Source organism: Myodes glareolus, chromosome 19 (assembly GCF_982192425.1).
Source record: "Myodes glareolus chromosome 19, mMyoGla1.1, whole genome shotgun sequence".
Taxonomy (NCBI): domain Eukaryota; kingdom Metazoa; phylum Chordata; class Mammalia; order Rodentia; family Cricetidae; genus Myodes; species Myodes glareolus.
In genome coordinates this window covers 350482-477901 of record NC_142044.1, presented here as the reverse complement: position 1 = coordinate 477901, position 127420 = coordinate 350482, and the positions used below count along the sequence as shown (strand labels likewise).

Here is a 127420-nt window from a genome sequence, read left to right as displayed (position 1 = left end):
TTAAATACATTAAGTGAATTTGGAGAGCTACTGTGGCATAGCTATTACTTCCAAACTGAAACATTTCTTTCCAGAGGGAGGAGAAAACTGATAAGACTCGGGAAGTAAACAAAACCTAAAGGGTTCAGGAAATTTGCAAGATTCAGAAAAACCCCTTCTCAAGGTTATAAAACTTGTCAGCTACTGCTAGGGGGAGGAGATGCTTCATCTAGCCAAGTTGCCTGAGTTTTATGCAGACATGCAGCTTTGCCAAGTTATTCTTTATGTTGTGGTTGACTTCCCAGTGACTTAGCTGTCTGTGACCTTTGCTGTAAGTAAGTCTTCACCTATAGCCCTATAAATAATTTCAATAAACTCACTGGTTCATTAAGATAGACTAGGGTAGGATTAATTCTATGGTTTGTCATTAGTTCTCATCCATCTGAGATAAACAGGTATTTGTTCATGTCTTCCAGGAAAAGTCACACAACAGCCAGCTACCTCATTCTTTGAGAGGGTGTGTGTGATGATGAATCTCAGCTGTGATCTTGACGGGATCTAGGATGACCTGGGTGAGGAGCTCTGTGCATGCCTCTGGGTACGACCTGGGTGAGGGAGGAGCTCTGTGCATGCCTCTGGGTACGACCTGGGTGAGGGAGGAGCTCTGTGCATGTCTCGGGGGAATTAACTTGACTAGTTCAATTGAGGTGGGAGATCCATCAACTCTGGATAACTCCATCCCTGAGCTCAGACCCTGGACTGTATAAAAGAGTCTATTTTTCTGTCGCTGTGACAAAACACCAGAACCAAGGCAACTGATAAAAGAAACCATTTGTTTGGGGGACTCATGGTTCCAGAGGGTTCAATTTCACAACTATCATGGCATTGAACATGTCAGCTTGTGGACAGGTATGGCACTAGAGCAAAAGCTGACAGCTTACATGCTCATCTACAAGGTAGGAGACAGAGAGGGCTAACTGGGAATGGTATGGACTTTTGAAGCCTCAAACCCTCCCACCCCCAGTGACCCATCTCCTCTAACAAGAACAGCTCCTAATCTTTCCGAAACAGTTCAACTGAGGACTAAGCATTTAAATAAATGAGTTTATGGGAACCATTCTCACTCAAACCACCACAGCAAACTTAGCATAAGCATTCATCACTTTCTGACTTTTGACTATGATGCATATGTTCATCTCCCAAAGTTCCTGCCAGTGTAAATTTCCCCAATGTATTCATTGCTTGTGGACAAAATGGGGGAGTCTTATGGATTTCCCTCCTCCACACCGAAAGCAATGTTTCAATTCTGAAGTAATAGCTATACCACACTACCTTCATTTCACTTAATACATTTAATCATGCCTCTAGGTACCCAGTATTCCATCTATCTTTTTCATATCATTTGAGCTCCTGTATGTCACACTACAGGACACACAAGGTAGGGTCAGCCTACCTTGGGGATGCCTATCCACCCCATTCAAGCTCCATAATATTGTATCAAGCAATCCTATCAACCAATTAGGCCTCCTATTATAGGTAACCAAACTGAGAGTCAAAAAAAAAATTCAACTCACATACCACAAAGACACTGTAAATCCATATTGTTTTTGTAAGGTATTTTATAACAATAATGAGAAAATGAACTAATATACCAGGAATTAAAACATGGCAAAGCATTCTGTGAATAAGCCCTGTGGTTTTGGATTATAATTGGTGATAATAATGTTGATAATATGTTTCAATGCATAAACACTTTGTGTTTGAAGACATAGATATTAGAGAAATAAAGGTCGAAGTATACACATCGAGGCATATGTATTTCTTATAGGTTCACATATGACGAAGGGTGATAAACAATGACAACGAAACACTAAGCACACTGGGTAACCAGATACTGGTTTCTGAACACTATTCTCCAGTAAAAGACATCCAGGGTCTTTGGATAATGCCTGATTTCAGAACTGGGCTAAATAAAGTAGCAGAGGAACCTGGAACTTCTTTTGAATATTAAAGTAAGAAAATGCTAGAAGAATTTAACAACATGCCTCATCAAAAGTACATAGAGTCCCAGTTGAATGAACTCTTACTGGCCAAATATAAAACAATATAAATATGAAAATGAATAATGATAGTAACAAACTAATACTCCATAAATGAAATAAGAATACACACAACATAAATAAAGACCAAATTGAAAGTGTGACTAGGCTATTGATGCAAACTCAAAAATATCTCCCCACAAGATACTAATGATAAAGGGCAAGATGCCTGGAAAATGCCACCTTAATCAGAGATCAATGTCAACATCAGTCGTAATGAGGCGGATCTAAATCCTGTGCAACTTAATGGGTTGTAATGAGAGATATTACATCAGGGCTGTGATATTCTGCTATGATGTATTGCCTGAATCTACTCATGAAATCTTACCAGATGCATCTACATTGAAAGCATTCTATAAAATAACTACTTAATCTTTAATTCTGCAAGTGTCAAGGTCATGAAGGTCAAGTAAAGAGTAAGTATGTTGCAAATTGAAGGAGACTGAAGACATTGGACATAAAGTTCCAACACAGTTTTCATACTGAAATCTTCTCTTAAAGCATGCCATTGAAGCGAATAGAGAAACCATCTGTTGAGAGAAGTAACCACATGGATTTCCTGGTTTGGTACTTGCATTGAAGAGATAAAGGAGAATGTCATTTTTTATCCTTTTAGAAAATACATCTGAATATTGGAATCATGGGCCATCCCATGATTCAGCAGCCTCTGCTCTGATTCTTTAGAAAACCAGTGTGCTATGCAGCTTTTCTGTGCACTTGGGATTGTTTCCAACTTTAAAAAAGAAAGTACATTATATTAAAGAGAGATTTAAAAACAGAATTAGATAAAGGAGAGTTGTTGAAATCTATATTCTCTACTTTCAGTCAGAATAACTATGGCATCCAGACCATTGTCCCTAGCAAATTTTAGTGAATAGGTCTGCTCTTCCCCCCAATTCCCACCAATTACTTGTGGCTACATTAAATCCTAGCTGGAGAATTCTGAAGTTGGCCTTATCAAAGAGCACAGGAAGATGGATTAATGATGCATGCTATGAATGAATAAATGGCCGAAAATCTTAGTGATTTCCACTTTTCCCTAGACTCATATAAACCTTGACACTGGCAATAAGGTAAGGCTTGTGACCTTGGTACTTCTTCACGAGAGTACTGAGGAACATATAGAGGGAGGGAGGGGACAGGACAAGGACTCTGAAATCAGAAAGACAGGCCTCAGTGACAATATGAGAGAGCCTAGCGAAAATGACAGGTGAGGAAGAGCTTATGAGCTGACCAGAGCTGTTTGGAAGTACAGGTAATTTAGATGTCTAGTACCCCCACATCAGCAAGGGCTGCTGATATTCTGCACACAAAATAAACATCACCTATATGATCTACTCAGTAATGATGACATGGTTCATTTTCCATTGCTATAACTGAATACCACAGGCTGCGTAACTTGTGAAGAATGGCAGTTTATTTAGCTTACAGCTCTGAATGCTGGTAAGTTTAAAAGCAAGATGCCAGCATCTGGCCTTAACTTTCCCATTGCATGACAACATGGCAGAGGGCACCTGGTAACAAAACAGAGCAAGCACAGGCTAGCTTCGTCTCTCTCTTTCCTTTGTTTTAAAGCCACTAATCCCAATCTGGATCCTTAGTCTTATGAATTTATCTAATCACAATTACTTCCCAAAAAGATTTCCACATTTAGACAATATTAGTGTATGAATATGGGGATTAAGCTCCTAACAAATGAACTTTCGGGGTCCTCTTTAAACTGTAGCAGGCAAGTATAGGAAGGCTAGTGATTAAAATTTTCTGTTCTGTTGCCATTCCAAGATTCTGATCTGAGAATGGTTAAATGACTCATTCCAGGTCACACAGAAACACCCAGAGCATCAGTCATAAGTTATATATAAAAGCAATGTCAGAGCAGAAATAAATGAGATCTTTCAATCAGCAAGGCAATCCCACAAACCACCAGCTTACGCGCTAGACCATTCAGCTAAAAGTTGGGTGGATCCTTGCTCATCGTACTGCTGAGGTTTTCAAAAAGGACAGGAGGATAACAAATAGAGTTTGCCTGTGGTTTCTTGAGGGCTTGTTTCTCAACACAAACTAAAGAAAAAAAGTTCTTTGAAGCTAAAACGGAGCACCAAGTCAGACCGCATTTGAAAAGAGTACTGTAACCCAGTAGGCCCCTAAAACGTCATGTTAGCTTTCGAAGGCGTTCTCAGTTGCTGTAACAGAATGCCTGGAACACAGCCAAGCAGCTTTAGAAAAAGCCCAGTTCCTTAGACACAAATGACACTGCCGAAAGAAAATTAAAAGAAAAAATGGAGCGGGGAGGTCACGTATGGTAGCCTGGCATCTTGCTCTTACAGCTGCTGAATCATATTCATACAGCATCCTGTGAAGAGAATCCCATGAGAGTCCCACAGGAACCGCAAGCTAGAGAGTCGTCTATGATCCAGGTCACTAGTGCTTGCTCAGATTATCAGGAAACACTGGGAATGCCCACGGAAATATTTCCCTGTCTCTTATTAATGGAATGGACAAGATTGCCTCTGGGTGTGGGGGTGCTGCTCAGTGAAAGAAGAAAATGAAGTGGTGACTAAGAAAAAGAGTCATTTCTAATCTCTTTTCCTCCCACAACTGAGATCCAGGGATTGAAACTGGACCCTTCTCTTGCCTTGTGAGGAGGAAACACAAATGCAGAGCTAGCCCATTCTCACCAGGCAGACGAGCCAAGCCGGAACCCTTCTCCCACCCGCACAGATGCCTTGGGCTCTTTCTTTTCAGATTGTTGGGAGCAAACAGATGGCTGCAGAAGCCTGGATTTCAAATTTATGAATGGAAATTTAAACAGATGTTAGCAATCAAGATGGCATGTAAGATTTTTTTTTCATACCATGTTTATAGCCCTGCCTCCTTCACATAAATGGGAGATGTGGGTCATAAAAGGGTAGTTTTTGATCTTGGGGACAGCCTGGATCCAACATGGTGATTATGTAGCACAGTAACGGAAATATTGAAAGAACAAAGGAAGAAAACACTAATCATCTCCCTGTATGAAAGCTAAATGTTTATCTGTAGAATGCTCTAATGTATCTGTACAGAAACCATTAACCATCTGAGCATTTTCTATGTTTCAAGTAGGTAAAATTGAAGGCTGGGGTTTGGACGAATATCCACAGACACCTAGTTGCTTAAATTTTGTTTACATTTGATATAAAAAAGATTGTTTTGTTTTGCTTGGCTGAAGGACCCAGACATACAAGGTCCTTCCAAATTTCAAAGAAGAATAAGAGCCAAGGAATAAAGAACTGATAGTTTTTGTGTGGTCAGAAGCGGGACTGGGATAGAGAGGTGGGTGGTACTGGGGGTATATTCTGGGATATTTTACTCCTTTGGCTTTTTGAGGGGTCTACCACCTAGAAGCCAAATAAATCACACTGAGGCTTATTATTACTTATAAATGCCCAGCTTTACTGTGGCTTGTTTCTTGCCGGCTTTTCTTATCTTAAATTATCCTGACTACCTTTTGCCTCTGGACTTTTATCTTTCTTGTTTCTGTATACCTTTCTTTACATCTTTCTCCACGGCTTGCTGTGTGGCTGGGTGGCTGGCCCCAGATGTCCTCCTCTCCTTGTTCTCTTGCTTCACTTCTTCTCAGCCTGCCACCCTTGCCTCTCCTTGCCCTTGTCACGCTATTGGCTGGTCATTTCTTTGTTAGGACCTGTGTTTTAGACAGGCACAGTAACACAGCTTCACAGAGTTAAACAAATGCAACATAAACAAAAGTCACACACCTGAAAATAGTATTTCCCAACAAGAGTGGAATTGGTAAAATGATTCAAACTTTAAGTAGTAGCTCCTTCTCTTCCACCAAGGATACATTTCAAAACTTATGGAGGATATCTAAAACTGGATGGTATCCAAACCAATCTATGCAATGTTTTATATCCATGTGAACATATTATAAAGCAGAATCAGGAGTTACTGAAAGATAAACCAGGAACTAAGAGTTTGACAACTATTAATAAGAAAGCAGAACAAATATAGTAGCATACTGTAAGCATGTATTTTGTTTTATTTTCTGAGACAGGGTTTCTCTGTGTTGCCTTGGAGCCTGTCCTGGAACTCTGTAGACCAGGCTGGCCTCGAACTCACAGATATCTGCTTGTCTCTGCATCCCTAATGCTGGGATTAAAGGCATGCACCACCACTGCCTGGCTAACTGTAAGGGCGTATTTAGAATTTACAAATTATGCCTTTCTGAAAATGTCCACTTAATATTTTCCAGCCACATTTGCCTATGGGCAGCTGAGACTGGAAAATAAAACCATGAAAAGGGGTAGTAGTGGAGAAACTGCCATACACTTAAACTGAAGGAAAAGGCAGATGTTGTTTATATTAAAACAAAAGGCCAGAGGTAAACATATGTTGAACTTTAAAGGAATGAAAAGGACTGAGTAAACTGGAGTGTTGCATGAATGTGATTCCTAACCATTCTGAGAAGAAGGGAAGGTTTTGGAACTTGTAGCATCTGGAAGAAGAGTATCTACTAGAATATGTTAGAAAATCTTGTTGATTATACCTTCAAAAAGTAGACTCCCCACCAAGTCTGGAAATCAGGTTATTAGGCATTGCAGTGTACTGCCAACAAGCCCAATGCCCACGGGGATCCACACTGAGAGGCTGTCCTGAACAATCTACCATGATTGTCCCTGTGGACTGACGACTACGGTATCATCACTAGTTTCCCTGCCCTATTTTTTATTACATCCTCCATTCTATCAATCTATTTTCAATAGCATAATCAAAGCAAATTGTGACATGATTCTCAGACTCCATCTGAAGAACCAGAACCTTCAAAGTGAACCAAAAATTCTGCTAAAAAAAATCTAATGATTCCCATGCTTGCTGAATGTGTGTGTGTGTGTGTGTGTGTGTGTGTGCATGTGTGTACTTGTACTTGTTTATGTGTTCACATGTGTAGGAGGGTCAGTATGCATGTATGTGTGAATGAATATGAAGGACAGGGGTGATAATGAGAGTCTCTTCCTCGACTGGTTTCTGTAGTGGCATTTCATTTGTATTTTAATAAATAAAACTTGCCTGAAGATCAAAGAGTAAAACAGTCCCACTGGTCAGCCTTACAGACCAGGCAATGATAACACACACCTTTAATCCCAGTAGCTACACTAGTTGCCATAGAAACTGGGCGGTGCCTACCTTTAATCACAGAACTAGAGAGGATTACAAAACGAGAAGAGACAGCTCTCGGTCACAGTCTCATTTTAGATTCCTAGAGGCAGGATGGCTATTTTCGGACTGAGGTCAAGGTAAGGGCTAGTGGCTGACTGCTTTACTTTTCTGGGGTTCAGGTTGAACCCCAATATCAGTCCCTGAGTTTTTATTAATTGTGCTTCAGATTTCCACCTTGTATTTCTTAATTTTAGGTTACATCTATTTATATACTTAGTTTTTTTACTTGTGTGTGTGCACATGTACACACACTGCAATGCACTTTTTATGCATTTTTTATGCACTTTTTATTTATGTTCATCAGGTATAGGGACAAGTGTTTTTACACAATAAGCCATCTCACCCTGACCCTTCAACTTAATTCGTGAGACAGGATTTCTCACTGATCCTGAAGCTTGCCTGTTGGTTAGTTTAAAGTGGGAGCGGGTTCCAATGAGTCTCCTGTCCCAACTTCTCCAGGCCAGGAAGATTACAAACACACTTTGCTGTGTCTGGCTTTTTATATGTGTTGGGGTCCCAAACTCAAAATTTATGCAAACGCATTACCAACTGAACAATCTCCTCAGTCCACACCTGCTGAAATGTGAGACTCATTATTAAACCTAAATTAAATAATTTGCCTTGACTTGAAACCTTGCAGTGGCTGTCTGAGGTCATCGCAGTGGATACAAGGACATGTTTATACCATCTGGCCTGTGAGCTCTCTGTTGATACCCATCATGCCCCTCTCTCTCTTCCTACACTAAAGGTCTTGTCTCTCACTCTTCCCTCTGCTTACCCTGCGCCTGCATCCCAGATCCCCATGGCTCCCCTCCCCCATCATCTGTGATGCAATTCCTCATCACGTTCAACTCCCTTCAAGTGTTTAAGTGTCACCTTCTAGCAGAATTACAGCCCAGACTTGTTTATTGTCTGTCTCTTCTCAGGGCCTCACACCATGCTTGTAAACAGTGCCCCAGTAGCATTTGGTTAAGGAATGAATAAAAAAGCATCTTGACTTGATAGTCTACCAGATGCCAGCATGTTTTTCCAGAGCATCACCTCTATTCCTCAGGGACTTCAGCAAGCACACACGATACCATTTGTTATCTGTATTTTACAAGATAAAATAAATAAATTAGGTGAAAAAAAGAGGTACTAAAAATATTAGGGTATAAGGCATGGGGTTATCAGAATAGTATTTTTATGATCTCTTAATTCTGATACAATGAAATCATCTACATTTTAAACATTGTCTTCTATTTTTGTCTAAAACTGGTCTCAGAGAAAATTCAAGTTTACTCTGGTATTTACCTAAGCAAAAGATAATTAAGGAAGCCAAACTCTTGTTTCCAAGGACTTCAAGATATGCTGAAGTGGGAGCATCACATACTCTTTGTTTCCTATTTTAAACATAGATAATATCTACGTCATCTGGTTATACAAACAATTCTTATTTCTTTGCCAAGTTACTTTCTTTTATCAACAATTCATATTTTGTCACGGTGAGCAGAGTTACTTGTTAGTTCATCTCTCCAACAACTGTTCCTGCCTAGCAGCTAGCCAAATGGCATTAAAGCTCACCTGAAAAGATAGATTTTGTTACCAGACAGACTCAAGGCTATCTGCCCCTCCCCCTGCTTTCCCAAATAATCCCATGTCGTCCCATGGCTTTTCATACCATGTGGGAACCATTCACTATTGTGGGATCCGTGGGAGTATGGCAAGGAAAACAGAACCCATGCTGGGGAATGCAAGCAAGAATTTAGTCACTTGCAAACATGTCAAAAGAGCTAAAGGGCCAACTGCGGGAGGGGGATTATCTAGACAGCAAGTCTGGAAGTTGCTACCCTCTCTGGGGCTAGAGAGGTGGTGGGAAGTGGGTTATGACAGTTAAAGAATCATGTAAGTTTGGCCCACGCAGGAGGACTTGCTTAGTGGGAGTTCGAACCACAGAGAAGTTGCCTTAGGTCTAAAGATCTCCCTTACAGCAGAGGGAAGGCAAGCCAGTTCAACTTTCTATCTTCTATCGTGATTCTTAGATGTTGATTTTTATTTCAGGGCTCTCCACTTCGCTCCAGATCCATTTCCTTCATTTACCCTGTCTCTACATGAATGGCTAGTAGCCCTCTCTGATTTAACTTGACCTAGAAGGAACCTTTGATTCATACCAACAGTAAGTATACCCTTCTTTATCATGGCTCAGCCTTCTTAGATACTTTGCTTTCCTTATTCCCCTTCTTCCAAACTTTAGCAACACATAGTGTTGCTAAACACTCTCCAAACAGCACCTCTTCAGACTTCTCCATTTCCATAGTCTTGATGTTTCTCTTTTGAAGATAATTATGACCTCCTAACTAACTATCCACACCCCTGGTACCCACTTATACACAGCCAGGAAGAAATTCCTTTAGACCCAGAGTTCAAGGTAATCAATCAGTAGGAGCCTTAGTCTAAGACTACAGAAGCCATTGGAAAGAATGATATGAGAATAATAATATATAAAATAACAAGCAATGGAAGGAGGGACTATCTAGGAAGGGATTCGACTTCTTAGCCTCCTCTCACCTCTTTTTCACTGATTTCTCCCTAACGGTAACCAGTTGTCACCCTTGTTCTTCTATCATTCCAAGATCATCCCCTTTCTATGACTTTCCCAAAGCCTGGAAGACCTGTTTGCTCTGGGCTTAGCACACCAAAATCTGTATCATCCAGGACCTCTCCCTTAGAGATCTTTCTGACCAGGTCATGGTACTCATGGTAGCTGTGCACATTTCTCTCTCTTTAGCCACAAAGGATTGTATTCCTCTGATTCTTTGGACCTTAAGTGTAGTAAATGACTTGATTTTGCCAACAAAATTGGTGTGGGTGAATACATAGCTCTACTTTGGCCCTCTTTCTTATACTCAGTAACTGTCTATGATTGGGACAAAGGCTATTCCAAAGGCCAGAGGCCTGGAATGAGGATACCGATTGTATAAAGCACAATTTACCAGTTTATCTGGGGCTAGCATCTGTGTGGGGCATATCCATATTCCTTGATGTGAGTCATGAAGGTAGAGTGTAATGGTAAAAGTGAAATGTTGTGGATCCCTGAGTGGCTGCAGTGGCAGAAATGCTGCAGGTTCCCAAACAGCCAGTCCCAGGCAGAGACAGCTTAGTTTCCCGAGTGACTGCAACTGCAACAGGCCAGGAGTCCCCAGCAGGGAGCTGCATGGTGGGTGAGAGACCTTGATGGGGCAGCCAGTCCCACGAGGAGAGGCAGATGGACCGATGGATGGGCACGCCATGACACCATGCCACAGGTCTTCAAAAGCGGCTGGTTCCAGGCAGTGAGCCAGGCAGGCAAGAGACAGAGACAGGGATAGGCATGCCATGCAGAGTGAGGTTGGATATTTAATTACTGTGTTATGGAGGAAAAAGGGGAGAAGGGAGAAGAGCAGAGAGGCAGAGAGAAAGGGGGTGAAGGGGAGAAGTAGGGAGAGACAGAAGCTGCCTCTTTGAGAGAGGGACAGAAAAGGAAGAGAGACTTCAGACTGCAAGCAGGAAGGATGATCTATCTGCCTTCCTCTGCAGACTGGGGAGTGAGTGGGTGGGGCTTGTCTCTTAAGGGACAGGACAGATTATTACATTGAAGATTGGAAGGTGGAAAGGTAAAGTAATCCTGGTTACACAGGGAGTTTGAGGCTAGCCTAGACTGCATAAGGCTCTGTCTGAACAAAAGAAAACATCACACACCCCAAACAAACAAATCATTGTTTAGTGTTTGAAGTGGCTGAGACTTTGAGATTCTTACCACAACATGCCTAGCTCATTCTGACTCTTAGTCTCTTACAGTAGACTGCATGTCTGTGGTTGACATTAATATCAAGGGGATTGATTCACTTGTTAGTTTCATTTACATTTACTGACCCAATCTGTCTACACCAGTCATCACTGTGCCCCCAACTTCTTGAAGTATCCTGTGTATACAGTAGACAAGCATTTGATTGGACTTTTAGTTGCTTGCACAATTTTTACTTGAACTATTTGATCAAAACCAACAAAACTGTCATCAATGAATCCTGAGCTCAGTGTGCTCAAAGCACCGAAGCCTAGGCTTCACTTAGCCAGTATGAGCTGGACTGACAGCTTGCTTGGGTTACAGTTCAGCCAGCTAACAAGAAGTCAAATTTGTTCCAAAGCCACTAGGATTCGTTAGTCGTAAAGGGGCCTGATAAGGAACAAGAAATGAAACCTTATTCCTGAGTGATGTTACCCCAGTCAGAGGTTGGTGAGACAAGCTCCATTAATTCTATGTGTTTTAAAGTTTTCTGTATGGCCTAATCTAAATCCTCAGAAATGACCAAGTCTCAAATTTCACTATTAGTATAAAGTATTAACAATGAATAACATTTTAATTAATCACTTGATATAGAGCAACCACTTTTCATTTGTCTTGATTTAAGTTCATTGGAAACTGCTGAGGATTTCACAGTCGCTCGCTAGGGACTTAAAAGAATTGAGAATTTCACACTAGACATTGTCTTTGTTCGCCTATTTGCTTTCATTTGGGAGGGTGTTGACGATCTAACTCAGGACCTTTTGCATGTATACAAAACAAGGACAAGACAGTTATTAAAATCTGACAGAGCTACACCCTTACACCCAACTCTAGCAGTTCAACCCTGCCCTAGACTCTGTTTTGGGAAATGCAAACTCTGTATTGACCAACCTGGTCTCAAATTCCTGGACTGAAGTGATTCCCTGACTGAGTCTCCAATGTAGCTGATTCAGTAGCCATGTATCACCCAAATATTTTTTTTAAAAAACTGCTTCTATTACCCTATTATTTAAATTAGTAAGGTTAAAAAGATCTTGTTTATCAAACAACTAGTTTGCTTTCTGTTGTTGTGATAAAACATTGACCAAATCCAACCCAGTGAGGAAAGGGTTTATTGACTTATTATTTCCCTGTCAATACATCTCTTAGGGAAGTGAGTGAAGGAACTCAAGCAGGAACCTAGAGGCAGGAACTCAAGCAGGGCCCATTGGAGGAGTGGCCTTTACTGACTTGTTCTCTGTTATTTGCTCATTCCTGTTCACAGGTGATACAATCTACCATGGGCTGGGATCTACCACATCAACAATTAATCAAGAAAATGGCTAAAGGCTGACCCTATGGAAGTATTGTCTCAATTAAAATTTCCTCTTCCGAAACGTTCTTACCTTGTGTCGAGTTGAAAAAACAAAACAAAACAAAAAATAGCGTTCCAAACTAACCCTGTGATACTTTTAGGTTTTATATTTTTGATTCTCACTTAAAATTTTCTCTTAAACTTTGAAAATGTCTAAGACTTTGAAGGAACAAATACCTAAGAACCACGCCATTATTATGTTTAGGGCAGCTTTAGTTTCTTTAGGCTGCCTGTATAGGACACCCAGTTTCTACCTATGCCCTACACCAAGTTCACTGACTTCAGTATATGCTCAATAAGGGCACTGAATTGATTGGTAAAATAACTAGTATTCCTAGATACCAATTCACTGGACATGTGACAGGAAACTATCCAATGCTAACATTAATTGAGGGAAGCTTCTGTCTTGTTTAAACTAAATTCAGTTGTATTAACAAGGCATTAATCTTGAGTTCAGATACTTTTGCCAATAGCTAAAAGTTTTCTTCTTCTTTATTTTTTAATGTGCTCTTCCCATCCCGCACCACGTGCTGAAAACAGACAATATGAATACTATAGGTCTCTCAAACAAATAGCAGTACTTAGACAAGGGAGCTCATTCACAGGTGGTTAAGAAAACAGGAACTACCACACTGGCCTTAATTTTTATAGCTTACCAAAATTTTCCTGAACTCAGTAATGACTACTAACGCTTTATGATATTATTTACTGTTTCTTAAAAATTAAAAAAAAAAACTAAGCAGAAAGCATACAGGAAAGTGGATGTGAGTCTATACAATGATTTACTTTCGGCATGACAGACTTTATTTTGGCACTTTAACAAATTTGCTTTACAGCAGTGACAAAATATTTGCCAGAAAATTCTTTTCCTGGCACAGATATCCCAAGCAAGTTATTCTACAAATAGAATTGCACTGTTTAGACAGTTAGAGGTATACCCACTACATTCTTAGCCTCTGTAATTGAGGGGCATTGTGCAGCTTTGGAAGGGCCCATCATTTCCTTTTAATCATCCTAAACAAGGTGAATGACGTCTGTAATTGGACAGGAATTTGGGAATTAAGGCCTTTAAGGATTCAGATACAACACGGTTCCAAGTGTTACTTTAGTTTTGTTTGATTGAGTTCTGTGGCAAGTCCAGGGAAGGTTCTCAAACGAAGTAGTCAAACTTCCTTAAAAGTAAACTTTATGCTGGAAAAGTTGCAGTTCTTGTTGTCTTCTTTCTACTTCCATGGCTCACAGTTTAAAAATAAAATTAATGGTAAAATAGAAAATATAACTGAAAAAAAAATAAATGCTTTGTACAGTGAGTACCCAACCAGGGTATCCCAATCTCTCCATCTCTGGCATTGCTTTTCCTAGAAATTCCATCCTAAGTAGCAAGACTGTCATTTATCATCCAGAGTCTCCCTACTCTTCCCCACAGCCCCGTGGAGTGGCTGCTGTGTTCCACACAGGAGTTCTACCAATCTCCAGGGAGCTTTGACAGATAAATGAATCTGTAGGACTGAGCCCCAGATACCTACTTCCAGAAAGGTCCTTTCACTTCTTTGGAATTTATACTTTTAAAAGTAAATTACAAAAGAAGGCATCTTTCTCCGTATTGCCAGTAGCTATGCTATAAAGGTTGCAAATCTTGAAATCCCTTGCAGTCTTCCTATCCCTGTACCCAGACACATGGGTGATACATACATTTCCTCTGGCCAGTTCAGGGGTGACCCTGGCAATAAACAGCCTTGCTGTTCAGCTCTTTGGTCTCGACTTACAGACACCATGAAATACTCAAAAATCAAACCCACATCGTTGCTGAGAGCAGACGGTCAATCATAGCAAAGGGGAGATGTACATTTGATAAAATGTACAAAATTTATAACAGTGACATTATCAATATTAGGCCACATGATTTATTCAGTAGTTTGGTTCCAAATTACAATTTATGTCTATTCATAAGACTACAAAAATTATCATTAGAATTGTCTGTGCTTATAAAATGCCAACTGTTTTTTAAACTGTTATATATGCTCATTAACACCAGTCTGCAACAGGTTACACAGAATCATAGGCACTTCAAAGGCTTAAAAAGATGTTTACAACTTAAATGCATTTTAAAGAACAAAAACCGGTCTTTTTTTTTCTCTTTAAACTCTTCCTCGTACTTCAAATTACAAGAAATTAACAAGCACAGTGGCCAAGGAATCTGCAGCAACTTTTCAAAATACTGTTAGCATCTTTGGATTTGCTGAGGCTTGTCAGTTACTCATGTCAAATCCTCCCAAAAGAAGATCTGGTTAGATCACTAGGACTAAACAGCTTCGTAGTAATAATCCAATTTTACACACTAATTTGCGGTTGCAAATCTGCCTGAAGCTACAGGTAATGAAAAGAAAAGCAAGTGTAAAATGGTTAGTCTGACATTTAAAAAAGTACATAAAGTAAGTTTACATATTTGGAAAAAAATCACATATACACTAAATTACCATTATTGTCATCATTCAAAGAGAAATTGCACCTTGACAGCTACAAAAGGTTTCGTTTTTAAGGAGGGGGGCAAGAAGGGAGGGCAAAGAAGAGGGACAAGAGATAAATTAACAAAGACCAACTTGGTAAGGTCAATTGGAGACATGCTGATGAGGGAAACAGCAGTCATCTTTGAACCAGAAGACAAACACAATCATTTTGTATTTGAGCATAGATGCTCAAACCAATTCCACAAATGTCAAGGGTTTTCATAACATAATATTTTGCCACTGCTATTCACAGAACACTGCAGATGTTAAATTTTTACTTTGTATGTCATTCTAAAGAAATACATGAAAAGTTTTAAATACAATGGGATTTTATCATTAAAGGGCCAGTATGGCTCTGTAATGAACAAAACAAATAACAAAGATCTTCATTACTCTATGCCAAAGCTTTATTTTGAAAAGTTCAGTGATCTCCCAAATAGAGACACTAAGTGGGAGCTTTATGCATAAAACTCCTTAGTAGGTGCCTTCTGGTAAGCTGCACTGGATGGTTTGCGCTCCCCAAGGTCATAGCTTCCTTCATCTTTCTTCCTCATGCGGTACACCAACAGCAAAATGAGAAAAATGGCAAAAAGAAAGCCAATCACCCCACCAGCGATGACCGCTGAAACAAAAGAAAGAGCTCTATTACACGAGGTTCAAAGTTTGCAGGAATTAGTTTGGTCAGTTCCCAACTATTGACACTTTAATAAAAGGTTTGAGAACCCAAGTTTTAAAAACAATAATCTGTATTCAATAGTGTCATTTCTCATAAAGGTAAGTAATATCAACCCAACAGCCTCCATAAGAAAAACCCAGCAGCAACCTCAACTAATCTTACACTTTCAAGTACTTGCATTTCACAAAGTAAGCTTCTAATCACAATGAACGTACAAAACATGATATAATAGAGTTAAAATTGAAGAATAAATACAAAAAGCATGCAAATATCTTTCTATTCTTGAATTTGAGTAAACCCTTACACAAATTAGGTATTGTTACATCTTGCAAATCTTCTCCTTCAAAACAAATACCAATACAGGTTTCAGTGTGTTTCTCTCATCAGAAATTTCTGGGACCAGGAGTGTTTTGGTGTTTGGACTTTTTCAGATTCTTGAATATTTACATATGTGGAATGAGATATCAGGGATCAGTTCCAAGTTTAAATATGAAATTCATTTCCATTTTCACAGATACTCTATACACAAAGACCAAAGGAAAACGTATACAATTTAAAAGTAATTCTATTGATAAAACAAGATTATGTAGTGTGCCTGTGTTTGGGGTGTAAGCCAGCTCCATCCAGAGCTCAGGAGTGCATTTCCCACTGTGCCATCATAGCAGAGTTTGACAAGCTTTGGCTGTCTGGAATATTCCAGACTCTCAGATCAATGATATTCAATATGTACTTTCACCAGATGAGTTTTCACTAGTGGCTAAATTCTTATCACGTGGGTAGCATTTGTGCCTTTTCCTCCTCTGAGGTTTTGAATTCCGGAGATGACCTGTAATACAACCCTCTGACTGGTATCTCCTGCCCTGCCCCCGCCCAACAGTCTTGGGCCTATTCAGCCTTACTACTTCAAGGTTCTACCACTCTGATGTCCATGCCATGATGGAATATAACCTGGAATTGCCTCCCACTTTAACCTCTTATCAATGGCTGGCTGAGGGATAGGCTAGAGGAGTTAACGTGCCATTATGAAATAGAGTCTGAAGATCAATCGCTTCCAGGAAGCCAGCAAGATGCTTTATTAGGACCACTGAACGCCACTTTTCCCAGTGACATCTTTGAGCACCTTCCTACTTGAAACTGCTGGCAACTCACCTGCTAGGACTTCTGTCCGTTTAAATAGATTGTCTGAATGCTTCTCTGTGTACACATCTGTACTTTTTACAGCAGGACCCAGCTTCTCTTCTGCCTCAGAGATGCCAGCTTCCTCCTTGTCAATTTCTTCAGGTGACTGATGTGGAGAAGAAAGAGAACATTAATATCACTCTTCAAAGATGTGCTAGGAATAAAAAAATAATAGTAAGTGTATCCTTAATTTCCTTTATCTTTTAAAAGCAAGTTTAGTAAATAATAGTAATAATAATTTTTATGATGTTTCTATGCCCATGGGTGAGGCTCCATTTGGACCCACGTAGCTTGTGGTTTTTGGTACCATAGAAGCAAAGATGGATAGTTACTGAGTTCATAATATAAGAATGATATACGTAGTTATTTTAGTTGAAAATTCCCAGAATCTTTACTTTCTGGACTGGGAAGATGGCTCTGTGTATAAAATGTCTCCTTGCTGTGCAAGTATGGAAACCTGAATTTGACTCCTAGAAGTCATATGAAAACACTGGGTGGGGGGTCATGGTAGAATCCCAAGGCTCTGGCCAGCTCACTAAGTGACTTCTAGGCCAATGAGGCAGCCTATCTCTCTCTCTCTCTCTCTCTCTCTCTCTCTCTCTCTTACACACACACACATACACACACACACACACACACACATACACACACGCACATGCACACACATGCACACACACACTCACATGTCCTTTGAGTAGAGATTTTGTTCAGTTGTTCAGTTGGTATGCTGTCAGGAATGTGGTGTTATTTTTATTGCTATTTAAAATCCCTCAAATGAAGGTGTGGTTGAGAACCCCTGATTTAGAACAGTTAGTTTCCAGGAGCTGTTAAGTGAAGTTCTTTCTCATTAGCTAACACTACTGATGGGAAAACACTGTCAACTCTCTTAAACTATAAAGTCGGTAGACAATGAGCCTCCTTCTGAGCCAACCTATTCTAAGGATTTCCTAAAGATTTCTTCACCAGAGTAATGTGCCATGTGTCATTCAGTTGCGTTTTGGAGGCTGGAATTCATCCTAGTCAAGAAGACAAAAAAACTAAGAAAAGAGTTCATTTTCTTGGACTACCTCATAATCATCTTTATATCTAGGAAGGACCACAAGCTACACAAGGAGGGTTCACTTGAACTCTAGTGATCAGTGGGGATCAATGGGTTCCCTATTTCAGTGATCAGAATACATGAGGCTTCCACAGTGATAATAAGTGATAGTGTCATTTTCTTTTCCAAGTTATAAGAAACTCTGTACTGCATAAATCTTAAACTGCCATGATTTCCATAAATTATCATTTTATCGCTGCATAAACAGAAAGCCAGGTTTCTCTGTTTTCTGTCTGGGTATAGAAGAAATGGGAGGTCCTCCCAAGTCCTGCTGTTCCAAGTAGAGCAAATGAGAGAAATCTGTTGGCAGTATTTTGCTGGTTCTCTCTATTTACTTCTTATGGAATTCCCATCACCAACTGGCTGCCTGGTAGGACCAGCAGCAGATCAGAGGATGGCTTATCTGATCCTCATCAAGGACGTGCATGCTTCACCGCTCATTAGCAACTTGTAGGAAAAGGGAGACAAAAATCAAGCAGGTGGATACTCATGTGTGTGCAGGAAAAGAGGTGAATGAACACTGCAGGAAGTGAGAAAGACACTGAAGCTTAGACCCTAAGTTTATGTAATCCTTAGAATCTTTACTCCATTATTAAGACAAGTCACATGGTTTCACCTGTTGTTACTTTAAGCCTCTAAAGTTATTTAAGAGTTAACTTGTTCAGTTCCCTTGACTCAACTTCTGAATAAGAGGGGGACAAAGAAGTTCACTTGAGGGATGCTCTGGAGTGCTCCCCAGGGAAATGGCACTTAGAAAAGAGGTCAGTCAACACACAAGCTCAAGGTGCTCCAGACCGAGCAATCATTTTTAAGATGAAATGCTCAATTGCACAGAAGCAGCACAGGCTCTACAATGAAGAAACCACCACTCAGGACAGAGCTAACCTGAACTGCCTCTCACATACATGTCTGTGCAAACTGGAATTATGAAAAGGGAGTGTAGATATCTAAATGAAGCCAACTGAGTGTTTATTGAGTCCATGTTTGGATGTCTAGGGGCTGTGAAAATGTGATGGGGGAAAAGACTAGACTCCACAAAAACAATGAAGGGCTCGATAGATGGACAACAAACTAGATATGCAATCTCTCCACAGGACAGTAATGCCACTGTGAGACCCATTCAAAAGCAGAATGTTCACTAATGGCATCTTAGAGGCAAGGTTTAATTCAGCTATACCATGCTACTATAAACAGAAAATTATATTGTTATTATTGCTATTCATGATTTAGGTGATCATTTGTCACCTAGAATGGTGCTTGACACACAGTGAATAAGCCTCCCACGAACGAATGAATTCTCGCTGTTACATTAAATGCAACTAAAAATAGACATATTTGTATTAAAATGTCCAGGGATCTCTACTTTCTAAACTCATCACCAAATGTCCATTTGTTAACAAAGCTGATTCAGTTACTTTTTAGGATTAAATTTTAAAAACTTAAATCAATTTTCAATCCATACTTAGTCAGTAGTTCAGAAAGCTGTATCAAACTAAGATTTGTTTAGGATAAAACTCTTTAGTATTGAAAGCCAATATTTCCCCAGGAGAGTTTCTGATGACAAGATACTGAATCTTAATGGTCACAGAGTTGAAAACACTGCAAGAGAAGAGGTTAAGTAAACTGTGGGAGCGAACTAAGCCATCTTCCCACAGGCACACAAGCTCTGACGCATTTACCCATCCTACTATCAACAGCACCTGTTAGTTTTCATTTCTTCCCTCCTTATTTCTTTCATTCATTCAATTTAGAAATCATAGGAACAGTTCCCAGAAAATGCTAGGTATGTCTTCCCTATCTCTCATAGCATATGTCCTTGCCTTCCTGCTTCCTGGCTGTGGAAATAGTCTGCTGGAAACAGTACCACTGCTCGGTGAGCCTAAAGAGAGTGTGTTAATCCACACAGATGTTTGCAGGGAGCCACCCATTTGTGTCATGACTTCAAGGTCCCAAGAGTGGGGAGAACCAAGAAGAGGAGCAACAGGGCACTCTACAGGTTTAAAGAAAAAAAAAAAAAGCCTGCCTGCGTTCCTGCCAGAAGACGAGTGCTTCTTATCCCACAATGCCTGCCACTGCCTTAAGGAAACAACCTTCCAAAACCTGCATGATTGGCAGTATCTTATTTCTAAATGAACAGATGGGTGAACTGAAAATGGGATGCTTGTGTTGATAAGTTTTCATAAGCAGTGTGCCATCCCTGAAGTGTGTAAACTCTACCACTATATTATTACACATGCCCCACCAAATTCAACTAACATTTACACAGTGGTTACCAGGCCTCAGGTGCCTGCTACATATATTCACATCTGGTCCTCCTAAAGATCCAAGACATTTGACTAGACCCAGGATTCAATGCTTAGGCCTTCACCAGGCTCTACTATGCAGTTTCCACATTAAATAGCTTACCTATTAGTTGATGGCTAGCTAAGTGAAATACAATGCTAACAAGGTCAAATGCATAAACTTGGTGTTTTCATTAGCTAGTAGTTTTGTTCTGTTCTAAGTCCAACCATCTCATTCTTATTAAGTAGTCTCACTACACATAAATGCAGGTGCAGGTGTGCCTGGGTCCATGTGTTTCTGAGAGTAGAACTAGTTTGTGCAGCACTGATGGTGGGCCTGGACACTCACTGGGACCTTAAGACAGGACCTGTTCTAAAGTTCACCATATATTTTGGAAAATAAAATCTGACTTAAGGTAAATAGAATTTGCTGAATAACTGGGCTACAGAAGTTCTACAAGAAAGAATGTCATGTTAAAAACAGCATATTCATCAGGAAGTTAGGCCTAGGTGATAAGAATAGTAAGCAGGTCAACCGTAAAACGTAGTTAAAAGTCAAAGAGCCATTTACAGAAATATAATGGAAGGGCTATTTGTCCCTAAATAATTTCAAGTGGGGCCTTTCAAAAGAACTGTTCTGTGCAGTCAAAAGAAAGCAGTATTTGTTAGAACATGCTAATGAAACGCCAACAAGTGCACCTTGGTCTGAGCAGGCGTAATGCTTTGTGTCTTCAGCGTCATGGTCTCCACTTTGGGAGCTGCACTAGTGAACGAGGTCTTTGGACTCAGTCGGGACGTTGTCTGCTCTGGACGCTCTATGTCTTCACCAGCTCCTAGGAAAGAAGTGAAGATGAGCTTAGCATGTGACTCAGTACACATATGTGTACATTAGCATGTGACTCAGTACACATATGTGTACATTATCAGGCAATGCCACTGAATGTTGATTCAGAATTAAGATCTCCAGATGCCAGTCGTTAAGTTTTTAGCACAATCAATCCTGTGATCTTCAGTGACTTTGTATATTAACGAATCAATCCCACACCAGTTATGTTTTAAGGGGTTATTTATTTGGCGGGGGGGTAAAACTTACATACACCATAAACCGTCAGGAAGGGAGCCTAGTCGCTGGAGCAGGAGCCGGGAGCAGCAGCTGAGACCGAGCACCGGAACCAAGAGCCGGAACCAAGAGGGCCTTATCCGGAACTGCTTCTCTTTTTAAGAGAGAAATATACCACGCCCCAGTGGGCTGGTATTTCAGCAGCTATTGGCTGACGGAGCGGAAGTCGCTCCCCGCTGCACTGTGGGCTCCTGCTTCAGTGATTATTGGTTGAGGCAGCGGAAGTTACTCCCACAACATTTGTAGGAGCTGTGGATAGCATGGCAGGAACCCTTCCCAATAACCCTGTTTCTCTTGCATATTCAATCTCTTCTGCTACAAGTGATATTTTTGTGAGTGGGAAACATATCATCTCAAAAACCAGAACCAACCAAGCATGAAAAGTGCAAATTCTCCTTCAGTAGACTGCTTATCTCATGGCAAGTCTCTGCCTTCTTTCACATTTTATAACCGACTTTTCCAAGGTGGCGTAGTTCTTCATTAACCTCGATCCTCCCCATCTCTTCTACTCTGCCTGCACTTCCCACGAGGATTGGCCATGCCATCCACTATTGATACTTTTTGTTAAGATCATCAATGTCTTCCATGTTGGCATCCAATGGTTTTCTTTTAAGTGGCACTCAATCAGCCCTTCCTGTGTTGGTTGGATGAATGTCTCCAAAGCCCATGTGGTAGACGGGCCATCAACTCACAGTGCTATTAGAAGATAGTGAAAGCAGGAAAACAGTGGCTCTTAACCTTCCTAATGCTGCAACCCTTTAATACAGTTCTTTATGTTGTGGTAACCCCAACTATAAAATTGTTTCATTTTTTACTTCATAACTATAATTTTTCTACTGTTAGGAATCATAATGTAAATGTCTGATATGTGACCACAAGGGGGTTGCAACCCACAGGCTGAGAACAAATGCTTTAAAAGGAGGTCTCCAGGAAGATCAGTCAATGGGGAATGGATCTCTAGAAGAGGATCCTGTGACCTCTTACCTGTTTCTCTGTCATTAACTAACCACTGTAAGCCAAGCTTGATGCTCTCTCTGCCTGGCTACTGGCCCAAATGCAACAGGCCAATCAAGCATGGACTAAACACCAAACCTGTGAGCTAAATTAATCCTTTCTCTTCTTTATGTTGCTAATCTCAGATGCTTTGTTGTGGTAACAGAAACCTGACTAACACATTCCTATCACCATTGGACACTGTCAACTGCCATCTCTTTGATACTATTTCTTTGAGAGTTTACAACTTCCTATTTTTCTCATACTTTTGTGCCTATTATAAACAGACACATTTATCCTTTTCCACTAAAATGTCAGATAACAAGTACTCTTTATAACTGAGTTTTAACCTTCCTCTTTTAAAAAAAATTTAATTTGTGTGTGTGTGTGTGTGTGTGTGTTTGCGAAATTATTACTTAATAATTCCCTCCTAAACTGGAAATTCCAGAAGGCCAAGAGATCACATTTGTTTTGTTCCTTGAATGTCCAATAGTGTCATGAACACGGCAAGCTTTGAGCTGAGAGCTGGTATGTGTTCATTAAGTGACTTCTGAGATTTAAATCTGAAATGTTCCCACAGATTATACTTTATGAACTGTTCTCCAACCAAGGGCACTGCTTGGGGAGGGCTGTGGAATATTTACAACATGGTCTAACTTAAGAACATGGGCTGTTAGGTAGAGTGTTTGAAGGGGCTGGTCTAGATCCCCAGATAGAACCAAATGCCTTGTGCTCCCTCCACCAGAGGCCAGTCCACATTGCCAGGCTTTTCCCTCTGTGATTCTCTGAAACCAAAAGCAAATGAGCCTTCTTCCTTTAACTTGTTTCTCTCAGATTTGTCACATCGATGATAACAAGAGTTAATACGGTGACTAACCACTAGCTTCCTCCACCTGAGAATTTCTGACATGCAAATATAACACTGTTTTTAAGTTAATCATCTGCCAAATTTGTACAAAAATTAAAAACAGACTCCAGCTAGCAAAGACGAATCTGCTTCCTCAGATAAAACTGAATGAAAGCTCTCAATTCCTCAAACTAAAACTTGTGACCATTTTTCATAGAAATTATAGCCATGTAATAAATATTTTTGAAAGAAAGAGGCTAATACAGAAAGAGCATAAAGGCAGGACTGGGTTTTTAATATTAAAAACTGTCTTCTTTAGCTTCAGAATATGTATACCTGTTGTTATAGTGAAGAAATGGCAGAAAACATTGGCAAAATAATAGAATTTGGCATTAAAAAAAGATCCCCAACCAACCTATTTTTGGGTTTGAAATTTACTACACTGAGTCCAGAATCTTCACCTGTAAGGTGGAGTGGATAATTTTCTCTCATATGCTCACAGAGTAATGTGCCACTTAACAATGGGGTTGTGGGACAGTGGTGTTGATTTCATTGTGGGAACATCACTAAGTGTGTGCATGCATAGACCAAGAAAAAAGGCTTACTACACACTAGCTAGATGTGTAAATACATAACACCCCCGACACACACAGACACACATCACACACAAAAGGGCTGGAAAGTGGCTCAGTGGGATTAGGTGTAAGATTTGGTTTTGATTTGATTTGATTCCTAGCAGATCCAAAAGAAACCAATAAAAGAGAAAACAGTGTAGTTAAGAGACTCAGGGGAAATGTGTATGTATATGACTACTGTTTGTGCAACTGCAAACTGTTTTATAATATATTTTTATAATTAGGAATAGACTGTAAAATAATGATAAATATAATATAGTAAGTTCAAACATCAATAGTACGTTGTTTATCAACATTGTTAAGGATGACTTACTAGAGATAAGTTCATTGTTGCCCTTGTATGTGACGTGTCAGGTTTGTGTACATTCGTGCCACCATGAACACGAGTAATGGGGTGAACTACAGCATTATTATTAATATGATGTCATTAGCTGACAGGAACTTTTCAGCTCCTGATACAGCACCGGAGTATCATCATAGTGTATTCAGTCCATTGCTAGTCAAAATGTCATTGTGGGTACATGAAAATGTGTCAATCACAGATGTACTACATATTTAGAGGTAAACTGTAGATGGAAAATATTATGTAAGTTATTAATAATGACAGCTCCAAAAAAATACATGGTTCTTTCATAGTAGCCCACATAATTATCGTTGAATTTTGACATTTGTTACTACAATGAGTCATTTTTTCTCAATGAATCACTTTTTTAATGAGAACAAAGCCTCAATGAGGAATGCTAAGTTTTAATTAAGGGCTTCCAAGACCCCTCCCCTTGTTCCAAAAGAATTCCAAACATGAATCACCCAACTAAGAGTGGGGAGAAGCTGAGGAAGAGAGATTAGTCAAGGAGAAGGCGCCCTCAAATGAGCATTTTAGAAGTCGGGGAAAGGTGCCAATCCATTCCAGCCTCTGCTTATATTATCATAAATGAAAAGATGGACTTTCTTGTCCACCAGAAGCCAGAGCACTCTCCTGATAACCTCTCTCCAGGCTCTGACCTTCCTGCCTCTCTCAGTCTGAAACAGCCCACACCAGAGCCCATCCCCTCTTCCCTTCACACACCATCATGCCAAGGTCACTGTTATTCCTCTCTGAGGTTTTCTGCTGTCTTTCCATCATGCAGCTGTTTCTAAGCTCCAAGTGCATCTCTCTCTCCCCCTCCCCCTCCTCCCTCCCCTCCCTCCCCCCCTCTCGTGTGTGTGTGTGTGTGTGTGTGTGTGTGTGTGTGTGTGTGTGCCTTGTGCATGTATGTAATAACAATGCTTTCTACTTACGCTATACCCCCATCCCAAGGCTCATAGGTGATGCAGGAGAATTGTCTGTATTCTGTCAATCATTTTAATAAAACGCTGATTGGCCAGGCAGGCAGTATAGGCGGGAAAGCCAGACAGGAAGTAGGGGTGGAGCAAAGAGACTGGGAGTATTCTGGAAGCAGAGCTCCTTTCGGCACTCCTGCGCAGACCACCGAAGAGGTAGCATGTAACTTGCCCAGCTGAGAAAGGTACAGAGCCAATGTGGCTAATGTAGATAAAGATAATGGGGTAACATAAGTTATAAGAGTTAACAAGAAGCCTGACCTAATGGGCCAATCAGTTTATAACCTCATGGAGTCCTGTGTGTGATTTTCTTTGGGGCCTGCCTGCTGTGGGGTACTGGGCGGGACAGATACCCCAACAAGTCGGCCCCACATACTACACATAGGTGGAAACACTATCTCCAGCACAATACTACTAAGAGGAAGAAACTTTAAGGAGGTGATTAGGTAATGAGAGTTTTGTCTATCCTTGTGAATGAATTAGCATCTTACAAAAGAGGTCAGTGGGAAGTTGTTTGCCTTGTCTATCAAAAAATGCAGCAATAAAGTATCACCTCTGAAGCAGAAAGAAAACACCCACACCCACCATAGCTGCTAGTACCTTTATCTTTGACTTCCCAGCCTACACAACTATAACTAACATATTTAAGCTGTTTTTTAAGTTATCCACTCCAAAGTATTTTGTTATAGTATACAACTGGTCCAAGATGATTTAGGACATGTTTTACAAATAAAGTATTTTCATAGATGAAATTTAGAAACACAGATAGATAAATGAAAAGAGAGAAGTGCCTCCCTAACACAGCAAGCACCGTTTTTTTTTTTTTTGTTTTCTTATTGAAGTATTCCTAGAAAAAGATGATGTCTGTTTTCACATTAAATGGGTAGTTAACAATGCATGTTGGATGGATAACTATCTTCTATGACTTCATTTTCCAATAAGTTTTCAATTTCTAACAGTGGAATTCCACTCTCATGAAAAATCCCATTTTATGGTATCCTATTACTGTTTCACCATCAAAGACTCTTTTCACCTCTTGGACTTAGTTTTTCTGTTGTTTCTTTCCTTCTGTGGGCTCCTGTCTGCTCCTGATTTGGAGGCTTTCAGGTCATATCCAACTCAAATCCTCTGAATTTTGTATCTGAAATGCATGGTGTCTTTAGCAATAAGGACTTACCTTAAACTCCTGGGAACAACCAAGAGCAACAGCAATAGCCTATATTGTTGTGGAAGTCTCTTGGACTCCCATGAGCAATACCATGCTTTACTTTTGATAATCAAACCTGTAGTTCTAATCTGGGGTCAGAATATGTGTCTCTTCATTTACGGAGGGAAGGGTCTAATTGTTTCATAAAGAGATCTTCAACTATTCTCCCTGAGGCTAGCACCACTTTAACCCTCAGTTTATGCCATCCTTTCTGGGCATGTGTGGCCTTTTGCTGTGCTGTGGTTTGTGATTTGGTGCAGTTCAGTCTTCTCATGTCTGCCAAGACTAGTACTGTATCCCCATGTGCTCGTCACCTTTGTGGCTTTTGTCAGAGGTACTGTCTCTCTGTTCTGATGAGTTCATATCTGATTCTTTAAATACCACTTTATCTTGAATGTGGCAGGGATTTTTTTCTCAATTTGTCATCTTTAATCAGAAATCTGTTATTTATTTGTGTTGGAGAGTACCTTCTGATGTTTCCATCAATCACATGCTATTATAATGATTATTTTTTTATTTCTAGATTTCTTGCTCTCTTGAAGACAGGAAACATGCTTTACTCTGTGTTCTTCAAGAGTTTAGCCCTTGGAATGGCACAAAACAAATGCTCGTGAAGGCGTCTCAGTTTGTTGGTTCCAATTCAGAATCCATATTTATATAATGTGGGGTCTCTTTTCCTTGCTGGATTGTACTCTCTGGGTCTTCAGACATTATGTCCCAGGCCATTTGCTTTCCTACTAGAGAGTATGAGAGGAACCAGTTTAGGTGGCATATTGGACAGAACCCTGAGGAGTCCAGGGTTTTCAGCTGGGATGGGGCATCTGTGAGCTAAAGCTTCTTAATGGTAGAACGGGACTTCACAACACAAGAAGTAAAACAATATGGGGCTGAAGGACAACCCTTTCTCTCAAGCCCCACTTCCTAGTCCTTGTCCTAACTCCATTACTTTCTGACAACCTTACTGTGTGGGATGAGAGCAGGCTGCTTGGATTTTCTCATGTGAGAGTGGAAATGATAACAGAATTAGGGATACCTTTATAACAGGATTGCTATAGGGATAGAGCATCGCTCAGCACAAAGTGCTTCACAAATTTTAGTTACACACAGAACTACCTTTCATTGAAAAACAATGTCCACAGCACAGCTCAGCATAGTGTTTGAAGTCAAGATCAATAACTTTTCTGACTATCTCCCTAAAGCTAGAAATGTGGCTGAAGAAACTTGTCCACATTCACGTCTTATCTCCTTCCAGTCCATTTGATGACTGGGTTCAAGGCTTCAGATGCACCACTCCCACTAACTGGATGAGATAGGGAGGCATCTGAGCACTGTGCCCCACTTCCCTTATACTGAAAGTAAACACAATTTTAGGAGGTGTTGGCAAAATGAGTTGTGCAACCTCTACAGATCCACAACAACCCTTGGATCCTAAGATCTGTGATGAAATGGGGGACCATAAAGACCCACATTTATTACTTCCGAGCACATTTCAAAATGACAGTTATAAGACACTTTTGAGGTGCTAAACAAAAAAAGTTCCATGAGTGAAGGATATGAATAGTGTTGTGGGCTACAGAGAACAAGTCCTTCACACTCGTTCTGTATGTGTGAGATGCTCACGCTCCCTTGAATAACTAGGGCTATTTTTACAGCAAGATAGGATGGAAACTCATCATTCCTGGGTCAGCTACTGCCTCTTGTCTTTTCAGACTGGTCATTTTCAAAATCAAACATTCTTGTAAGTCTAGGGCCCTATGAAATGTAGACCAACCTCACTGTCACACATTTATATCCAGTATAATAACTTACCATAGTTAAATATAATCTGTAATAGACACTCTAAGAAAGAAAGGTCTTGCTGAGACTTTCTTACATGCTACCAGCCAGACATTTCTTGTTTAGCCACTGACTACATACTTAGCTCTTCCTTTTTCTCAGCTTCTTAGGAGGTGTCCCTAGCACAGGTAAAACATTTCCAGGTAAGATATACTGGGGAAATTATCCAGACTTGTTTACTCCTCCTTGTACCTGCATCCTCTGCAATGTGATGATTCCCTTCATTAAGAGATACAACTTGGGGTTGTGAACATTGCTCAGTGATTTGTATGCATGGGGCCATGGGAGTTATGGTTCGAATATGAAATATGCCCTCACAGACTCATGTATTGGGCATTTGTTCCCCACCTAGAGGTGCTATTTTACAAGATACTAGAAACTTAGAATGCAGGGGATGTTGGTAACAGGGCTTGCCTTGGGAAATTATACATAGCCATCATTACCTTCCACATTATCTGTTTCCTGTCAACTAAGGAGTGAAGGGCCTCCCCCACTACATACTCCAATTGCCATGTTCCACAAAGTACATGGGGCCAAACAAATCCTCTGAAACCATGAACTACAAAAGATCCTTCCTCTCTTGTGACACTTCCATCAGGGACTTGGTCAGAAATAATAAAGCTAATATACTGACTTTGATTCCTAGCACTGTGCTACACACACACACACACACACACACACACACACACACACACGTGTGATGCTGTGCCAAGCTGTAAGTCTAGGATTAGATTTCTACTTCACTCTGTGAACAAATGGCTGGCCACCTGGAGAATGAAGGGCCGTGTGGACTAAGGCCAAGTCTGCTCAGTTTTCTCAGACACATGTCAAAGCTAAGCCAAAATCAGCCAAGCTTCAGCTTCAAACATGTGAGAAGCCAGCACTAAATGGCAAACCTGCAGAATAATGAATTAAATGCCTATTGCTGCCAGCATTGGTTTGTTAGGCTGCATTGCAGAGGTACAACAGATAACTAACATACCAAAGAAGCCAAAGATATAAAGCTAACTTTATATTACATGGCTGCTACACTGTTCCTGCTACCTATGGGCAATATAAATAAAAGTCTATAAATTTTAGTTTTTGAGTATAATCTTAACATAGAGCAGACATTTTATAAAACTGGTATTTGTAGGATTTCTTAAAGGTGGTTTCTATGACTATACTCTGAAACTATTAACAATAAAATTTAAGGCTAGCATCTCAACTCCCTACAAAAGCTTTATGTGGTAAATACATGAAAATATATATTTATAAATATATGTACATGTAAATATATAATGTGTATAAATATATATTATATGATAAATAAATATTTATTTCTATTCATTTTGTAAATGAGGAAACTGAGACTTAAATTGCCAAGATCTCATAGCTTAAGTTATAAAAAACTAGAATTTGCACCCCAAAACTATGCTTATGACTATGACACATAGAACGTCATGGAAGAAGGCACAGCAAAATCTGTGAATGTCCAGGCAGATTTACCTGAACCAGAGGCAGAAGAATAGTCATCATCATCAATAGGATATACTCCCGAGGCGTCTTCAATGGAGCTGTTGTCAAGGTACATGTCCTTATCAGATGTCAGCTCTGCTCTCTGAGAAGATAAAGACAAGCGATTCAGAATGGTCAGATTTGAAAGGTTCTGCTTTGTGTACTATTCCAGTTTTGCACATGCTGCATTGAAGACCTGAACCCCTACTGCTGTGCTCTGAATCCTCTTATCTAGCTATCCCTTATGCGCAATACCTTAGCAACTTACATGAAATCAAGGGCTGATCACACACACAGCCTACTGCCTTCCAGGAAGCTTGTGCAGCCTAATCTTATAACAGACATTCAAGTTCTGGCATAGGCTTCGTTCATTCCACTCCACTAAACTTGCCTGAGTATCTCTTACCCCAAGTTAATAAACTATCTGAAGCATTCTTCTTATCACAAATGAGATTTCTTGATGGAGAAAGCTAAGCTACAGAACACTCAAATCATTTAAGACTCTCTTGGAAACATAAAGCAAGGTATTATGACACTAATCACATTGGGACCCATTGAGACACACCAGACATTCACAGGCTTGGCCATACTTGGGTTTCTCACTACGCACGAGTGCTCCCAGCTACCAGGGAGGTTCAGAGATCTCTGTATAGACCAAACCTACACTGATGGCAGGCAAGGCAACCTGTGTGGAGCAGGGCCTGTGGGGCTCATCTACCAAGGGCAAGAGTTCACATCAAGCCCACTTTTTAGGCTTGCTGGCTTAGCAAAATTTAATGACAAACACAGACAAACCCACAAGGGCACTTTTTCTTGTATTATAGGTGTTTGTTGATAGAAATGTGGAGAGGGATCCAGTCACCATATACCCTAGTTTGACAGCTTCTCAGCTTTTCAATAAGAGGTTACTATTAAAATTCATCTAATTCTGCCAAAGGAGTAACTTGCATAAACTGTAGACAGAGCAGAGATGAACCTTTATAAATGGTTTTAATAAATTGATATTTTTCACCGGTATCTCAGACTAGCAGCTTCTAAACAAAGTTAGACTTTGAAACAGGCAACATGAATTATTATTCTATTTTTAATGATCAAATTGAATGTTTGTCTCTCACAGGAATTATAAAAAATATCTCCCTTACTATGTTGGTTTCAATTAGATTTCTACTAAAAATAAAACTTGGTTTTAGCAGTCAATACTAATGAGCCTTCTTGGGACGACTAGTAGGCATTGGCTCTGAACAGCAGCACTTTATCTGCTCAAGTATCAGGGGCTGGCTGGAGAGGCAGGAGGATTTTAAATGCGAGCCCACATTCTCCACGGGCCTTGATGCCTAAGAACAAAAAAGGATGAGAATCACTCTGTCTGAGCGATCACACAGACAGATTCAGAAGACGAGCCCTTAGGGATTTGGGTTCCAGCAAGCTGGTTTGCAGGCATGAGTAATTCCCCTCCCACTCTAGCCAATGTTCTGGAGCTTTCCTGCCACACAGTTAGAGCTTTCCTCTATAATTTGAGGAAGTTCTACAAAATACCAGTTTTCAAGCCTCTGACCATTCCACACTTTAATTATTAACGCTTGCAAACTGAATGGGAACCCCTGCACACTGAAGCTCCAAGCAACTGACCCCATTATATTCTCAGTTTGACTGAGGGAGAAGACTGCACATAAGCTCTCCACATTCCTGAAACCCACATCCATGGATTAAAACTGCTAGAGATTGAAAATATAACACACACACACACACACACACACACACACACACACACACACACACGTTTGAGGGTAGCCTCTACCTAGTAAGACCCTGTGTCAAAATAAATAAGTATATATAAATAAAAAATCTGTACTGAGCATACGCAGACTTTTTTTCTTGTCATAATAAACAGCCATTTGCTTAGTATTTACTTTGTATTAGCTATTGTAAGTAACCTAGAGATAACGGAAAGTACACAGGGAAAAAGCTGAATGTGTGGAACTAATGGGAAAATATGTAATTTTATATAAACGACTTGAGCATTTGTGGTGTTGGTATACAAAGGGCATCCTGGGCTCAACCTGATACATCTTCCTGAAAGCCTCCCACACTCCACACCACTAAGTTCTAGTATCTGGCATATAGTAGGTGCCCAGAAAATGCTACTTGTGTTGAACTAGTTTGTGGTCCCACCTCAAAGCTACTGCCAGTTCTACTTTGTCTTGTTAACTTATCCAAGGACCCCTTTACCCCTGTCAAATCCTGTCTGCTTTTCAGAACACAGTCTGACTTTTTCAGTCATTTTCCTTGTATGTCCTCTGGTTATGAACTTGCCTTTGATTTTGTAGCACATGTACCAATTAAGATAGAGATTTGCTGTTATTTTTAATTGGTTCATATGTATTCTCTTTGCCTCTGGTTGACAACAATATGTCGATACAGATCTTGAATAACCTGTGTGACCTTGTTCTTTGTCCAGCTCAAAGTGCATGGGTACTCAATAAATATTTGTCAGCGGAGATTACTAAATCACACTGGCTTAAGCAACCTTTGACTCAGGTTTCAGTAACACACACCAAGACCTCTAGCATCTTTGTAGTTAACCCATCTTGAATTCAAGCCTGCAAGATAACATGCCACATACTTCCAACACATTGCACTACATCTATGTAAGTGACCCAGGGCTGTAAAAGTAAGAAAAAGATTTTAGAAACCAGTTTTTCTTTTCTTAATATAGAATTCATTTTATTTTCTTTTTTTGCTCCCTCTCTCGAAGAAAATGGGCATGGCAGTGCTAATACTGAGGTACTTCATTCTTGAGTAACAACCAAGTTTCTAGTTGGTAGATGATCCAGGTGGAATTCTCCTAGAGAGCCTAGTAACATCACATTTCAAGCATGCTGTGTATCATGATGGGCTACTGGTTTAAGAGGTCACTGTGGGATCTGGATTGCTATAGGACTTGAGACAAGGCCAGGGAACACCTAGAGAAGTCTGCTTGAAGCCACCTTAGTCCTGCAGCACCATGGTGGTTCAGGGCTGTCTGGATATCTAAAGAGTTCGGAGGCAGCCAAGATTATTTGTTTTTTTATCATCGTTGGGGTGCAAGCAATTTTGACATCAAATTAAAATCATTCTCCACTGCTCATATTTCAGGAACTCTGAGAACACAGTGGACATCAGTCATATCCTTCTACAGAGTACACTTTAAGAGCAAAAAGGGTCCTTTGTACCTGTAGCAGACAATGCTTCATGAATTCCCCATTGCCACATTCCCCCTGAAACACTGTTCCAAACAAGACAAATGTAATTTTTGAAAATTTCATACCCTGTGTTGGTAAAGGATTTTGCAGTTAACATGCTTGAAAATGGTAATAAATTATGTATCAGCATTCCCTTAAGACTCAGCAATGTGCCTCTCTCTAAGGCCATGGACAGAGGAACTCTCAGCCACTGATCTTCCACCTAGTCAAACATCCACTCTCCTTGACAGTATATGCTCTGCACATGCTCAGTGCCTTAGTGGTACAGAGTGACTGGATGTAGCAACTGAGAGAAAAGTCACAGAGGCCAGCCGTGGAGCAGGCTGCAGGATTTCATGCAGAAGCTGTTTAATTTGGCTATGAGGCAGAGCTGATGCTGTTGGCTAACAGGGTTCAGAGAACAACAGAGCTGGCCTCTCAGACCTTCCCCCTCTTGGCTGCTGCAAGATGTGAATACAGGTTCAGAAAGAAAGCTGTGGAAAGCAAGGAAGTAGCAGGAAGAAGAAACGTGCTACAGGTTGGACCAGGAGGAACTGGCTCAACAGTTCTCCTCTGTCTAACATCCTACTGATCTAATTCCTCTCATGGAGAATGAGGTTGCCTAAAGTCACAGGTGCCAGCTGCCTTTCATTAATTTTGAAAAATATATTCATATTTAAAATGTAGCAGAAAGAACTCTCTGCCTAGCTTTGGACAAAGATACTGTTGTACTTTACTATAGTGGATATGACAGAGGAACAAGCCCATGGATATTTACAAACATTCATTTTAAGGGTTTGTTTAAAGAGACTAATCTACTATCTAACAATTTTCCAGGATTACCCTGTTTTCCTACATATACTACATCTGAACTATTCATAGAAAAAGCAAGGTCAAGTGTAGTTACACAGGAAAAAAAATTCTTAAATCCTATACTTAAAAACCTCATATTGCAGAGAACCATGTCAAATAGTTCTGAGTTACACAGAAATCTCAGTGGTATGTGCTTTTGTGTGTGTGCATTTGTATTTGTGTAGTCAGAAAATAAAGTGTGTAGAAAGAGAAAGGCTACTGGAAGAGACATTATGAGCAAAGTATGACATGAAAAATACTTGATTTTGTATTTTAACAAAGAGATTTTAAAAATAATAAACATAGCTTGGTTGAGGGTGTAACTCAGTGGCTGAACCTACTTCAGTGTCTTCTGCGTTCCCTGCCTTGCCCACCATCCCTGTGCTCTGGGAGGCAGCATGAGAGGAAGGCTCAACATGGAGAAGCTAGGGTTTTCTGATAGGCTGACTCTTTAGGACTTTTGAAGACAGCCCAGTTGACACCACATCTGGGAATAAATAGATAAACATTTCTTGCCTTTATAGGCTGTGCTGAAGTTAGCCCCAAACTGTGAGGAAGGCTCTCAGGAAAGATGTCCATGACTATGGAAGAAACCCCAACCCATTAAGAATACCTCCAATGAGCTATCACTGATGGCGCACAGGAGGCTGGGGCAGGAGGACCAGAGTTTAAGGTAAATTTGATTTGCAAAACAAGTTTCAAGCCATACTCAAAAATGGCATAAAAGAAGGAAGGGGGTAAGGAATGAGAGAAACTGATTTCCCGAGAAAGTAGATGCATAAAGAATGTCTTAGTGTGCTCATCCATAGAAAACTAAATGTTTCTAATAAGTCAGCAAAGTGCTAGTCTCAGGAAAAAATGTAAATGGTTGAAATAGCTTTTAAAACGTAACCCTGAGTTAGTGCAAGGAACTAACTGTGAATATTTCTCTCCATTTAACAAAGAACTGCATCCAGTCAAGAGTAGTCAGACTTACTAAGCAAAAATTCTCACGTAAAACTATGCTTTAATACAGTATTCAGTGCAATAATCAACACACATATCTTTTACCTAAATCAAAATACCTTGCCAGGGTGTTGTGTGGCCCATGAACACTAACTAGACTTTATGACCCAGTGCTTTCACAGAGAAGCCTCACTGCACTAAAAACTATTTGACTTCCAACTGCATTGTTTATTGATTCTCCTGAAATAATGCCTGGCTCAATAACTAGGTTGTTGAATAAGTTTAAAGTAACATATCAAATTTTTGGTTCAGATGATCTTACATGCTTCTTTAGCAGAATGAAGCCACCTTCCTCCCTGCCCAACATCATGCATTAGAATACACAAAATGGGATATCTAGTCCCCAGTCTCATTCCTCTTTAATCTAGAACTTGGTGACAATGAGTAGCCCTGATCAGACAAACTAAGTATGGATATGCTCATTTGCTGACAACCATATCCCTGGCACACTATTCTCCAAACCTGATGAACATAATCTGCTGGTTTACACAGGCCACCTTTTCATGTTGAAGAATGCTTAACTGAAGGAACCAAGTAAGGAGGATAACGAAACCTCTGCACCTATATACTTGACACAGCTCCTGCTTTATAGTAATTACAGAGGAAACCTATTAAAAGAAAAATATTTCATCTGGAGGCAATTTTCACTTATTGCCCTTCTGTAAGTTGTGAAGTTTGAAACTACTGCTTTACAAATCTTATTAATATATTTGCTTTTTAAAAGTACCTTCTGGGGCTAAGGAAGTAGCTTAATGGTAGACCACTTGCTTAGCATGTGTAAGGTCCTAGGTTCAATCCCCAACCCCCCCCCCCTTCTCTCTCTCTCTTTCTCTCTCTTTCCTGAAAAAAGTTGGTTTATTGCTCATACTAAACAAAATAAGAGTCTTCCTCTTTGGTAACAACCACAACAGAAAAGAAGACCAAGGGATTAAGAAAAACAAACACGAAACTGACAAGTCATACTTCTGTTTGCAGTCATGGCTTCAGATTTCCAAGCCAGGAGGGGAGCAGCCTTTGTGTTGAGTCTAATTTTTGGGCAACAGAAGCCGGGATTTCCAAAGCAATGCACAGTAAGGCAGTGCCTGGGATGGCGAGTGGGCTCTGATGAATACGCATGACACACAAAGGGAAAATGCCCATTACTTGCAGATGTCCTCCACCTCATGCCCTTTCCCTTTTTTGGAACAGCAGAGGAAAGCAGGACGTTAGTAGAGATGTTATTGTAAGCATTGCTGCCTTTCCCCTTCCCAAACTAGAATATTCCAGTATTTATATTGATATCCATATGATCACAGTTTAGATTACAGTAAAAACAGAGGCACTGTGAGCCAAACTTGAAAGATCCAAGTGTTGAGAGGGTCAGTATTAATGAATCCTAACGGAAGTAATGAGATGCTGTTTCCTGGTAGAGTCTGGCAAGAGAGAGAGGGAAAGATATTTGGAGTTTATTTCTTATTCATAAGTGTTTTTTTTTTTTAACTGTCATCATAGAACAGATTCTAAGCCAAGCATAGGATGTCAACTAGTGTGGGAAGTCCTTCTGTACTCTCTCCTTGGTTGGAACTGTCTTTGAAATTTCCTGCTTCATGGAAAAGTCTGCTGGATACTATGAGCCTGTGGGCTGAAGGTCGGTTCCCAATGTTACAAAAGAACTTTGGGTGACTGTCCAGGCAGCGAGATGTCTCTGTCAATTCTAGAGTTTTGGGAGTTGCTTACAATGCACTTCCTGTTTACTTAGATAATATTATATCCTTCTGGAGTCTTTGATGGAGTTGAAGAATAGATAGTTATAATTATAGTTTTCCTTAGTTATGATAAGATAAAGTAGATATAAATATTTTAACTATAATTCTTACTAGATACCTGTTTTGTTATGTGTGATTTTACTATGTTAAAGTTAAAACCTTCCTTTATATTTAAACAAAAAAAGGGAAATGGTGTGGGAAGCCCTTCTGTCTATGTGTTGTTTTTATTGGTTAATAAATAAATCTGTTTAGGCCAGTGGCTTAGCAGGATAGGGCAAGGCAGAAGTTCCAAACAGATAGAGAAGGAAAGAGTAGGCAGAGTCAGTGAGATGCCATGTAGCCGCCTGCAGGAGGCAGATGCACTAGAACCTTGCAAGTAAGCCACAGCTATGTAGCGATACACAGATTAATAGAAATGGGTTAATTTACGATATAAGAGCTAGCTAGAAATATGCTTAAGCTATTGGCCAAACAGTATTGCAAATAACAATTTCTGTGTGATTATTTCATTTCTGGCCAGCCAGGAACTAACAAGAAGCCTCCCACAACAGCTAACAAATTCTGGTTTGAATTTAATAATTCATTCTAAGGAGTTTTTCAACACCTACAATTCTAGGCTCATGTTCATTCTCCACCCAAATCTGAGGTGACAGAATGCCATGGGAAGTTTATTGGACAGAAAAATGGAAATGACACTCAGGAGGCAGAGGCAGAGGCAGACAAATCTCTGAGTTAAGGGTCCAGCATGATCTACAGGGCAAGTTCCAGGACAGCCAGGGCTACACAGAGAAACCCTGTCTCAAAAAACCAAACCAAACCAACCAACCAACCAAACAAACAAACAAACAAGGCAGAGGGCTGCTAAGGATGACTACACATAAATACACACACATGACTATGTACCACATACACATGCATACATCCTATGAAGCATGCATGCACACACACAAATACATAAAACAAGCCACAGATAGCAAGGATCACAGAAGAGTGATCCATTCCATTTAAGCTCATAAAGCAACAGATCTAATAAAACAGACAGGAGACCAGGAACTAACTGCCAATTGTCTTTAGCTACTTCCTGCTCCTAGTCACTTCAGGCAGAAAAATCCACTCTAAGTTAAGGAGAGTTACTTGGTTACTACAGCCTGACACCTGTAGGTCTCAGACGCCAGATAGATCTCCAGTTTCTGAACTGCTCCTGGCTTTCAGTATCCTTGCTCTGACACAGATGTTACCTGCAACTGGAGCCCTCCTTCTGATCATGGGGAGCCTGAGTTGACTCCATGACTGGATCATATAGGTGAGTTGTTTACAGGAGACAGCACTTACAGCTACTCATTTATAGTAAAGACTGAAAACACTCTGACGCTTAGAAAAAAAACACAGAAAAAAATCTAAATCAACACATTTACAATCTGAACAAAGGCAATAATGCTAAAACAGAAACAATAAACTCAAAGGTTAGGTAAGAACAGTGCTTTCACAGGTAGAGTGGAAACAGCTGTTCTGAATGACAGGCCAGGAGCACCTGGCAGAAGGTCACTGTGCAGTTTCAGCTGCCCCAGGCTATGTGTCTTCTCATTATAGAAAGGAACTGTTCTTGACCAAACTTTTTAGTCAGATAAAACAAAGGAGGCGGTCCCAACAGCTTTTAAAGAAATCATTTCCTTGATAGAGAAGCCAGGAGAGATTTCAAACTGCTTGAGGCTACAGTGGAACCCAGTGTTCAGTTTGACAGCACATGGTAAAACAAGATTATTAGCACAGCCCACATGCAAAGATGACACACAAATTCACAAGACATTTTGATTTTGCCTCATTCTTACACAAGTCTTCTGACCAAAAGAAAACTTGCAAAACTCGAATAGACTTAAATCCAGCACAGACCGCATGAGTAGAGCCTCCCATACTGCAATGTGACAAGTAGGGCGGGGGCAGGAGCTCCCAATCACATGGACCTGTCCCTCATGGAATGACAAATAGCCACATGGACTGGGCTATCCCAAAGTAAATAGTTTTTAGAAAGCAATCTTCATAGGAAAAACTTTTATTGAGTAGATGTTGATAACTACAGAAACTCACAACTAGACAGAGCATGAAAAATAGGACCCTATAGAGTATGCAGCCCCAAATGTGGTATCTATGTCATTCACCCCCTTCCTCAGGCTCAGGGATCACTTAGGAAGAGGAGATCCATGGAAGAGGAGATAGAAATATTTTTAGGAATAAGAAGCTGCAGAGAAACTGAGAAACTTCTCCATATAGGGCTGTAAGACACAGGAACTCACAGTGGCTGCGGCTACATACACAGACCTGTAAACAATCAAACCAGCGAGAAGCCCCCACATGAATGGTGGAGGGGAAGAGCTACTGTCAGTTGAAGGCCACTGGGAAGGAAGAATCAGTTTTCTTAAGGGAATGTGTGCCGTAGTAAGTCGCCCCAACAAGTTGTCAAGTTTCAGCAGATGGCCACCTCCCACATACACACTGGTAGCACTGAACAGACTCGGTGAGTCAAAACAAAACGCATATGAAATTGAGAGGGTGAAGCAGTGAGGGATTATGGGAGACACTGGGGAGGGAGTGGGTTGCTGATTTGATCAAACATATTATATACATACATGAGATTCTCAATAAATAACTAAAAGTTAACAGAGACAGAGAAGAGGTAGAGTGAGTGCCGTCCTGTTGTGCTAGGTTATGGTTGGTGCTCTTTGTCTGAAGAGCACATTCATAATCTTGAGAAATGAAGGGAACAATAAAACCATGGACAATAATATTTTTCTACCAACAGTGAACACTTTATAGGCATGCTTACTGCCATGCTGGCCAAGGGCCACAAAACTCAGAAAGGCAACCTAACTGCCTAGGAGTCTGATCTGCTCCTATCAGAACTAAGACCTGTCTGAGAAGATACCTGATGGTCTGCTCACATGATCATTTGACCTATGCTATGAGGTTGTAGAGGAAGAAAGGAGGTAAAAAAGAGGCTTCAAGATGATAAGATTTTGTGCTTTATTAAAAATATTTCAGAATCACATAAAAAGTGTTTTTAAAAGCAGCATATTTCATTATTTTTTGACTCAAAGAAGGATGAGATATGGTAATTCATTAGCAATTTTAAAGTAGAAGTTAGAAAGCATGTTCATAAATACCAATTTATTACAGATAAACATTTAGTTGGTTGAAAATATGAGAGATTAACAAAAGTAAATATTTATGAGTCATATATATGTATATGCATATATATATGCATATACATATATATGAGATCTGTCTTATTATTCTGACAATTCAAAGAATTCTTTCTCCAATTTTGTCCAAAAACAACAAAAGTTATCAGCTGATTCCACCAGGTTTTTCAGGAAGTCATACCAAAGGCTTCCTTCCACAGTGGCCCAGCAATCAAGAGTGCCGACTAAACACAATGATACAAAAGTTACCCACTCTCAAAGTATTCCCCTCACCAGAATCCTCAGTGTGTCCAAAGTAAAGGACCACCCCATTCCCATACATGTCTTCTGTAAGGCAGATTTTGGCTGAGTATGTATAAAATGTTCCTTGGGCAGGCACAATGGCAAACATCTGCAATCCCAGCGATGGGGAAAGCAGAGGCAGAAGAGTCACAAAACAAGGCCAGTTTGGGCTGTACAGTTTTAACCTGCCAAAACAACAACAGCAACAACACAAAAATCCCAAACATAAACTGTACTATATAATTTTTTAAAAATGAAAAACACCAAAGATAGCCTATTCTGGAGAGGATGTAGAGTAACTCATCCATTGCTGGTGGGAATGCAAACTTGTGCAACCACTTTGGAAATCAGTGTGGCAGTTTCTCAGCAAATTGGGAATCAATCTACCTCAGGATCCAGCAATATCACTCTTGGGAATATACCTAAGAGATGCCCAATTCCAGTCCAACTGGCCTTGTGATCCAACCAGATTCTCTGAATGTGGCCGGATTCTCTGGATGTGGCTGGCTCGGAGTCTTTCTGAAAAGTCATTGACAATGACACTGGGACTTGTTTCCTCTGCATATATTGGATTTTTGGGATCCAGTCTGTTTGGATACTCACCTTCCTGGACTTGGAGGGATGGGGGAGGAACTTAAACTTCCCACAGGGCAGGAAACCCTGACTGCTCTTAGGGATGGAGAGGGAGGAGGAGAGGGAGTGGGGGGAGTGAGAGGGTGTTGGGAGGAGGGACGGAAATGGAAACTTTTATAATTTAATAAACTTTGGGGAAAAAAAATTAATTGCGATAAACAATAAAAAAAGCCAAAAAAAAAAAAGAAAAAAAAAAGAGATGCCCAATCATACTACAAAATATTTGTTCAACTATGTTCATAGCAGCATTATATGTAATAGCCAGAACCTGGAAACAACCTAGATGCACCTCAATGGAAGAATGGATAAAGAAAGTGTGGAATATATACACATTAGAGTACTACTCAGTGGTAAAAAAATAATGACATCTTAAAATTTGCATGCAAATGGATGGAAATAGAAAACACTATCCTGAGTGAGATAACCCAGACCCAAAAAGATGAATATGGTATGTACTCACTCATTAATGGACTCTAGTCATAAACAAAGGACATTAAGCCTATAGTTCTCAAGCCTAGAGAAGACAAATAACAAGGTGAACCCAAAGAAAAACATATATAGATCCTCCTGGAAATTGGAAGCAAACAAGATTGCCAGGCAAAAGTTGGGAGCATGGGGGTGGGGGAAGGGGTGGAGGTGGGGGTGGGGGAAGGGAAGAGGTGGAGAGAGAATGGAGAAAGGAAAGACTGGAGAGAGCTTGGGGAGTGGGAGGGTGAAGATGGAGGAAGGGCAGATATAGGAGCAGGGAAGAAGATATCTCCATTAAGGGAGCCATTTTAGGGTTGGCAAGAGACTTTGCTGTAGAGGAGATCCCAGGTGTCCATAGGGATGTCCCCAGCTAGGTCTTTGGGCAGCAGAGCAGAGGGTGCCTGAACTGGCCTTGCCCCACTATCACACTGATGAATATCTCGAATATAACCATATAATCTTCGTCCAGGGATGGATGGAGATAGAGACAGAGACCCTCATCAGAGCAAGGGACTGAGCTCCCAAGGTCCAGTTGAAGAGCAGAAGAAGGGAGAAGACAAGCAAGGAAGTCTGGACCGTGAGGGGTTGGTCCACCCAATGAGACAGTGTGCCTCTTCTAATGGGAGCTCACCAAATCCAGCTGGACCGGGACTGAATGAGCATGTGATCAAACCGGATTCTCTGAATGGGGCTGAAAATGGGGGCTAACTGAGAATCCATTGATAAAGGCTTTGGGACTTGTTTCTACTGCATGTACTGGCTTTTTGGGACCCTAGTCTATTTGGATGCAAAGCTCCCTAGGCCTGGATGTAGGGGGGCGGGGGCCTTGGACTTCCCACAGGGCAGGGTTCCCTGCCCTCTCTTAAGGAGGGAGGGGGAGGGAGAAGGGTGAGTGGGAGAGCAGCAAGGGAATGGGAGGAGGGGAGGAAGTGTAAATTTTTTAATGGTAAATAAATAAATAAATAAATAAAATGAAAATCCCTTACTCAGTTTTATCTTAATTATCCAGGGAACGCAAGTGATGCAGAATCAATTGGTGCAGATCAGTGAGGTCATGGTGCACACATGTGAAATACCAAATGAAGGTGTGTCCACCCCCTAAGGGCCTCAGGACAACAGCTGAAGACCTGAAGGCTGGGGAGCAATCCCTCACCACTGTACCCAGCTGCGACTGGAAACCCCTAGCTCTGCCCAATGCTCTGGAACAGGCACATCCCCTGACTCCTCTTCCTGCAGTTTAACCTTGTGTGCTGTGGCTGTACAAGAGCAACTTCTCTCTACTCCTCCTGCTTTTGAAGCTGAAGAATGTGGCTGAATGAATGCAGCTGCCAGGACAACCTCTCTGGCATGCATGCCAGGCACTCCGCACCTACGAGCCTTTCTCCTGCCTGGATGGCCCTGTCCTACTGGCAATGGCCACAGTTTCTTCCAGTGGTCACATTGCAGGGCAGCCCCCATGGAAACCCATTTGGAACTGTTCAAGCTCAGCCCAAAGAATGCCATTTTTAAATCAGATTGTTCCTTTACATCCTATATAAAAGTAGCTGTAATCAATCGTTCTGAGTGGGTTAGGGGCTCTGTAAAACGCTGTCATTCCAAAAGCCTTAATATTGATTCTTTCCCTTTTCACAGCTTTTAAGAAAATAATTCAATGTTAAGAAACCATAAACAATTCTTCTAAACTCCACTAACATGAAACACTATCTAAATTACACGCGCGCGCACACACACACACACACACACACACACACACACACCATAACATATATGACAAATCCATCCAATACTCTGTCTTTTATTCAAGGGAGACAGAGAGTTGTTTTTTTCTTTGTAAAGTCAGTTGAATAAGCTCAATAATTATTAAGTCCTGATTAAACCTTGGCTATTCTTGTAACAGTTGTTTAGCAGGCAAGTGTGGTTTAAGGACTGAATGAAAATTCAACTTCATTTGAGATCTGGTACTTCAAATTCTCAATTTCCCAAATAATATACTATTTTCTATGTGTCTATTTTTAGAGAAAACTATCAATTCTAGGCCTGTATTTGTAGACAGTTACGATTCCAAGTGGTCACACCCTGACTGAATATCCAAATACCAGAATATGTTCAGTGTTTTTAACAAGAATTATGGTATATATGTTATTCCGTTAAGTTTGCTTTTTCCATACTAGGTCTCTTAGGAACTCAGGCAATTCAAAAGGCAATAAGTCAATATTTAAAGTTTCAATATACAGACAGTGCAATTTAGCATTTGCATCTAAAATCATACTAAAACCCATCACCAATGTCAACAGCAAATTTTCAGTTTAGATACCAAGGAAAACCACAATTTAATACAATGTTTGATATTGGTAATTTTGTTTCAAAAGAAAAACAGAAGACTTTATTAAAATACCATATGTAAAATGAAGGTAAGACTGAAATCTAAACGGAGTGACAGCCAGCAACACCATGCATCAGTGTTACGCCCACCATGGGAATGAAATTAGATCTGACCACATCCAAATGGCTGGGAAAAAAAGGGAAAACTTAACTGCTATTTGCTTTGCTCCCAAATAACAGTAATTTCAATTTCAAGGGAACTAGCAATCGTCCACTATTCATTCAAGCTTCACATTCCTGGCATGTGGTGACCAAAGGAGTTTATGGAAAGGATGGACATGAGCTCACTGTTTTTACTTGAGAAGTTGAACCCTCTCTCCACCCCTATCCCAGCCCCTCAAATTAGAAAAAGCATCTGTTTTTCACCCAACTAAATTCGGAAGAGTTGAGGGTTCTGTAAGACTCCTTAACAGGAGCTGATCAAGGGTCCAGACCATTGTCAAGCCAAGCACCCTGGAACTGTCACATGGGGCATTTCACAGCTTCACTGGCTTGGACAGCCTTTTTATCCCCAGCAAGTCATTTTAAGCAACATTTCACCCCCAGCAAACAAATCTCTGGGCTTCATCTCTTCTATTGTAGAGTGGCAGTTGCACAAAAGAGCTAAAGCATTAGAGAAACCAGAATCCGCTTGGTCAACTAATTCCAATCCCATCCTCCAGTTGGAATGCTTTTATGTGAATCAGGGCTGGCTCGTGAAAGTTACTGCAATGAAGGAAATTTCTGCATCTGTGTTGTTCAAAACGGTAGCCACCAGCCACAGACAGCTATGGAGCAGTGGGCAGGTAGCCAGTGCAGTGCAATTGAGATACTCGCTTTTTATTTACTTTTAATCAATTTATGTTCTAGTAGCCACAAGTGACTGGTGGATGGTGTTATTGAACAATGCATTTCTACAGAGATTTGAGATGATGCTTAAAACTCTGGGCCCTCAAAAGCCATCTACACTGCCAAGCTAAGCTTCTCCTTTTGGATAAGCTGCTTAACTGAATATTTGCAGTAGTCAGTGCCTAACAACTTAATTGCCCTGTCTATCCCAATCTACCTAACTAACTAGGTCATTTAATGACAATTGATTCAACAACTCTTAAGTACAGAGGTATTCTATTATTTGTTTAAAAATACAACAGGAAGGACTAGTGACACAGTTTAGTGGGTAAAGCTGCCTGCTGCGAAGACTGAAGTCTTGAGTTTGAATTCTCCAGGTTTGCCTTCTGACCTCCACACATATACTACCACATATATGTGCACATGTGTGCATTCATGCACACACACATTTTAAAATATACAATAGTAGGTTATGTGACAAATAGGTACATCAGGACACTGGAAAATTACACAGAAATAAACACAAATGAGCCATCAAGAAACATGGAGGAAGTATGACTTGTATCTTGCCTAAAAAAGAAGCCAATATGGAAAGGCTAATATTCTGTGAATCCTATTTCAGGATATTTTGGAAAAGAACTATAGTGATGTTAAAAACAGTATTTACCACGAAATTGGCATTACAAAAGAGGGAGATAAATAGGTGCAGTATACTGAACTTAAAGGCACTGAAATATCCTACGCAATCCTATAAGGGTGGATGCATGATAATATGAAGCTATCAAAACCCACAGAATACTGCAGTAAGAAGAACCTTAACGTCAATTCTGAATTACAGCTAATGATAATGTCTCAGTACTGATTTGTTAACTGCAAAAAATGCACCTCACTAAAATAAGATGTATCAGTACATAAAATGGGGGATGGGGTATTTGATGGGTAGCTTTAGTTGTCAATGTAACCCAGTCTGAAATACCCAGAAAGAGAGTCCTGCTGAGGCATTGTGTACATTGGGTTGTTTGACCAGTGGACATGTTTGCCCAGGATTGTCTCTACTGAGTTAATGGATGTAGGTAGCACCATTCCCTAGGAAAGGTGTCCTGAACTGTATGAATAAAGAAACTGAGCTAAGCACAAGCAGGCAAGCGAGCAGACACACATTCATTTCTTTCTGCTCCTAATTATTGGAGATGATGTGAATTGCTGTTTTCAGTTCTTATGACCTTGACTTCCCTTCTATGATGGACTGTAACCTGGGATTGTTATCCAAAATGAACTTTTTCTCCCCTAAGTCAAGACATTTTATCATAAAGACAGAAATTAAACTAAACAGAAGGTAGTATTTCCTACTTGATTATTCTATAAACTTAAAATGCTACCAAAAATTAAGACAAAGTCAAATTCCTAGAGAACTCTTTAGGCCTCCCACGTATTCTGAGCTACGACCTGGGGTTTGTTCCCTTCTGCAGTAAGTAGGTGCTTTTTTAGGAAATCATCATGGAAAAGATGCTTCCTGGTCAGCAAACATGAGTGCTCAGCTGTCTTCTCTTCATCATACCAGACTCAATTAGAATGAACAAATAGATGCATGCTCGCAGATTTCAGCACGACAAGTGTTATCTTTAATATTCTATACATTTGAGAATTTACAACTAAAAATGTAAATGGAAGAGATGATACCAGTTGAAAACTTTTTCAATATTTTTATACCAGTTGGAAGATCAAGCTGAATTTCACTAGGAATTATGCCAGCTTGTAGGTGGTTGAGACTCATGACATATAAATAAAGGTGTAGCTAACAGATTATTGTCTTGGAGAAAAGGTACCTGTCAACAGATCAACACATCCTAATTGGAAGAATCCTCATTATGGACAGAAACGGAATCATAATGGTTTGGATGTGATTTATCCTGAGAGTTCATGAACTGTGTGAAAGTCAGGATTTATTTTTCGTGTGTCGGTTGTTTTTATTTTAAATTATTAGATGTATTTACTTATTTCATGTGGGGGTGGGCACATTATGTGTCACAGCATACATGTGGAAGTCAGACAAAAACTTGCAAGAGTTGGTTCTCTCCTTCTACTGTGTAGGTTTTAGAGATCAAGCCCAGGTTATCAGGCTTGTAATAAGTACCTCCGAGCCTAGTAGGAAGGACCTTTACACGTGAGGCTGAGCTGGAGATCTTTAGGTCATGGGAAGAATTTCCCACCAACGGAGTTAAAGTAGGCTTTGTGGAAGCCTTGGACTCTTGAAAAGTAGATTGTGGTAAAAAGCAAATTGAGTGCTCTAGCTTCCTGTCTGGTGATATGATCTCTCCCTGACACACAACACTCCAGCCACTGTGGTGCTGTCTATGGTGGGTCCTCAGGAGATCTCAGTTGCTGACAATGCCACGCTTTTGAACTTCCCAAACTTTGAGTCAAATGAGCTTCTCTTATTTTATAAAATTATCCTGCATTGAGTGTTTCTTTATAGCAACAGAAAAACAACCATTAAAGAGGACTGCCTTAAGGTAAAAGGAGGAGTCTTCAAAGGGGAGAATACATAATCAATCAAGAGAGGAAATTTGTTATCAGAATGCCACATGCAATCAATTATTTGGTGCCTTTTCACTGGACAATCATCAGATTCACAGAACAGGAACAATTGTTATATGTTTGTAGTTGTTTTTATTCAAAGGCTAAAGAAATAGAATTCGAGGTGTTTTTTTTTCTCTTAAAAAAAAAGAAAAAGAAAATACAAGCTGAGAATGGCCCAGATGTTATCACACACACACACACACACACACACACACACACACACACACACACACACACTAATAAAAACCCTTTCACCTTCTCAAATAAGTGACCATGGAGAAATTGCTGAACGGTTATGTCAAGAGAGCAGAATTCAGGTGCAGTGCAGCCCCGCAAGTGAATTCATATTAGCACATACAAGACTGCAGTTTCAACTGCCAGCAGCAAAAGGAAAAGCAACAAGAAAGCAAAGTTCAAAAAATCTTCATCTTCACCAAGCCCTCAATTTAATTAGCCAAGAAATGAAGGACAGCATCAATATCTAAATTATTTTTCACATTGCATATTGATACATTGAAAAAACAATTTGAAATTCAAGCTATACACTTTGGATTTATATACAGAATTTTCTGTTATACTTCAATAAAAAGTTAAATAAAATAATAAAGGCTTAGCCTTAGAAAATGAAGCCTATCTCCCCAGTTAGAACATTCTCTTCATCTTTTATTTGTGCATGTATTTATGTATGTGAAATGTGTATACAGGTGTACATGCATATGTGTGCCACTTATGTGTGGAGACTAAGAGTCAGCTATGGGTAAGTGTCATTTTTCAAGAGCTGTCTACCTTGATTTTTTTGAGTCTCTCTGGGACTTAGGGATCATGGATTAGGGTAGTAATCCCTAATTCTGGCAACTGTGCCAGAATCCTCTTATCTCTGACTTTCCAGTGCCTGAATTAAAAACATACACTACCATTTTTACCTAAGTACTATGGTGGGGCACTGATTCTTCTTGTTTGTTTGTTAGGGTTTTTGTTTTGCTGTTTTGTTTGGTCTTACCAGACAGGGCTTCTCTGTATCCCTAGCTGTCCTGGAACTCGCTTTGTAGACCAGACTCACAGAGATGTACCTGCCTCTGCTTTCCAAGCACTTGGATTCAAGGCTTACACCACCATTCTCAGCTTGGAATAAAGATTCTCGATTACCTGCCAAATTTTACAGAGTGAGCTATCACCCAGTCCCCAAGCATTTTCTAATGCATGCTTGCAATTGAACACACACTGGGTGTACTGTTGGGCTCTTTTCCAGGCGTGCCTCTATATGTGAGAGCTTTCAGAAGCAGAGCCAGACACTCAGGGAATATTTAGGAGACTTGTCATCTTACAGAAGCAAAGCAAATCCTTCCCCTTCCTCTCTAAGTTCATAAAGGAGAAAATCTTGACTTTATGATTGTTTGGAACATATATGTAATGTGATACATTTTTCCACAGTCCATAGTTTTCCAAAGGGGGAAAAAAACTAACCACAAAATAAAGAGAGGTGTCAGATGTGTTTCTCGAAATAGAGGGAGTCTAGACTGGAGACTGGAGCCTCAAAACCATCAATAGTTAGCTATGAGGTGACCATGATAAGATGTGCTATTCTATAATGATGGAGTAAGATCCCTGAACTGGACAGATAGCAAACCTGGCTTGGTTTTCAGCTAGTAGAAGGCTAGTTCCCAGTAACCATAGAAAACACACTCTTACCTGGTTGTTACCTGTGGACAAGCCAAGCTTCTGTGGAAAGTTCTTAGGAGGTAATTACAGCTTAAATGTCAAATAGACACGTCACAGCAGCTCTAGACAAAACAGTCTTGAACCAGAGGCTGCTGCAGCCAAGCCAAATTCAGGAAACAACAAGGAAGCTTTCCTATTTTGGTTAAAACAAGCAATTTGTAATGACAGTACTATCATTTCTCTTCTCCATTGTCCTAGTGGCTCTGCTATTAATCCAAACTGTGCTCTCACCAAACTGGAGAGTTTAAGGACTCAGAGAGGCTAAAGATGCTGGCCACGACTATGCACTGAAGCCAAGAGCTAATTCTTGTATCTATACTCAGTGTCTACTATGTGCAGCTGAGAAATGGGACAGTGGAACAAGCCAACAGGAGTTACTGAAATAAAACTTGGAAATAACATTTGACAGAAAATTATTTTCTCAGCTTAAATGGATGGGTTCATGAAGGTCTTCTGGCCACTTTCAAAAGGAAAATCAACATGGGATATGAGGGGAAGATAATTCAATCTGAAGCCAATAAACCTGCAATGAAACTCTGGGGTTGAATCTATCTGTAAAATGAGAAAATAGCAATGACTTCCACCAAGACTTCATAGAAAGGCTAAAGAAATGAAGTGTATGAAAAAACAGCTAATAAAAACAAGCTTCAAGAGGAAACCATGCAAACAGACCCTTGATATATGAGGCTGTACCCGCCCTCTTGGGCAGACAGGTAAGGCACCATGTGGAAAGGGAATGCTTGGAACTGAATGATTCTGATGGGAACTCAGCAGAACAAACAAAGTGATCAAGACTGAAAATCAATGATGTGTTCTGAGGCAGTGGTCAAATCCAGCCCCACAAAACAAAAACAAAGTAAAACCCTACCCATCAAGATGCTGCATTCCTTAAGGTTAGAAATTGTTTGAGTAGTATTCCCTTAAGTGTAAACTTAGATGACACAACAGTGATCCTACAGCAATGGCCATCGTATGTGCAGAGTTCAGAAGTCTTCTGGAAAGTGCACCACCATTTCTAGATTGTGGCTCATATGCCAATGGTTACATAACATGCAAAAGGTTAAATATTTGCTGTTTTTTAGCAAACTAATTGACACAGCTAGGATATGAGGTAATATCCAGGAATTCCAGGGGAGGACAAAGTGTCCTGCGAACTTGAAAATTCAACATTGCCCGAGGAATCCTGCAGTCATCTCTTCACTTCCCAGAACCAGAGATGACTCTTGAACCCTGTAACTGTGATAGTCAAATATAACACAGAACATCTTAAAAAAAAAAAAACCTAGAACAAAAGAGGGTCTGCTGTCCTGCTAGACTCAAAGATCCCCAGCATAAAGCCAGAGATGTTTCAAAAGTAAGAACATATTTCCATGCAATGAAAGAGTTTACAATATTAAAGCCAGCATGGATGACTTTCACTAGGAGGCTAAACAAACTCCAGTCTTCCTGCCTAACAACTCTCCTTACTGAGAAAGTCAACCCTTTAATTTTCTTGTCCTAGGTCAAGATCTTTCAAGAAGGAAAATTTTACCTGCTCAATAATGACTTCCCTGGTGATGTGACTGAATCAGGACCCAAAGATGCCAAAAAATACTCTTAGCTCTCCCTCTTGGCTCCAAGCACCACCATGCTAAGGTAGGGCTTTACCACAGTGAAAAGACTCAAGGTAAGACCTTGCAAGTTCTTATTTTTTGTGACAGTTTTAGTTTGTGACAGAGAGACTGTCTTCCATTTCAAGGCAGATCTATTCCAGAACATTGCACCATGCAAGCAGCAGGACACAGGGCTGTCTGGGGTGCAGCCACCAAGCAGACACTTAAGCAGAGATGAGTGAAGTCCACATGCAGTCTGAACAGACCAATTTGGAAACAGTCATTGTCTACAAACTATGACAGTATCAGATGAAACTGTCATTTTGCAGATAATAAAGTCACCATTTCCTGTAATGTGAGCTATAGGCAAATTCCCAATTTTTATTTTAAATTTAAAAATGTGTAATCTATAATTTATGTGTGCACATGTAAATGTGATATTTGTTGCTATATGTCTCTCTCTCTCTCTCTGTGTGTGTGTGTGTATGAGAGAGAGAGAGAGAGAGAAAGAGAGAGTGAGAGAGAGAGAAAGAGTGAGAGAGAGAGAGTGAGAGAGAGAGAGTGAGAGAGAGAGAAAGAATGAGAGAGAACCACTGCATTCATGTAATGATCCAGACGACAAGGGCTAGTTCTCTCCTCCACTGTGGGCACAGGGATCAAGTTCTGATGTCAGACTGGCAAAGCAGCACTCTCACACCTGAGCCATCCCTCTGGTCTGAAATTTCCACTTTTCTGCTCATTGGCTTCTACTCTCAAATTTTATGGGGCATAATGGCATACAATCTTTATGGTCCCACTCCCTGCAACCTGACCCATTCCACCTCCACACATACAAACATGACACCACCCCAGGGTCTTGCCCCCACCCTTCCTCTGCCTCAGACTTTTCCTTCAAGATTCTCTATCCCAGAACAACCTAACAGGAACACAACCCGAATCATTTATAAGACTTAAAATTTTCTAGTAGTAAAACATATTTTATAAAAAAGTAAAGTTCACAGGGGAAACTCTTAAAAGTTGTAGTGAAACACACATAATAAATGTTGTCATTTAACCCAGTTTTCGGGACACAGTTCAGTGCCGTTCCGCAGTCACCTGTCCAGCAGCACTTTTACCTCGCAGGCCTTTGCTGTCGTCTTAAACTGAAATGACCCTGCATCCACTCATCACTAACACCCCACTGGCCTTTCCCCAGGTCCTCTACACCTTCTCTATGGGTCTCACTGCAGCAGGAACCTCATCAACGCAGGAACTTTAATCCTTTTGTGTCTAGTTTGCCTGGCTTATCATTCATTTTAACACAGACTGAGAGTATGTTTTCTAAAATGCGTGAAATAAGAAGTGCTTCAGATTTTGGAATGTGTTTTCAAATTTTTGAAGATAACATATATACACATATATATATACACACACCTCTTTCTGTATGTGTATATATACATTTTATATACAACTTGTATATATACAGATTTGCATTGTATATAAATATCTTAGAGATGAGACCCAAGTCTAAAGACTAACCTTTTTTATGTCTTATGGATACTTGTGCACATAGCCTGGAGATCAAGTCACATAATGCTTTTAATAATTTCATATGTAAAACAGAAACTTTATGGTGCTGGATTCTACATCAGTAGCATCATAAATACTACAAACATATTGAGATTTTGATGTATTTCAGATTTTGAAGCTAAACATACTCAAGGTATAATGTATTCTATTTAACCTGAAATATAAAAAATGTTTTACAGTATAATGAGAACAAAAGTTGTTTTCTTAGTCTGGAAGTCAAACTCAGGACCTCATACATTTAGACAGTCACTCTACCACTTAGTATATCCTCAGATCTGCAATATTTAATGAAAAGATTTGATAGGCTTTTTCAGCATATGTTTTATGTTTGCAGCATCTTATATGGTTGCCTGACCACTATCAAGTACTCAATGATACAAGTCATGAGTGGCCCTCACAGTGGCAAGCTGAGTTATCTTATTTACTTCATCTGCCTTTTTACTACTGAAATTATTTCTGTTCCATGTTTAAATACTTTCTAATGCATCAGAATATAAGTTCCCAAGAGCATGGGGCATATCTATCTTTGTTTGTCTGTTTCCTCCTCTATACAAGCATACATGAACTGAAATATGGATATATAAATGTCTTTCGGTAAACATATTTTAAAATCACTACTGGTGGAAATACAAAGATCTGTCTCCAAGTGCCACAGTGATCTCACACTATCTGGACAGTATATTTTTACTATCACTATTTTGGGGTGACTTTGTATTGGTTCAGGTGCTTGTACCCTTTGCACGGTCCACCTACATGCCAGTACTCTCTCCCCAGAGGGCACTCATTCTCACTCCTTACCTCCACTCCTGCACCCCCCTTACAAGGCACCACTCCACTCCTGCAGGAGCCAAACTAACACCCCAGCAGTATAAGCTAGAGGAAGGAGCAAAGAAGGCAACCTTTAAGGAGACACTCAACTTCACATCTCTACTCTTTCTCTATGGAATGGAACAGTAACAGTGCATATCTGTTGTATGGGTTGTTGGAAAAACTAAAATGAGTTAATTTCCACCAGAAGATTTGTGTAACATTTAATATATAGTATGCACTCAATAACTCTCATCTAAAATTATGACAGAGTTCTCACAATCATACTACAACTTTTATGACCTCATTTTAACTTATTTAGCAAGTATTTAGTCATAGTAAGTATGAGGCACTGCATCTGCATGGCCCTTGGTCTCAGCTTATGGTCAGGCAGACAGACAGACACAATTATACTGTACTCAAGAACCCCACAGGAGAAGAATTAACTCGGGTGGATGGGTGACGGGCAAGGAATTTCATGGAGGAAAGGACATCTAGACCAAGAGCATAGCAAGAAAGAAGGGTGAGTGAGTGTGAAAGAACTTTCTACAGTTCCATTCCAGGCACCAACCACGTGGAACTTCTCACTCCCTGATGGCCAGTCACCTTTCATTACTCTCCTCACTTTCTTGCATCTACTCTACCTTTGCCTGTCTAGCCCAAATAGATGGAGAATTCCCCCACATAGACATTACCCTGTCACAATGCAACATATACTTTCTGTTTTCTTTCCTAAGAATAAACACCCACAGCTCCAGAACTGTGGCCTGAATCACGGTCCTAGACCTGAACATGCTAAGCAAGCAGCTCCTAACTTCAACACATACACACTTATTTACGGTTTCAGATCAGTTCAAATTCTATACACCTACAAATGCAAGAAAGAATGGTACAGGCTCTGCCTTTATAACATTATTTCTACCTATGAACCAGCATGCCAAGCAAGAGTGCCAACTCCAGACTTTCCCTTAGAAAAGCAAGTGAGCTTCCTTGACCCACGTACACCACAGCCCACACAGCAGACACAGGCCTAGCTTTGGACTTTGCCAGAGACTCACCTTAACAACCGGACAGTTTCTTAGGTTCTCTGAAGGTTAACTATAAAAGACATTCATTCATATCAATGCCTTTTTCCTTTACACCTGCTCTTTAGGCTGGCCAACAGTGTCACTCATTATAAAGCTATGAGAATGCTTAATTTTTACCCCATTCTTTCAGCACAATTGGTGTGCCAAGGGTAATTATCATAAAAACTGAGGGAGTGAGTAACAACCCTCAGGCTTTGATGGAGACACTGAGTTAATGAGCCTCAGGTTTCATACAACTTTTTAACTCAAAGCAAACAACAATGGGGAAAACACCTTAAGTTTATTGATGTTTAAAACACAAGAATACATTTTATGGCTTTACACTAGGTAAAGAGCCAGGATTTCAGCCTGAGTAAGGAAGGCACAGGGAAAAACACAGAACTTCTCTGTGCACTAGACCTGGCCTGGAGTGAGAGCTGCGCTGCGCAGTTTTCTCCTCCAAAAAGTGAGGACAAAGCACTAACCACCTTCTGAAGTAGTTATAAGAATCACAGGCACAGAAGATGTCAAATGGTGTGGGTGAGTATTGGATGTTCAACAGACCCGACCTCTACTCCGTACGCATGATGTGAAGAACAAGGTTTTAGTAGTAAAAATGAGTTCATAGAAATATATCCACTGAAAGATAAAAGATGAAAAAAGCTTTTAAAAAATAGAGCTGGTGTTTACAAATATATCTGCTATGCTTCACATTTCTTTATTTTCCCAGATCTCTGAGCAGAGCATGTGAAAATCATTGCACCACAATCCTTATCATTCTAATCAATGAACCACAGTGTCTGTTTTCAGAGCTATGATACCACTGATGGTTTTGTAACTCTACTATACTGAAGTGAATTAAATGCTCCTAAATAGTCGAGAAATATCTAAAAGCCATGAGAGGATCTAAAGGTTAAGTTCCCAAGTGTATCAAAATCACCTTCAACACTCTTCATGAGCCGTACATTTAAATGACCAGTTACCACTTCTTAGAAGACCATCAAAGAAGACCAGGATGAATTCAGCCACCAAAGGCAACAATCATGAGCAATCACCATGTATCTCCAACTACTACTTGCTCTCTGTAAGTCTTTCCTATCATGTCAGTTATTTCTCCAAGAACCCATGGAAGGTAGATCAGGCAGTGGTTATCACCAACAAGTAGCTGATGGACTGAGAGTCTCAAGTCTTAGCGATGTTCATACAGCTAAAACAATTTTGTAAGAGGCAGGGCAGAAGGCAGACTCAAGACATAACCCGTTAGGCATGACTTCTGCCCTTTGCACTATGTGTGAATCTCTAATGTATCACAGCCCAGTTCTGCTGAATGATCACAGAACTCTCTAGAAGTTCTCAACTTCACAGGGTACTTGATTGCCTACCTCTAGGTCTTCAGCTCTCCTTGTCCTTAAGAGAAGTACCACTCACTACATTCTACCTGTGTTTGATTTCTCCATGGCAGTCACCTTTGCAGCCTTTCTAACCAAGGGTTTCTACCTCTTTGGAAGGTACTCAGTATTTCTCAGTTTGACTGGTGTCACGACAAAGCAAGACACCACCACAAAGGCAAGACACTCAACTTCATATGAAAAAGCAAAACAATCCTGTACAACAAAAGAACTTCTGGAGGCATCACAATCCCTAACTTCAAACTTTACTACAGAGCTACAATACTGAAAACAGCTTGTTATTGGCATAAGAACAGACAGGAGGACCAATGGAACCGAATAGAAGACCCGAATATTAATCCACACTCCTTCAAACACCTGATCTTTGACAAAGAAGCAAAAAATATCAAATGGAAAAAAGAAAGCATATTTAACAAATGGTTCTGGCATAACTGGATATCAACATATAGAAGAATGAAAATAGACATTTTGTACAGTCACCATGTACAAAACTCAAATCCAAATGGATGAAAGACCTCAACATAAAGCCAGCTACACTGAACCTCACAGAAGAAAAAGTGGGAAGTACACTTGAACACATTGGCACAGGAGACCACTTTCTAAATATAACCCCAGCAGCACAGAGACTGAGAGAAACAATTAATAAATGGGACCTCCTGAAACTGAAAAGCTTCTGTAAAGCAAAGGACATAGTCAACAAGCCAAAACAACAGCATACAGAATGGGAAAAGATCTTCACAAGCCCCATATCAGACAGAGGCCTGATCTCCAAAATATACAAAGAATTCAAGAAATTGGTCATCAAAAGTATTCAATAAAAAAAATGGAGTACAGACCTAAACAGAGAACTCTCAACACAAAAATCTAAAATGGCTGAAAGACATCCTTAGTCATCAGAGAAATGCAAATCAAAACACCTGTAAGAATGGCCAAGATCAAAAACACTAATGAGAACTTATGCTGGAAAGGTTTTGGGGAAAAGGTAACACCTCTGCATTGCTGATGGGAATGCAAGATGGTACAGCCCCTTTGGATGTCAATGTGGTGATTTCTCAGAAAATTAGGAAACAACTTTCCTCAAGACCCAGTAATACCACTTTTGGGTATATATCCAAAGAATGCTCAATTATAACACAAGGGCATGTGCTCAACTATGTTCATAGCAACATTGCTTGTTATAGCCAGAACCTGAAAACAACCTTAATGCCCCTCAACTGAAGAATGGATAAGGAAAATGTGGTACATTTACACAATGGAGCACTACACAGTAGAAAAAAATAACAAAATCTTGATTTTGTAGGAAAATGAATGGAGATAGAAAACATTATCTTGAGTGAGGTAACCCAGACACAGAAAGACAATTATCACATGTACTCACTCATAGGTGGTTTTTAAACATAAAGCAAAGAAAAACAGTCTACAGACCACAATCCCACAGAACTTAGACAACAATGAGGACACTACGAGAGACATACATAGATCTAATCTACATGAGAAGTAGAAAAAGACAAGATCCCCTGAGTAAATTGGAAGCATGGGGACTTTGGGGGAGGGTTGATGGGGGGAGGGGAGAGGCAGGGAGGGGAGCAGAGAAAAATGTAGAGCTCAATAAAAATCAATAAAAATAAAAAAGAAAGAAATATAGCCCTCAAGTCAATAGCACACTTATGACAAGTCTGCATGCTGGTGTAGAATAGGAGTTGATGTGTATTTAAATTTATGACCCATTTATAGTATAATTTCCTGCAGGACTCTAAGTAACCAGTGGGCTCTGTGTTAGCTTTTCATCCCAGCAACAAAGCCTGACATAAATCAGATCTAAAAAAGAGAAGATTTATTTTGGCTCATAACTTTGAGGATTTCAACTCATGGTCAGTTTGGCTGCATTGCTTCTGAACCTATGGTGAAGCAGACCAGGACAGGAGTTAGAGCAAGCTGTTACCTCAAGAAAGCTTGGAAGTAAAAAGAGAAGAGTTATAAACACAGTGTCCCCAGAGCTCCTTCAAAGATATTGTCTTGGTGACCTGTTTTCATAGAGTTCCCTCTTAATGTATCCATCAATTCCCAGCAGTGCTGAGCTGGGGTTGACACATGGGCTTTTCAGGAACATTTTAGCAACAGCATCCTTGTGAATTGGATACCCTTTTTAAGCAAAATGTTCTAGATAGGAACAACAGTCCTTCCACACCAGTTCTGAGACATGCTTGGAAGACTGGTTCTCAAGGTGATGTTTCTGTATTAGCAGCAGCAGCAGCAGCAACACCTAGACTCTTGCCATGAATATAATATAATGCCACCTCAGACCCACCAAATCAAAAATTATGGGAATTATCACAGGGATCTGTATTCTTGCTGTACTCTCCAGTGAGCTTGCTGCACACTTGAGTTTGAGGACATTTGGCTTAAAATCTGAGAATAAAAAACAACAGTAGAAAAACAAAATTATTTAGTAGAAAGCATGGGATGAGGAAAGCACCCAGCTTGGGTGGCAAAGGATGTTCATGAAAAGATTCAAGTTGGACAAATGTCAGAGAATTCAGGACACTGAGCTTAGGCTAGAAGGACAAAATCAATTATTTACTAAGAGTGCTCAAAGATTTTAGAGATTGCTATAAGGATGAGTTAGGAAGAGGTAAGGAAAGTAGAGAGAGGGTCTCAACAAAGAGGACCAGGTCAAGTCCATGGAACACAAATACTAGAGGAATCTATAAGATTTTAAGACTAGACTTTTCATCAAGCCCTGGCCAGAGAGACACCTCAATGGTGTTATTTACAGAGTATCAGTGGAAAAGATGGATTTGGAGAAATAATGACAACTAGTTGTTGTCCGGGTGATAGTGGGTGTCAAATACAAGTATCTATTAGGAGGTTAAAACACCAGGAGGGTAATTGGAAAGAAATGGCAGAGCCATAAACACAAATTTAGGGTGATTCGTATTGAAATTACAGTCTGAAGCCATCAAATAGGTTAAGTGAAGCTCTAAGAATGAAGAACAAAACAGGAAAAGGGAGGGTAGAAGAAGGAAGGAAGAGGGAAAAAGAGAAGAAAGGAGGAGAAGGATGAGGAAGAAAACATGGAGCCCCAGAGTAAATAAATTCCCTCTCCCACAGTCTCTAACCTATTGCTATATTCACACTGGCTTGAACAGAATAGCCATCCAAGTACCCAAAAGGAAAATATAAAATTTAGACTCGCCTGTAGATACAGGGTAGAATGTGAAGGTTTAGGTGCAGCATGGGATCAGTTGGGTTGCTTGAAAATGTAAGTTTAGTTTAAGCATCACCAGTGTGAAGAATTGAAGGTGAAGATCATAAGTTTTAATTATTTATGTGGAATTACTGGTTCCAGTAGTTAAGATAAATTTTGATCTAGTTATCTATCAGTTAGATTGTGTTTAAGGAATAAGAAGCCTATAGGAAACAAAAAAAATGTCCAAGTTTTGTTTAAGGGAAAACTTTTGGGGTTCGGATACTCACATAGGGGCTATCACCCACAGGGGTGCTCTCCAGAGCTCCCTGTCATCCTGACTCCTGGCTGACCATGGCTTTTAGAAATCCTGCCAGGGATAAGCATGGAAAGCAATACCAGGGACAATGCCACTCTGTCCAGCTTCAAGTAACTAGATGTGACTGTGCCCAGAGAGAGGTCTACATACACATAGTCAACTGATCTTTTACAAAGAAGCAAAAGCAAGACAACAGAGAATAAACTTTCTAACAAACTGGGACACCAGGCCATGCACACCATATACCCATAGGAAACAAGATCTAAATCTTACATCTTTTACATAAATCAACACAAATGGTCATAGACCTACACATAAAAGGTAAAACTGTCAAACTCCAGAAGATCAGCATAGGAGAAAATATAAATGACCATGGATATACATTTGAGGTACAACATCAGAAGCCACGATTCATGGGAAGAAATAAATGATAAGATATATCAATTATTCAATTTAAGATCTTGTACTCCACATAAAGACATTGCAGAGAGAATGAAAAAGCATGTCAGATGAGAAAAATACTTGCAGAAGACATACATATATGATGAAGGACAGTTATACAAATGCAGTATAGCAAGTGACCTGTCCTCTTATCCAGAGGGAGCACCCACCCAGTATTTTATATTCTTTATATTCTTTCATTTCATCCTTTTCCCCTTCACTAACCCTCTGGGGTATGTTCTTAGCTGGATGCAGCCACCACTGGGACCCTTCCTACAACAATAAATCTAAGTTAAGACAAGGAAGTGTGTTGGATAGTTTTTATCCACATGACATAAGTTACAGTCATCTTGGGAAGAGGGAGCCTTAGTTGAGAAAATGGTATCATGTTGTATACAAGTAGCAGATATCTGGAGAATATTTTCACTTAAAGCTATACCACACACCCTGAAATATAAAGTTACCTTGAATTCTCCCACTTTGCTGTGATCCATTGGGAATCTGATGCTTGTTAATGTGTACAATCAAACAGGTAGAGGCCCAGGGGGTATTGCTCCAATATGAAAGACATTTCAGCTTTTGTCTTATTCTGTCTTAGAGGGCCAAAAGTCTTCATGACTTCTCTCTGTGACTAATATGCACTAACAATGTCAATCTCCAATTCTGAACAAACATGTGTCAGTATGCTTTTACATAGAGAGCAGGACATTCTGAAGACTAGAGGGTACATCGTTCAAGCTGACTGTTTCCCTATCAATATGTACAGCTTCTTTGTCCAATGTGGTAAGTTATTATCTCTCTCAAGGTTAAGGATTTCATCTCCTGGCATACAGAAACTGTATGGACTACAGATCATGCATTAATTAAATAAATAACAAGAGGGGGCAGAAGGGAGGAACCGTGGGGACTCAAGGAAGTTATGTTATGGGATGTTGCTTTAGGAAGGTGGTGGGAGAGTTCAAACCTTAGATTGTGGTGATATTTGCATAAGACCAAATATACTATAAACTGGTTAAATGTTGCTTGCATTCACATCTTCGGTTTTCTGCTTCTCTCTGCAATCTGGCGTGGCTTCATAGGACCTCCTTGGTAAAACCCTGACTCCTGCCTGGCAGGTTAGCTTTTCACTTCTTACTAATAGACAACATTTCCCCCTCTCCACTCTACATGCAACAATGCCATCTTCATGCAAGTGGGGATTCTGGAGCCATTCCTTTCTCTCATCTGGCTAAACGGTTTAAACTCTGCCTCAAGCCTCACCTCCTTCTGAGTCCCCTAGTCCTAACTCTCCTTTCTTGCCATCATAGCCTACCTCATTCCTTTCTATCAGAATTATGGACAGGTAACTTAGCCTTCAGGTTTCTGCAACTAAAGGCACTTCTTAATCCAAGTTAAGTCATGGAAAAATAGCTCAAAAATAAGACAGAAAGAATCTGGGACTTAAATATGACTTTTTGAAGTGGAGTCTGAAGGCCAGCAATATGGCTCAGTGGGTAAAGTTCTTCCTCAAAAGCCTGATGACTTGAGTCTAAACCGTAAAAGGCCATGTGCGGGGTCATATATCTACAATTCTCAGACTTCTGCAGAGAAGTGGAGGTGAAGACACCTGGAAGTTCAAGATCCAGCTAGTCTGGAGCATGTTACACAGTGGCAGAGACAAAAGTGTTCCTGCTTCATCAAGATGAAAGAGAATCGTGAAAGTTCCCCAGACCTCTGTGTGCTTACCCCCTACAATAACAAGACAATAACATTAATTATTTAAAAAATAGTGGATTTTTTTGAGCCTTTCATTGAAGTGTTTTCAAACTTAAACAACTTAGTTTACCATGATAGTTAAAGTGAACAGAATCAGGCTAAACAAGTCATGCTAAAACAAAACCAAACAAACAAACAAACCAAAAAAAAAACCCAAACCATTGATTTACATATACTCACCACACTCAAAATCGCATTCCCTCATTTGCTCAGCAGTGTTTCTGGAAACTCTTAGGTACCAGAAACTTAGTCACAGAACCACAAGGCAGTCTCAGGAGGTGAAATGTAGAAACTCTTCATTGCTATACTCTTGAATGCCAAAAGTAAAACTGAGGACAAGTCACACACACACACATCTACACAAAGAACACACCAGCATGCCTACACTAGAAACACACCTTTCAGTGAAGACTGTTTACCACAAACCCACCAAAATCCTCATCCTTTGCTTAATCAGTCTTCATTGTCCCAATTCACAAATTCCCTTCTCCTTGCCAAGAATGAAGGCAAACCCATTTCCTTTCAACTTGATGTATATCTCCACCCACCAGAGAAACAGCATGGTTGAACCCTAAATGACACACGCTCCACTCAACACTTATAATCTTCCCAACCACCAAGAACAGAATGAATCTCTATCTCAAGCAGGTTCCTGCAATTAGAACTCTGACTACTCATGCAAGCCAATTACAGGTTTTCCTTACAAAGCACACTGAATGGAGACGTGGTTTTGGCACACCCTAACATTTGTCCTCGGCCTCAGCTCTGTACTTGTGTTTTTTCTGTTCTTCCATCCCTTCTAAACAACCCTAAACTTGGCATGCTACCACACACCAAGTACCTATGTGCTGGGATTTAGGACCAGTCCTTAAATAGACAAAAGTTAGAAGGGAGGGGGCAAACTATCTAGACATGATAAAAATTGTTAATGATAGAATCTTTAAATTATTCTTTAAAAAACTGTGTCTGGAGGAAGGCTTCATAAATACTAGTGAAATAAGTTCCATGTTTAATTTCTTTCTAACAGAGCATGTATGTGGATAACTTCTCAAAATGCCAGACACACACACACGCACACCAGTAAGAACTATGCAGTATTATTACAGAAATAATTTTCTAGTCCACTCTGACTTTTGAACATACCATGCATATCTGCATATTATATATGTATTCTGAAATACATATACATTTGCATACTGCATATGTATTCTGAAAGTCTACTCCAAACTCTCATTTCACATTAAGCTTAAGAAGGGTAAAGGCATAGCTCTCAGTAAGTTATGAAGTTATAAAATTTATTCTTTAAGCTAGGAAGAAAAAAACAATAAAACCCCCCAAACACTGTCTCAAATCTTGCTTGCGCCAGGAAAAAGAGTTCTTATTTTTTTATTTACTTATTTAGATTTGTTTGAGTGTTTTATTTTGCTGTGGTTATTGTTATTTTTGAGACATGGCCTCTCTATGTAGACAGGCCTGGTTGTTCAGGAATTCACTACGTAGAACAAACTGGCCTCAAACTCAAACTGTGTCCAAAGGCTGGAAAGGCTTGTGCCTCCACGCCCAGTCGTAAAAGAGTATCTCAATATGTGGATTGGTATGTATATTCTAACTTGCAGGGTCAATAAAAGGGTATGAAATGTGAACCAAAGAAGAGGATAGGTATGGAAAATGCCATCACATTTGAAGGCTATGTTTTACATGGAACAATTTAGCAGGGACCTAATAGTTTGAAAACTTTCAAAACCTTGAAGTAGTACATATCAAGGGGGAAAAGCATAAAATCTGGCCTAGTTCATATGCTATCAATGGCACAGAATTTGTGTGAAAATGATTCTGTAGTTATTCACACATTGGTATCTATACTCTTCCACTGGTAGCTGCCACTAACTACACCAGTCATCTTCCATGCTTGTGAACAAGCTCGAACGCTAAGATAGAGAAATAAAGAGGGCAGCAGAAGCACACAGGTCACACTCTGTCTCACATTTCACAAATACTGGTTAACTTATTGGAGCTAGAAGTAAAACACAAACAAACAACAACAACAACAAAACCCAAAAGGCTCTTAATGTGTATGAACCTAACCATGCCAGCCAGCTTTAATGAACACTAACTTGCTCCTCATTTTATAATGTTCTGGGAAAGGAGGCAAAATAAAATCTGTTCAACCACTGTATTTTTACATCATTCATTTACTTATTCTCCCAACCATCCACCCACTCACCCATCCTCCATCTACCTATCCATCCAGATGTTCAGGTGCCTCTTAAGTATCAAGCAGTATGTTCGGGGCTGATAACACATGTAACTGATAACAACAGTAAATTGAAAACCTGGCAAAGAGTTTGTTAAAGCAGAGCTCAGTTTAATGGGGAGAAAACCAAGGGACACTAAACTGTAAACAAAAAGTGCTTCCAAGAAGGGAGTGGGACTATGAGAGTCACAGTGGGTAGGCAAGAGGATGACCAGAAAGGCTTTCACATCATCCTAAAGGATAAATAGGCCTTAACCACAAGAAGTAAAAGAGGAAAAAAAAAAAAAAAAAAAGGAGAAATGACTGTATGCAGAAATAATATGTTCCATAAAAGCCACCAGAGGGAAGAAACTGGGCACAGGAGAAACACACATTAACCTGATAACCTGTTCTACCTATGACAGGGACCTTGGGAAGAGAACAGGAAAGCAGGGACGGCCAGACCTGAAAGTAAAATCTCTTTATCTTTACATAAAAATGAAGAAAATTCTACGGCACGGATGACCTAAACCTAAGACCTAGGTACCAGTTCAACCATTAATGGATGCTGGGCATCTGATCTCCATACTACTTGTGTAGACTCAAGTTATAACTCCTACGCCAGATTACAAATGGGGCAAATAAATACATAAAGGACACAAAAACTGCATTGTAAAAATAAACTATTCAGGAAATGAACATCATCATAGTACCATCGACTTAAAAAACCAAACGTTAGAACACAAGCTATAACCTGTTTAAAAGGTACTTTCTTTCTTTTAAAACTCAAAGATACATTTTTTAAAAACTGTGCCTAAAGAGACATAGTTTTTAAAAGTCCATCCCAATACTTTAAAAGTGTTAAGAGAATAAGATCGTCAAAACTTAATATTTTTTATTAAAATGTATTTTTAAGCAAGTGTTAAGAGAATAAGATCGATAAAACTTAATATTTTTATTAAAATGTATTGTTAATCTGCATTATAACTTTACAATTGGTAGGCTGTAAACATGACCTACTGACTCAACTAAGCAGGGTGCACATGGTCTCACACACACTGAAAAGCTAAGCATGGTGCCTTCAGGGATCTGGGACCTAGTCCTCTGTGCACGTGTTGCGGTTGTTAGCTTGGTGTTTTTGTGGGACCAACGGTGGGAGCAGGTGTGTCTTTGATTCTTTTCCTCCTGTTGTGTTACCTTTCCCAGCGTCAGTTCGAAGACTTTCGTCTTGTCTTATTGTATTTTGTTTTGTCTTGTTTAGTTGTTGTCTCTTGGAAGTCTGTTCTTCTCTGAAGGGAGACAGAGGGGAGTGGATGGGGGAGAGGGGAGGCTGGGGTTGCTGGGAGGGGTGGAGGAAGGAGAAACTGTGGTCGGGATGTATCATAGGAGAGAAGAAACTATTTTCAATAAAAATAAATTAATTACTTCATTTTAAAATGGCAGGCTGCAAAATAACATATGCAGTCCACACTTCTATAAGACATAATCTTACATTTAAAGAAATCATATAAATTTCCTCAGAAAAAAATTCGAGGCATAAATTCAAGGCTGCCTGTCATAAGCTAATGACCTTATTACTGAAAGAGCTCAGAGCCAGCCAGATTAAGAATCTTCACCTGAAACGACCAACATGCAGAAGAGCAGTGGTTCTCACCATCCAGCCAACATTTTAATGTCAAGTAGTAAAGTAATGAAAGTGAATAGCACTGTGAGTTTTTAAAAGGAGATAAATGGCTATATTATCTACTTCAGTATTGGTGTGTGCAGTTCTTTGTGCCAAAAACTAGCAAAAATGAGCGAAATGAAGAAAATGCTCTGATATTGATGCTGGTATGTTGGAGCTTATCTCTATAACCCTGACCATCCTTATTGCTTTGGAAGGGGGCTGATAAAGAATTAAACAGAGGCACGGCATTAACTCATTAAGTCAAGTGATTTTAAATGCTAAAATTTATGTTATAAAGCATAACATGGGTCAATTATTTTTAGAATAAGTGAGTCATCTGAAAAAAATTATTTGGAGTGTACAACTTGCATGGACAGAGAATGTATTCTGAGATCACCTATCAAAATGATATGGTGGTAATTAAGATTTTTCTGAAATAAGGAACAACAGAGATGATGTATTGGAGTATTTTAAAAGTTATATCCCCAATCACATCCTTCCTTTAAACACAATGAAACCAAACTTTATATGTTTTTGCAACTTTTTCCTCAACACACACAAAAAAAACATTTTTGTAAAAATAATAGTGCAGATTTTTTTTTTGCATCACTGTTAAAAATTGCAACTTGCATTATCCCATGCCTAAAATCAGCTTTCTTTTCACTGGGCTGATTATAAAATAGTCATTCAGAAATTCCTGAAATACCTACAATTCTTCACTCAGTACCAGAAAATCCTTAGATGGTTAGTGACTCAGAGAAACATTACTCACTTAACAAGATGCTTCGAGACATTCCTAATGCCCTAAGATGAGGGGAGGTATGGTGGAAGTGATGTCACTCTGTATGAAAAGTAACAAATAACAATAGCCAGTGGCATACCTTCTAAAGAACATGGAATGCAAAGTAACAAAGCCAGGCCTTCAAAATACAGAAAACTGCCACAAGTCACCAGTGACAAGCCCCACAAATCCATGTCCCATTCAGGCTCAAAGTTTGAAATAAAGCACCTAACTTTACAAAGGGCATAAGCCAAATGGATGAGCTAATCACTTTACCCCTTAGTTTTGTCTTGTCTTTAATTAAACTTGTGAACTTCTCCAAGATTTGCAGTGCAATTGTTCATGTATATAAACTTTGGAATCTATATGTTGAATGTATCACTTGTTCACAGATTTAGATTCTTCATTTAAACAACTGACACATTCAGTTTGTCTCAAAGGTTCCATTTGTTTAAGGTAAAGTACAAACTGGCTTCCTGGTAACAATCACAGCTGGCTAAATATCCCTTCCCTCAAGTGTATAACTCAATTAAAAACAATAAATTATTTTTAAAAATCCCTTCCCTCAGTGGTTGGGTAGAATGCAGCCAAACGCGTGGTAACTTGACACCACTTGCTGTTGATTTTGAAACTCACCTTCGACAAGTTCAATTAATAGGGTGAGATTCAGGAACTTTCAAATTATCAAAGCAAAGGGGATAAACACAACTCCAGGCCCCTGGAGAGAACATAGCCCCCAAATGGAGTTCAGAATAACAACAAGTTTTTATATTAGATACTAGATCCAGTACTTCACACCTTATTTGACCTAGAGGTGAGACACTGAATAAGATCTGGACAAGGCAGGGCTTCAGGTTAAGCCTACAGAGAGCACAGCAGCATCCTATTACAAGCCAGCCTCTATCACGTGCCTCTGATTCTACTGCAGAACAGTTCGATTATTTGCTATTTTGTCCAAACCAGGAGGTCTTCAAGCAATCTAGGGAGGCAGCACAAAGCGTGAGTTCCTGAGTCCTGCGTCCCCACACACTATGCCCAACAAGAAACTGGCTGATCTCATTTCAGAAAATAGGAAGGAGGAAGAAGAGATTGGAAAAAGAGATATCTGAGAAAATCTCTAAGAGGAAAAAGGAAAGGGGCACAAGAGAACATGTCCCCTAAGTCCAGAGTAGCAGAAGCAGGGGGAACAGGACCAGGGTCCTGAGGTCTGCCAAGTGTGCTGTGCTCATGAAGTCTTCTTGGTGAATCACTTACAAGCATTCACAAAATGACCTGCCCACACTTAGAATTATGCTCAATCCGTGGAAAAGTCCATCAGAATCCAAATGAACCACCCTGAAATCATCTTGCACTTGGTGACAAAGGTATGACTGCTAAGATCATTAAGACTGGGGACCCACAGCTACCTGGGTTTTTCCTGGGCCCTCCACTCCCAAGATTTGGTCAAATAACTGGTGTAGGAGGTTCTTCTGTTCATGTGTTGCTTTCATTGGCTTATGAATAAAGAAATTGCTTTGGACCTGCTAGGACAGAACTTAGATAGGCAGAGGAGACAGAACTGAATGCTAGGAAGAAGGGCAGAGTGAGAGACACTATGGATCTTCTGCCTGAGACAGACGCTGGTTAGAATCTTGCCAGTAAGCTACAGTCATGTGGCGATACACAGATTAATAGAAATGGATTAAATTAAAATGTAAGAATTAGCCAATAGAAACTAGAGCTAATGGGCCAAGCAGTGTTTTAATTAATACAGTTTCCGTGTGGTTATTTCGGGTGTAAGCTAGCCAGGTGGTCGGGACAAACAAAGGGACCCTCTTCCTTGTAACAAATAACTGAATTGTTTCATAGTCCTAGGGAAGTAGAAATGGGAGTCTCTGAGGCTCACTCGCCAGTTGGCCCACGTGACTGGATAAGCTCCAGGTGGGTGGGAAAACTTGTCTTAAAGGACATGTGGAAAGCTCCCGCCGAATAAGACCTAAGGTTATTTTTACATATAATCCTTTGCACCATCCGCAGCATACATGCAACCACACACAGATGCACAACCCCATACATGCAGACCAAAAACTGTGGGCCTTCACTAGGAAAATGACAAGAATGAACAGACTCTCTTTCTGTTTAGTGGGTAGATTTTGAGGAACTTTTAGGAGGAATCTGATGCAACCCCTGGCAACAGTGATGTGAAGTGTGGCTCCAAGCCACCTGCCCAAGGTAGGTGTGAGACAGATACCCTCTCCAGAGTCACACTGCTTCAACCAGGCAAGGTTCCCTGGAGAAAGTCACCTACTATTCTGGTAGCTCTGCTCATTGTCATTGTCAGTGGGGACTTGTGTAAGCAGGAGGCACAGCCCTCCTGAAATAACTCTTGCCCTGGGAACACCTGCAGGTCTCACCAGACAGATGATCATAGACACTGTAGAAGAAACCAGAGGCCAATAACCCAGAACTGAGAAAATATCTCAGAACAGCCATCAGTAGGGCTTCACTTGGCCCTTGTTACTTCATGGGTGAGCCCTGTGTAGTAGGCTGTGGGGAGAACACTCACAGAAGGACATGGACTGCCACCTATAAAATGTTCCACCATTCTAGGAATCTCTGCAGTAGACTTCAACGAGACCTTTTAAGAATTTCCTGATGCAACATAACTAGAGAACAGAGGTTGGTTCTTGGGAACTCTTACTAAATTACTTCCCAAAGACTCTGGGGATCTGTGTATATGTAGGAATGAACCCATGTCATTGAGCATGTGACACATACCTGTTGGAGAGTATCAAAGTCCCTATTTCATAAGCCACGTTGAAAAGTATTGCATCAGTAATGAAAACACCATCAGCCATGCAATTTTGGATTGCAATTTGTCTCCCTCTGAAAACAACTAGATATTTTGCATAAGTGTTTAGATTATAATTATTCTCAAAAACTCAGAGAGCTTGGGGCAGATACCTAGTTCTGTTCAGAGTTTAATTTTTATATATAACAGCACAGTTAGTTATAAATCTGCGAAGCTCACTGTGTTAGGGGGTGCTCTACATAACCATGGAGATCCCCAAATTCCAAGTGTCTATTCCCAAGCCCAGATTTCAGGTCCAACACTTAAAACCAAGAAGTTAGAAAGTTTGTTGAATTCCAGTACCTCAGTGAAAAAAGGTCCACACACCACTATGTTTCTGCATAAATAGTATGTTTTAAATATGCTAATTAAATTTTTAAAAATTAATACCTCAATATTATTCACTGAATTAGTGAATATTATTCACTAAATAAAATCATTCTTAGAAGAGATGTAAACATATTCTGCCATCAGACTAGAAACTTGTATTAAGTATGTTAAAATTGAATTTCCTTTGATAGGAAATACCATGGTAACAGTCTGGTAACTTTTCCTTAAACAAACAATGGAAACAAATGGGCAATTAAAAAGCATTCCTCAAATAATTGGCTGCAATTAGCCTATCAGGTGGAGGACAACTGCTTCTGTCTATCCATCTGCTGTGTAAGTGCCCTTGCCCAGAGCTCTGGGGCCACTGGTTTCTTCGCAACCTGCAGCATTTACAATTGTCTACACAATTCTCAAAGAAAAGACATCATTTTCAGGGTTACCCAATGATAAGGTTTTTGCTATTCCATTCTTGGTCCTTTTTGTTCATTTTCTTTGTGTCCAATTCAAAAAACAGACATGTAAGAAAAAATAAAAATGATTTATTTTGTTTTCTCTAAGCCAAGACTTGTGGCTGGAGGAAAATGTGGAGGAGGAAAAACAGGAGAGAAATTTGTAAATAGTCAAAACTGATTTTAAACAGCATACTATTTTATGGTTTTCTAACAAGATGTCTCCTCAACTTTAGTACAAAGGGGTTCTGTTAAACACTATGTCCAGATTCTTGTGCTTAGACTACTCAGGAAATGCTTCTGACAGACGCAGTCTGTATAGCAATACAAGAGACGAAAGGTTCTTGGGCACATTTCAGTTTAATTTGCTGAAAGTGCTTGTGAGAGGGAAGTTTACACAGCACAATATTATGCTGTGATGCCCCATTAGGTGTCATATCTACTCCCTGCATACACTGCTTGCTAAGATATTTTAGGCTGTCCTGTTGCACATACAGAGTTGTGGCCAAAGTTTTCATATACATGAATATGTGGGGCCAAAGCTTTCCCAGATCTAAATCTACAGCAGTACTTGACATCAAGCCAGGAAAGTCCTCAACTCTCAACTCCACTTCCTTTATGTGTATTGCCAATGCATTTTCAGTGTTAAAACTGACAGCTTAAACTAGACTCCAACTCTGTGTCTGGCTGTAGTCACCTCCAGGATCTCCATACCTTTCCCTAAAAGGTGGTATCACAGTGATAACATGAAATACAGGTTAAAAACAAGTTTAAAAAATGGTGCAATACACACTCCAGCCTGAAAACAAAAAAGAACTCTAATGGCAAGATGAATCACTCTGTGTATCTGCAGCAGATAGGATGTGATTGTGAGGTTTATCTTTTCCTTGATGGAACCTGTTTGGGGAGACATCTGTCTCGCAGCAGATACTACAACCACCATTGTTATGTATCGTTGTATCATGACTTTTTACAATTGGAAATTATAAGGGAAAAGAAACCAACAACAAAAAACCTGACCTGCCTTAAGGGAATGAAAAATTAGGACTCAGACCTCTACAGAAAAGACATTAAGACAAGGGACCACAAGAGGATGTTTGGTTCCCAGAGCTGGAGTTACAGGTGATTGTGAGCTGCCTAAGTCAGGTGTTAAGAACTGAACTCAGGTCCTCTGAGAGAACAGCGAATGCTCTTAACCACTGAACTGTCTGTCTCTCTACCCTCTGCCATCTACAATTCTTATGGAGAACTCGCAACTACTATCCCTAAACACTATCCCTGTTGGCCTGACACAAAAGCTACCTAACAACTCCTCCCACATAAAGCTCAGAGCAGAGTATGGGTTGGGGAGGTGGACCACAAGTTTATGGGTGAGCCTGAGTCATAGTTAGGCTTTCTAAATCCACAGTCATGGTGACTCACACTATAGTGGAACTGTAGAAGTTTTTTATTGTGTAAAATAATGAAGTAGATTTTCGCATGTATGGCTAACGCTTGAGATGCAAGCAGACTTTCCACAGGAGGCATGCACCACTCACCACTGTTGAAATATTGTCAGTCCAAAGCTTTAAGACATAATAATAAATTGAAAATGGTCAGCATCCCCCCCAACTCATATATGAGACCATTCAGTCTGACACAAAGAGGTTTTGCAAATCAATAGACCATTTAGAAATGGCCTGTTTTCATTCTAGCACAGTGGCTTTTAAAAATTGTCACACCCAATATAGCAGCCTACGGAGTCTGTGGAAATGTCAATTCAGAAAAGCTTTACTCATTGTGATGGTTACCATCAGCAGAGGGAGTTCACAGCAGGCTGCTCACCAGGTCCATAAATCAATATATGGAAATCCAAACAAAAGGCTTGGTTAGTACCTCTTCCTAAAAGCATTTTTAATTCCACAATGGAATCAGAAGCCAGACTGTAGCCTGGTTAAAGGGCTAACTGTTCTGAGGAATCTTTAACGAAACTCTTGAGGAACCCTTTCACACATGATCCTGCTTCACACGGCTGCTTTTTTCCTTCAGCTCCAAACTGGATAGTAATTCACCTACTTGCTGTTAAAATTTCTATCACTTTGTACTTCAGCCTAAACCACTGAAAGAGTTCCACAAGGAATAGAAAAAAAATCATACGGGCTATAAAATGCCTCCTTTTCTGTTCCCCTTCACAGTTATTAATGATGGTGGCCCACCCACAGAGAAACAAATGGAACATCTTCTACAAAACAGACAGCCATTCCTTCTCCTACTACAACTCCCAATTGCTCTGAGTTTTTTGGGCTTTTTTTTTTTTTTTTACAAATCTCAGTGAAGGTATCTTTGAGGATAAGGTCAAGCTTCAGCTCTTCCCTTCATAAAACAAATGTCTGTACCATTCTACTGCTTCAGAAAACTGACTCAGTGGTCTTCAGTACATTTAGGGTTCATGAATTCCAAGTGAAATCCCTTTGCAGGCTCAATCTCTGACCCGAGGTTCCTTGAAGCATCTATGAGTCTCTGTTATCAGAACTCTGGAGAAATAGATCTAAAAGCTTGTCTTTCTAAAACATTTTAATGAAGGACAAAACAAAACAAAACCAAAAACCTTCTTTGAAATCTCAGCAGTTCTCAGCTGTCCATATCTTCAATACTGGAAAAGTTCTACCTTGAATTTCTGCTTGCTGGTCCCCTCCCACTTGAAGAGCCTCTGAGGATCCCTCAGTATTCCCTAAGGGATCTTCCAGGTACAACATAGAGTCCTCGTTTTAAATCTGAAGCCTCCACTGCAATCTCTAAGAGCCACAGAAGCATAGGCTCTGCCACCTGAGCAGTGGTTCCATAAAGTAGGATTCCATTATTCCAAACTCCATCACTCCAAGGCCTGGGGGCAATGCAGATTCCAGGAGGTACATTGATTCAAAAACACTAATCCCAGAACTTTCTCAGTGGACAAAATTCCAGGGGAGAGAGAAGCAGGAATGTGGAAGATTACCTAGCTTCCTAGACTCTAAGGTACCTGAAACTCTACAGAGATCAATCTTCCACTGAAACTTGGTTATGAATCTGTTGCCACACTCCTTCTGAATGCTATGTATTCATCCTTGCTTTGACCTTTGTTCTGTTTCTCACTGTGTGAAAGAACCATCCCCTTTCTGCCTGTCTATATCTTACACTTTTTAAAAGACATATATCAAACTCCTTTATTCCCGAATAGTGTTCTCTTCTGGTGTCTCTCTTGGCTAATTTGTGTCTGAGTCCCGACATCAGAATGACTTTAGTAAGGAAGGCAGAGTGGGAGAGGTTGTTAAAAATGCCAGTCATTGGGACAGGCTAAAAGCTATAGAATTGAGATGCATATATGTCAACATTTAAGAAACAAAAATTACATAAGTAGAACTCTCACAAGTCACCAAAGACTTAGCTACTTAAAACAAAACAATGATAATGACAACAACAACAACAACAAAGAAAACCATTAAGATAGTTCCAGAACTATATCCTGGGGAGAGCAGGTTGCAATAATAAAACCTGACTCTTAGCTAATGCAGGAGTCACAGGAACAAAACTAGTCAGCTGTGCTGTGACTCAGTCCATCAGGATATACAGGCAACATAAGGACACAGAATACTGAACTTCTAGAAGGATCCCATCTCTGCATCTCTTCACAGGAACACGCCCCAAATCACCTAAGAGACATCATGAAATAGTAGGTCCATAAAATTCAAGGCAATCATCTAATAATGCATGATAACTGCCTGCAAAAAATATTATGCAATTATGTTTCTTAATTATGCACAAATCAGGTGATAATTACACTAACATGAGGTTCTCTATAACATCCACATGCCTAAAAATCGTCTCTATGAGTGAGTATAACTACCTCTAAACATATTCATTTATTAAGGAAATTTTTTAAAGGCACAGATTTTCCTAGAATTGCTGCACTGAGCTAAGAATAGAAAGCACATCAAGATGACTGAGGAAGCTCCTACCCTTGAAGAGCTCACATGGTCATGTAGAAGAAATAAAAGAAAAAAAAAAACACTGTGTAAAGCAAAGGAGAAACCTGAAGTATTGCAGGAGAAAAAAAGGGCAGTTACCACAGTAGATGAAGGAAGCACCAGAAACAGAGTAGCGTTCAGGTTTACTCTTGAGGAATGAGTCAAAGACTTTCAAGTGGAGGTTAGGGTAGAGAAGATAGTTGGCAAGAATGATTTTAACGAGTGGTCACACACAGGAAAACTCCTGACCCAGGGATGTAACAAGAAGGCACTGAGGCAGTTAGCCAAGGACACATGAACAGGAATCTTCCACTACTCTGGTTCACCTCTAAGATGGGCAGAATTTTACATCAGTAAGCACTGTAGATGAGCAAACTACATTGAATGAACCCAAAAGCAGTTTGAATCTTTCTCTTCTAATAAGAACAAGTGTGGCATATCCCCAAAATATGCATAAATGATAAATATAGTTTAAAAGCCAGTTCTCTCTGAGTATACTGTGAAGAGGTTTAAGAGGCAGTCTCAAGCCTAGAATACACAAGGGAAAGTTAAAGACCTAGTTTTGAGTCAGGTTTCATCCTTCCAGTTATACCTAGGCTAAGTCTGTTTCTTCCCCACCCTGAACACAGGGAAATATTGTTGGGGAACATTTGAAAATACTTTATATTAACTTTTAAATCACATGCAACTTTATACACATACATAATACCTGTTCATACACATAAATACATAAACACAGGACAACATATAGGGTTTCTGCAGCAAGGGGGCAGTCAGCTGAGGTGAAAGGAGATGCCAGGGCAATGGAGTGGAAAACGTTAACTGCACAGGACCATCCATGCCAAGATGCCAGGCTACTGAGCAAATCAACACTGAAAGGACCCTGTATCTTGTCTTTCCATTTACTTCAACTGATATAACACCTTCATATAGTTTCTATTGCTGTGACGAAACATTATAACCAAAAAGTAAATTGAGAAATAAAGGATTTATTTGGTTCACACTTTCACATTACTGTGCATCATCAAAGGAAGTCAGGGCAGGAACTCAAACAGGGAAGCAACCTGGAGGCAGGAGCTAATGCAGGCCATGGAGGAGTGCTACTTACTGATTTGTTCCTGATGGCTTGCTCAGCCTGATTTCTTATAGAACCCAGGACCACCAACCCAGGGATGGAACCACCCAAAATGGGCTGAGCCCTCTCTCATTAATGACTAATTAAGAAAATGCTGTACAGCCAGATTTTATAAAGGCACTTTCTCAATTAATGTTTCCTCCTTTCTGATAACTCTAGTTTGTATTTCAAGTTGACAGACTAGCCAGCACATAGTCCAAATTTATTGAAACTGAAACTTAACAATCATAAACATCCCTTAAGTGTTACTTGATTTTAAAACACTCATTTTGTTCCTATTTACTGATATTCCCCCCCCCCTCTCTCTCTCTCTCTCTCTCTCTCTCTCTCTCTCTCTCTATATATATATATATATATATATGTTATTATGATCCAATCCAGCTTCTCTTTGCATTATCTATTAGGTAATACTAATCAGTATTGAATACCCACTGTACAATCATCTAACTCAAATACATACACTACCAAGCAGAATTTTAACAAACCAAGTTTGTTCCCATAATTATAAAAAATGCATCTGGGCATGGTGGGACATGCTTACAGTTCCAAGGGAAAAGACTGTCACAAGTTTGATAGGCATCCTGATCTATACAGCAAACCTCTGCCACAGAAGAACACAAACAAAACATAAAAGTAAAAATAAAAGAAATGAAAGATACGTATACAAATATGTACATTCCAATTAATTTATCTCTTAGCCACAAAAACGTTTATGGTACTCTATAAACATATTAATCTATTAGTCTTAACCACACTGTTACTAAATAAAAGTCTTTCCTTAATCCCAGGTGGTCCAAGCTCTTAACATACTCGATTAGCATAATTAAAAGTCAAATATCTTTCTACCCCAAAACTATCCATGTCAGACTACGTAGTTCTTCCCCAATTCCTTTAAAATCGACCAGCTTAGCTCACCTTTCATCATTCTTCTACTTCCTCATATAACTGATTTTCTCTACACAGTCCTATTTATGACTTTTGTAGTAATAAAATTACCATTACAGAATATTACCATATGGCAAGAATTACTCATGTTTAAGATATTGTGTTTATGCAATTCAATTAAAATTTTAGTGTTTAATTAAGAAATATAGATTTACAAAAATACAGTTTGTCATCTACAATAGTCAAACTTACAGTCACATTAGGTTTTTTAGATATATAAAGATATATTTCATATAGTTAGGTATTCTTCATACATTTTAAAGACCTGTAGAATATGACATTTAAAACGTTTTAATAACTCAAACTTTACATGACAGTGAGAAACATCTCCTAGCCGCACCAATGTCCTCCAACAATAAAAGATGGACATCAAAGAAACTCTGCATGGAATTTACTTTTTTTCATGAAAAAAGCTAGTTGTGTGGTCAAAGAAACTGCTTTTCTTCAATCGCTGATAATTATTGTCTACCTTGCCACATGCCAAAGCAGCTTCTTTATTAACATTAACATTAACATACAGAGGGTAATTCCACATCATCTGGTAAACATTAAAAACTAAATATGGTCACCAATCTCACTATATTCTAGGAAGAAAGGAAACTTTCTGCACTGAGGAAGAGAAGAAATTTATTTAGTAAATAGTTTTACTCCGGCCATGGATTCCCCCTTGAAACCACATACAGGAAGCATAGTCCCCTGTCTTTTCAGTGGATGCTCCCTATCTCCACTTCTCACCTCTCTGGAATGCTAAATCAGGTATACAGGGCAATAATCTGACAGGATTCTTTGGAACCACTAGAAAAAGTCTTGAGCATTTATTCATTCTCTGCTTTAAACAACACGCCATCTTCACCATTGAAGAGGCATTAATAACCTTCAATTAAATAGGCATTAGTCATGTCAGCTTCCAACTTCAGTGCCTCCTCCTTACTCAAAACATTTATTAAGTATGGTTTACTGTGCTGGGTGCTATAAAGGTTAAAGTGCAAAGCCCATATCCACTTTGAATTTAGATTCCAAGATGGAAAGTGATATGAACTGTGAAACAAGAGATACATGCACAAGAAACAAGGGATGTAAAAGAGCTGGCCAAGATGGAAGGGCTGTGTTGGATTTGGAAAAGAGCAGAGGCATGCTGGTACAGGACAGGCTCATTCACAGGAAGCTGTGGCTTTGGTAGAGTTCAGTGGCACCGTGTACATCCATACTGTTGTGCAACCAACATCACATGCACACCATCTATATTCTGACCTTTCCTCATCTTGCTACAATAAAACCTGTAAACCCATCAAACACTACCCTTCAGGTCTTTTCTCCCAGTCCCTGAAGCCCCCGTTGCATTTTCTGTTCCTATAAATGTAGCTATTCTAGGAACCTCATACAATAAGTTTTTGAGCTTTCTCTCTCCAGCTTCTTTCAATTAGTATAATGTTCTCCAGTTTCACCTCCATGATAGCAAGTGTCATTTTTTTTCTTTTCTTTAAAAAAAATACATATTTTTGAGACAAGGCCTTTAATTTGAAATCTTCATAACTCAGACAACTAAGTGAGGTATGCCATCACACCTAGCTCTTCTACGCTGTGTGTTCAGCATATCTTGTTTATCCATGGTAAATGCATTTTCAATCAATGAAGTGACTATGCTTCAAAGACAGGAACATGTTCATATTCAGTGTTCAATGTGAGGGACATTTCAAGTCTCTTTCTTGTAGTGGAGTAAATATTTGATATTTCCTAAAGAAACAGAGATGAATTTTAAATCAAAAAACCAAAAGCAGGTAAGAAAATATTTCCCCAAGGCTGTCTTCCATATTCTTCCATCAAGGAAAATGGAGAACCCAACAACCCCCTTGGCCTGTGTGAGTTCAGACTTTTCTGGTAAACTGCTTTGCTTTTCTAAGCTTATATTTGAATGTCTCTGCTTCAGTTCTGCTGCACAACTTCCTTCACTGAAGGCCAAGAGGATGGCTCTTCATCTGGAAAAAGAAAATCACTGCCAGAAAGATAAAATAAACAGCAATAAACCTTTTGAAGTCCTGGTTTTGATGAACCACAGAGGTTTGAAAAAGAAATGTATTTGTGGGTTGAATGAGTATCCCTAGGGACCAGTGTCTCCACATGAGTGACCTCCCAGAGAGTGGCAGGTAAACCTAGGAAACACCCAGTTGAAAGCATCTTTTTCTGCTTGTCTTCAAGGCTGAGCCTATGGGAGTTTCTTTTTTCCTTCTCTGGCATCTTAAGATTCTGAGTGTAGACCTGCATTAGTTACTTTCCGTTGCTGTGATAAAACACCACTGCCACGGCAACTTACAGAAGGAAGGACTTATTCGGGTTTACAGTTTCAGGGCAGCATGCCCATCACCACCACAGGAGCATGGCCATAGGCAGGCACGGTGACTGCAGAAGATGAAGAACACATCTTAAACTTCAAACTAGGGCGGCAATGGGCTTTGAAACCTCAAAGCCAGATTCCCAGTGATATACTTCCTCCATCAATGCTACTCCTAAGTCTCCCCAAATAGTGCCACCAACTAGGGATCAAATATTCAAATGCCATAGCCTATTCTCATTCAAACATGGTAGTGTGCAAAAGCATAATTATAAACAATTTTCATAACAGAAACTATGAATAAATTACAAAATGAAAATTATAGAAGGAAAATGGGTATGGGAAGTTCTTCTGTCTGTGTTTTGTGTCTATTGGTTAATGAATAAAGCTGTTTTGGCCAGTGGCTTAGCAGAGAAGAGCTAGGCGGGGAAAACTAAACTGAATGCTGGGAGAAAGAAGGTGGAGTCAGGGAGATGCCATGTACCTGCCAGAGGAGAAAGATGCAAACCACTAACTGGAACCTTGCCAGTAGGCCACGAGCCTTGTGATAAAACATAAAATAATAGAAATGGGTTAACCAAAGATATAAGAGCTAGCTAGCAACACCACTTAAGTGATCGGCCAAGCGGTGATTTAAATAATATAGTTTCTGTGTGATTAGTTTTAGTCTGGGTAGCCTGGAATGAATAAGCGGCCTCCTACAATAGAAAATAACTATATTTTTCGATTTTCTTAGAACTTCTTGGGTATTTAGGTGAAAATTATCTCAATGGACTTGAATGTGACAGACCTGCTTTAAAAGTACACCTCATATCAATATGGCCCATTTTTCCCATCCAGATTCATTGACCAGAACCATTCCTCCTTAGTTATTCCCTTCAGGGTCCTGAGAGTAGAACACGGATAAATTGTACCTTATTCCAGAAATGGCACCTTCAAAACCTGGAAATCCTGAGCACAGGAATGACCAGCAAAGGCCATAAAGTTTATTAAGTTCATAGTACAAGCGGTGCCAAAGTTATTTAACAAAGGAAAAAAAGTGGGGGGATGAGTAAGGACAGGGTATAAAATAAAAACCTAGTTAAGTGCACTTTCTACTGCTTTTAAAACACTAGTGAATAGTCAGCAAACAGACCAGGCATCTTAGATGGAGCAGGGTCATTTCTTAAATTCTTTCGCTTCCTGCAGTACAGTGCTAGGCACACATCAACTATCTTTAATAAACGTTGATTTGTTTAAGTGCTAGCAGAAAGCAAAGATTAATGCTACTCCTCCCATCATAATACAAACTCTTAAAAGTTTTAAATTCAATCAGGTAATAAGTCATTACAATGTGAACCCGCAGATACATAAAGATTTTACCATGTGTGCAACCCCACAACAGATAAATCGACTTGAAAAGATCAGTAAGGAAAAATAAGCACTCAAGTGTTTGAAGAAAATACTTTAATGTCATCTCATCCATGCTGAGATGAGTTTCGTCTTTGAAAACAAGGGAGATAAAAAGATCTTCCTTTAATGTCACTTTCTGCAGAGACTCCAATGGTTCATGTGGCATTAGACAAAATTCCATGCCCATCACTGGTTATGCAAGATAGTGACAAGTCTTACTTTGTCCACTTACACTCAAAAGGAAAACCAGAAAATGCATACAATATGAACTTTGTCTTTTGACCAAAATTAATTTGGTCAAAACAAATAATAAAATTATTTGTTTATTTGGGGAAGCACATAGAGAATTTTCAAATAAGCAGTTTAAAAGAATACATCAACTAAAAACAGCTAACTTTCTCCCATATAATTCTCATAGAAATGTCAAAAACCTAGATGTCAATCATCCCCTTGTCAGAGTCCAAAGACAATGTCTAGGTGAGAAGTCATAGACTCAGCCAGCTACTTAAAAAAAATGCTAAGGCAAATGAATCTCTCTAGAAATTACTCTTCACATGGCAAAGATTTGATTGAATTCTTAATGCTGCATTCACAGCTCAGCAATGAAGATCCTTCTAAAATACAAAGGCAGAGTGACTGAAGAAGTTGCCATGGAAACTGTCCTGCCTTCAACTTTAAGCAATTAAGGAACTCGTGTCTATCAATTCATATACTGTAAAATTAGAAACAAATAACCCCATTTAAAAACACACACATTTTGAAGATTTTTTTAAATAATAAAAAAATATTTTGTCTGTCAGGGAGATTTAACATTGGAATCATAACCAGTTCAGTCAATTCAATCTAGTTATAAAAAAATATCCAAAAGTAAAATTTACAGCAAAATATCCTTTTACTTGTAATATCTTTGGTTTGAAATATTTAGTAAACACTTGTTTTTTAAAAAAACTGCATTCGCATTTTGATATATTTCTGTACCTGTTTTATCATACAGTCTGAAATGGATTTCTGGGAATAGAAGGTGAAGAGACTCTGTCCAGTTTTAATGTGGTGAGCATGTCTTTGGCAAGCCTTGCTCTTCTCCTTATTCCCTCTGCCTTGATAATAATAATAATAATAATAATAATAATAAGAAGAAGAAGAAGAAGAAGAAGAAGAAGAAGAAGAAGAAGAAGAAGAAGAAGAAGAAGAAGAGTTAGATTACATATTAAAATTAGCTACCAAAGTCTATTCCCTTATTTGGCCACTTCCTCTTTCTGAGGCTGACTACCAAGGTCCAGCTATTGAAGTATCGAGGTCCAACAATAAGAAGCACCCTTAAGTTCACTTAATTAACATGCCTACTTAAAATGAAACATCTTATCCTAACATGGGTTTTTCCTCTTTGCCTTTATAAACCACCATTTGCCTATGTGCCACCTGTGTCTTCTGTCTTTCTAGAGGCAGTCTTTGTCCCTCCAGGACAAACATCCCTTCCCCCTTTGCTGTATGCCCTTCCCCTTCTGCCTGCCCTGTCACCTTTACCACTGCATCCTAGCCCATTCTAACACAGACCTCCCTTAGAATTAGTCATTTGGTGCTGTTTTCTTCCTGAGTCAGAAAGCAGTCACTTGAACTTTTCTTTCCTACTAAATAAAGGATCTCTGTGAAAACAGGTGTTTGGGTGTGGTTTGGGCCTAACCTGGGATCTGGGAGGGAGCTCCTGATGTGCAGGAGCTCCTTTCAGAAGGCATAATACATAAGGCATAACAAAACACAGAAATGTTCAGAAACCAATCAGGCCTGAAGTCAGAGGTCTCTTGTAAATAAGAGGAAGCTCTAATGCACAACCCCCTACAGAATGGAAAGATAATCTCTCCTTTCCCTGTTATCCTTAGAATCAGTGACACCAATATAAAATACAGAACTCATTGTAAGTGCTTAAAACCAATAAAATAATAACCAAAATATCTAAAGTAAGAATCGCTCAGAGAAAAGATTATTAACTTATTTTTACTCCCATGAAATTTTCTGCTCTCATTACTGCCTGCTCTGCCATTTTCTCTGATGAAGAATCCTGCCACACCCACAGAATGTTCCCATTGTGTTCATTTGCTTCTTAAATATGCTATTTTCAAAATTTTTCTCAGAATTAGAGATAGATCTGGATATGAATGCATTGAATCCTGTGAGCTTCATACTAGGGACCTCAAGCAACTCATGAAGTCTCATGTTCTACCTCTTGGTCAAATCTCAAGAAGCTTTAGAATAAGTTAGAGTCCCCCATTGTCTTAAAAACATGAGAAAGTGTACCTTCAAAAATCAATAGTTTTCTCTCTGTTTTTGCCTTCTATTTCCCCCTGTAATATTTATAAATTCCTTTGGTAAGGAGAAAAGCTATAAACCTTAATAATACGGGATAGTCTCCTTAGTCTCCTAACATTGATCAAGCTTCCATTAAGATAAACCAAGTCCTACTACTTTTCATAATAGCACGCACTGTGGTGGTTTGGAAAAAACTGGCCCCCACAGAGAGGGGCATTATTAGGAGGTGTGACTTTGTTGGATTAGGTATGACCTTGTTGAAGGAAGCATGTTACTGTGGGGGTGGGTTTTGAGGTCTCCTTTGATCACGCTACACCCAGGGTGACACACAGTTGCTTCTGCTGCCTGTGGATCAAGATGAAGAACTCTCAGCTTCCACTTCAGCACCATGTCTGCCTGCATGCTGCCATGTTCTGCCATGACAATAATGGACTACAGCTCTGAACCTGTAAGCCAGCTCCAATGAAATGTTTTTCATTATAACATTTGGTCATGGTTCTATGGTCATGGTGTCTCTACACAGCAATAGAAACTCTAACTAAAACACCCATAAAGTTATGTCAAGGAACCAATAAAGAGTTCCTTTCTTCCTTCTTTCCTTTCTTTCTTTCTTTCTTCCTTTTTTCTTTCTTTCTTTCTTTCTTTCTTTCTTTTTCTTCTTCTTCTCCTTCTCCTTCTCCTTCTCCTTCTCCTCCTTCTCCTTCTTTTTCTTCTTTTTGACAATGTCCAAATGTGTAGCCCAGGCTGGCCTTTAATTGAAGATCCTCATGACTCAGTCTACAAAGTACTAGGATTATGGGCATGAGTTACCACCAATGTAAGGAGTCATTCTACAACATGCTGGTTCATGCTTTCATTATTCTACAAAGAGATAAACTGGTTGACTGATAAGTGATTTTACTGAACTTGGTTGCTGTCAGATCAGACTGAAGACTTGGTAGCAGCTCCTCAGCGAGGCACCTGAAGTTTAATTAGTTTGTCCAACAATGCCAGTATTCAGAATTCTTGTCAATTTCTGCCAGGTATCCAGAATTCTTGTCAAAAGTCAACTGTCTCTAATGGGCACAGACACCAAGAACCCTAAGGAGATCCTAGAGGCCAGAGCGCCTTCCTCTCTGAGCAGTCTTTACATTTCTCAAAAAACCATGTCACAGAGCACAAACTACACAGAGCAGAGACTGTATCAGGTCCATTCACTGCTACACTCCCAATATCTAAGATGCAAAGCCTTTCTCAACTCACAGGAGGCACTCAAGTGTGATGATAGCCATATCTGTAAGCTTCTTAAGAAATGTGACAAGACCTTGCAATGCCCACAGCATGACCTGCCTTCACTTGACTGCTCCTATGCAGAGCCATGGCAAACCTATTTCTGTCTTGGAGTACGGAAGAAACAAAACAAAAATAAAGAAAGAAAGAAAGAAAGAAAGAAAGAAAGAAAGAAAGAAAGAAAGAAAGAAAGAGAGAGAAAGAGAAAGAAAGGAAGGAAGAAGGAAAGAAGGAAGGAAGGAAGGAAAGAAGGAAGGAAGGAAGGAAGGAAGGAAGGAAGGAAGGAAGGAAGGAAGGAAGGAAGGAAGGAAGGAAGGGAGAAAGACTAAAATAAGCCATTCTATTTTCAAATTTCTCATCCGCAAATTAAATCCCTGTCAGGGCAAGGAGTGCCATCTGAGTGGTGCGTGTTCATACATGTTAGAAGGCTGGCAGACACAAATAATCCCTCTTTGATCTTGTTCTTTCAGCATCACGTCTTTGAGATCCACAAAAATGTCATTTTTATAATTTATAAAATTGCCTAATGTAATGCTTAACTGATATGGTTGTCTTTTCATAGTCTATCCCATGCAAATATATTTCATTGCAGACTTCCTGTTCTGGTCAGGGAACACCACATCATTAGGATTGTGACTTACGGAAGGAAGGTGAGAATTTTCTATGTTTTGAGCTGAGGTGTAAAGCATGTGGATAAAAATCTGTTAGGTGTCTCCTACATGTGAGAACGACACACAGACTCCTTACGTTTGCCATGTGATTGCCTAAATTGAGACTGAGGCACACATCTCATGCCGTTAAGTACCAGAAACGCATCTAGGTTGTCAAGACTCTCCTATTGACTGGCAGGCATTTACACGTTAGTCAAAACATGGCCTTAGAAAGGAAGTAGGAATCTTCTGTTATTCATCTTGTCCTGAAGGCAAACACAAGCTGCTTTGGGGAGAAAAGCTTTAATAAAGTAACTGGAACAGATATCTATAGGCTCATATATTAAAATAAAAAGTGTCTTGGTAAATTTGAATTTCTGAAAACAACAAACAATTTTTAGCTTATATCTCAAACAGTGCCTGGGATACACTTAATCTAAACTAACTAAATAAATAAGATTTAAAAATAGATCTATTTTAATAAAGCATTGTGTTTCACCTGACAACTCTTTATGGTAGGAAACAACAAGGGCTAAAAGCCATTAGAGAAAGAATAGGAGATGAAATGGGGGGTGGGGATAAAACTGAGGATGGAAAACGTTTCAAGTGTTCTACTAGCATGAGAGCTTGAGTTCAGATCTCCAGGACCTAAGTAAAAGATTGGCATGGTAGACCCCAACATTGGGGAGGCAGAGACAGACAGAGCCTGGAGGTAGTCAGAGCCTGGCTGGATAGTCTAGCTGAAATGGAGAGGTCTAGGTTCAACAAGAGACCCTGACGTAGAAAACAAGGTGGAACATAGAAGAGGATGCTACTTGAAGTCAACTTCTGACTTCATCCACACATGCACAAGACCATGCACCACACACACAAGGACTCACAGCACAGGTACATGCAAACATACCTAAGACTAAAGGAGTCAGAGTAGTTTGAAAGGAGCTAAAATGTTTGCAAGGGAGATAGGTATAGGTAACAGAGCTTGGGAAACAGCTGCTGAAACTGAATGAGGTATTAGCCTGAAACAGCCTCAAATGGCAACAAGAAACTGCCTTGGTGTCCAATATATAAAGTATTATGTCGGCCAGGGCTGGTGGCATACCCATGTAACTCCAGTACTCCAAAAGTTGGATTGGAAAGATGGTGGGTTGAAATGAACCTAGATTCAAGATTTAATAATTAATTATTTTATTTTTAAAAATCATTAAAGTCACTTCTGCAAAGTTGAAGTTAGAAAAGTGAGGAGAGATCTATGATTTATTTGTCACAACCTATATTCCAAACACAACAGCCTCCAGAACTTCCAAAGGATAGCTCCAGCCTAAGGATGTGGGGCAGTGCAAAAGGCAAGACCCTCAATGTCTCTGAATGCCACCTCCCATCACTCACTCACAAAGAGGGTAGGGAGCATATCTTGAGCAAGTGTGGTGTTGTCTGAGTGTTCAGGAAGCGAACCCCTCATGTTTTCTACCAGATCAATTGTATGAGGCACGATGTTAGTAATGTGAACTACCCAACTGTGCCCCCAGAGCTCTACAATCACACTCCAAAGGATTAAAATATTAAAAGTCAATGAATACCCTCAGAAGACCAAGAAAATAAGGTGTATCAAAAAGTGGAGGAAAAGCAATAAAGATCAAGAAACAAAAAGATCACCTTAAAAAAAAAATCTGTGTTAAACTAATAGGTTGAGAAGTTCTAGGCATCTCATTAGAAGAAAGATGTAAATAAGCATGAGGGAAGGAATGAGGAGAGGGCAAACCATAATGAGCCTGGAACGAACATAAGAGGGATAAGTTAAAAACAGAATCTTCATCACATAGTTAAGTGGCCACAAGGGACATCTAACTATATACATTCAAGGGATTGAGAATAACAAAGAAAGAAGTAGCCATCCAACAATCTCAAGAAAAAGGGAAGAAAACATTTAGGAGAGAAAATTGAAAGAAGACATCTTGTGTCAGCAACCCCAAATAAAAAGCTTCTACCTCCTGCTCAAAGGGTGCCTCTGAAACCTTCAGCAGCCTTGGAAAGAAGCAGAGAATGAGCCCTGGGAGACTAATGCTCCAGGGTGTCTAAGCAATAGCCATGGGTTTGGTGTGTATGTGTGTTTCTTAGGTTCTTAACTCGTCAAGACACACTGATAACTTATTCCAAGGTGGTTATAAGTATGGATCTGGTTGGCTTTTGTTGTTGTTATTTTTGTTTTGAGGCATGTAATTACTCTGTAACCCAGGTTAGCCTACAATGCATGACATGGCCCAGTCTTCCACCAGCTCATAACAAAACTCTTGCTTCATCCTCCAAAGTCCTGGGTTTGCAGGTGTGAGCCACCACAACTAGTAATTTGGTTGCCTTTAATAAGTTTTTCTTATTTTAAATTGAACATATCTTAGCATAAGAAAATTGAAGGATACAGACTAAAACAAAAATTATCTATTGGTCAATCACCAGAAACTTTTACAACAAGATTTTAAAGTATTTTCTTCATTTATTTTTCACATGCTCCTGATGTTGAGGGAAGGATTCATGGTTTATTATATATGAAATTATCTCCTCTCCCATATAGCTTTCACTTCTTGATTTTAGAGTAAAACAATTGACTACAAGCATTATTTTATGTACTGTGTGTGATTTGTGATATTATTTTCACAGCACATTAGGAGAAACAAACAGCAACTTTTGGCTGGGGTTCACCTGCCTGGAATCCTCCCAACAATGCACCATAGTTAGGAATCTGAGGGATAATGGTTCATTGCCCCAGTGTTGGGAAGGACTTTCAGGAGTTTCCTGTATTATTTGTTCTAGGGCAGTAGCAAGGGTCTGTGGCAATGGTGAATAAATCTCCTGTGTTTAAATGACAGTATTACTCCCACTGTTGGGAGTGGCTGAACTTTCAAATAATCCAAAAAAATTACAAACCTGCCTTTGGGCATGGTCTTCTCACCATGTTAATAGATAAAGCCTGCTACACCTTGGTCAATTATACAAAGTACTTATGAAAGTCACCAAGTAAACTACTCAGGAAGAAGAAAGGGTTTTTTTTTTCTCACTGTAATCTCCTCAGTAGGTATATCAGCAGCTTTTTCCATATGCTCCATGCTGGCATTCATAGAACACAGAAAAGATATTTCCCCATCTTGCAAAAGAAAAAACATCTGGCATACCATTTTAAATTTCACAGAAAAACAGATAAAAAAAACTATGGAATTGTAAGATATTTGGCTATGCATTCACTTGTACTGTACTTCACAGTAAGAACCACACTGTTCTATAGTAACTAAAAGGTATGTGAAATTGCTTTAAGGAGATCAGTTCTGTGTTGCAAACTTGTAAGCTTCTAATTTGTTTCATCCTTCTGAACAAGCTATTGATAAAAACATATTCTAAAACAAAATTATATAAATTGAACAAGTATACTTTGTTCTTGTCATGTACTAAACAGTACTGTATAATAACTATTCATGCAGCATTTATACACTATTGCCATAAATTATTGCTTATAAGACATTATAAGTAAGTAATCAAAAGATTTTCTGATGTGAGAAATTATGTGTGTAATTACTATTGTTATATATAAATACTATTTCATTTGGACAAGATACTTGAATACCCATTTGGTTATCTGCAGGAACCTTGGAATCAGTCCCCCCAAATACATGCAAATGATGATTTGGGGATGCTTTATTGTTTATAAAACCTAAAAACAATTGTGAATCTTTAAAGATTTCCACGTATAACACCAATAACAAATAATTAGTACATATTCACAGAAATTCTACTTCATAGATCCATAACAATCACAGCCACGGGAAGCCTACAGAACCAAAATATCAGGAAAGAACTACACAGCAAAACATGCTTAAGCCATATCTGAAAGCCATGATTTCTATGCCATATGATGTTTAAACTACAGTCCAGATGTCTAGCTTTGATAAGCTCATTTGAACCTTCTGGGACATCCACATCCATGAAATGAGGTCAGTGACACGTAGTCCACAGGCTATGTAAGGTTCCACTCTGGCAGTGTGTGCAAAGGGCTTTATGCCTACCTTCGTCTTGGAGGTGCTTGTTTCTTCTCAACACCATCCCCTTTGGATATGTGAGGGTCTTAATCTGATTTCACATGTGGAGATACTCAGGCTCAAGCAATATATGAAGGATACCACAAACCAAGGTTTGAAAGTGCTCAGGAAGAAAGCTGGGGGTTGAGTTTGCAAGTAAAGGGATGTCCTAAGTAACACTTCAAGCACTAGCATCCTTCTCAGTCCATAATTAGTTGACTTGTCTGGACCGTGACCAGTTTGAAGGTTTTGTTACCAAAGAGTTTATAAGAGAAGACAAGAGATCAGAGAAATTGTATCTGGATCTTGGCTCCCATGACAAAAACACTCTTCTGGAACCCTAAATAGATATTAAATAAGAGACACCAAGGGAGGATGGAGATGTAGTACAAGACGGGGGACAGGGTGGTGAATGGCTTTATCCCATATACACACAAACTACCTAAGTATACTTTTAAAAGGAACACCCAGAAAATTAGGTACACCACTCCAGTGCTAAAGAGAAAGAGATCCACAACTCTAACTGAATCCAAGGAAGGGGACTTTTGGAGGAGGAATAAAAGGATCTTCAGAACCCAAAGGGTACATCCACAGTCAAGGAGCAGTATTTCCCTAGCGTAGTCAAGACCAAAACAGTGTTATCTCTGTCTAGAATCATCATTCATTGGCCAGAAGTCTTGCAACCTTTGAATCCAGACTAGGGAAAGAGACAACAGCTCACCTCATGAAGATGAGAATGGGTATCTGTGAACACTGGGAGTGTGAAATCTGATGAGGACATGCAGAAGGAAGTGTCAGCAAGCAGCAAGAGTTCTATTCATCTCTTGACAGTGACCTGAAGTGCACAATGTATTTCCTTATTACTGAGATTCAAGTTTTCTGGTATCCTCTAAGTTCATATGGAAATCCAGGATATTAAATAACTGTTAAATATCTTATCTCAGTCAGATTCTAGTGCAATCAAAGGATGTCATTGGAACAGCCAGGCATGGTGGCTCATGCTGAAATCCAGACATTTGGGAGGTAGAGGTGAGGTGAGTTCAAGGCCAGTCTTGACTACACCCTGACTTCAGGGCCAGTCTGAGTTAAGAGTAACACCGTGCTAAAAACAAAAATAAATAAATAAATAATTTACAAAAAAGAAGACTATCATTGGAAGTTCTTCAAATATTACATGTTTTCAAGACAGAAAAAAAAAGAACCACCCACTGAGCTGCACAAATGGCACTGCATTAGGTCTCATTAAACAGCCCAGTGAAGCCTGCACTATTTATTAGACGTAGCCATAGCAGCAGTCTGACTCCGATTGGTGAGGCAAAAGAGGGTGGAGGAATGACATTTAAATATCACCAAAGCTTGTTGATAACAAGCTTTGCAGAGCAGGCCCATTACTTCCAGACACCCTACAATCATTAACTATAGGCAAGAGTGGATGGGAGCAAGACAAAGAACCCCAGTGATCTGCCACAGAGACTTCTTAAGGCTACTTTCAGGAAGCACAGTTAAGGAAAGCACAATTTCAGCATCTGAAACCAGAGAAACTGTTATCCTAAACTGGTTCACCAACTGAAATTAATTTTGAGTATTTTCATTAAATCTGGTTTTTTTTGCCAGTTATCAAGGTGTTGTGTGTGTGTGTGTGTGTGTGTGTGTGTGTGTAGACTCACATGCATATCTCACATGCTTAACAGATGTGAGCAGAAATCAAAGCAGGCACAAAGAATTCACTGCAGCTCCCCCAAACAAAGGTCGGTCATTTACGATGACATTGCCAGAGTGATATATGTGCAACTCTAGAAAGTCAAATCGAATGGAAAGAATGTTCAATAAAGCTATCAGTTTTATTTGGGGTTCATTTGGCCGCAGTCGTTTCATTGTGGGACAACTTACACCACACAGGCACCTGGATTCACTTCAGGGTCTGTGGTCCATGAACTATCGCATTCCACACATAGTTTCCCAAAGCAAGGACTAAAATGTCAGCTCCCTACTTCTTAGTTCACTGTCTGTCGAACATTCCCTGCCCTTTGATGTGAAAGAAAAATACTCCACTTTCCAATATCGCAAGGACTGGGATTCTTTTTGAAAGCAGTCAAAACACTACCACTCCTGAGGCCACCCTGACAGTCTCCCCAGCCATGGGAGATTATCTGCAAGTTATAAACACACTGAGGGTTTACCTCTCCCTAAAACCTGGTCCACACCAAGTATGCCAAGGGAAAAGAAAACATTTGAAAAGCTTCCCAGTTACCCTTAAACAAAAAGTCCACCTCATTTTCACATGAATTGCTGTACCAAACTGTTAAGAATTTCTCTGTCCTTTAAGTACCAGGACAATTCGTTATTATCAAAATTTCCGAATGTTGGTGTTTTTAATGACTTTTTCCTCCCCTTCCCAGCAGGTATTTGAAACCATAATAACAATTCTGCAGTCACCTCCTGCTGAATAATTATAATTGTGGGCCAATTAAACTAATCACCTTTTCACATATTTTTATCCAGATTACAGATGTAAATCTCTCCCAGAATGCCAAGAATGAAGGCTCCTCTCCAAAGATATCCAGGAATCCCCTGGACAAGTCAGCTTGGGGGCAAGATCAACTCCCAAGAAAATGTAAGTGATACTTTCAAGTATGTTGTAAGAACAGGGGCCAGATCCCCTACTGCAAGCCATTCAGAAAGGACTTCTCAAAATCCTGCTAATGTAGTTGAGTTTGAACAGAAAAATTACCAAATCATCTCAAAAGGAGATTCCAAAAAGTGCAAGATTTTAGATGTCTGATAATCCATCACACACATTTTGGAAGGAAAGGGTAAAATGATGTGTAAAGAGATCTTATCCTCCAAAGTTTGTCACTGTAATGGGAACCACTAAGGACAACTGAGTTCAGAACTCCTCAGAGAAATTTTCCTTGAAGAATCACATAATCCACTGTCTTGGAAAGAGAGGACACATTTCTAACCAGATGTTCAGTGACAAACATGGAAAGCACTTTCAAAGGTAAGTGATTTTCTCTAAAGGGACAGCATTTATAAAGTGAAGCAACACTCCATTCACGTCACACCCAAACCCAGGAAAGACCAGCAAGGGGAAATACATTTCATTTGTGTAATGCTACTCTAAGGATAGACATGTCAGTTCCTAGATAAACCACCACATGATGGCTTAGTGTCACCAGTTTAGAAGCAGTTCACATTCAGGACTCACCTGACATTTTATATCCTTGATCTGCGCATTTTGCTCACTGAAGGTCCAATGGCACCGCTTAATAATGACTTCAAATATCCATCACAGATCAATAAGCTACTTCCTCTGCTTTAGAAGTTCAAACACAGATTCTCCAAAAGTTGCATTGTATGTATCTCACGAATTAGTAAAACTGCCTGTACAGACTACCACTTAAGTATCCCTGAGATTCCATTCATAGCAAAGCAATACCATTAAAAATACATGTTCTTGGGATGAAAACACACTTACTACCAGTTAAAGGAACAACAACAAAAAAAAGGGTTGTATTCTTTTAGTTGTTAGTTTGATTTTGTTCTTGTTTGTTTAGTTGTATCTTTGCTTGCTTTAATGTCTTCTCTCTCCAAAGTATCCAAAACTGTGTCTTAGGTGAACAACAAAAGAACACAGGGCTTTGCTTCTGCCCTGACTCTTTTCTAGCCGGTGGTACTCAGGTCATCACTTGATGTGTTCATTTTCTGGCAACAGGTACTTCACAAACCTAATCAATCAACCAGTGGACACAAGTACATTTTGGTGAGGTGACTGAATAAAACTACTTCTCAAACCACAGATCTCCTGGAAAACACGTTTCCTATGTATATCACCAAACTCTTGGGGAAAGGATACATACAAAGAAAGACAAATATTCTGTAGCAGCTCAATAAAGCATCTTAAATGTAGCACCTAATATTCAGTTTTGCAGAAAGAATAGGGGACTTCAGCAACAACTACACAGAGGACTCATACTCAAACTCTAAAAGTCAACAGAATGATTACAGTCCCACTATTAAGAAGTATAAAAATAGAAGACAGGGTAGATAGTTCACATAGTAAAGAGCTTTCCACACAAGTGTGAGAATCTGAGTCTAATACCTATGCCCATGTAAAAACTGGGTGTGATTAGTAGGTGCCTATAATCCTAGGACTGAAGAGGCAGAGTAGGAGGACCCTGGGGCTCAATGGCCAGGTAATCTGGTCTAATCATTGGTAAAACTTAGGTCCCACTGAGAGACCCCGTCTCCAAAAATAAGGTAGAAACAATTGAGGAAGACACCTCTTGCCTCCACACCATGCATATACGTGTATACACAAACAAGCAAATGCACAAACACAAGACAGTAACTATAAAATTATATTCCAAAGTCACATGAAGTTTTAGTGAGTAAGGCCATCCTGGTTTTATCTTGTTGTTACTTGTAGGTTTGTTCTATTGCTTAGTTAAAATTCTTTAAGTCAACAATATTAAAAACCCTAACCTTTAACTGGACAAAAAAGAGAAAGCATACATGATACATTGATTGTTTTGAATTTAATGTGTTAGTTCCTACATAAAATTATCAATTCTAATTGCTCGCAGGAAAGATTCTAGGGATCTTATTAAAACCACAAAGTATGTGGGGGGGACAGGTGTCATTTAATACTCAATACAGATGTGACCTACAATTGTTAGAGAACTTAAGATGGCCATCTTCTCCGACAAAGCCTTCTGATACCAGGACAGTTCTGGCTCAGCAAGACCACACACATTCTTAAATGCATAATGTAAACCCACCTACCTTTCCCAGGCTTCAGTCCATAAATTCTCCCAGAGTGCAGTCCTGAGCCTCAGGTTACCACAGTTAAACAAAAGAATTCATTCCATTAGAGAAGCATTCTTAGAGAAGCTTTCCCTCCCAGTATACGTTTGGTCTTTAAGTATAGACAGAATGTACTTGTTATTCCTTTGGGTCTGGTCCCTTTAAGAGCTAACCACGCCCACTCCCAGCCACTTCTGACCTCCCTTGTCGCCATCTTAACTCTTTCTCTTCTGTCCCCCATCTCTTGGCGTGTGCACACGTGTCTCTGTCTCTCTCTCTATGTCTGTCTCCATGCCTCTCTATCTCCCTCTTCTTTAAGTAATAAATATTCAGCTTTATGTTTAGCCTTACGTCTATTTATTATGTCCTGTATGCCTTTTATCCGCCAACTCCACCCGCCAGCTCTGCCACTCGCTGCGTGGAACCTGCACTCGTTCTGGCGGCAGCCTCTGCCTGGACTAGCCTGCCTCGGTCACCCGCCAACATATTATCCTTTTAAAGAACAAAAGTACTGCAATGATCCATTCACTACTCATTTACACACTGATAAAATGCTACTTGAAAAAAAAAAATCCCAGTATGCCTAGATAGTCCACAAAAGCGATTAACATACAATATCGTGATACTTTCTTTTAAAAAATTATTCATTTTATGCATAAGGGTATTTTCTCTGTCTAGTGTTCATGAAGGCCAGAAGAAGGTACTGGATCTTCCAGACTGGAATTGCAGATAATTATGAGAGGCCATATGGGTGCTGGGAGATGAACCTTGGTCCTTAGGAAGAATAGCTAATGCTCTTTACTGCTAAACCCATCTTTCCAGGCTCCATGCTATATCTTTATTTTTTTTGCAATGATATACTTTTGCTATTTTTAACTGTGTGTATGCATGTGTGTCTGTGTATGGATATGTACACATGTGTTCGTGCCCTTGAAGGCTAGAAGCATCGAGTCTCTGAGAACTGGAGTTAAAGGAGACGATGAGCCCTGAAATGTAGCTACTGGGGATGGAAGCCAGGTCTTCTGGAAGAGCGGTATGTATTCTTAACCACCTCTCCAGCATCCGCAATGCTTCTTAAAAGTTTCTTCTCTAAGCTCAGTTTTCAAAAATAAACATGATTATCTCAAGGTGAGGATAACAACCTTGAAACTGTGGCTAGGTGTGGTACTTCAGGGGCGTGGTATATCAGCTCTAACTGGAGAAGGGGGAGACATGGGTTTCACTGTGGTGTTTTGAATGAGAATGGTTTCCATAGGCTCATATATTTGAATGTTTGTTCCCCATTGGTGAAACTAGGGAAGAACTAGGAGGGGTTGCTGTATTGGAGGAGGAATGCCACTAGGGGTGGGCTTTGAGATTTCAAAAGCTCACTTTATTCCCAATTAATTCACTCTCGCTGCCTCGTGCTTGTAGAACAGGTGTAAGCTCTCAGTTCCTCTTCCAGGGCCATGTCTTCTGCTGGTTACCATGTTCCCCACCATGATGGTCATAGGCTCACCCTCTAAAACTATAAGTAGCCACTAAATGCTTTCTTCTATAAATTTCCTTGGTCATGGTGTCTCTTCATAGCAATGGAAAAAATTGACTAAGACAGTCACTTAACTTCTCTGAGTCTCTGCCCTTTTCAGCTCCCCAAACCCTTCCTCCCTGGGTCTGAAAAGACATGTACTGTTCCTCAACTTCTTCTCAACTGCTCCATAAATCCAGTCTCCCAGAGAGCTACCTTCTTTTGACCTTCATATTGTCTTGGCTTTAGTCCTTGGTTGTCCCTGGAAGAGTCTTTTGTTTAAAAGACAGCCCTGAGGTTCCTCAGGGGCTGAGGGTTAATGCAGGTCTCTTGGAGCAGGATGTGCACATTCAGATTCAGACAGCAGCTGCTGAGCCGGAGCTAATCCTTAGAGGACTGCTCAGCCCTTCTTATTCTCTAGAAGTGAGATTGCCTGGCACCAGGCCTGCTCCGGCTGCTGGGACCTTATGTTTTCAGCACACTGCAAACAACATCTTCTGTAGACTCCACTCTCAAAATGCCAACAGATTTCTCTGTTTTGCTTTATCAAGCTGCCTCTCCAGATGCAAGTACTTCAAACAGAAGCCTGCTTGTTGTTCACACACTGAATACCATATATAAATGGTGTAGGGTGGGAAGGTGCCCAGGGATGAGAAAGCCCTGCTCACAGAACTGTTACTATGCCAGTGTTCACGTAAACAGGCAGAATTTCACACAATAATGAAGGTGAGTCAAACAAAGTGACCACTGTAAGTACTGCTAAGTGTGTATCTCTGACACCACTTCCTAAACCCAATCTCATATATATCCCTTGTCCTTGCCGTGCCCCTCCATTCCAATCCCATGGTACACGAAAGTCAAAATAATTCAGCTTTATTCTCTTGGAAATATAGCATAACTAACAACTTAGTTTTAGTGAAATATTTTCTACTTGTAGATTTGAGAGAGGGATTTACAATGTGTATTTTAAAAATAAGGTCATCATTACCAAGTTTTCTTGGCTGGATTCTTAGATCAGCTATAATTAGCACAACTCATTTTGTGCCAAGAAGTTTCTCGAGAAAAGTAAAGGTGTTTGAGAACCAATCAGTTCTAACTAACAACTATGTGCCAAATTTGTCAAATAAAGGACCAACATAAATCATGAAGACTACTGATTTGTTCATATAGTTAACTGTATACTGCTGCATCTAACATACAAACAATCCAAACTCCACAGGGGTTTTAAAATAAAGCATAAATTTATATAATTTGGTGACAGAAGACTTCTGAAGCAAAAAAAATCTTTTAAAAATTCAATATAATTAGATGTTTCTATTTAGTTTTTTTTAAACTTCCCCAAATCTCTATACAAATAACTTTTTAAATATTTATTGTAATTACCTTTTATTCATATGTATGAGACTGTGTGAATGTACACCACGTGTGGATGGATCCTGGAGTGTTTGTGAGACCTGATAGGAGTGCTGGGAACCAGACCCAGGAAAGCAGTGCATCCTCCTCAGGGCTGAACATCTCTCCACAAAGCTCCTGCATCCTCCTCAGGGCTGAGCATCTCTCCGCCCAGCTCCTGCATCCTCCTCAGGGCTGAGCATCTCTCCACCCAGCTCCTGCATCCTCCTCAGGGCTGAGCATCTCTCCACCCAACTCCTGCATCCTCCTCAGGGCTGAGCATCTCTCCACCCAGCTCCTGCATCCTCCTCAGGGCTGAACATCTCTTCACCCAGCTCCTGCATCCTCCTCAGGGCTGACCATCTCTCCACCCAGCTCCTGCATCCTCCTCAGGGCTGACCATCTCTCCACCCCAGCTCTGTCTTTTTTCAATAGCACATTCTTTGTTAGATTTACTCACTAGTGAATACTTACAATTTTGAAATATTTTGAAAAACATGTTACAGAGACTTAAGAATCCATACAAAATAAACTTCACTCATAAGTTATGTTTTAGAATTTGAAGACTTCACAAAAAACAATGAGGAAAGAAAAATAACTTTGTAAATCTCCTTTACGGTTTCCAGACAGTTATCTGGAGAATGGGAAAAGTTCATTTTATACCATAGAAGTAATAAGCACCAAGCTGCTTCTCCTTCAGGTTCTGTCTCTATCTCCTGTGGCTTGGTTCCCAGCAGACTTCTGCCAGTGTATGGCCCTGCAGAGCCTGGCAGCTCTCAGAGAAGACAGACATCATTACTCTGTTCACAGACTCCACAGAGAGTGTGTTTAGGCTGAGGTTGTTGAGTGTTGACTGGTTTTACGTTTTTATGTGGAAAACATTAAAATTAAACAATGAAAATCATTGTAACAAATCACAATAAGACAAAGTGTGAACACATTCTGACTAAAAATTAGAATAGGTCTCCACTAAATGGTTCTACTTGAAGGCTTTGCAAGACTTCCAATCAAAAATATCCAGTGCATTAAAGCTAACAGCTTAGGAGGGGAACCACACTATTTCCAGTTATTATTATCACCATATTACTGTGCCAGCCACCAACAATTAAAAACCCATACCATAGTGTTCCATCCCTAAAGGAATAAAATCAAAACATGCTTTAAGAACATACAGATACTTTCCATAATTAACTCTAAGTAAAGCAATCTGTCTTCATGTCCATGAGAAGAAACAAGAGTCAGAGCAAAGTGTTGAGGTAGTTCCCTCCCAACTCTGTATCAGACATTTTATAACTGAAAAGAAAGTAACCAGGAAACACTTCAAAGATCACAAATATAAGTTTTCATACACCATAAAATAAAATAGCTTAGAGAACTGGCATTTCAAATGAGTGGGAATATCTTCAACTCATCATTTAACTAGGTCCTTGTTTCCTAGCAGCGACAGGTCAAGGACCAGACCCATCATATGAACCACTCCAGAAGACTCTATAATGCCTCCCATTTCAGAGAGAAAAGAAAAGAATTAAAACTATCATCAAACCAATTAGTTTGCTGTTGCTATTTGCTTTAGAGTGCTGTTGTTTATAGGGCTCACTCTGCAGCCCAGACACCTCTAGAATTCACTGTACTGCTCAGGTTGACCTCAAGCATACAACAGTCTTCTACCTCAGCCTCCTAAGTGCTGAAATTACAGACATGCCTACTGTGTCTGGTTACTTCATTTTTGCTTTCCTTTTTCTTTGTTTTTATTTTTTCTTTTCTTTTTGATATTAGAATAGAATTACATCATTTCTCCCTTTTCTTTCCTCCCTTCAAGCTTCCTATAAACCTATCCTTTCTCTCTTTCAAATTCATGACTTCTTTTTACATTAGCTGTTGTTACATGCATGTATGTATATACATACATATTTCTAGGTATAACCTGCTCAATCTACATAATGTTACTTGTATGTTTCTTTTCAGGGCTGACATGATCCTTGGGCTCTTAAAATCTTTATATCCCCTCTTCTGTGATGTACCCTGAACCTTAAGTGTGGGTTTGTTGCTGTTGTTGTTGTTTGTTTGTTTGTTGTTTTGTTTTAGATGTATGCATTGAGACTGGGCTCCACAACTGTGCGTTTTGATTGGTTGTGGTTTTCTGTAATGGTCTCTGTCTGTTGCAGTAACAAGAATAGATAAATCTATAGACACAAGGTAACATAAGGTAACATAGACCTTGATATAAATGGAAAAAATGATTGATAATGGGGAGGTAAGGAGGGGTGATAAAAATGTTCTAGATTTGATTGTAGTGAATCTAAATATATCAAAAGCCACAGAATAGAACATTTTAAAAGAGTGAATATTTATAGTAGGTAAACCATATCTTAATGTATCTGTTATACATTGTAGACACAAATCAACTGTGAGCATAAAGTATTATTTGACAATTATATCCCACCTTTTAGGCATGAGCAGTTTCCAGATAACAGAAATTTTTCATTTTTAGCTCTGTACCAAATTTTGCATTTTGTAGAAACTCTTAATAGTGGAACTAAAATTGTTGACACAGGGGTGAGGCTTGCCAGAAGTCATCCCAAGCTTTCTATTTCTTAGCCTAAAGCAGTGAATCTAAAGCATCAGTGTGTTCAGACTATGCAGAGTAGAGAGTTGGAACCATGAGTGTGCATCTCAGCACTGTGAGAGTGAACTGGGGTGAGTAAGCCACCTTCAGAACATTCTGGGTCTGCTAAGCCAGCGCCTGCAAAGTGTGTTGACTGCAGGTGAGCTGGGTTTTCTTCTACCTCGAAGAATTCTTGCCATCAAGTTCATGAGCATTTGGGAATTTTCTAATGGAAAGGACCTAGATCTATCAAGCTTGGTAGAAGAGAAGCTTCATCAACTCCTTGAGGCTACCAGAATATAGTCCTTTTTAGCTTGTACAATCACTCATATTTAAGAAAATTATTCCATTCTAAAAGAGCCAGATTATACCCAATAGGTAAAATTCAGAGTTTAAAATGTGGAAAAAGCTGAGGTGAGGGTTATCAGCTATGGAGTGTGGACAGCTGGCCCTCATATCTCGAGTGTCTCTTTTCTCTTCACACATATACATTTACCCTGTATAGTGAAAACTTCCTCCTATTCCAACTTGTACTCCCCATATCAGAAGTTCCCCTATCCTATCTGAAAGGAGATATATGAAGAGTCATCTCAGAGAGGTAATGTTTAGTCACAACCACTGCATGCTGACAACTTCTTGGTTGAAAGGAAAGAGAAGAAAATTGGACGCAAGGCCAGACTGCACTGGGATTTTAGAGAACATTAATGCACTTGATGAAAGTGTTGGACATGACTTCCTTAACAGAAAGCAGAACCATTGCATGACCTTTGGGCATTTGGCTGCAGAAACCAACAGGAAAGCAAAAAGGAGGCTGTGTGACTTGACAACGGTCCAAGTTGGCAAATGACAGAAAAACCAGCCTATATGAACTCTAGTCTATAGGCCACCAAAAATAAAGAAGGAAACGTGGGGAACGTACACTAGAAGAAAGTAAACGAGTATAGAAAGTAGTTCCTACCCTACTTACTTCAATGCTGTTTATCACAGAAGTCACTTAAGCCTCAGAAAGCTTAGCTTGATGGCCCACGGCACAGAATGACTTTGGAAGGAATACTGGTTCTTGTGTCAACACAAAGAGCAATTAACTTTTAGGAAACTAAGACTACCTCCCAAAGCTCCACAGGCTGGGACAGTGGCCTACCCAGCTCCACTCCCATATGCAGTGCCTCTGATTGACTCCTTTGGAGGCTCTTTTCTCTCCTCATCAAGGTCACTCTCTGAGTCCATGGCTTTGCCTACCACCACCACCCCCAGGCTCATGTTTCTCTGATTCACATGAGAGAGCAAAATTGACTACTCCACATGGTAGATGCCTGTCAGAACCACTTGAAGGCATATCAAATTTCAATGGTTATGTTTCTCCCAAGCTAGACATTTGGCATTAGTATAAGTAGTTCCTAAAATCCCACAATTCTACTAAGGACAACAAAATATTCTTAGCCTCCATCAGACCAAGTCATCAAAAACCAAAGTAAAATAGGCTACTCAGTGTAGAACTTCAAATTGCAAAAACAACAGCATCTTCTAGGGAAGGGGACTGATCTCCACAGTCAGAGGATGGACCATATCTCCTCTGAAGATCCAAAAGGAAGAGCCGCCCACACACACACTGAGCTTCATCCCTCACTGCCCAGTTGTCTTATCCATCTGCCTGCCATTAGAAAGATCTTCCTTGTGTTCAACCCAAATCAATCTTCTTAGAGATCCCTGCCACTGCTTCACACCAATATCCAAGAGAATGGAAGATCCAGGGAGATAAAATGTCCAAGCAGGTCATTTCATCTGTCCAGTAACTTTTATTACTGTTTTTTAAGTTTCTAGTAAAATAAAAACCAAAGATGCTACACACATAAAATGCTAAGAGGAAAATATCTTTTCATTCAATAAACAAGACGGTTTTAACTCGGTGAATTCTAAACACATCTGTAAAAAGTTTACATGGAATTTGCTTGAACCCTCCGGGTTTTCTGTCTCCATTTGTACCTCAAGGCACAAAACAACAAAGGCAGCCTGGTAAAGACTCACAAGAGTAGTTAATGCTCAAAGGAGAAAAACAGCAAACGCCAGGAGGCATATCACAACTGTTCATTAATATTTATTAAACCAACTACAGTGTTTGGAGTAAATCTTATTAACAGAATACACAGAGTTCTGGCAAGAAAAAAAATCAGTTTATTTATATCAGATGTGCCTACAATCCCCATTTTTATTAAAAGGACAATAACCCTTCAGTCGAAAGGCTTGGAAATGGCGTATTATTTGACTATTATGTATTGCTATTCATTGCTGTGGATGTCAAAACTCTTTCATATGTTACTGATGTTAACATATAACACAGTATATGTTAGATCACTTTGGCTGGAAATTGTAAGGGTGACAATGCCACCCTGGTCTTATAGCTGAGAGCTGTACAAGAGTAAGGAAGAGCTTTCTGTCTAGTCTTAGGGTTGTTATGTAAAGAGAAATGAATCAATTTAAGTCACTAAATTTGAGGACCTTTTCTTAATAGCCTAGCTGTTACCTTCATTGCTTTCCAGACAGGAAGGGACGCTAATGAAGAAAACTGAGCTGAAAGGGAGATCAAACCTGATTACTTGAGATCACATCATCCTTCTACACCTGAAGCCAGCACAATTTCACCTTTCCATTATGTGAACCAAGAAGTTCCCTGGTATTAGCCCACTTCAAAGTGGGGTTTTCATTATGTGCCCCCACAAGGATCTTAGTCGCCATCACTCAATTCACAGTGACTGACAGGCTGCCACCGTCAGAATGTTCCGGGTCCTTCTAAGTAGCAGCAATGAAACTGAGCTTTGAGTTGGTTGTCTCTGTGAGTGACTGCCAGACAGAAGTCAGAACAGCTGTTCTGCCTCCTCACTAAACTTGTAAATTAAAGGTATTCTAGGGGTTGGCTTCTATAAAGCAAACTCGTTCTTTCTATAAATCCGCTTTCCACAAACTCTAATGTGTTCTTATGAGTCACTAAAATTCTTGTTAAAATGCAAACTGCGATTCAGTAAGTCTCAGTGGAGTTCCAGATTCTGGATTCCTAACAAACTCTCAGATGATGCTCCTGCTAGCTGGTCTAGGCCACATTTTAGTAGCAAGGTCTAAAAGCACTGGCCTCCAGGTCTGAGGATTGCAATCTCTTAGGCAGCTGCAGACTGAAAGCCCTACAGCCAGGAACTCTCACTTAATACTGCCTGTGCTGTCAGCAATGAAAGTCAAGGGTCAACTGTTCTCCAAAGTTAGCTTGCAACAGAATCTTTCCAAGGAATTTTTGTGGTTCCCAGCACACAGCACCTTTCTGGCCACATGACTACATTTAGACCAATGGGAAGTAAGGAGAATGATGTGGGTTTGGAGGGAGGCACAAAATCTGCATTTCACACAAGTTCCTGACTGAGGAAAATGTTGCTAGCCCACATAAACAGACTGGCACTAGCCTAAAGTTGGATGTACGAACTCATAGGCCTCAACATCCACTGAGAAAACACTGCTACATAATAGTTATAATTAATACTCTGGGATGTTTACTGACCTATCAACGACACAGTGGAGAGGGAGGGAGAGGGATGTCCCATTCCCACTCACTTGACTTTTAAGATTAAGTTACACTTTAGCTTGATATTTTTTTTGAAGGCACATTTAACCCTATCATCACCAAAAACTAAGCAGTAATACTGATCATCATTCTATATACATGAACTTAATGGGCTTCTAAGCATCCAAGCCACCACGAATATAAATGCAGCTTTCTCAGAACATTTCTCTAATTTCAACTAAAGGACAGACACACATGGAGTAGCAGTTTCTAAAAGGTTAGTGTTTTAATACCATGCTGCAGAGCAATTTTTTAAAGCATTGACAAATCCAGAATTTTTATGCAAGGTCTTTCTTTCCTTCTTTGTCTGTTAAAGATATCCCTCTTTTATTTAACAGATGGAAAATTGTAGTTTTTAGGGTTGAATGAGGGCAAACATGTTTCTAAATTAGATTTGTGAACAAAGTAAACTATGAATAGATTCGATAATGGGCTGCTGCTTTTTGCTTAAGCAAGAACTAAAGACAGTTCAGATACTTCAGATGTCTTATTCTCAACACAGACTGAAGCCCTCTCTTCCTTCTTTGATGGCAAACAATGGCACTGTGTGGAAGGCAGCAACTTGAACCAGGTCTGTGGTACGAAAGTTAAATGCACGTATCATAAAAAAAACAACCTAGAAGTCCTGTGTATAAGACTTAACACATGATCAGTGTGTTCAGACAAATCCTAGAATCCATTCCAGGCAAACAGACAAGCTCTCCACTCAGTATAGCTCGGACAAGTTTTATTAAGTTGACCAAACGCGTTTTCTACTCCAGAACAGAAGACAAATTCCTTTGTTCCTCTAGGGAAAAGCTTTCCTCAGGACTGTAAATGTTTCCATTTTATGTGTGCTCACATAAATATGTGTGCAGGTATGTGTGCATGTATGGGCGAATCTTCATATGGAAGCCAGAAGTCTGCCTCAGGAGCCATCCACCTTGTGTTTTGAGACAGGGTCTCCCCTTGGTCTGGAGCTGGCTAGTTAGGCTAGGCTGGTCAGCCAGTGATCACAGTACTAGGATTACAAACACATGCCATTGAGTCTGGCTGTTTTTAGGTGGGTGCTAGAGATGAAACTTGGGTTCTTGTGCTTGTAAGGAAGGCAGTTTGTGGATGGAACCACCTCCCCTGTTACTATTTTGTAAGAACATTGTTTTGTTTTTTAAGAGAAAATTAATTTCCAAAGGTACCATCTTTTGTCTCAAGAACTCCCAAATATATCATAACTCAAGGAAACAATTATCAAAAAGGGCAGTCAGCAGATACACATTTCAGTGAAGGAAAGAGAAGAAGGTGGAAAAGAACAATGCCAGCCCTTCCTAAATGCAGGAGCCTGGCACAGTCATTAGGTTCCTGGGGCTTGAAGTTTTGCCTGCCAGAGAACCTCCTAGGACAGAGAAGACCAAACAGCCATCTCAAGCAAAGGTTCTCCTATCCTGTCTAAGATAAAACTCACTTAAGGGGTTTCTATAAAGCTAACAGCTGGGCCCCATCCTTAGGACTAGTTTTATGAATATGAGGCCTAAATGAAAAGGGCACAATAAGAAATAAAAGTCTCACTCTGAAGCCTAGGCAAGCCTGGAACTCATGTCTTCTGCTTTTCTCAGTCTCTTGAATGCCGGGATGACAGACATGAGTCAGCAACCTCCAGATGTGATACTGTACACCACAAGTTGAGAAGACTACTCTGAACCCTCCACACCCAGATGAGAAGTTTATTAAGGTTAAAACAATCCCTCCTTCCACCAAACAAAACAGCCACACAGAAAAGAGGGAAGCAGAAAAAGGGAAAGTCATACTTTGTCTCTCATGTTCTCACCTGGTCAGCGACACCCTCATCCCCACCCCATCGCTTGTTTATAGGACACTCTTGTCTGATGAATCTATTTTATGAGCCATCCATTTCCATCATCATAAGCACTGAGACCGCAGACTTCATACAGGATAGTCTTACAAATGTTCGACTTGCTGATATTAACTCAGAACCATGCCAGCAACTCAGGAAGGTGGCCACTGTGATGAATAACCTTCTTATAAATGTGAACTCTGAGGTGTAGATAAGTTACATGACCTTCTCACATCACAACCGGAAATTTGCAGACCTAGAATTTAAGGAGATTCCCACCAAGGCTTTGGGACGCAGCCCAGTAGTGAGGACGTGTAATTCACATGGTCCTAGATTAAATCTCCAATAACCAAAACAAATAGATTTCAGTGAAGTTTATCCATTAGCTTCCTGATCACCAAAGGGAAGCATGTAGACAGAATCTATCAAAGAAAATACTACATGTTGGTAAAGAACTCTGAACCCTAATGGCTGAAAGAATTAGGCTAGTCAGGTGACTGAAGAAACTGGCACATTGCTATGGCTGCCTGAACCCATGAATTGAATTAAAATTAGGGACACTTGAAACTTTCACTATACTCTTGAGAGACTATGGTAGCAGGACAGGGCTTTACAGCAAGTCAGAAACACTGAAGCTCTAACTTGGTGGCAGGGAGTGTAGACTACAAATTGGCAAGTCACCCTTCCTGGAAGTCAGGTGACAATCACAAATAATGAATGGAAAGTATGGATCACAATCCTAACCCCCAAGGCAGGAGAGCAGAGATAGTCATCTTTCATTTTATTGCCCTTCAATAAATTCTTTTTTAAAATCATCCCACAAACTTCTTTCCTGTAAATGCCTGAAATAAATGCACTTATATGGTACAATAATTTAGGAAAGCAGTATTTGAGAGGAAAATGTTGAAATCTACCCCCAATGCGGGTAAAAAGAATGAAGCAAAGAAGAATCTTCACATGGGCCATGATCATGCTGGATTCTCACCTCCTGTGTACTGCTGACATAGCGCAAAAATCCAAGGAATGCTCTTTATCTCTCTACCTACAATAGCAGCTTTTCCCCAATTTAAAAAAAAATGCAGTAATAATTCACAAGGGTTTTGCATCTAGCTCTGATTCTTTTATCTCTATAGAATCCCTACGATTTATAAATCAACTCGATTACAGTCCCCATCCATCTGCTTCTTCCAAATCCCTGGGGTCTTGGCTCTTCCTTCCACGACTAGCGAGAAGGCTCATGAACCAGTAAAGGAATTAGCTAGAGTATGATTTTGCTAGAAATAAGTGAATTAGCTAAATATCACCTTAAATTATTCACGTTACACAAAGCATGAGTCACACTGATGCTGTATATTGCATATAGCACATGTTCTGTTGTTGTTTCAGTTCTTCACACGTGTGTCAGAACAGTAACATAAGGAACAGCAGAGAAGCCAGAAAAAGAATCCTTGATGGAAATTAATAAAAAATAATACTAGTAGGTCAGATAAGCTAGGTTAAATGTAGAATTCTATGTTTAATGCTATGTCATTAACTATGACACCTTAGTTGATGTATTATTACATACTAAATGTCAAATCCAGGGGCCTGTGAGAAAGCTCAGCAGGCAAAAAACGATTGCAGCTAAGTTCGATGACCTGAGTTCTATGATCAGCACCTATATGGCGGAAGGAGAAAAACAACTCCTAAAAGTGACCCTCTGACCTCCACACACATGCCAGGAATGAACATGTGTGCGTGTGTGCACACACAAATCCACAAAATCCATGTTAAAACAAAACACAGCCAGGTGTGATGATACAGTCTGATGTTATTATGTCTAAGGAGGCTGAGGTAAGAAGATCACAAAGTTATAGGCCAACATGGACTACATGGTAAAAACTCTGCCCCTCCCCCCTCCCAAAATTAACCCTTTTTTTTTTAAAAAAAATAACCATTTCTGCTCCAACATCCACTATTGTACAAGGATTATAAAGGAGAACTACAAGAGAATAAGTAACCAAAATTGAATAAGAGTTGACTGAAAGAAGTTCCAAGTCAAAATTTGTTTTTAGTTTGAAAAACTAGTCAAGAGCTAGTATATAATGATGAATGTTAAGTGTTAACAGACCACTTAAACGTAAATTTTAATTCAATAACTAATGAGGATAATTACAAAATCTAATCAAATATAATACAAACAAATTAAAATATCTCACTTAGATAAATGATGTCAGAAGTGGAACATGAATTTTTAATTTATTAGTGAACTTAGTTCAATTGGTATTTAGAATTTAAGGATACAGTGTTTCTTTCTCTGAGCAGGTCACAATTATAATCTCAAGAGTTACTCTTAGCTTTTCTGTCTTAATAAAACTTGTTTTGTAGGTTTTCTGTTTGCTTTAAGTGTAACTCAAGAAAAACGGTGTTGATGAGAGAAAGCAAAAACAGAACTCAGCAGTGCATCTTCATCTTCCCTGTCCAAATAAACAAACGGTTGATCCTATATTTGTGACAATGCATGCCACTTGGTGTATGCCACAATATGCAAGTGAGAAATGCGGAAATGCAAAGTATGTCTATAGTACTTGTATATACACATTTTATAAACTTTTATCAAAGACTATTTCAGAATCATAAAGGTTAAAGAAAAGTAAAACAAACATGTTTAAAATGCCAGCTATAGGTCAAGTCTTATGTTGGCTATTAATCTTCAAAGCAACAAAATATAAAGCTAATCTTCAAAGTATCAACATAACAAATACTATAAGCCTCAGTTTCACATTAAGAAACAAGTTTGGAAGTAGTAAGAAACATCTCTGGGTCACATGGCTTTTAAATAGTTACTTCAGAGACCAAACTGTGATTTACAGAACTCCAAAGCCTTAACATGATCTCCTGAATTCATCTGAATCCAGAGAGTGCTCAGGGGGGTACTGGTGATGTTCAAACTAGAAGTCCACATGAGTTAAAACAGATGCAATGCAACCCCGCCTTTGGAGGATACCACCCACCTGTCACTCATACAGTAAGAGTGTTGCCCAGCAACCTAACACAGTGGCCTTTTGGTTCCTAAACATGTCAAGTGAGTTAAGTCATTGGCACAGATGAACTCCCACTAATAGAGTAAACCTCCCATTTACCAGAATTTAAGGACCAGTGTACCAAACTTTTCTGTGTGCTTATATCAGGTGGTTTTCTGCATCTGTTGAGATGACCATACTGTTATCCCCACTGAAGGGTTAATAACTGCATTGCTTTCCTGATGTCAAAGCATTCCTTGGGTAGGTCCTATATGAACTCATAATGTTCTTTTAATGAACACTGTGGCTGCATGCAATGTGGCAATACATATTTAAACTTATGGCACCAATGGGGCGTGAAACTGATCTATAGATTTGTTTTCCAGACCTTGACAGAGGGCAGCGCTAACCTCAGACACCAATCACATCATTCTCTAAGCTCTGGAACAACAAACACTTGCTCCTTGAAGCGCCTTCAGTAAAACCCTCCAGGTCTGGGGCCTTTTCTTTTTGAGGAGGAGGAGGCAATTACATATTCAAGCCTAGTTGTAAGAAATAATCAGCAAAATTCTTTCAAGCCCACTAGCTGATAACATTTTACAAAAGCTTAGTAAATACCACAATAATGATATTAATATAATCCATCAACTTTACTCTGATATTTCCAATTTAAAGCCCTGGTGTGTGTGTCTCTCATTCTCTCTACAATTCCATCACACATACAACTCTGTGCGTAGTAGATGAAGAGCTGTATAATATATAGATATCAATTTATATATGTATACAGTCTTAACATAAACAGCAATTTACAGCACAAATTTTCAAATCGTAATTTTTAATCTATATAAAGCCCCCCAACTTAGTTATATTTTGCAAATACATTTTTAACACCTACATGAGATTTCATGTGCATTGGAGCTTTTGATGTGGTCATTATTATTATATATTTTGGTTGTTTCCATTTTTTAAACTATTGTAATCAGAGCTTCAATGAGCCCATTTGAAAACAGTTTTCCAGCTATGCTCTTTCCCTCTGGACATATCTGTAATGGTAAAAATCACTACCAGAGATGGACTCTTCACATCTAACACTTATGTGTTTGCCCAGTCCCTGTGAGGAGCCTTTCATCAATCAGAGAGAATAAATGATGCATCTTCTCACATCACTCACTTTTAGAGAACAGCTTAGTAGCAGTGTATTCTTCATATCTCAGCATAGAGATGATGTACCTCAAGATGGAAGCAAGAGCTAGCTACAGAAAGCTAGTTCTATTATGGACATTCTGAGAGCTCTCGGTTAGTGCTTACACGTGAGCTCATGAACTATGTTATGTCAAGCTCCTACTCCTTAGGAAGCAAAAAACCAGGAATTATAACTAACATAGCACAGAACATACATACGCCACTTACTAAAAGAGCCTATCTGTTTTACCTCACAAAATTCTAAGAAATTATTTTAGCATGGTTCATTTTACAGGTGACAAAAATGAGCACAAAGATTAATAAGTATGCCCAATGTTACAAGGTAAATGTATTTTCTACCACAGGTTAATCTTAACTCTAGAGTTCTGGCTTTGAGCCAGGTTACCAAAGAGCCTGCTCATTTCTCATTCTTGCTTATGTTCTCCACATTCAGGCTAAACTCCACTGCGGAAGACTGAAATAGAGGAAGGCACTGCCTAAGGTCTTCTAAATGTCATTAATGAGTCACACTGACCCCTATCTAGAATGAAAATGAATCCCACCCCATGAACTGGCCATAGTGCTACAATTATATTAGCTTATAAGCATATAGAAAACCAAGACAAGCTCAGTCATGAGTATTCAGAGCAAAGTAACCAAGCCTGGTACATGATGAATGCTCTATTCAAGTTAACAGGTCACTGTTGGCTACCGCAAACAACTTACCTCTCTGTAATGTAAGAGGATTCCTAGCTTCAAAAATAAACTCAGAAGTATTTCACTTTAAAACATATTTACACAATAAGCATATATACTGTCCAATTGTTAATTTAAAAATCAAGTTTTAAAAGCTCACAAATTATTTGGCAAAGACTTAATTACTTATTTATTGGGTTAATCTAATATTTCCCCGACAATACCCTGAAAGGAGAGAAAAAACACTAGATATTAAGAGCAGAGAGTTTCTCCAGTTCAGCTCCATCGTTTTGTCGATGCCCACGGGAAAATCAGTCCTCAATAACTGACATGTGTACAATGTCCCATGTGGGCCTGTTCTGAAGAAGTCTTACCTTCATTTTATTTTTCTTTCAGTTCTTAGAAAAAAAATTACACCAAAAAATATAACTTTGGCTTTTTGTAATTCTTTGTAATTTTCCCTTAATAATTCTAGATTTGTTCCATGTGACATTTTCCTGTGAGACCCAGTGTATTAGTGCAGGCTCAGGATCAGTACTACTGATGTTGGTGTACCTGGACATTAAAGAAAGAAAAAGAAACAACAAAATACTCTGTAGAGATCACACAGTCTCTAGATCTTTGTAACACTTTCTATAGAACATATTCAACTGTAGAGGAAAGAATGTCTTTAACAGCAGTTTTCTCAGCTAGTAGGCTAGGTCATAAATGGGCATGCTTCGCTCTGGTCCTAAAAAATTTAAATGGAAACTCTCCGTTGACTACAAGGGTCTCTCCTTTCCCCAAGTCTTATCAACTCTTTGAGATATTCCAGGAAAGGACAGGCATTCACAATTCCGTTTCAGTTCTGTCCCTTGAGTTCAAAAACACCCTTTCCCATACTTGTCTAAACTCAATCTGTCAAAAAAAAAAAAAAAAAACCCAGACTGTTAACAGTGTTATTGAGACTTTCTGCTTATAAAACAAGGTATCCCAGGCTGAAGAGATGGCTCAGAGGTTAAGAACAGTGGTTGTTCTTCAAGAGGACCTGGGTTCAATTCCCAGCACCCACATGCAGTTCACAACTGTCTGTAATTCTAGTTCCAGATGATCTGACACCCTCAAACAAACACTGCAGACAAAATACCAATGCACATAAAAATAAAAATAAATCTAAAAAAAAATCTAAATCAACTAAATCCCTTCCAAAGCTAAAACATAGTAAAACAATGTATCTCTATGTTTCCTGCCTGGCTTGGAACTCATATGTAAACCAGGTTGCCCTCAAACTCACAAGACAGATACCTGTCTGTGCCTCCCATGTGTTGGCATTAAAGGTCATGTCTATATTTAAGAATAGAACCTGAAGCTCAGGTGGCTAAGTGGAGAGTTTCCTCATATTTACAACACCCCTAAAAAGAAAACATTCCCTTTCTGAATCCTAGGTTCCAGCAGCACACCAACACATGACTGAAGCCTAAAAGCTCTGAATGCATGGTTGGTCTCTCCATCAAGCTGAAGAATACAGGACCAAGAGTAAATGAGCAAACTAACATGCTGGGACTTGGCATCAGTGTCTTGTTTACCTTCTCACTATCATTGTCATGATAATGAAGCTGAGGCAGAAAGGACACAAAGTTGCCAACTGTCCCAGGCCACATGGAGCTGGTGGATTCAGAGAGCCCCAAGCATACTAGCTAGCATCAGAGAGCTGAGCAAAACTGAGCTGAGGAGAAGTGCCCATTAATCCTTGTCTGCCCAGTACTTCAGCATCCATGCTGAAAGTCTCACCATCCATAGTGGTTTATCAGGTCTTGGCTCTATCTGAATTCAGTGCTGTGCAGAGCAGAGTTATAGGCACCACCCCTCCCTTCAGATGGCGCCAATCTTGGTATGTGATACAAAAGAGGGTAAGCAATCTTAAAGAACACTTCATGTAGTATCTCTATTCCATAGCCAAGAACACAAGCCAAGAGACAGCAAGAAAGTCACTTAGTGCTTTCTGCCATTCATAGGTACACTTACTGCACCCTCAAGACAGTCAACAATCACGTCACAAGATCATTTGGGTGGTTCAATTCACTCACACAGATGCATCTGTAAGTGGCTTGGAGTTTTATATTTTGTATGAGCTCTAACATAATGAAAGAATGGCAAATCACCGTCATAGGAACCCAGGCCTGTTGGCCTCCCAAAGGCAAACCACTTATGCTTTAACCCAGCCACAGCTAAGAGGTCTAGAAGGGCTACAGGGCAAGTCATAATTATGGAGCAACCTGTGATTCCCAGGGGCAGCTGACTCATTATAACCATCAGAGATGCTTTGTAAAAGATACAAATTATTCCACCATTCTCATTCACTGCAGCTCTGACTGTGTCAGCTTAAGATAAACCTCTAAGATCTGTAGTTTTACGTCCTTCCAGTGACTCTGTCCGCCTGCTGAGGAGGTTGGACTGGAATCATCATGCAATGCTATTGAAGCTTAGGTTTAATGCACAGAATTTTAAAGGAGGGGTGTTTAAAAGTCAGCTGTGTAAGGAATGATTACAACAGTGGCCAGGAAAGAGTAACCAGGAAGTGGCACTAGCATGGAGCAGCTTACAAATCTGCTCAAGGCATGCAGACTCCAAACCATGACAAGTACATAAGGGAGTTTCTGGACCACAGGCAACATCATCAAAGCGATCAAGGGCAAACCACAGAGCAGGGCAACACCAGTCCCAGAATGGTAGCTACACAGCTACTAAGAAGACACTGAAGATTTGCAGGCTTAAGATTTCCCTGCACCTAAGCACCTAGGAGGAAGAGTCGCCTGCTGAGTAAATGGTAGAGTTAGTACACTGGTGACTTCATAGGCAGGGTATAGACGGGAACCATGGTGAATGAATGAATCAAGGGTTTCTTCAAAACTCCTGTCCGTGGACTAGAATTAAAATAGTGTGGCAGACTAAAAAGTTAAAACAAGACCACCTTGTTTTCAGTAAAAGCTCTTCTTCATGATGTGGGCTTTCTTCTGAGATTTATTTTGGTTCCTACTCCATGAAAGAATAAGGTGTCTTTCAGATACTGGAATGTACTGTTGGCACAGGTATGAATGGCAGGCCTTCCTTCTGCCTTGAGAACGACAGAATGATGGGCGAGATCTTGTAGTTTGGTTTTCTGGAAGGGGAGGAAGGACAGCTTGGTGAGAACCTCTGCTGAGAGGACTTGCTGGGTCACAGCCACCAGACATGCCAATAGCACAATGGCTTGACTAGACTCGTTGTAAACCTTAATTAATGACAGAGCTGGCTAAGTTCTACATAGCCAAGTCAGCCTCCGGACAGATAGTCCCCAAAAGACTGCAAGTTACCTTTGATCAGGTCTAGCGTGTGTGGTTGGGGGGGCTTCTAGAGGCTTGAAGAACAGATCTTGCTTTTGGAAAAACTAGCTGGCATTTTAAAATTCTTTCTCAACTAATGATTATCTAAGGTACCATTTGAATGATATGTACACAGTCCACTGGTAGGCTGATCTTTGAATGGCAGACAATACTAAAACAAGGAATATGATCTTGATCTGAACATCACATACTGCATACATGAATCAAAATATCATAAGTCATCTCATAAATATGCAAAAGTACTATTTATTGATTAACATTTTTTAATGAAAATAAAAGGGCATTCCAGTCCCTATAAGAAAGAGTTCCAAGACATTCTCAAATTCCTTCTTGAACACCCATCCTCTGAGCTTTTCCTCTTAAATGAGAGTCTACTACTCATATTGAACTGAGAGATAAAGAGCCTTTGTTTTTGTTTCTGACAAACTCTCCAGCACAAGTAATTTGTCCCATTAGAACTGACAAAATACATTTTTTTAAAAAAGACTGCTAAGAACTATAGTATTTCAACCTTAACTTCCTTTCTAGTGCAAACTTTCTAGAGCCTGGCTTTCATAATGCCTTTTGGGATACCGCACAGCTCCAAATGACTTGAGAATTTCTTTTAATTTACACACATCTAAGCATGTTTATAAAATTCCACCAGTTCAAAATGCTTCCTTTCCTTAAACATATTTCCAGTTCAAATTATATGTTTATAGAAATCTGCACTATATTATTTCTAAAGATAAACAGTCATGTAAAAAAATGGACAGAAAACCTAGCAGCACGTCACTGCTGCCCCACTCAGCTGGCCTCTCCCTTCACATCCTCCATGCAGTGAAAGTCCTCAGCTGTCAGTGGGGAGCATAAATGGATCACTAGAAACAGGCTTGCCTGCTGTCTCTGTATTCAGGAGGGGAAACCTAGTTCCTTTCCCCAAACAGTTTTGAACCTTAGTGCCTGAGACATTTGTCTACCCTCTGAACTGAGTATAAAACTAAAGAATTCACTAGTTGCCAATATTTTTCCTTCTTTGCCAAAAGAATCTTTGTGGGCAATTATTAGTTTTTAAACCTAGGACACCATTGCAGTTTCCAAATTAAAATACAAAGTTCTGAAAATAATGTCTTGTAATAGTTAAACTTTTAAAAGTTCTATCTTTCGAGTAAGGGTATATTTATGTTGCTCTGGGAGAGGCAAATAAGAGATGGGAAAGCAATATAAACGGGCTATTAGCGGTCTGGGTTTTGAAACAGCTTTTACTGAGAAAGACTGACTCACTTCCCAACAAAGGCGCTATGTAGGATTCTCAAGTTGACATTTTAAAAATATTTAATCACCCTTTGAATGACAGTTCAAGAGCTCAAAACATAATCTTTCCAATAAAGCTGTTCACTTGGAAAACATTCAGTTCTGGTTTGAACTGAGAAAATGGTAGAGCCCCAAAGATAAGGGCGTTGAGGGAAATGTGGCAGGGAGAGGAGACAAGCACATTTCAGGAAACAAACAAACAAACCAAAAACAAAACAAAAAAGCAACAAAACCCATTATCCCTTAAGGAGCTATCAAACCCACACAGAAACTCCAAAGGGCTTTCTTCCCTGGAATCCCCAGATGGAAACATTTCCTAGCAAATCTCTGAACGGGGTGCTGCAAAGAAAAGGTCCCCCAACTCTATAGTTTACAGGAAACTGCTCTGAAAATAATTTAATTAAGTTGTTCTGTTTCCCTATTTTGTAACAGATGAGCAATGTTTTTTTTTTCTTAAACAAACACAGAATAGCTCCCTTTTGGTTTACAACTAGCTAAAGTTCAGAATTAATCGGAAGAGATTACTAATTACAACGGATTAAACATCATTTGCCAGTGAGAAATCCCATAGGTCTCAGAGCTGTACTTTCACATCCCAATAGTTCAAATGCACAGTTTCCAATTCTAAGTTCCCCAGCCTCTCAAACAATGTACAGCGACCTTCTGACCCGCACGGCATCTCGCGCCCACCCCCCACTCCCAATCACAAATGTCCATTTTCTACTGGATGCCAAAAGCTTTCCCAATCCCTAATTGCCTAGGGTCAAAAGGGAAAGACTTCCAAGCCCAACTAAAGATATACAGTATTTTCAAAGGGACCTTTCCATTAATTCGAATTGGACAAGTTACAAGAAACCAAAGCAGTGGCATAGAGAACAAGAGGAAAGGAAAGAGCAGCATGCTTAATTGAGTAGGCAGCCCTGGGAATGCATGCCAATAGAAGGTGCTTTGACTTCTATCTGCCAAAACAGCTGCAGTCGCCCAGGTAGAGGCCACCGCACTAGTCGCGAGCCTGGAAGGCATTTACCATTAGAGGGCGTTCATTGGGCAATTCGGAGAAAGAAACTCCAATCCCAGAAAGGAAATCTCGAGGAGAAATCAAATTCCCACCGCCACCAAGAGATGAAGCTGGCACTGGAAGAAGACAGTCTCTCTCACAAGAGTACGAGACCCACAGGGTCGTGAGAGTAGCAGGAGACAAGTCTTCATTCCCCAGAAGCCAGAGGTTCTGCGGACCGTAGCAATGTCACAAGCGCCCTCACCTTTCCATTTTACGACATTCCAAAGCCATCGGATTAAAATTTCCTCTCTCCCCTAAAGCCCCAGGGCTCGTGGAAGACACCAGAGGCCAGAGACCTGGTCCGTTTCCGAATGCACCACGCGGCCGAGAGTCTCCAACTAGACCACCGACAGCGTCTCCACAGAGTGTGGATGTCTTGCCACAGCAACAGGGGGCATCAAACAAACGAACTTTTACAAACTTTCCTCTCCCCCATACTCTCGAATTTCTTTCTCCCTAAACTTGCATTCAGTCAAGCACAAAGCCTGGAGTAGAGGTCTCGAGGAACAGACCCTCCCCAAAGTTTCCAACTCATCCCTGGGGCTTGCCCAGTGCCAGAGCTTACAGGATCCTTTCCAACCTTAGCGATGTTCTCAGGATCCGCCACTCTTAGCCCTCTGTCCTTCCTGAACCACACCACAAAATTCCCTGAGACCGAAAAGTTAAGAGTGACTTTAGGAGCCTTAGAGGTGCAATTATTTTGCCCCCATCCCCGAAGACATGGGACAACTCTCTGTAGCAGCTCAATTCTGCAAGAGGTGAAAGGAACGGACCAGGGGTAAGCGGTGGAAAAGAAAGCTCATTTGTCCCAGCAGATCCTAGTCAGCCCCACGTCTATGGATGGGAGATCCCCCAGGTGGCGCTCCCCAATTACCCGCTGGCTCCTCTTCTAGCCTGGGCACCCAAAACAGTGCGGGTCCCCGGCCTGGCTCACTCACCGTTTCGGCCGACACGCAGGCCATCAAGCCCAAGGTGAGCAGGATCCACGCACACTGCATATTCCCCCGGGGACGTGACTCGCAATGCGATGAAACGAAGCACAGCGGACAGCGCAAGGGGCCTAGAGATATCTGAGCTGAGCCGCCGCAGGAGCTCGTCTCGAGCTCGGGCTCAGATTCCGGGCGTTAGCTGTCTCCTCTGGCGCCTGCTACGGCTTTTGCGCTGCGCCCTGTAACGCGGCGCCTTCTCACTTGTTGGTTTCTGCTCTCCCAACCTGGAGTTGCTGCTTCGAGAGGCTGTTTCCCTGTGCTGGTTCTGCTCGCCGGTGTGCTTTCACTCCGCGGACTCGGTGTCCAGATCGCAGTGCAGTCTGATTTGAAGCAAGCAGCCGATTGCTCGAAAAAGAGCCGCCGCTGAAGTTTGGGATGCAGAGCGGCGGGAACGCGCTATCCGCGCGGCCTGAGCTCCGGGAGTATCTGAAGAACAGCGCTCCGGGGCCGGGCTAGTGGCTTGGCTGCTGCGCCCCTCCTTCTGCGCGCCTCCGCCTCCCGGGTCCTCCCCTTGATTCTACCCCCCACCCACTCCGCGTCCTCTCCCTGGTCCTGCTCCGCCTCAGCCTCCTCCGCCCCCACCTTCTCTCTCTTCCACGCCTGCAGCTCCCGGTTCCTCCTGGCGACTAGGGGAAAGGAGGCGGCAATGACTCCGGGATAAACCCGGGAGAATTTCTTACAGGATTACACTGCGATTGGCAGCTTCCACAGCCAGTGGGAGACCGCGACTCCGTGCTGTGGCTGCCCGAGGAACGTGCCTCAGCAAACCTTAATACTCTTTCATTTTCTCGTTCCCTTTTCCCCTTCTCAACGCCCTCTCCTCTCCTCACCATCTTTTTTCCCTTCCTTTTCTTTTTCTTCGCTTTCATTTTCTGAAGAAAAATCGCTAAGGGCTGATGGGCACACTGAGCCTTTTCTGCCTTGTGAGGATTAGGTCACTAGAAAGAAACCGATGAGAGTCGGAAAAATGAGAAAGTTTAGATTCCTTTCAAGCAATTACAGTGTTCACAGGTCACCAGATCATGAAAATTGCAATCCAGAAAAGATAAGAGTGAGTGTAACAAGTGCGTGTTAAGATTATCCTCGACACCCCCCCCCCCAAAAAAAAACAGAGGAAGGGGGATCCAAAAAACACAACAGCTCCAAAGCTCAGCTTCATAAAAGGTTTAAAAACCATCTGCCTCCCACAGTTTGTGCTCGCCCTCTATGTACCCCTCAGGCATCTTCTAAGTTCAGTTTCCCCATAGTGATGTTTACATTTGAAAGCAACAAACAGGAATGAAAAATTAGATAGAGATTCTAGAAAATAGCAAATGAAAGGAGTGTTCAGAGAAGGGTAAAGTCGTTTCTGGCTTGAAGAAAATAATGAGTATGCATTTCCTGCGTGGAGGAGACTGATCTGAAGTACCAGGATTTGCCTTGCAGTCCAGTGCGCTGCTGTGCTGCAGAACCAGGCAGGCACAGACCCTTATAATTTCTGCTGCTGTTTTTCTCTTTGATTTAGGAACCGAATGAATTATGGATCCATTTTCTTCTAAGGTACCCATTCCCAGAGGCTGCGGACTTTCAGATTGGTGACTATTTTATTATCATTTGAGATACATTACAGATACACATTTACTATGTTGTAGGTAAATACTACTCCAAAGCTCAAACCATACTATATAAAAGCTGTGCCACTTTAAGACACTCATACATAAAGATACAGCCATGAGACCATAGCCATTTTGGAATTCAGACTAAACTGTGGTCACATCTTAAGTGACTGTTAGGATGTTTTAGTGATAAATCACTGTTATAAGTCTCAAAGGAAAAATTAACAGGACAATCACAACCATAAGTTATGACATCAACTCTTACTCATAGTACCAACTTCCTGGTGCTTATGAGCAGCCTAAGACACTAGCAGTCAGAAAGGGGGAAGGGAGAAATAGAAGAGTGAGCTTGGCTTCTGAAAGAATCAGATATGGACTTATTTGTAAGGGGAACATTTTGTGGTTGAAGAACACCGTTAGAAGTGGAAGGTTCTGAGGTTTCACACACAAAAAATTAACACTACGTTCAAAAAGCTGTAAGTCAAGGTTATAGTGGTATATTATTTGCATTTTAATAAATAAAGCTTGCCTGACAATCAGAGGGCAAAGAAGTCACACTAGTCAGACACAAAGGCCAAGCAGTGGTAGCACACACCTTTAATCCCAGCAGCCACACTAGTTAACTATAGAAGCCAGGCGGTGGTGGTGCTTGACTTTAATCCCATCACTGGAGAGGAATATAAAACAGGCAGAGACAGTTCTCAGGCTCAGTCTTCAGTCTGAGGACTCGTGGAGACAGGATCCTGCCCATTTTGGTTTGAGGTAAAGGTAAGAGCCAGTGGCTGAACGCTTTGTTTCCCTGATCTTTCAGCTTGAACCCCAATATCTGTCTCTGTGTTTTTATCAATTGTGCTACACAAGGTGATAGAGAAATAGTGGGCAAATGCTTGCTCCAAAATTGAAATATTCTATTCTGCTGGAAACCCCTCAAGCATGAAGGTAAATAACTTGAAATAGCTTTAGGGAGTCCCTGAAACTGACCTTGTCACTGGGAACCTCCTAGCCAGAGTAAGCAGTAAAAACTGAGAGTCCCCATCAAAGGCGAGAGAGCTGAGCTGTAGAGAAGACTCTTAGTGGAGAAGACTCTGAGACTAAACCAGCTGACAGGAATAGGTTTAGACCAACCAAGGGAACTAGAACGATCACCCCTGTTGAGCTGCCTGTGGGTGTGCAGTGTGTTCCATGTTCCAAGCTTTGTGAGCATCATCTATGCAAGGTGGGCTTTGGCAATGCAGCTGCCATTGAGTTACTTCTGATCCTGTAAGTAAACCCTTAACCACATTCCTGTAGATAAGCAACCCCAGTAAAAGTCAGTTTGGCTCACCAAACTGGACTTTAGTGGTATTTGTGCATTGATCTGTCTTGGGCTTCCTCTCTGGGGTGAGTAGACATGTGTTGTGCCTCCCCAGGAAAAGTTCTGTCAGAACAGCTCAAAAGTTAGAAGCACACATCAGTTTTGCAGAGGTGTGGTTCCCAGTACTCACATTGGACAACTCGGAACTGCCTGTAACTCCAGGAGGATCTGAAACCTCTGGCCACCACAGTCACCTGCACTCACCTGCACATACCCCACAGACACAGACACATAAAAATAAAATAAACTATTTTAAGCTATAAATTATCACCTCTGTCCCCACAAAGGACTCAGTCTACTTTTTACCCCTGAGGCTAGGTTGCATGTTGACACCTCTGTTGTCTCCAACAATTAACATCTGGAAGCTATAATAAGACTACAATTTGATGAGAAACTGGATAAAGACTCTGAACAATAACAGGCATAAAAGAAATATAAAAAAGAACTATAAATATAATTTCTATCTTGAGGAAAATTTGATTATGAGTTCACTTTGTTTATCAAGCATTTACCTAACAAGAAACTCTGATTCAGCTTGGACAGGAAGTGATAAAAATTAATAAGCAGCTGCATCTACAGAAGAGATGTATCTGCCAGCTTCCCTGAAAACAAACTCCAAAGCTCTTGGTATTTATTGGACTCTCTGTTACTTATACTTTGAAGAAAATAACACAAGCCTGAGCCTTTATCTCATAAGGGAATTGGTACCAATGTAAGAGTCACTATAAAGTGCACAAAAATAAATAGTTATCCATGATCTTGTGTTCAAAAGCATCATCAGGTAAGATGAGAGGGATAATTTGACATTATAAAAGCTGGTTCCACATGAGTTGGCTATCCATACCGCCTATGCAAAAGGGTATAGCCGAGGACCACTAGTATTCATCAGCTATGCCTCTAACTCTGGAAATTATGAAGACATATGCCTGCATTTTGCTAAGAGAATTTTTTATAAAAATTGAAAGAGACTAAAATTCAGTTGAATTTTGTGGAGTATATCTGATACAGAAAAGATAGCTGTGGGCAGACCAGAGATCATTCATCATGTGATCTGAGGACTTGCAGTTTACAGACTGAACTTTGAAGAACAAAGTAAGAAAATCTTCTTAACTGATATCTTCCTACTTGTACTAGTGCTGGCAACTCAGAAGAAACCATAAAATATGCGGGCCAGTGATATGGTTCAGCAGGTTTAGGATGTTGCTATCAATGCTGATGACCTCAGTTCTATCCCTGGAGCCCACATTTTTCTCTGCTCTCCTCCCTGCCTCTCCCCTTCCTCCTTCAACCACTTCCCAAAGTCCCACGCTCCCAATTTACTCAGGAGATCTTGTCTTTTTCTACTTCCCATGTAGATTAGATCTATGTATGTCTCTGTTATGGTCCTCATTGTTGTCTAGGTTCTCTGGGACTGTGATTTCTTTGCTGGTTTTCTTTGCTTTATGGTTAAAAACCACTTATGAGTGAGTGCATGTAATACTTGTCTTTCTGTGTCTGCGTTACCTCACTCAAAATGATGTTTTCTAGTTACATCTATTTTCCTGAAAAATTCAAGGTATCATTATTTTTTCTGCTGTGTAGTACTCCATTGTGTAAATGTACCACATTTTCCTTATCCATTTGGTGGAGAGGCATTTAGGTTGTTTCCAGGTTCTGGCTATGACAAACAATGCTGCTATGAGCATAGTTGAGCGCTAGTATTTCTAATGTCAATTATGAGCTTCGACAAACAGGTGCTACATCCCAAGGTGAGCTGTCTAGTATGTGAAGTTGCAAAAGCAAAAAGATGTCACTTCACAGTTTTTGGTTGTTCTCCCACTTGCTGCTCCATGAAATGTTACCGTGGGTCTAGGCTAGAAATCAATGTGGAGGTATCTTCCTGAAAAGTGATATGACAGAAAGGTGATAGTACTTGAAAACAAAGCAAACCTAGTCAGACAACTATTAATCACCAATTGCTAATAATAGCAAGTGAGCTGAGGTTGTGACGAAAATCTGCAGGCAATCCAAATGAAATCTATTTTTAGAACCAAACTTTCCACTGCTTGGTGCCTTCCACAAGCTCTTTGCCAGGGAAGTTGTCTGGTTTCAGTTTTACAAAATCAGCATGGTACTGATATAGAACAAAACTCACGTTTCCATTACTATGAAACAGACAAAAAAGAAAAACTGTTAAATACATAAATTATCCCTAGATGAGATAGGAAATGACCCACTTGAGTCTGCTTCCCAGGCAGTGCAGTCGGCAAACATGCTTGAATTTTCTCTTTTGATTTTCAGATTTATTTATTTATCATGTGCAGTGAGGATGCCAGAGCCCCTGGAACTGGGGTTACAGACACTTGTGAACTGCATGTCAGTGCTGGGAATTGAACCTGGGTTTTTTGGAAGAGTAGCAGTGCTCTTAACCGCTGAGTCATCTCTCCAGTCCTGTGAGTTTTCTTTCTTACTTTTTTTCTTTCTTCCTGTCTTTTTTGTTGTTGTTAAGAAATTTGACCTTTTTATTTAATTAATTTATTTTAAAGCCCAACCACCCCACCTCAGTCCACCCCTCCTCCACATTTGCTCAGAAATGGACAGACCTTCCATGGGCTTCAGCAAAGCATGTCATATCAAACTACCAAAAGACCAAGCACTTTCCCCTGTATTGAGGCTGGGCAAGGCAATCCAGTATGAGGAACAGGTGCCCAAGAGCCAGCCAGAGCACCAGAAATTGCCTCTGTTCCCATTGCCAGGAGTCCCACAAAAAGACCAAGCTACACTACTGTCATTTATAGGTTGGTCCCATGCAGGCTCACTGGTTGCTGGTCCAGACTGTGTGAGTTCCCATGAGAAAGGCTAGTGGTTTCTGTGGGTTTTCCTCCGATGTCCCTGACACCCCTGGCTCCTATAATCCCCACTTCTCCTCAGCAGAACTCCCAGAGTCTGCCCAGTGTTTGATCTTGGATCTCTGAATATGCCTCTATTGGTCATTAGATGAAGGTTCTCTGATGACAACCAGGGTGGGGGGGATAGCCAATTCAGGTTATGCATCCACTGCTACCAGGCGTCTTAGATGGAGTAATCCTTCTAGACTCATGGGAATTTCTCTTGCATAATGCTTCTACCTAACCCTGTAAAGCTCCACTTTCCTATCATCTCTCTCAGCACTGTCCCCCTCTGCCCACCCTCAATTTGATCCCTCAAGTTTCCATGCCCACTAGCCACCAGTCCATCCAGGATCTCTCCTCTAGTTCCCCTTCCCAGGGAAATACATGTATCCCTTTTTGAGTCCTCCTTGTTGGCCTCTCTGAGTCTGTGGTTGTAGCATGGCTATCCTTTACTTTATAGCTCATATCTACTTATGAAAGAATACATAATCATGCTAGTCTTTCTCGGTCTGTGTTACCTCACTCAGGATCATCTTTTTTTTTAGTCCCTTCCATTTGCCTATGAGTCTTCTGATGCCTTTGTTTTTAACAACTAAGTAATACTCCATTGTGTAAATATACCACATTTAAAGCTGCTATGAACATAGTTCAGAAGTGTCCTTCTGGTATGAGTCAGCATTCTTTGGGTATATGCCCAAGAGTGCTATTACTGGGTCTTGAGGTAGATTGATTTCCAGTTTTCTGAGGAACCATCATATTGATTTCCAAAGTAGTTGTACAAGTTTGCACTTCCACCTGCAATGGAGGAGCGAGTGTTCCCTTTACTCCACATCTTCTCCAACATAAACTGCTATTAGTGTTTCTGGTCTTAGCCATTCTGACAGGTGTAAAATGGAATCTCAGAGTCACTTTGATTTGCATTTCCCTGATAGCTAAGGGTGAGGAACATTTCTTTAAGTGTTTCTTAGTCATTTGAGATTCTTCTGTTGAGAATTCTTTGCTTAGGTCTGTACCCCATTTTTAAATTGGATTATTTGGGTTTTTTTCTGTTTGTTTTTTTGATGTATAGTTGCTTGAGTTCTTTAAGTATTTTTGAGATCAGTCATCTGTTGCAATGCGGCGTTGGTGCAGCTCTTTTCCCATTCTATAAGCTGCCATTTTTTCTACTGATGATGTCCTTTGCCATACAGAAGTTTTTCAGTTTCATGAGATCCCATTTATTAATTGTCAATCTAAGTGTCTGTGCTACTGGTGTTCTTTTCAGGAAATAATCTTCTGTGCTAATATGTTCAAGACTGTTCCCTACTCGCTTTTCTTTCAGGTTCAGCGTAACTAGATTTATGTTGAGGTCCTTGATCCACTTGGTCTTGAGTTTTGTACAGGGTAATAGATGCGGATCTATTTACATTCTTCTATATCCCAACATCTACTTATGCCAGCATAATTTGTTGAAAATTCTTTCTTTTCTCCATTGTATAGCTTTGACTTCTTAATCAAGTGCCCATATGTGTGTGGATTTTTACTGGTTCTTCACTTTGATTCCATTGACCAATATGTCTGTTTTTTATGACAATACCATGCTGTTTCTATTACTATAGTTCTGTAGTAGAGCTTTAAATCAGGAATCGTGATACCTCCAGCAGCTTTTTATTTGTACAGGGACTAGTTTGCCAACGTTCCTTTTGTTTCTATTTTGTGGGATCATATGAAGAGTACTGGTATTAGCTCCTTTTTTAAATTTTGTATTTTTTTAACTATCCTGAGGGTTTTTTTTTTTGTATATCCATATGGAGCTGAGTACTGTTCTCTCAAGGTCTGTTGGAATTTAGATGGAAATTGTGTTGAATTTGTAGGTTGCTTTTGCTAAAATTGCCAATTTTCTATATTAATCCTATTGATTCAAGAGCATGGGAGTTTTTTTTTTTATCTTCTGATATCTTGAAGTTCTTGTCATGCAGGTTCTTGCTTGCTTAGAGTAACCCCAAGATATTTAATATTGTTTGTAACTGTTATAAATGGTCTGTTTTCCTGATTTCTTTCTCCTCCCTTTGGTCATTTGTATATAAGAGGGCTACTGTTTATTTTAGTCTTCTAGCCAGCTACTTTGCTAAATGAGTTTATCAGTTGTAGAAGTTTGCTGGTAGACGTTTTGGGATTTCTTATTTATATGATCATAACATCTGCAATTAACCATCCTTTGGCTTCTTCTTTTCCAATTTGTATCCTCTTGATTTCATTTTTTTTTTTTTTTGGTCTAGTTAGAACTTAGAGTACTATATTGAATAGATTTGAGGACAATGGGCAGCTTTAACTTGTTCCTGATTTTAGTGGAAATGCTTTGAATTTCTCTCCATTTAAATTGATGTTGGATGTCCTGCTTGTTGTATATTGACTTTATTATGTTTAGATATGTTCCTCATATCCCTGATCTCTACAAGGCCCTTTTCATGAAGGGGTGTTGGATTTTGTCAAAGGCTTTTTTGGCAGCTAATGAAATGATCATGTTTTTTTTTTTCTTTCAGTGTATTTATATGGTAGATTACACGGACAGATATTCATATGTTGAATCATCCCTGCATCTCCGGGATGAAGCCCACTTGATCATAATGGATGATCTTTTTGATGTGTTCTTAGATTTGTTTTGCTAGTGTTTTATTGAGAATTTTTGCATCAATGCTTATGATGGAAACTGATCTGAAATTCTCTTTCTTTGCTATGTCTTAGTGTGATTTGAATATCAGGGTAACTGTGGCCTCATAAAAAGAATTGGCAATGTTACTTCTGTTTCTATTTTGTGGAATAATTTGAGGAGTACTGGTACTAACTCCTCTTTTAATGTCTGATAAAATTCTACTCTAAAACTACTGACCCTGAGCTTTTCTTGGTTGGGAGACTGTTGATGACTGTTTCTATTTCCTTAGGGGTTATAAGTCTCTTTAAATTGTTTATCCGATCTTTGTTTATTTTTTTGGTAAGTGGCATCTATCAAGAAATTTGTCCATTTCTTTTAGATTTTCCAATGTTGTGGAGTACAGGTTTTTTTAATATGACCTAATGATTGTCTGGATTTCCTCGGTGTCTGCTGTTATATGCCCCTTCTCATTTCTGATTTTGTTAGTTGGGATATTCTCTCTCGACCTTTAGTTAGTTTGGAAAAGAGTTTGTCTGTCTTGTTGACTTTCTCAAAGAACAACTCTTTGTTTTATTGATTTTCTGTATTGATCTTTCGTTTCTATTTTACTGATTTCAATCTTCAGTTTGATTATTTCCTGCTGTCTACTCCTCTTGGGTATGTTTGCTTCTTTTTGGTCTAGAACTTTCAGGTGTGCTGTTAAGTCAATATTATGAAATTTCTCTAAATTCTTTATGAAGACACTTAGTGCTATCAACTTTCTTCTCAGCACTGCTTTCATTGTGTTCCATAAACTTATGAATGTTGTGCATTAATTTTTGTTTGAATTCTAGGAAGTCTTTTATTTCTTTATTTCTTCCTTGACCCAGTGGTAATTCAGTTGAGAGTTGTTCAATTTCCATGAGTTTGTAAGTAGTCTGTAGTTTGTGCTGTTTTTGAACTCCAATTTTAATCCATGGTAATCTGATAAGATACAGGGGGTTATTCCATTTTTTTTTTCATATTATTATGATGTGCTTTGTGTCTGAGTATATGGTCAGTTTTGGAGAAGGTTCCATGAGGTGCCGAGAAGAAGATATATACTTTGGTGTTTTTGTAAAACTTTCTGTATACATCTCTCAGTTCCATTTGAGTCATAACATCTCTTACTCCCCTTATTTCTCTGTTTAACTTCTGTCTGGATAATCTGCCCATTGGTCAGAGTGGGGTGTTGAAATCTCCCACTACTAATGTGTGTGTTTCTCAATGTGATTTTGCCTTAGTAATGTTTCTTTTACAAATGTGGGTGCCCTTGTATTTGGGACACAGGTGTTCAGAATTGAGACTTCATATTGATAAATTTTTTCTTTGATAAATATGAAAGGTGTTTCTTCATCTCTTGATTAATTTTAGTTTGAATTCTATTTTGTTAGATGTTAGGATAGCTATACCAGCTTGCTTTCTCAGTCTGTTTCATTGAAAAATCTTTTTCCAACCGTTTACTTTAATGTAGTGACTGTCTTCGATGTTGCAGTGTGTTTCTTGTATGCAGCAGAAGGATGGGTTCTGTTTTTGTATCCATTTTGTTAGCCTGAATCTTTTTATTGGTAAATTGAGTCCATTGATATTGGTGATTGTTAATTCCGATATTTTGTTGTTGTTGGTGGTGGTGGTGGTGGTGGCAGTGGTGGTCGTTTGTGTGTGTGTCTTTCCCTTTGGTGTGGGATTAACTATTAGCTGTGTTTTCATGGGTATAGCTAACTTCCTTGGATTGGAGTTTTCCTTATAGTACCTTCTAAAGAGCTGAGTTTGTGGTTAGATATTAAATTTGACATTTTCATGAAATACCTTATTTTCTCCACATGTGGTAGCTGTAATTTTGCTGGGGATAGTTGTCTGGGCTGGCATCCATTGTCTCTGAGAGTGTGTAAGACATTTTTCCAGGCACTTCTAGTTTTTAGAATCTCAATGGAGAAGTCAGTCATAGTTTTGATATGTTTGCCTTTATAAGTCACTTGGCTTTTTTTCTTTGCAGCTTTTAATATTCTTTTTTTATTCAGTGCAAAATAGTTATTTAGTTTTGGCAGGAACAAATTTTAAAGGTAAGGAGGTTATAATTGTTGAATTACCTTGGGAGAAATGTTTTTCTATAGAGTTAGGTATCTCATATATTCTTTTACAAAAAAAGGAAGGAAGAACAGAAAGAAGAAAAGGGAAAAGAAGATAGGAAAGAAATAGATTAATAGAAATTCTTCAGATGAAATAGTGTTAATACTATGGATACATTCAAACTGATGTTGCACATTTGCTGTGGTAACTCCTTCAGCCAATAGTTTTTAAGATACCAGCCCACTTGGAATTGATCTCTTGTACTATAAATGCAGAAGTAAAGCTTGCATGGCCTCTCTCTCTTAGCTCCTGGATTCAGTTCCTGTTCCCTACTTGTGCAGAAGACTGTTGATCTGTGATATATAATAAAGAACCCTTTATTATACTCAATTCTGAGCTAGTATTGGATTACTTTATAGCATCCATCTACATCTTGCACCCCACATGGATCCCATCTTCACACCTACCAGGACTGGCCCAAAAGGTTTACAGCCCAGAAGGTCTCCCACCTCCACCCATCTGGCTTGATTTCACCTACTAAGCAGTTTGTTTTTTGTTTTTTGTGTTTTTTTGCCAAAATTCCACTGCAGCAGAGCTACCCCTTTGGTAGGACCACCATGTGAGCCCATTGCTTTCCCTGCCACATGGTGACTTGTGAAGTTTCCAGTTTGTGTTCCTGGCTTGCAAACTCTGGATTCCTTGATATTCTGGCTACCAAAAAACACTCTCCGTGTACAGAATCAATTTAATTGCTTTTAATTTGTCAAGTATATTTATCAGTATTTAAGCAGACAGCAACATGAAACCAAGTGGGACTATTCTTGGCACAGCCGGTCTTGTCTCTCTGCCACATGGCTACAACTGTGACACCTACTGTCCAATAAAGATTATTACACTTATAACAATTTACTGAAATCTCATAATGGAGGTAGCTTTATTTGATTAATAAATAAATCAATAAATTTCAAAGTTACATAGTAGCAGACAATGTCACCATCCAGGAATTTAATAACCTTTTTGCTTACACTATAGATGGTGTTCTGCAAGGCCTATATGGTTTTTTTGGATACATCCATTTATTAGATATTGGGACTTAGCATTGGTTTTCATATTATATCTTTAATAAAATGGTTTGATGACAGAACCAATGAGGCACTTTTAGAAATGATACAGTCTTTATTAACTAATAATAAACAGCAAGCTGACAGGATTAATACTATCAAAAATCAAAAGTTAGCTAAAAAATATAATACCATTGAAAAGGATAACCTTAATATGACAGGCACAATTCAGTCCATGTCAAAGGGTGCTGAGAAATTATCTGAAAGAATTCATACTGTTAAATTTGACAATCAAAATCTGTTAAAAAATAATGATGTTAGCAGATAGAGTCTCTCTCCATGAAGGCAATCTGTATACTAAACAAATAATATCCATGGATGAGAAGTTATCCTTATGGAAAATTTCATAACTTGAAATCATATGTACAGAATGAGGACTAGAGACTATGTGATATAATGAAACCATTAGAAATATTTGCATATCAAGAAATTTGGCTTTACAAAAAAAGTGGTAAAAAGATTTGAAATGATTGAGGAAATGATCAGAACTGACGAGCAGGGAGGGAAAGTACAAGCAAATAATTTAACATCATCAGTACTTGTCAGAGTCATAGATGACTTACCAAGAGTTTTAACTACTTACCCCATAATCACCTCTGAGAAACCATCATGTACTAAATACTCAAAAGGATCAAAAATGTAGATGGAAATTTATGAAAGATCTCAAAGAAATTAAGCAAGCAGCAGTATCTTATGGCTTGCATTCACCATTTGTTAGGGAGATGGTTAAGACATGGACTTCCAGCCTTAAGGCTACCTCACATGATTGGTTTCAATTAGTTTCAGTGGTCGTGGAAGATGGACCACAACTACTGTGGAAAAGCTAAGTGCATGAAGAGGCACTAATTTTAGAGCAACAGGGAAGAGAGAAAAGATTTGAGGCTTCCCAAGATAAAAATTCTTGGTAAGGACACTTATGCTGACCAACAGGCTCAAGCTCTTTATGACAAATACATCTTGTTCCTATTCCACACAGCAGTCTTAAATGCTTGGGACAGGAATCAAGAACGAGAAAAAAATAATTGAACCATATACTAGTGTTAAAAACGACTGAAGAGAACACTTACAAAGTGTTTTGACAAAGATTAACTAAGACTGTACAAATAAGAGTAACAGACCCAAAAGCTAGATGAGTACTTATTGAATCTCTGGCTTTTGAAAATGCCAATTTAGAATTCAAAAAAGATGCTTGTGTCTTTAAAGGTTAGATCATCACCAATGGATGAAAGAATCCTGCATACAATGAACTTTGAGACATTTGACTATAATACTGAATCTTGGGTAGGAGAAGCGATATCCAAAGGTATGAGGAACATCAAAATGCCAAGTGTTTTAATTGTAATAAAATAGGACATCTGAGAAGGGATTGT

The 127420-nt window shown here is 39.8% G+C and overlaps 1 protein-coding gene and 2 long non-coding RNA genes across 3 annotated transcripts; 2 read left to right on the top strand and 1 right to left on the bottom strand.

The window, feature by feature from the left end:
* The first annotated feature begins 9330 nt into the window (after nt 1-9330).
* LOC125414998 (uncharacterized) lies at nt 9331-12474 on the top strand. The gene is made up of 2 exons (XR_007236460.2): nt 9331-9447; nt 12359-12474. It is a non-coding gene; the product is annotated as an uncharacterized LOC125414998 (long non-coding RNA).
* Nucleotides 12475-13229: 755 nt separating this feature from the next.
* On the bottom strand, nt 13230-114841 carry Sdc2 (syndecan 2). Its single transcript, XM_048457097.3, has 5 exons — nt 114340-114841; nt 29638-29749; nt 20891-21024; nt 16781-16916; nt 13230-15577 (listed from the first exon to the last, which is right to left on the bottom strand). The coding sequence occupies exons 1-5, from the start codon at nt 114397-114399 to the stop codon at nt 15414-15416; spliced, it is 606 nt and encodes a 201-aa protein (XP_048313054.1). The 5' UTR covers nt 114400-114841; the 3' UTR covers nt 13230-15413.
* LOC125414999 (uncharacterized) lies at nt 49848-56541 on the top strand. The gene is made up of 3 exons (XR_007236461.3): nt 49848-49912; nt 50060-50193; nt 55102-56541. It is a non-coding gene; the product is annotated as an uncharacterized LOC125414999 (long non-coding RNA).
* Nucleotides 114842-127420: the final 12579 nt, after the last annotated feature.

Coding starts and splice junctions, on each gene's coding strand:
- Sdc2 (XM_048457097.3), bottom strand. CDS start 114,399: ATGCAGTGTGCGTGGATCCTGCTCACCTTGGGCTTGATGGCCTGCGTG. Junction 21,025..29,637: donor TTCTTCTGCCTCTGGTTCAG/GTAAATCTGCCT, acceptor CTTCTTTCCTAG/GAGCTGGTGAAGACATAGAG. Junction 15,578..16,780: donor ACGGACAGAAGTCCTAGCAG/GTGAGTTGCCAG, acceptor CTTTTGTTTCAG/CGGTCATCGCTGGTGGGGTG.